This window comes from Theobroma cacao, chromosome 2 (assembly GCF_053813885.1).
Source record: "Theobroma cacao isolate CCN51 chromosome 2, ASM5381388v1, whole genome shotgun sequence".
In the NCBI taxonomy this organism is placed as follows: Eukaryota; Viridiplantae; Streptophyta; class Magnoliopsida; order Malvales; family Malvaceae; genus Theobroma; species Theobroma cacao.
The window spans coordinates 2500213-2609437 of record NC_142640.1 but is presented as its reverse complement, the minus strand read 5'-3'; the positions used below and the strand labels follow the sequence as shown (position 1 = coordinate 2609437).

Genomic DNA, 109225 nt, shown 5'->3' with positions numbered 1-109225 from the left:
TCAAAACTAATTTTTTATTGAATTATTAATAAAAATAAAGAATAACAAAATGATTCAACATGTCTTACTCAATTTTTAATTTTTTTTATTTTTTTCTTTTAATTTAATTTTTTATTTCTACTATATTACTTATATGTTTTAAATCTTTATAGATTTTTTTTCACAAATTCTACGAACAATCAATCATATATTTTTTTTATTATGTGATATGTGATTTTTATCTTATACTTGTTATGTTTTTTTTGTTATGTAGATTTTATTTTTTACGATTTTAATATTTAAAAATTAATAAATTATTATGTAATTTTCAAATATAAGTTGCACTATTGCTTAGAATTTTATCAATATATCATTTTTTATTTAGAATAACCAATGTGTTGTAAACTTTAAGTAACAAGAATATATATACAAATTGATAAAATGAAATGACTGTATTTCTTTCAATATAATTTTATTTATTATATATATTTTTAATGATCCTCAAAATAATTTTTTTATTTAATAATTATTTTTATTTCTTAAACGATTTGATAAAATTAGAGTCATTATGGTCAGTATATTGTTAGTTAAGCCTAACAAATAAATATTTTAGTGTAAAATACCCCCACACCCCTAAGTTTTAATCGAAATTTCAAGTGGGTTCATTAGTTTTTAAAATAAACATTCCACCCCAAAAGTATAAACACCATTAACAAAGATTATAAAAAAATTAAAATATCTTTTTTTATTAATTTAAAAAATTATTATTATATTTTTAGAAAAAATAAAAAAATAAGCCTAAGATCTCTTCTCTTGGGGAGCATTGATCAATGCTCTTCTATATTTTTTAAATTAATAAGAAAATTAATAAAAATTTATATAATAGTAATTTAAAATTAATGAAGGGTATAATTATCATTTCAATATTATCCCATTATTAAACTAAGGGAAACACTAACGATTGGCTAACGGTTCGACATATGTGTGCAACAGAAGATTTTTTTTAGAACGGAGTGTTCATTTCGAAAACTACTAGGTCCGCTTAGAACTTTGATTAAAACTTAAGAAATGTGGATATTTTACCCAATATTCTAATATAATATGTTATGTCTATCAAATTTTAAAAAAAATTAAAAGTGAGTCTACTAACCTAAGCTCACTAAGTTTTTATATAAATCTAAACATATCATAACATATTATATTTTAACAGTCAAACACGATAGCCTATCATAACATATTATATCTCAATAGTTCAACCCAATAACCTAATGTGTTAATTAATAATTTAAGAGGTAAATAGAAAATAAAAGGAGGGTTTGCTTAAAAAGCTACTCATTTTGTGTAAAACACACAAAATAAAAAAATAATTCATTTGAGTTTGAAAATTTGTTTTCTTTTCCACTCTTACATGCAAGAGAGTGAAAGAGACTTTTTTTATAGTTCTATTTAGTTATATATATATATATATGATACAATCATTACTGTTTATATGCATTTTTTTTATGTTCAATGGTTTGTGAATTTTATTTAATCTTTTAGATGAGTGAGAATTAAATTATATATAAAATTCTCTTTGATTGTTTAATGTCTCTTTCTGTTGGATTTTCCCTTTACAAATGCTCTAACTCTGCCTTGCCTACAATTTAGATTTGTGGTGACATCTGAGTTCAATGATAAGTGGATTTGGGCAAAAAATGTGCTTCCAGCTGACTGGAAAATTGGAGTTATATAGGAGAGGGTCTTGCTTTGCCAAACTTGTGCGAATGCCCATAACTATAGTGAATTTGAATAATTTAGAAGATTAAAAAAAATGAATATATAGTTTTTTTTCTTATTGTTATTTTCTAGGTTTGCTCCTGAAGATGTCTAATATATTTTTTTTAATAAAATATCTTGACTCTCTTAAGTTTTTATAAAAATTATACGAAAATCTATTAGTTTTTGAAATACACACTTCGCCTTAAGAGTACAAACACTGCTAACAGAAATAATGAAAAAACTAAAATACTATTTTTTATTAATTTAAAAAATTATTATTATATTTTTAAAAAAAATAAAAAAAATAGGGAGGGGAGCTCTAGTGCTCCCGATGGGAGCTTCTTTTTTTTTAATTAATAAAAACTATATAATAGTAATTATAAAAATTATAAAAATTGGAAAAACGACTAAGCATTTCCTGAACTCGAAGAAATGTATGCGTATAAAAGGAACACATTGTAAATCATGCAAGTCCCCTGGAAGAGTATAAAGATAGAAGTAAAATTCCATTCTTGGGGAAACAAAGGAAGAAAAGCAATGTAGGCATATAAAAGGAACACAATGTAAATCATGCAAGTCCCCTGGAAGAGTATAAAGATAGAAGTAAAATTCCATTCTTGGGGAAACAAAAGAAGAAAAGCTGGTGTCTGACATTCCTCATCTTAGTGTAAATCACAACAGAATATAGCATAAGTCAAGACCATTGTGCTTTGCGCTAGTGACAACTACTCATCCAAAACGCATGCAAATCCATTTTAATTCTGTAAATAACCGGATTTGCCCTTTTAGTTTTCATAAAATCATTTGGGATTTTAGGAAGGGCACAATAAATAGAAAATTGCAGCTTAAGCAACAACTTGGTAGCAAAAATTACTTGAATATAACATTTTTTTCATGTATATAAATATTTTTTGAATTATATAATGAGAGATAATATTTTAAGTTGTTGGTGTGGTCTTGTTGTTGAAACTTGAACATATGTGTCGCTCACTTGCCACTTTAGCTGGATTGTTTGGAATCATACTCTCAGTAGGTGGGGCATTTCTTGGATAGTCCCAAACTCTATTGCCTAATTTATTCAATCATGGGTGCAGCCTTCTAGTCAATATGACTTGTCAGAAATGAAATCATTTTTAACGTGAAGGTTTAAGATGATGTGAAAGTTCTCCTTATTAGGATGCGTTGTATCTTTTGGATTCAGGATTGTGAAGGCATGGAGTCCGTTTATGACGTGGGTTGGGGAATGGAGTTTTTGGAACTCCATCATTAGGCGATCCCTTTCACATTCCCGTTTAAATGTCTCATGGAATATTTCATTTGAAGGAGATTTTAACTTCAATGTTGATGAATTCGCGAGAGGTAAATCAAACCTAACAGGATGCGAGGGTGTGCTCAAAGATTCTAATTATGCCGAGCTTATGGTAATCGAGAATGCACTGCAATTATTTGCTTCCTCTTTCTTTATTGATTTGAAATAGTTGATTGTTAAATCTGACTCTAATGTGACCCTTAATTAGGTTTGTATAATGTGAACTCAAGACCTTGGGATCTATAAGGGTACTTTCAACGAAATTGATTGCTTGAAAAGTCTATTAACTATGTTATAGTTAGACATACTCTTTGGGAAGGCAACTATTTCGTTAATTCTTTGGCAAAATTTGGTGTTGATGGGGTCTCTGACAAATCGGACTGTGTTCTTTGCAGCAGGCCTTCATGGCCATGGCTAACCAGGGCTTGGGCCAAGACATTTTGAACTTCGAATTGTCAACGTGGTATATAAAAGATCAAACATTTAATTAGATTACTATACCAAACAAAATAGTAGTACTAGTAATGAGACGAATGATTATGATATTTTTTCTTGAAGTTTTCTCATCCCATGGTTTTGCTACAACAACCATATAAAAGAAGTCAGCCTCGGTGTGGACCAACTTATAAAATTATGGGGCTTCCCATTAAGCACATTAATTGCTATAACGTTCCAATTTCTTCATTACACAATATTCCTATTTACCATGCTGGGGTATTTTTTTTCCCTTAATGAAATAAGTCCAATTCTTTTTTAGTTAATTGATAAATTAAAATATTATTTAACTTTGATTAGCATCTATATTATCATTATTACAGAAATAAGAACTTAGTTATTAGGTAGCGTTCGGTACTTTTAAATGTAATGTGATTGCAAAGAAGATAACATTGTAGTGTTTAGTATATAAGTAATGTAATGATTAAAATGTAGAGAAGATAATATTGCAATGTTTGTTTTACAAGTATTTTACAGGATATGTAATGTTAATTTTCAAAACTACCCTTATATATTAAAATACAAGTTTAACATGTATTTTTTTATTGTTAATTTTTATATATTTTTAAATATATTTTTAATTAAATATATTTTATTTTTCATTTCTTATTACAAGTATATATTTTATTTTTCATTTCTTATTACAAGTATATATTTTATTTTTATTTTTAATATAATTTCTTATATTGCATATTTTATTTTAAATTTTTTCTTTAGAAGATAATATTTTATTTTTATTTCTTAATACATTTTATATGTATACATTAATGTAATAGCTTCCTCTCTTATAACCAATAGCAAATTGGCAACAAAATACCCAACGGATTATGAGTAATTTTTTTAAAAGATGATGAGTAAAAATGTCCTTAAAGACATTACAGAGTACAATGTAATGTGATTGCATTGGTTTTGTACTGCAATCACATTACATCAATTTGTTGTAATGTGATTGCATTGCAATCTTACATTACAGTGATCAATTACAAAACAATCATTGCAACATAATTTAATTGAGCACATTATAAGTAATGTGACTTTACATCTTTTATACCAAACGCACCCTTAGAGTTTGAAGAATCAAGCGAAAAACCAAATTACTTGACGATTAAATTTACTGTACCAGGGTGGCCAGACAAAGTTAGTAGCCATGGAGGTAGCTCAGGTCAGCTAAGATAAAGGACTCAAAGAGTGCTAAACTTAAATTACAGCTAAACCAATTTGCTTGTATTCATTACACTGATGTTGTTCTGATTTCGCTATGCATCATTCCAGGCTGGTTCCTCAAACTGGAATTTCATGAACAGGAACTATGGGGCGGTATGGGACACAAGCAGAGTTCCAACTGGTGCCCTACAAATTAGATTTGTGGTGACATCTGGATTTGATGGCGAGTGGATTTGGGCAAAAAATGTGCTTCCAGCTGACTGGAAAACTGGATTTCAAATCAGTGACATTGCAAAAGAAGATTGCTCTCCTAGGGATGATGGGATTTGGAGATGAGAGGGTCTTACTTTGCCAAATGATCTTGTGTGAATACACGTATGATTTGGTTCTTTCAACATATAGTGGATTTAAATAATTTAGAAGATATATAAAAAAACGAATATAAAGTTTTTTCTTTCACATTGTTATTTTCTAGGTTTGTCCTTGAAGATGTCCAACATATTTTTTTTCCCTACTCTACCACAATAAAATGCTCCTTTTTTTTCCCTTCTTTTTCTCATTTTGCATATTTGGTATGGTAGCAAACAATGATTACTTTGAATATTTTTTCAGAATGAACAATGTGGATTGATTTTCAACTTTTCTGTTTATTAATTTTCTTAATTAATTCTTTTTTTAAATACAAACGGTTTATTATTGTCTGATGAAAGAATGTCAGTCAAGGATAATGTTGCTTCTTTTAACCCTTTACTTGATTCGGATGTTATTAAAATTTGCTAAATGAAACGGTTTTCTCATCAAAAAAAAAAAAAAAAAGAACTCTTGATCAATTACAAGATATAATAGCATTAACTTGATGTTTTTCAATATCATATACTGATTTTCTCAATTTGAATTACCCCAAAGCAAATGGAAAAAATAAGCAGGGTCAAGAATATCAAGATCACACACAAAAAAAATTTACTTCATATTGCATACTAATTAATTGCAATCATTAAAATTTTATCCCTATAGGTTATGAAATTATTTAATATAATTTTTATGTGACTCCATGATAAGATATTGAATCTTGAATCTGCATAGGCCCAAAGCACTTTTTTCTAGTTATGGGGGCAAAAAGTTAGAAGCTCAGGGCCCAAATCATTTGAAAGGATTTAAATAAAGTGGGAGCAGCCTGCATTTGCTGCCACACAACCGTTAACAAGGACAAAAGCCTGGTAATGTGAAGACCCAAGATCATACAAGATAGAAATCGTCTTGGCTTGCTTTATTTTTTATTTTATTTACAAACATCTTATTGGAAAAATAGTACCTATGACATATGAAATTTTGAAATCCCACTTTAGAGACTCATTCATGTGGAAGAATAATTAAACAAATAAATAAATAAAATCAGGGTCATCAACAATTCTGGGCTACCTAAAAAGTGGTGGGAATGCTGGATTGAGCTCATCCTCATAATCAAGTGATTTACTTTTGCGGATCTGAGTGGTCAAACCAAGATGCGCCATAAGGAGGGCGACATGAGTAAGCAGCTCTCCACCGTGCCTCAATTGTTGAGCATGCTCTTTCCAAGAACAAAGACTAGCAGCATAAAGCATCATCCCCAACCACACCTTGCTAATCATTTCCCATTTCTCTTCATGATCCCAGCGCTCCTGTGCGACAACACTTTGCAATTTTTCTGCAAAACTACTCCCACCGTTTATCAAATCGAATCTATTACTTTTAGTGGGAGAACTTTGGCGCCCAAGCACCGATGATGTAAATCTCTTCCTGACTTCTATTTTTCTCATGTTTGTTGTCATATCCTCTGGAAAAAGATTTTTGGCTTGGCGGTAGTTTTCATTGTTTATCGCTTCACTGTACCCTTTAGGCAGCATCAATAGACGAACGAGTACGAGGTACATCATGTAATCAGACAAAGACTTGGCAATTTGGCAGAATGAACCGAGTTTACCTCTTCGAAATTTGTTAAGATCATCGTAGTAAACAAGCTCTGTAGCCAAATGCCAACGAATAATGCGTAACGAAAAATCAGTTGTGTCCTCTTCCAAGTCCTCAAAAAAAGGTGCATTTAATAACTTTTTGAGATCTTCAGGTCCGAAATCTTTCTCGTCCAACTTCCCACGTTCCTTTTTCAGATGATCATAGATGAATTGCTTCAATTCACAATCAACAGGCTTCCACTTGGTATGCCAATCCTTCTGTAAATGATTACCAGTGTCAATAATCCTTACAGCATCATATAACTTGATAGCGTTGGCCTCGACGTAATAATTTATTATATCATGTTGTGCCACTGATTTGATTGCCATCTTGGCTTCAACCAAATGCCACCTGGAAGCAACAACCTTGGAGTACATTTTTTGCACCGTGTTTTTAGGAACGGGCAACCAGATCATTGACCATATAGAGAGGAGGTGCATTATAAATGAATATGCGTCGAGAGAAATAGCTCCCAGCAACAGCAAATACGTAATCACAATATCGACTTTTGAATGCACACTCTTATCCACGATTGCTGAGAAAGCGATCAGTGACGACACAGCAGACAGAAAGCACAAGGCACGAAGACTTGAACTCACCTTTTGATGATTGCGATAAAGGGGCACCTTGGTGAAAAACAAGTCGTAAAGGTATTTCTGTTCAGTCCCTACCAATTTGAAGGCCTCTTCCGCAGATTTAGAATTGATGAAGAACATGTCATCATAAAATTTTGCTGAAAGCTCAACTGAGAGGCCAAGGAAGAGAGGCTTGAAAATAAGGAACGATGAATAAGCTTCGCGGAGCAACTTGAGCTCGGAAACATTTCCTTTGCGTTCGAAGCAATCGTTTATTTTAGACTCAAACAGCCTAAATCTGATAATATTGTTTTCCTCTGGACTAGCCTGTTCTCTTTGAGCCAAGGAATTCATGAGCTGCTTGTCGCTTGCAGATCTGAGAGCCCATATCCTTTCTCCGTACATCCAAACTCCAGTAAGGAATATTGGAACAGCCATAAGATTGAGGTCGGTGTCTGATCGAAACCTGACGTAGATATATACTGCCTCTAACACTTGGAAGACCATGCCAAGAAAGTGTCGGTGCCAAATCTCATTGTCTTCTAAAGAATAAGCTGTAATGTTATGAGGGCTGCCAAGATGCCACAAAAGGAAGTGGCGTCCAAAATGCAATAAGCTCATTTTTCAGCTCAACGTCGCCCCTATGAAGGTTGCTCAGCACAAGCGTTGCCATCCAATCTGCCAACAAATACACTAACCATACCATCGTTGCAACATAAGGCAATGCTTTCCCTATGTATTTTCGTCGAAGATCCCCAGACATGACGAGTACAAGCTAGAGGATAAGGCTGAATACAACCATCAAACGGAGCTCCCATTCACTCCAAAATTTTGTTGTGATTTCTGAACATATTCTCTTCAACGCCGATTCTTGATCTCCACGAAGATGTGAGAGAGAGCAACTGAAACTTAAAAAATGTTTTATATTTTTTTTTGAAAGTTAGAATAATTCATTAACAGGAGTAACCAATGGTTAAATTCCAATCATAAAAAAAAATGTTTTATATAATCAATGTTCTTATCAGAAATTCATTTAGCATGCGTGAATTTTTCAAGTTCCCAATAATAAAAGAAAGAATTAAAATTTTAAAGTAGGGGAGAAATTTTATTTTTCTTGAAAAAAATGGAAAGGGAAAGGAAAAGGTAGTCCAACCATTGCATTGCATTGCTCATAACCAAATGAAGACTTTCTTCGTTTCCCAAGATCTTTGGGAAGTCGTAGATGAAGGCTTTTCCCTGCATTTTTCTTTACATAATAACCTTAATAATGAAACAATTAAGCTATTAGGCTTATTAGGCTTTTTTTTTCTTCTTTTCCTAATTTTCTGCACTTTTCAGAAAATATGGAAGGCAATTCAGAACAAACTTTCTATGTTTGAAGCCTTCAAAAGAAGAAGGGGTCTGTATGTTGCTAGTGGTTTCAGGAATCATATGACTAGAACCAAGGAGAATTTTGTCTCCATGGATGAGAAAGACAAGTCGAAAGTGAAACTTGGAGATGGGAAGTAAAGCAGATATTCTTGTCCAAACCAAAAAAAGTAAGCAAAGCTTATCAAAGATGCCCTTTGTTGAAGAGTGAGCCTCGACTTGACGATCAGAAGGACATATTTCTGAAGTTAGTGATGTGAAAGAGCTGTTGCAGCATGAGGAAGAAGAGATCACGTGCCTCGACCACGTGATTCATTTAAGTTTTTTGCTATTTCATTTTATAAGTGTCAGTTTTTCAGTATACGTAATGTTTCTTACTAGGTACTTGGCTTTGTAGGCCACTAGATGATAGGTTATTAGTGTTCTGAAAAAGTGATCAATTATTTTCCATCATTTAATATTTTATAACTTTCTCTCCCTTATAAATATATATATTTATATATTTGATTAATGGAAAGGTGTGTGGCTTTGCATGGCTTCGTGAAATTCTTCTCCTATCTCACGTGTGTTGGCTTTCATTGACTCACTGTTTTTGTTTAACGAGATAACTCACTGAATTTATAAACTTTTTGGTTTTCTTTCACACCCTTTATGTCGCTTCATTGTCTCGAAATCTCTTGAGTGTTGGACAGCTTGTTCAAAAAGACTATGATCTGGAATTTCATGAGAAAAGGTGCATGATCGTTGATAAGAAACAGAACCAACCGGTGGCTATAGTCTATAGATCCAATGACTCCGAACAAAGTTTCCCAAGGAGGTTTCTATTGAAAAGGAGAAATGACAGAAAAAAAAAATCGAGACAAGTATTTTTTCTGGCTGTGGAGCTATTTTTACAGGTGGCAAACCGAAATAAACCGCAGCAAATGCTTTTCACCAAGCTGGAATGATGCTGGATACCGCATGGATCAAGGAAGCCCGAGGGAAGGAACAGCCTCTTAGCAGCAGTGAATTGGCACATGACTTAATGGGGTTAAAGGAGTACTCTAAGAACGGGGAACTGAAAGATTGATGGTACGTTTGGTTGGCGGAATAGACAGAAATGGAATAGAATAGTTATTATGTGGGAATAGAATGAGGTGGGAATAGAATAGAATAGTTATTACTTAGTTTAGTATGACAAAGGGAATAGAACATGAATAATTATTATGACTTATTGTAGTGTTTGATTGGTAACAATAATTTTGGAATAAGAAAGGAATATAAAATAAAAAGACAAAAACACCCTTTATTATTTATGTGACATTTTATTTTTATTAGATTTTTAAAATATTAATAATCTAGAATTTAATTAAAATATTAATAATAAATCATTTAAATATTAACATTTATTTAATTTAAATATTATTATGATTAATTTTTATTTTATTTTATTTTTAAAATATTCATAATTGATAATTTATTTAAAATATTAATAATTGATAATTTCAATATTAATATTTATTTATTTTTTAAAATATTAATATTTTATTTAATTTAAATATTATGATGATCAATTATTTTATTTTATTTTTGAAAATTAATAATTGATTATTTATTTAAAATATTAATAATAGATAATTTAAATATTAATATTTTATTTAATTTAAATTTTATTATGATTAATTTTTTATTTTATTTTTTAAATATTAATATTTTATTTAATTTAAATTTTATTATGATTAATTTTTTATTTTATTTTTTAAATATTAATAATTGGTAATTTATTTAAATATTAATAATTGATGATTTAATTATTAATATTGTTTATCTAATTTAAATGATATTATGTTTATTTATTTTTAATTTATTTTGTTTTTAAATAGGAATAATTTATAATTTATTTTATTAATAATTGATAATTTAAATATTAATATTAATATTTTATTTATAATTTAATATTAATATTTTATTAAAAATTGGAATCAAGTGAGAGAAAGAGGAGAGAGAGAAAAATAATATTTTATACTAATAAAGTTGTAAATTTTCAAACTTGTAAGGGGTATTTTTGTCTTTATTAATTTTTAAATTTATTCCTCAACCATGGAATAGCTAATACCATGGGGGAGGGTGGTATTAGCTATTCTTTGGTTTTAAAGGATTTTGAAGAATAGCCATTCCATAGGAATGGCTATTACTTGAATCATTTTCCAACCAAACAAAGGAATAAAAATTCCTTGGGAATAAAGGGGGAATGGCTTAGCCATTCCCCCAACCAAACATGCTATGAATGACTATCTAAGGAAGATTGAATCGTTCAATTCCCAGACCTATCTAAGGAAGATTCAATCTGTCAATTCCCTGCCCTGTTCCAGCTGATAGAGGTCCAACTCTTCTATATTTTACCGTGAACAGGGTTGGGAATTGAAAGATTGAATCTTCCTTAGATAGGCAGGGGAAGGGAAACATGTTGGGAAATTGCGGAATTATCTCTAAAGAATTGTCCAAGATCTAACCCAATCAATAGAATAAAGAAAGAAAGAAATCAAGCACACCCACAAGAACACAAGAATTTACGTGGTTCAGTCTTTTGATGACCTACGTCCACGGGCACAGTAACAGAGAAAAATCCACTAAGAGAAAAATCAAGAGATTACAAGAACAGTCTCAAACTCATAACCTTTATCCCACGTACACCTAAATCACTCTCTCTAAATCTAGGTGATAATTATTCTTTAACCCATAGGGTCCTTTTATAGTGCCAAATACAATAACCTTATTCTAATATAATTAAGAATCTTATCCTAATAGAATTAGGAATTATTATTCTAATCTAACTAGATTTAAAGACTATTTATAAAGTATACTAATTTAATTAGAATTAAACAATCTTAATTAAATCACAATTCAATACTATCCTAACAAAACACATGAACAGACAAGTGTCACAACGGAATCAAGCAAAGGTTACAGGATAAATGGTGGGTTCCGGACAGTACCTGGTGCCCACACACATACCGGGGCTCTGGTTAATACCTGCTCGCAAGTGGCTGAACGCATGGGGGTGAGAACAAGTCTGGAGGGATTACGGGTTAATCACAAATGCGATCCAAGGTGATCACAGTGGAGTACAGAGGGAACTGAAAGGGTAGCGATGGGGTTTTGACTGTACTCAGATCCTAAGGCTGAAAACAAGTCTTCTGCCTACACTTAGGCTAAAGACTTTGATACAAAATTATGTACCCCATTGTTACCACTAAATATTCAAGATTGTCAGAAATGAATAAAATAAATAGCAATTCAATTTTTTAAAATTAGTTTAACATTTAAGAAATGATACAATAAAACTCACTTGTAAATGTCATTATTGTCGCTGCTGATATCTATACACAGCAAAATTGTCACCAAGATCAGGCACGATGCTGAAAAAGCAGATTGAGCCACTACTTTTGACCTCAACCTGTGGCCCTAGCAGGATGAAGGAAGGGAAATATTGGACAAACGATCAAGCTCTTCCTCGTCACCGACGCTGGAGAAAACCTGGTCAGAAGTTGGATTTCGGTGGGTCTCGCTTCTGCTTTTGCTGATCTAGGTAGTGACGCTCCTGGTTCGTTTTGCTTCTGTCCCAGGAAAGTGGGTTGGTGCTGATTGCCATTTTGAAGGGGTCACTTCATCCCTCGTCCAGTTCTTCTCAAATGGTTGCTCGGCTCTATCTCGTCTTTGATCAAAAGGGATGAATCCAGTCTTTGATGAGAATGTAAGGGCAGCAGGGGATTTTCCTCTTGTAATGAGAGCTTCATGAAAAATATGGAGGGTCAACTGATTAAGAAGGCCAACGCTTGTGCCTCTATCCAAGTTTTTGGTTTTTTCTGTGTGCCAACTGGTAAGGATGACAGGTGTTTCCTTGGATCCTGATAAGGATATGGATGTTTTTTTACTTTCGGTTTTACTGTTTTTTGGATAGGGAGTGTTTCGACTGCTTGTTAGTGTACAGCTTAAACTCTTTTGCTTAGGGGCTGCTACTTTTGTTCCGAGGATGATACCATCTAGTTTTGAGTTGCTTCGATTGGGTTGTTGTCACAGTTCCAAGTACTGTATGTTAGCTTCTATGCCAAAAGGAGTCTTTTACTATATAAAGTTCAAGACTCAACATGGCATTCTAGCTCTTCTATCAATAAAACACCAACTTTAAAAAAAAAAGCACTTCCTGAACAGGAAGCAATGTATACATATAAATGGAACACAACGTGGATCATGCAAGTCCCCTGGAAGAGTATTAAAGATGGAAAGAAAATTCTATTCTTGAGGAAACAAAAGAAGCAAGGCTGGTTTCCGACATTCCTCATCTTTAGTGTAAATCACAATAGAATATAGCATAAGTAAAGACCATTGTGCAGTACACTAGTGACTAGTGACTGGTGACTGGTACCTACTCATCCAAAACGCATGCAAATGGGAAGGTACGTAGTAAATAGCAAATTATATCTTAGGCAACAACTTGGTAGCAAAAACTGCTTGAATATAACATTTTTTTTACATTATCTCATAAACTTCTTTCTGTACATCTTAAGTTTAAATTATAGTTAATGATGTCAATAGGATACCTTGTGATTCGGTATCCTGCATTGCTCGACCTCATTAAATAAGATTAGAACACTCTATAATAGAGTTTGAGTAGTAAAACTACTATATATTATTCATAATCCGATTAGAAATAATGAATTTTAATATTAAATTTTAATTATATATATTACTTTTTATTTATAAGGCTTTTATAGTTAATGTAATATTTACAAAAATTCATTTAATTATTTTAAATATGATTTTAAATTTTAATTTATTTTTTATAAGCTAACTTTATTTATATTAATTTAATTTTCATTAATAATATACATAAAAATTAAATTTTAATTTAGTTTAATTGAAAATTAAATGATTTGAAATATTTAACGACTAGTGTTTAGAATATTTAGGTATGGGTTCAAGTAACAATTTCAAATTTTAATTGAATATATCTAGGGTTCAGATATCTTAGTAAATAATAAGATTCGAGATAAGGAACTTAAAATACAACGGGTATTCTATCCATTTACATCCTTTATTTGAGCTCAAGATCAATTCAAATTTCAGCCATTATAGTGTCCCCTTTGAGGACTGCTTGAACATAAAAATTGTTAGCCACAAAACTCATGTAAGCTTTTACATTGATTGTACTTAGCCTTGGAAGTGAATAAGTACTTAAATTGGTGTTGAAGAAATGGATCAATCGCACCATAGTAAAAATGTTTCATGCAAACTTTTAACATTCTTATTATGTAAACATGTTTTCTGTGTACATTATTTCTACAATTTTTTCTGCAATTATTACTTTATAACAGAGACTTGAATTATTGGATTTTAAGTTATCAACGGTGGTTGGGAAATTTCGATAAAAGTTAAATTATACATATATATATATATATATATATCAAGAATTAGTTTTAAAAATGGAAAACAAAAGAAAAAACTGAAATTCAAATCAAATTTAAGTTTACAACTTTTTATTTTTTAATAAAGTGCTGAAATTCGATTGTGATTGAATAACTTTTTGAAGCAAAAACAAATCGAAAGAAACTGCTTAAGGTACCCCCATTATAAAGGAGAAAAAGAAATGCCATGAATTACATTGATGGTTAGTAAAAGAGTAGAAGAAGAAGACAAAAGAAAGAGTATAGTGCCGGTCAAATAGGCTCAGGAAATGGCGTTGCGTCACACTGATCATCATGAGATTTTTCCAATCTGTGGACTTGGGTACTTAAACCATGATGTGCCATAAGAAGAGAAACGTGAGTGAGCAGCTCTCCACCGTGCCTCAATTGCTGCGCATGCTCCTCCCATGTACAACGACTAGCAGCATAAACCAGCATCTCCATCCATACATCATTAATCATTTTCCACTTCTCCTCATCATCCCACCTATTATATCTTACCAAATCTTGCAATTGTTTGCCAAACTTGATCCCATCGAGTAGCGCTCCTATTTCATTTGACTGAAAGCCAGAATGCAAAGATATTAGTGCCGAAACAAATTCCTTCATGGACGCTTTCAAGCGTTTTTCCGCTGTCGTCTGAGCAAAAAACCTCTGGGTTTGGAGGTATGTTTCTTTGTTTACCGTCTCACTAAACCCATTAGGCAGCATCGATGGACGCACCAGTACAAGGTACATCATGTAATCAGACAAAGATTTCCCAATCCGGAGAATTGAATCGCATCTACTTCCTCGATGCTTGTAAAGATCGTCGTAGTAAACAAGTCCGGTGGCAATATGCCAAACAACGATGCGACGGGTGAAATCTGTCGATTCCAATTTCCACTCATCTTCGAGATGAAAACCTTTCTCCTTAATTACACTATCACCTTTCTCGCTTAACAACTTCTCGAGATACTCGACTTGAAAGCCCTCATTTTCGAACTTGGTACGCTTCTCTTTGAGGTGACCATAGATGAATTGTTTCAAGTCACTGTCTACTGGCTTCCATTTGGCATGCCCAAACTTCTGCAAAAGGTCGCCAGTGTCGATGAGCTTAATGACAGGAGTCAACCGGCTTGCCTTGGCCTTGACGCAATAATCTATCAGATCATGTTGTGCCATTTTGTTGATTCCCTTCCATGACACAATTGAACGTAACCTTTTTTTAACAAGCCCATGGTACAATTTGTGCCGCTTGTCTCGAGGAACGGCGTACCTCAACATTGTCCACTTAGACCCAAAGTGCATAAAAAATGAATAGATCTCCAGATAAATAGCTCCTGACAGCAGCAAGTAGGTCACGACAGTGTCAACTGTGGAATGCTCGATCTTATGAAGGAGAGCTGAGAAAACAATCAGTACAGAGACAACAGATAAAGAGCAGAGGCCGCGAAGAATCAAGCCTGAACGGTGTCGTCTATATCGTATGGGATTCTTGGTGAAAAGCAAATCATAAAGGAAACTTAGCTCAATCTCCACAAAATTGAAGGCTTCATCTGGAGATTTAGAATCCAGGAAGACCATTTCATCATGAAACTTATGCGAAATCTGGAATGGGAGATCTGCAAAGAGAGGCTTGAAAATATCAAATGATAAATTCGCCTCCCGAAGAAATTTCACCTCAGATGGAATGCTTCGATCTTCAATAGAAGCTCTCTTCCCTGGAAGATCAAACAGGCCTGTTCTGATCATTTCATTCTCCTTACCAACAACATGGCTTTCATTTCCACTTATAGACGTTGAGCTTGAGTAAAAGAAATTTATGAGCTGTTTTTTGCTTGCACATCTGAGTGCCCATATCCTTTCTCCATACTTGATAACTCCAGCAATGAATAATGGAAGAGCCAAAGCATTCAGTACAGTGTTTGACCGAAACCTGACGTAGATGTAGATCGCCTCTCCGACCTGGAACATCATCCCGAAAAAGTGTCTTAACCACAACTCATTGTCTTCTATAGAGTAAGCTGTGATATTGTACGGGCTGCCCAGGTGCCATAAAAGAAAGGGCGTCCAGAACACGATAAATCCATTTTCCAGTTCCGTACGGCCCCTAAGAAGGGTACTCAGAACAAGAGTTGCCATCCAATCTGCTGATAAATATATTAACCACGCACTGATTGAAATGGCTGGCACGAATTTTCCCCTGTATTTCTTCCGTTTCCTCGCAAAATAGACGAGAAGAAACTGGAGAATAAGACTCACAACAACCATGGAACGAAGCTCCCATTCACTCCAAAATCTTTTTGCAATTTCTGTGAATATTTTCTTGAACACCGATTCCTTGATCTCAACATAGAGGAGAGAGAGGGCAACTGAAAATTCAAAATAATATAATTATGTATATGCATAGTTAACTCTTGAATGTTCAATCTAATATTGGTTTATCTCTTGTTGAACCAATGAAATATAACAGGTTGAAACATGACTTGACGACGATTTCTTTCGTTTAAAAAGAAACATTCCTTGTATTTTTCTTTAAAATTAATAAAATACGTCATTCAAAGTTGACAGCGTATTATTTTTAAAATTTTACTAGACAAAATTAATGACTTAACCCTTTATTAGAATAGAATTTATCCATCACCTGTTAATTAAGGACAAAAATATATTTGAAGTGTTAATTGAAAAATATAATCACAGAGTGTCGTGTGAAAATTAAATATTGAAACTAGAAGAGAATTAGGTGAAATTTATCCAAAAAGAGGTGTAAAAAAAAGGTTTAGACAAGTAGCTAAGTTAATTAAATACACCCTTTATATCAAAGAGAGAATGAATTCAATGCTAGTGAGAATTATTTTTTACAAAAAATAATTGAAAAAAGAACTAGCTAGCTAAATAACTTGACTTCACTCATTTGGCTCTTAATTATCAGATATATAAATCAAGATAACAAAGTAATGCTTACTTGTAAGTAGCATAACTGCTGCCTCTGCTAGCTTTGCAACCAAATAAACCAGTATCTGGTCTAATGAACATAATATAGAAAACAACTACTGGGAAATTTCATGGAATCGGAGTTAGTGGAAACTAAGGAAAAATCCTCCACGATGAATTAAACCCTTGCGCCTTTCTTTAAGATATAGAGGCCAGAAATCGTGCCAAACGTGACGTGAATATTATTTGTGCGTAGCTAAGTCCTAGAAGCAAAGCAAAGAACTTCCACTGGGGACAATAACAGTGATTTTTTTTTTTTATTCTTGGAGAAAAAGAAAATTCTTTCTGCTTTATAGAGAACATAGCATTACACTGATCATTCACCGTTGCACAGTACACGTCCGCAGTTCATGCGGAACACGTTGCATATAGTATCAATTAATATTGCTTTAGGTCTAGATTGCACCTTAAATTATTCCAAATGAAGGAGATGTATGTAGGTTTTGCTTCCCATCTATAAAAGCTAGAGAGGGGAATCAAGCGAAGTAGCTGGAAATTGGTGTCCCAAGAAGGGTATTAAGTACATAAAGCAATGGATAGACGACAACTTTCAATGGAACCTATTTTTTTAATTACGAAAAATGAGTATAAACCTTGATAGTTCTAGCTTAGTTAAAAAGGGAGAGAAGGTTCGTGGTTCAAAGCTCCAATTCCGTGCATTCTTGTTTTAATGATGTATGCTTGAACTTGATCATATTTTCCAAGTATAAATACGTTTACAATTTTACATGTGGCAGGGGTTGAATTTGATCCATTTTATAATGTAACTCACTTTCTCAATCTATAGACCCATTTTTCTTCTACCCAAATATCATATCCACACAAAAAGTAAAAATCCCAAAAACAAGGGACACAAAAGTAACTATCAACTATCTAAACAAATCATTCATAAAGTCTAATTTTAGAAGAAAAAAATTAACAATGGGGCGTTTATGGTGTATATATATATATATATCCTTTGAAAATCTTTTTGCATTCTAAAAAATTAAGAAATTGAATTATTATGATGCAATGCTTAAATAGGCTCTTAAACTATTTAAAAAAATTCAAACAAATTATTATTCTTTTATTGTGTTCAATCAAGTCCCTATATTTTTATTTTGTGTCAAATAAGCCCTTATAACTAATGATTAATTAATTATCATTAATCAAAATACCACTTATCATTTTATATCCACATGACACTGATATGATATTGATGTAAAGAGTGAAAAATATCACATAATTATATTATTATACTAAATTAATATGTCATATCATCATTAATTATAATATGTCAATATATTACATCATTATCAATTATGATATATTAACGTGTCATGTCAACGCCACGTAATATGAAATGAAAAATGACATTTTAACTAAATTAATCATTAGTCAAAAAAACTTTTTGACTCAAAATAAAAATATAAAAGCTTATTTGATTCAAAATAAAAATATAAAAACTTAATTGAACACAATAAAAGTATAAGAGTATGTGATATTAAAAAATTTATTTGATATATCTTTGAGATTCATCGCATGTAAACCTTTAGCACACAAACAATAGAATGAATAAAACCTTAAAGGACAGTGACATTGATACACGCTTCGAACCTATTTATGTATTTTCCAATTCGGTGATAGAACACCTAGATGTGTGTGTGTGTGTGAATCTCCATCATTGGAAAATAGAACTATAAGGCAAATTTTTGTAATATTGAAAAATACATATAAGGAAATTGGTTTCTTTCCACATAAGGAAACTTTAGGTCTTTTTTGGTACCTGAATTTATGGATATAAAGATTTATATCATCATTGTAATTAGGATATCTATTATTTGAACCAAAAAAAAAAGAATTTATAAGTTTACAGATGATATATAAATTTAGAAGTAAAACTTGTTTACAAAGTCTCCTGTGAAATTTTTTTGTTTAGAACAGACTGGGCAATCCAGACTCGTCTTCTCTCTCATAAATCAGAATTTTTGTACTTAAGCCAAGATGTGCCATGAGAAGGGCGACATGAGTGAGCAACTCTCCACCGTGCCTTAATTGTTGAGCATGATCCTTCCATGAACAACGACTGGCAGCATAAGTCAGATTTCTCATCCATAACTTACCGATCGTCTCCCATTTTTTTTCATGATCCCAGCGTTCGTCGCTTACCAAATTTTGCAGACGCTGGGCAATTTCAGACCCTTTCAACAGTAGTACCCTGTTCTTTTGAACTTCTGATTCAAAAAGTGTCGACGTTGTATAATCATGCCTATAGTGAATCAACGCTTCCACGATTTTCTTCTTCAATTCACTTGAATTTTCACCCACACGAGGGTGAATTTTCTCTACAAATTTGTTGTTTGCTAGATTTATTATTTCCCCAAGCCCTTTAGGCAACATCGTTGGACGCAAGAGTACAAGGTAGGCCATGTAATCAGATAAAGTCTTGCTGATTTTGCAATATGAACCCAGCATGCCTCTTCGATGATTGTAAAGATCATCGTAGTAAACAAGGCTAGTAGCAATATGGCAAAGGAAGATGTAGCGGGCAAAATCATTTCGATGGCCGTCCCAATCATTATCATCAACAGCATACTTTTTAAATACATCATCGATATCCTTATCCAACACGCTGGAGAGAAGAGAATCTCGGTTTTCCGTACAGTTCCGCAGTTGATCATGATACTCGTTGCGTTTCTCTAGTAGTTGTTCATAAATGAAAGTCCTCAAATTAGAATCCACCGACTCCCATACAGTGTACTTGTGCTTTTGCAGAAGGTTGCTGGTGTCAATAAGCCTTATAAACCGAATAAACTTGTTATCAGCGGCGACCTCAACATAATAAGATATCAGATCGTGTTGTGCCACTCTTCTTATTGCACTCCTCGAGTTGATTGAACTCAGCCTAAGAGCAACAAGCTTGGAGTACAACTTATTTTCTGGAGGAACACTGCCTAACTGTGCAATCGTCCATTTAGAGAGAGCATGCGAAATAAATAGACAAATATCAAGAGAAATAGCTCCCACCAGCAACATGTAGGTTATGGCAACGTCAATTTTCCAAAACTTTTTCTTATCAACAAATGCTGAGAAAGCAATCAATGAAGAAACTGTGGAAAGAAAGCAGAAACCATGAAGACATAAACTTACTTTGAAGCCTTGGTGATGTATGGGCATCTTGGTGAAGAACAAGTCGTAAAGGAAACTTAGTTCAATTCCTACCAATGCGAATGCCTCTTCCGCAGGCATATCCTTTTTCGATTGCCCTTCTTCATCTGCATATTCAGACTTCAAGTCGACCACCTCATCGTAGGCTTTTTTCTCAATCCAGAAAGGGAGGTCCGTGAAGAGGGGCTTCAAAATAATGGAAGACAAATATGCTTGGCGGAGAATTCGGACCTCTTTGTTTTTCCTTGCAGGTTGAACCATTTGTTGCCTTGCTCTATCTTCATCATTTAGGGAGCACGATGAATTTATCAATTGCTTTTCGCTCGCACATCTGAGAGCCCATATCCTTTCTCCAGCCTTGAAAACTCCAGCAATGAAGATTGGAATAGCCAGACAATTGAAGGTAGAACTTGATCGAAAACTTATTTGGATATAAATCGCCATCCCAACCTGGGTGACTAGCCCAAAAAACTGTCTCAACCACATATCGTTGTCTTCCAAAGAGTAGGCTGTAATGTTATGCGGGCTGCCCAAATGCCACAAAATGAATGGAGACCAGAATACGATGAACCAATTTTTCAGCTTGGTACCGCCCTTTAGGAGGCTAGTTAACACAAGATTTGCTACTGAAGTTGCTGACTGGTATGTTATCCAAGCACTGATAGCAACCGCTGCTAAATGATTTCCCTGGTATTTTTGTCGCTTCTTCCCACAGTAAACGAGACAAATCTGGAGAGCAAGGCTCACTATAACCATCAACCGGAGCTCCCATTCGCTCCAGAGTTGAATTGCAATTTGCGAAAAAAATTTCATCATGACTGACTGCTTCATCTCCACAAACATCCAAGACAGAGCAACTGCAAATTTTGGAAATGCTTACATGAATTGTTGTTTGATAAATTGGACATGTATATTATACCCGAGATCTGGAAATGATTTAGCGGATAACTTTGCCAAATTGAGGTGGAAAGAGTCAATGACCTGCTGCAAGTTTTTCTTTAATTGTCACGTTTTTGTTTTGATTTAGCTTTGGGTTATGGCTGCCTTTTCTATATATATGCAGAACTTTGATTCGTGTGTGCAGGGGGAGATAATGTGGTTGTGGAAGTCTCCAAGCTGCTGGTGGGTTGGCTCTTGGGATCACTTTAGAATGGGTGGTAGGCAAGTGGTTAATGGGCTCCTCTTATCTAGGAGTGAATTCATGTTGTCTGAAACGTATGCTAGTGTTAGCAACAGATGGAAACAGGCATGGTTGTGTTCCCTAGTCTTACTAACTTTTTGTATGATTTAGGTTAGCGATATGCGAAATAGGTGTAGGTTTAGAGGGGAATGAAAAGGTGAAAATATATTGTATAGAAGGGTTAGTTACTGGTGCTTCGCTTACCAGTTCGTGAACAGAGGGTTAAGACTGGTTTCTCAGCAATCTTGAACTCTCTTTTGAATGTACAATAAACCTTGTATAAATTAATACTCTTTATACCATGAAAATTTATTAATTAATCGAAATATTATTTAATCAATAGATTAATAAATACATTAATTCAAAAAATTAATTTATTTAGGTATTTTTTATTTTTTTCAAAACATTGAACTTAATACATGTATTGTATATTGTGATTATATGAATATAATTACCTAATTAACGAATTGTAAATTATCATTATTTTTATTTTATGTATTTATTTAATAAAAATAAGTTCATGAATGCAATTAATATTATTAAATTGAAGTCATGAATCGATCTATTTTTGCAACAAATTAAAATTACATTCAATGTATATTTAATTAATATAATTCATAAACATTAAGTCAAGTAAAAACATTTATAAAAAAAAGCATACAATATTACAAATGGTAAAACTAAACACAATGACTTCTCGTATCAAATGTGTAAAGAAATCAACAATATGAATGAAATGTATATAGCATTGTGTGAATACAGTATAAAAAATTCAAATTGCCCCTAAAAACAACAATCACATTTTATAATTTTTTTCTTATAATATGAAAACACTATGTAAGAGTTTCTTAATGCACTAAGAAAAGTTAGAAATAAGGTCCAAGAAGACATCAATTTCAAGAAGAAACAACTAACATTAGAGTCATATTTTATAATGCTTGCTAATTAAGTTATGTATATATATAATTTTAATGTATAAAAAATTATTAATTTATATATTAAGTGGGACCTATGAGTTTTTTTTTAAATGTATTATTTTATAAATTTAACGAATTATTAATTTACCATATTAGCCTAAGTCGGAACCGATCAAAAATATTATTTAATCAAAATTATTAATTTATTGAGTATTAATTAATTGAAGTTTTACTGTACATGGATACCTCTCTTATATGAATGAAATCTAATTTTCCAAAAAAAATTAAAAGGATTTTAATTGGATTTCATAAAGATTTAAAGATTAACTAAATAATGGTATAGAAGGATTCTAATCAATATAATTAATATTTATATAAACTTATGTATGGATAACAGAAATATTTGTGAGATTAAAATTAATTTGAGGGAAAACAACACTTCATATAAAGTAAAAGAAAACCTGTATAACACAACATAGCATCACACCCAACATCTTTATTATGAAAATTTTATTGTGGAGAATAAGGATCATTAACTAATTAATATTAGGGAATACAACACAGCAAAATCAGATAATTAAGTGGAAATTAAGAATTTATTGTATGTTACCACAGAGATATTTGAGGGTATAATCACATTTAATTAATTAATTAATTAATACTTACTTGTAGTTATCATCACTGCTTGCTTTACTGCGAGCTTTGCACCACGCAAGACCTGATGAAGCCAATTATAGTGAAGCTGCACCTGAAGCAATTGGTGAAAATATTTCAAATCATTTTATCTCTTTATAGATCGACCTTAATGAGAAGTGAAAACCAAGTTGTTTTCATGCTAGAGAAGAACATTAACCAAATTTCCATGGCTGTGTTCTTGTGAAGCAGGCATGTGATACTTTTGTGGGGAGCGCAGTGGGTGGTTATTCTGACAGGTTGCTTTTGATAATAGAATTGTTGTGGGTGGGTATATGAATGTTTTGCTTATGTTGGTGTCTGCGTGTCTGTGTACAAGTTTGTTTGTGCCAAAGGGAGTAAGTGTGGCTCTGTTTCTGGATAATCAAACTGATTGCAATATTCTTATAGGTGTATGTCCTAATATTGGGTATGGCATCGAAGCCATTGTTCCTACAATGCTGTGATTTCAGGAAGACCAAAACATAGTCTCCTGGTGTGAGCTGAAATTTATCAAAGAAATTCGTCTTTGCTTTGGAAGAAAAAAAAAACATCGACCTTAATTTTCATGACTAACCATGTTACATACTTTCTAGCACTAGCAAACATAAGCAACAAAGAAATCGGCCTAGAGTGAATTTCTTTTTCTTTCTTTTTCGCCTTTTTATAAAGCTTAAGATGTATTTTCATACTGTTTAAGTTCGAATAATATAGCTTAGAAAATTTTCTAGGAATTGGAGATAGAAATGGTAAACTCTATAAACAATTAATTAACCCTAAGAACAAGTAATAGGGATGACATGAGGAGCTTACAAGTTCCCAAATAAAGTAAAGAATTCCCTCCAAACTATAAGAGAAAAAGTAAGAACTGGCCAAACAATATATAGACAGGTTGAATGATCATTTTCTGTGTTAAAAGATTTCATATGATCGATCATAGCGCATATAGGACTGCTTACTTTTAGATAGTATCACTGCTGCTGCTGCTAGCTTTGCAACAAAATTTAACCAATATCTGGGAAATTCAATGGAATTGAAGTTAGGAGAAAGTGAGGAAGACCTAACAAGATTAATCAAGCCCTTGCACCTTTTGGAAATATATTGATATCTATAGCTATATAAAACGCAACAAATCGTGAAAAACGTGACGAGCATATTAATTTACGTAGCTAAGTCCTGGAAGGAAAGAAAGATAATCAGAATGAATGTTCTTTTATTCTTCAAGAAAGAAGAGAAAAAGATGATTCTTGCTGTTTCTAGAGAACATATCAGTACTAGACTTCTCTATTTCATGTGGAACACGTATTCCATTTCATGTGGAACACGTAGTATATAGTTTTTCGATTTGAAGGGTTATTTTCTCAAAGACTGCAACTGATATAATTGTGTACACTATGGCTATTCTCTCATGTCCTTTAACCTTGAAACCTTCATTTGAATTGTTCACGGCTCAGGTATGTGTCCATGAGTACCCTGCATATTTTCGGATTTCAACCATGGTACTTCGAATCGAGCATGGTGGGTCAGCTTCATGATCATGGTTATTTGAAGCCTAAATCATTCTAAAACGTGCTTTCCGGTTCTTGATTACGCAAGTGCACTACTGGTGTTATTGGACTCGACTGTTTTTCCATTATTACTTCACTGGTTGATGGGCTTATTGATTGGTTTGATTGTGTTGTAAGCTATTTTTCAAGCTTGAATGTCAAGATCTTGAGAAGCGACAATGGTACTGAGTTCATTGCAACTAAATTTGAGAAGTATCTAGCTAATTTTGGTGTGCAGCATCAGTTGACTATTACATACAATTCTCAATAGAATGGAAAAGCAAAGAGGAAGATCAAGACACTTGCTGAAATGGCAAGATGCCTATAGTATCAGATGAAAATACCTAAGTATTTTTGGGCAAAGACAGTGAATACTTCAAATTATATACTGAATAGAACTTATACAAGAGTTCTAACTCAGCAAACAGCTTATGAGATGTGGTTCACAAGCCTTTTGTTTCACACTTCAAAATTTTTGGCTATGTTTGTTATGCTAAAGTTCCTGATGAAAAAAGAACAAAACTTGATTCCAAGTCTATTGTTGCAGTGCTTATTGGCTACAGTGAAATGTCAAAAGGTTATAGACTTTATAGCATCAAGTCAAGAAAGGTTTTCATCAGTAGGGATGTCAATTGTGATAAAAGGTATTTTTGGAATTGGGAAGCTGAAGCTATTGACAATGTTGATAATGTGATTTGTCCAATTGCATATCAGTTGAATGAATATGGTGATAGCTCAGAACATATTGAAGATGAGAATTTGGCAACCAGGGGCACAAGATCACTTCGTGATATCTATAACAGATGTAATGTTGCTATAATAGAGCTTTCAAATTTCAATGAAGCAATTGCAAATGAATACTAAAAAGTTGCTATGGATACTAAAATTGGCATGATTAAGAAGAACAAGACATGGATTCTAGTAGATAAACCATCAAACCAGAATGTCATAGGAGTTAAATGGATTTTCAGAACCAAACTGAATCCAAATGGCTTTGTGAACAAATATAAGGTTAGACTAGTTGTGAAGGGTTTTGCTCAAGTTTATGGAGTGGACTACATGGAGACTTTTGCACTTGTGGCCAGATATGATACCATCAGGATGTTTGTTGCTCTTGCTACAAAAGAAGATTGGAAAATTTACCATTTAGACATCAAATCAGCATTTCTAAATGGTTACTTGAAAGAAGATATACTTGTTGAACAACTAGAGAGATATGAAGAAAATGGTTCTAAGGGAAAAGTTTGCAAGTTAGTCAAGGCTTTTTATGGTCTCAAACAGGCACCTAAAGCCCAGTATGAGAGGATGGATGATCATTTAAGATCTCATGGCTTAAAAAGAAGCTCAAATAAAGTTCTCTTTACGTAAAGAGGTCAAATGACTCAATTGAGCTTATTGTGGCAATCTATGTACATGACTTGCTTATAAGTGGTCTTGAGAATGATTGTTTAACTCACTTTAAGCTTCAGATGTTGAAAGTTTTTGAGATAATTGACTTAGGACTGGTGTTTTATTTCCTAGGAATGGACTTCATATAATCTATAGGTCAGATTTTTGTGCATCAATCCAAGTATGCTCATGATTTATTAAAAAAGCTTCATATGGATCATTGCAAAGCTGTCAGAACTCCAATAGCTATTGGACGCAAGTTCTGCAAAGATGATGGTTCTACAAAAGCAAATGGAACACTTTTTTAGAGCATCATTGGCTCCTTATTGTACATTTCTACAACCAGACCAAACTACAAGTCTACTGTCAAGGTTTATGCAAGCACCATCAGTGCTACACTTTACTACAGCAAAACATATTCTCAAGATTGTTAAAGTCACAACAAACTTTGGTTTGAGATATCTGAAAGCCTAAAGCAACGAACTTCAAGGTTTTACAAACAGTGACAGGGCTGACTCCATTGATGACTCAAAGAGCATTAGAGGTAGAGCTGTCAATATGCGGTGGCCCAATTCGGTCGGACCCAAGCCCTTTGTGGGCTAAAAGAATATGAGTTGGACCGGGTCAATTTATTTTTTATATGAGCCATCAAAACCTCAACCCAACTCACCTCTTTCTAGCCCATGAGTTGGGTTGGGTTAGCCCATATTTTTTAAAAAAATTATTTTTATAAATTTACTTAATAAATTTTTTATTAATAAAATTATTTTATGATTTAATTCATAAATTAAAATTATTAATTTGATAAGTAAAGATTAAACATATTAAAATATATAAAATAAGTAATATTATTGGTAATTAATTTAATAATTTTATATAATTAAATATATAAAATTATTAAATTAATTAAAATTACTAATTTTTTTTACTCATAGGGCTAGCTCGCCCCAACCCTCTGATTTGGTGAGATGGCCCATTTAGGCTTGATTTTAATATGGACTTAAATTTTTAGACCCAATCCACCCCATATTTTATAAAAATGAGCTAGCTCAATGGGTTAGGTCCATGTTGACAAGTATAATTAGAGGTTATTATTTTTCCTTTGAGAGTGGTGTGTTTACTTGGAGTTCAAAAAAGCAAGAAGTAATGGCTTAATCATCAACATAAGTTGAGTATATTGCCATTGCCTCAACTGCAAATCAAGCACTATGGTTAAGAAAGATTTTAGCTGATTTGGGATATACTCAAAACAAAGGAATGTTGCTCAATGTAGATAATCGGTCAACAATGGCAATTACTAAAAATCCAGTGTAGCATAGTTGTACCAAGCATATAAGGGTAAAGATTCATGCATTCAGAGATGTTGTCAAGGAAGGTCACATTTAACTGAAATATTGTCACACAAATGAACAAGTGGCAGACATATTCACTAAAGGTTTGAGTGTTGATCATTTTGAATTTCTAAGAAGCAAATTGAGAGTTTACTGGATTGGAATCAATAAGGTATGTTGAGTTTTTGAGTAATTCAAGTATTGTAAAAGATACTTTAGCGTGTAACAAAATGATTCATACCTTATTATTTAACAACAAGCATTTAAAAATTACTGTTGAAGTAATTCATACCTTAACGTGTGACAACTAACATGTAACAAATTGTTTTATACTTTGGTGTATAACAACTAATGTATAACAAAGTGATTCATATCCAAACGTGCAACAATATGCAGAATGTTTTTAATTTTGTCGTTTTGTTCTTTTTGTAAGTCGTTGGTGACTATGCGTTTTGTTCCTGTGTTTTCGTTTATGTTTCAAAGTTGTAGTCTGAAAACCGTTTCTGGCGCAGTATCCCATGTTTTTGAGTACTGTGTTCAGCTATCTTCCTTAAGAGTTTTTTATTTTCCCATGCCGACTCTTAAGGAAAAGTTAATTTTATGGTTGGTGTGTGAAAATATAAATATAAGAATGAAAGATAGGAATCTAGCTTGTTGATTCCATTTCTTGCTCTGTTCATCTTCTCCATTCTTCTTTTCTTTGAGTCTTTCTACATATTGCTAGGATGGGTGATAGGTTCAGCAGCCTTCCGTCTTCTCCGTCCCTAATTTATCTGTTAACAATAGGAATTATGTAGATGATTTGACTTCTTGTCGTGTCTTTAAGCGTTTTGTTGACGACTCATTGGCGATAATAGGAAATGGGAGAAGGGCGATCTTTGTGACGATGACAATTCTATAGTTTGGAGATACTGGAGCAAATTTAGTAAGCTTGACACTGGCTCTGTTTCTTCTCAATGTTATCACAACATGGACTAAATGCTTTTATCTTCCTCTTTCATTCCTTTTTCAATCCATCCTTGCAAGACCTGATGGTGCGTGGCAACAACAAGTACGTTCTCGTCGTGTGTAGCCGAAGCAAATTTTCGATCACCAATCTCAAGTTAATTAAAAATATAACACTGAAAACTTGGAAAGCTTGTTCACTACATGGTATCCATTTGATTTTAGCAAGAGCAGGTGCTCCCTCTGTGCTTCTAATCGCAGAGATTTAATATGATATGGATTTCCAGCTGTGAGATACTTCTGGGTCCTCGACGTTTCTTCCATCTGTAACATGCTATCGATTATTGCGTTTGACACGGCCAAGTCCCTGCAATTGCTTTAAAATATTGCCGAAGTTGAGGACCCTGAGTGTAACATCATCATCATCTCTACCAACAAGGAGAGAAAGGGAATGATCTAGAACTAGCAAATTGAATCTGCTCAAGCATGCCAAAGATTTAGAAAAGATTATCATCATACGCCCGCCTTCGACAATTTGCAAGCATATAAAAGCTGAGTTCGTCTCCTTTTCTCATGTTATTTTTGTGTGATTTTACGCATGGATTGCAATTCCATCTTTCTCCTTCAAGCAAATTAAGTTGGGCCAACACTCTTTCCCTAATCCAATGAAAATTAAGCAAGTGTTCTTTCTTACTAGTCAAATTCAGACATTCAAGACAAAATAGAGATAATCAAAGTCGAAAACTAGAATGAACTTGATGTACAAGCAGTTGTCTACAGTCGGAAGTCGGTAGTGAAATCAATCGGGCAGGGTAGGCAGTCAGACAGATACTGGTCGCGTCGTAGACCCAAAGGTCCACAAGTAAGACAAGATTAGTTGTTGACCCTCAGTCAAGAACTACATTACCAAACACTTCATAATTCTCACAGACTTATTTGCCAAAGTATTCTTTAAATTTTCCACTTATTTTTCTCAATCAAAATGGGATTTTATTCAATAAAATTATTGGTATAGTATCTACATCTTCAATAAGAAGATGAGACAAGTCAATACACAGTCCAAAGCATTATCAGCTCAACGAATATCTTTTTACTCAAAAACTTAAATTTAAATATTTTTCTTGAAAATTATATATAATACTTGATAAAAAAAATCAATAATTATTGTTGCATCTATAGAGCAATAAATGATCATTACGACAGGAGAAAGAGAGGGATGAAATTAAATGGTCCCAATAGAAAGAGAATAGAAAACAGAAAGAGGTCATTAAATTCAACAAGCCCCAAACCCCAAGAGGTAGATCGTAGATGATAAATATATATAGATAGGAGAATATATGCAAAATAGAGACGGCGCAGAACAATCATTGCGCCGCTCCCTTCATTTATACTCTGTTTTTTGCATTTAGAGCTTTCACTATACATACGGTCTCGTCATTTTGATTGTGCACCCACTTTGCGCTTAGCATTCATGCCCTCCTTTCTACAGCCTTTTGGCTTCCACATGGTTAATTATCTAGGAGTATCATGTTTAATTCTGGTTTCCAGTACACAAAATTTGAGTAGACTCTGGCATGCAAATCCAGCAAATATGTGATTTTTGTTGTCGTTCTTTTTCTTCATCCGCAAAGCTTCTTCTTCTACTCACATGGCCTCTAGTACTAGTTCTTGCCTCATTTCTACATTATTGGAACTTCAGAAAGATGGTACAGAATAATTGCTTAGGTAACATATGACACTATTATGATTCTGATATAGATCAATGATTTTCTTCTTCTTTATTGCACTGTTTCTAGTCTCATGTCAGAATAACATGGGCGGATAGAGTTTGATCTCTAATTAATTAGTAATGGGATTAAGGATTCTTGAGTCATGGGATTTGTGGAGCAAGTGGATGTCTGCGATGACACGTGGCTAAAAAATCCCATAATCAAGGTTGCAGGAAGAAAACTGCCAGAAGCATTAAATAGGAACGGGCTGCCTAGATGATAAGTGAAAGAGGCCTAATGGCTAATGGCCTATAATTTGCATGGAGCCTCCTAGTCATAGCCTCCAATCACAGACCCCAAAGAAAATGACCCCAACCCCACACCAAAAAAGTCTCCCTCTTCCCCCTCTTCTCAACTGGGTCTGGGTCCCAATTTCTCCCATCCGCCCAATTGGCCAATTCCCATATCTGCCTTCCTTCAACGACAGCAATGCCGTGTGTGAGTTCTCCCTACAGTTTAGAGGCTGCTATCACCCATGACCCAACAATTCCCCAACACTAACAACAATTTGTTTGATTGTAACTGGTTTTAGTTCCTTTGTATCCTAAACATTTCGGTCTTCCACGTTTCCAACTACATGCATGTCTACGCCCCAAGGCCTCGCGTGTGCTGAAACACAGATTAATCTATGTCACAATCTCAAAAAAAGAACACCAACTGGGAACAATGTTGGTTATGGAATTTGAAACATTTCCAAAGCAAGAAATTTTCAATTTTACTTTTTTCTGTTTCCTTTTAGGTTGAAGTGCGGGGGTTTGTCTTGCACTCGCCACTTTAGTTTCGTGGGCCCTGAACTGGCTGGCTGGCTACCTCTCTGGGGAAGTGTAGATAAGTGAGTAACAAAAACTGTAGTGGATGTTGGGGATAACTTAACTGGTTGAATAGTAAGTGTGAAAGTTGAAACTGACAAATGTAGAAGGCAGGGGGCAAACTGTTGTTGATAATGAAATGGGCAAAACTGTGTTGTGGAGTCAAATCTTTGATTTGTCATACTCATATGGCAAATTGAAACAAAAGGGGAAGAAACTTTATTAACCAATTAATTAACCTGTACTGGTACATGGTAAATACCCAACAGATGAAAGTGAGCAAAGAGCTTCCAGTTCCAATTTCCAGATGATCAAAGCAGTAAATCATTATGATGGTTAAGGATATGATGTAACCCTTACCACCCAATTCAATGCACTGATTGTTATTTATGCTACCCTCTGTTGACATTTTAACCTTCTTTTTCTCTTCTTGAGATGTTCATTTTTGTGTAAGAAGAATTTGTAGATTGTAACCCTTTTGTTTTTTTCTGCAGAGGGGTTGTCTTCTGCCATTACTGGGTATGTATCGAAGATGCTTCTGATAATACAGCTTTGACGGAACTGCCTGAGCCTTTTATCTTGAAAGAGCGTTTGCTTGCAAGAGATCATTGCTTTGCTTTAGTGTGTGGCAAAAAATTAAATGCTGGTAGCAGCAGAATCGGCTTTTTGGCTCTTTGGGAATGATAAAACATAGCTGCCAAAACAACAAACATAGCGTCTCTGCTACATGATTAAGAGCTTATCAGTGTCGTCAGAAACCAATCATCAAGCATGCCATAACCCTACGCGTATTCTCTAAACACTGATTAAATTTAATTAGAGTTCGAAAAATGAATTGTTTGAGGTAAAATATATGCTAATACCGACTAGAATCGTGTTCCAGTTTTCCTACCAAAAAGAAAAAGTTGCAAAGTCCTATATTCTACCGGATATGGGATCATATTACAGTATTGCACGAAATATTCATGTTTTCTGGCATGATGTTGAGACACGTGGTCTTGATAATAGGATACTATAGTATGGTTACTACATGTACATCACTTCCCATTGTGGCCGTGCCCCTCTGGCCTTTTTGTCTGTCTTAATCTATATCCATTAATCTCATTACTTTCTTCCATTATTTTATGAATAAAGATTCTTATTTGATTTTAACAAGAGCCAAAATTCTTTTGGTGGGGAGTTTATAAATAGGGGGGCCTGTTTCATTCTACTTTGTCCCAAGTGAAGCAAAGGAGCGTGCTTGCCCCACACATCTCTCATTCTGTCTCTTTGAGCCCACTTTTGTATAAGAGTAAGCAAACACGAGAACTTGGCAAGAATCTGTGGAGAATGGATATGGAAGGGAATGTTGTGAAATCAAGATTCAAGAGGGTATGTGTGTTTTGTGGAAGCAGTACTGGGAAGAGGAAATGTTATAGAGATGCTGCTGTTGAATTAGCCCAAGAACTGGTATCCTCAAACATCACTTACATAAACTCTCTAAAGCCTAGCTCTTTTTTCCTTTTAAGGTATTTTTGATGTTTTTTAAAGGGGTTTTTGTGTTGTTTTTGAAAGGTGGCAAGGAGATTGGACCTTGTTTATGGAGGAGGGAGTATTGGGTTGATGGGTTTGGTTTCACAAGCTGTTCACCGTGCTGGAAGGAATGTTCTCGGGTACAGTCATGAGTCATCATCATAGCTATCAGTTTCTTGGTTCTTGGTAAATGTGTGCTCATTTTTCTGGGTTTTATGTGTACCCTTTATTGACTATCAAATTTTGTTCTATATCTGTTAACAGGATCATTCCTAGAACTCTGATGAGCAAAGAGGTGCAAATTAAATTCTTTTGTTTTTACGAGTCTCTTGGTTTTAAAATTTCTAGTCTTCTTATTTCTGTATATTAGATTTTAGTCTCTAGCTTTCAATGATGTTTTGGGAATGTCTGCTGGATATGGAGCCACAGATAACTGGTGAAACGGTTGGGGAAGTAAGGCCAGTAGCCGACATGCACCAAAGGAAGGCAGAAATGGCCCGCCACTCTGATTGTTTTATTGCCCTACCAGGTCCCATCTCTCTCATAAATATAATATGCAATCTACACTCTGCCCTTTCTGTTCCTCAATATATCCGTAGAGTGCTAATTTTGCTCTCTCGTTGGTTTCAGGTGGGTATGGAACTTTGGAGGAGTTATTGGAAGTGATAACTTGGGCTCAGCTGGGAATCCATGACAAGCCTGTAAGCAATATTTGCATAATGCTTTTGTATCCAACATCGAGAAACAAAAGCAGTTTTCTGGGTCCTGTTTGGAGACCTAACTTATGTTTCCAAAAATGTGCCAGGTGGGTTTGCTAAATGTTGATGGCTATTATAACTATCTACTGACTTTCATCGACAAAGCCGTAGATGATGGCTTTATCAAACCTTCCCAACGCCACATCATTGTCTCTGCACCAAATGCCAAAGAACTGGTTCAGAAGCTTGAGGTGGGTTTATTGCCTATAACTGGAAATTGGATCATTTTTGTTATAAAACGTTTGTTTACCCTCTAACAAAATGAGGCTCGTATATGGAATAGACAATCTGATGGTTTGGAAAAGGAATCTTTCGCAGATCACTATCTTCATGTCTTATTTTCTAGTGGCTTGTTTGCTTGTTAATGATAGCACTGTTTTGTTTTGATTAGGAGTACGTGCCTGCGCATGATGGAGTCATAGCCAAGGCAAGTTGGGAGGTTGAGCAGCAGCAACAAACCCTGCAACAGGTGGGGTTCAATGCTACTACTTTGCAGACTGAGATCGCTCTATAAAGGAGAGACGAAAATGGAATAAGATAGGAAAAAGTAGGGAAAAAGTTGTTTTAGGCTCTTAGCTTTTTATTTTGATTTTTGGGTCATATACCAACCATACCATAATGGTCTGGTAAAGGTTTGAATGACAAGAAGATAAAGAGAAGACAATGACAAAAGTGGGTCTTTTTTGGTATTAAGAGATTGGAGCTAAAAGCTCATTTACTTGGGCATTCAAGCTTAGTATTTTGGTATCTTGAATTATGTACAAAAATTATAGAATGAACAAGAAGCAAAATCCAAAAAGTAGCAGCTTTATTATGTATGTCAAATTGTCAATGGGCTATAGCATGCATTACTTTGCTGATAGTTTTACAACTTGTTCTCTTTTTGTTCTGCCAGTTTTTTAAGGTACTGTTATGGTGAGTGATGATTTATGCATTTGCATCATTTGCATCATTTGATGACCTTAAAAAGTTGAAGTTGGGGTTGTGGGGCTTGGCTTTTGATAGAGCCCCTCCAACTGGGGAACCTGTGTTCTCCTTTTTTACTACTAACTTTTTGTTTAGTTGGGTTGGGAACTAGGGATCCAGGCTAGGCATGATGACTTCATTTTTGCAAAAAAAAAAAAAAAACTTGGTATCCAGGCTAGGTGTGATCAGAGAGTACATTACTGCTACAGTCTCCAGCTCATTGGCAGGACAGTGATTTTTGAACTGTAGGTGGACACTGGGGCTGTTTTGTTTTCTACTACCTGTGGTGAGAGGAGAGATGATAGACAATGATGGCTTGGAAAATAAAATTAAGAAAAGGAGTGAGTAATTATGATGACATACCAAGCCACAGAGCTAGCTTTTGCTGTTGCCCAAAAATTAGGAAAACCCAACTTCTTCCAGTGGTATATATGTCAAATTGACTTGTCTTTTGCCTAGTCTTATCTGCCACATACATTTTCAATGTGTTTGCTGTACAATAAGTTGAAATTTTGACAAATGTTTGGGGATGAGAGGAGTTCCCTGGCCTTTGCCTTGGATGGGACTTTGCTAGAACGTAAATGGAAAGTTTCATGTTTTCTGCTGATGTGATAGTTTCTATACATTTCTACCATGTAATAGTTGCACTTTGCATTTCAATGAATAGTCTTGTATCAAATACACATGTTCTTTCCCATGGTTATTGATGCATAGTCTCAAAATGAATAGTGCATTTTCTAGTGGGGAAGGGCCCTTTTTCATATAGTCAATGCATAGCATATTTCTCAGATATATTATTTGTAATCTTATTGGGGGTTGCTTTATCTTTCTTTCTTTTCATGTCAGCTCATTTTTTTTTTCTTTTGGAGCCTTGGGGGAATTGTACTATACAAACTTTCTTTCTCTTTCTTTCTAGTGATTTTGCCATTTCAGGAGAAAATTTAGGTCATAGAGTGTAGACCCTTTGGTGTCTGGTGGCATTAATTTATTGTTTTATTGTAGTAATTAACTAGATCATCCATGTTGCCTGTCGCCATTTGTAAAGCTGTTCAAGAAGGAAACAACGTCATTGGTAATCAAAAGTTAATTAATCATTGGAGTTTTCGCAGCCCTAAAAGCTTTATAATGGACTCTCGGCCTGATACGCAACCTTGTTTCCTGCATTATCTGACACAGCTGCCAAGCTTTTAGATAAACTCATAATCTGAGCCTAACATCAACCTAACTTTGTTTTCCTATCGTCGCTGCCGTTGGCTTTTCTTCTCTTTACTTTAATAATCATATTTATCCCTTTTCCCGTAAGAAATATAAAGCGCTTGGCTAGTATTTATTTGGGTTTAATAAGGTTATAATATTTTATTTGGGTTTAATGAGGATATAATTCAAATAACGTGATAGCAGGGAGTGTCCTTTGGGGGGGACACAAGGCCTAGTTTTCCAATGAGAGGAGCGGTATAACATCCTCTGTCAGCCTGGTCCATGCAGACGATAGTAGAAGAAAGCTCCAAGCAATGGAGCATTGGTTCCCCAGAAGCAGCATGTTCTATCATAAGGTTCAGGGTAATGGGGCAACGTGACAACAGTTGGGGGACCGGTTTAGTTGTTGCAGTTTTTGTGTGCCCTTTTTTCCTTTGTGCTGCTCCTGCTCTGGTCCTCCCCTTCGGCAAAGGCAAAAAGCCAATGATGATACCAGAACAGAAGGAGTGCCGCCCTTAAAAAGCTCTGTCTGAAGGAGACACTGTGATAGCTGTTGTTCATCATCAACTTGAAGGCCGCGGTGGTTACTCCCAACTGAGATGTGGGGACCATACATGCTTCCCATTTCCACGAAAATAGAAGAAACAAAACAAAACCCAGTATTTGTAATTCCCGAAATAAGGAAAATTTGTTGTTTATGGCTTAATTCTCATTAGCAAGAGTGATTCTGAAGAAGTTAAAACTTGGGGTGCATGAAGTTATGATTGTGAAAGACGGAAAACAATGGAATGCCTGTCATGATTAAGTCCTGTACAAATCTTATCTGCAACAAGATCAAAGTCCTATTCTTGTCAAAAACCAAACCCAAGTCCCACTTGAAAGCTAGATTGGTCAAGGTGGGGGGATGTGCTGCCTCCTAAACAGTAAAACCCTAACCACCCGGAATACAGCTGATGCTCAAATAGTTTGGGAGCACATATACCTATGTCACAATTGAATGAAGAATGTAGCTGATGCTGATGTGAAGGACACACAACCCCTTTCTGCTAAACAGAATGCCTATGCTAGGATTCTAGTTCTACTAGTCCGGTAGTCTCCTACCAAACCCACCACCCATACCTAGACAACTTCCATTATCCTCTTACCTTGTGTCCCCTCCAATTCTTTCCAGCCTACACCTGATCGTTTAATACGACTGTTCAGTTTGGTTCGATTCAAACTCTCTACTGCTTTGTTTCGTCAGTAAACAATGTTGTCAACAATCAAACTCCCCACTCCCCAGCTGCGTCCTTTTCAGATTTACCTGCCTGCTTTGGGTCTTGATTGGATCAGTTCAATATTTCAAAGCCATGTTTCCCTTTGTTTTTCTCTGTTTTATGGGGCTCCAAAGTGGGTCAATGGCATTTCCTTCTGCCTGTTGTTTTGGGCTTTAGATTTTTCTTTTATAGTACAACTAAAACTTCCTGGGCCTCAAATTTTTTAACATTGTTTACATTTCACAAAAATTGGGCCAAGAGCCCACTTCCTCAACAAAACCTCATGATGGATTTTTTTTATGGAGTTTATATTTGATATACGATCGATATATAATATTTATATACTATTACTTAATCATTTTACTTCATAAATATAAATTTATGAATTTGTTGAATTTTTATTTAACGGTGTATTTTTTATATAATTATATGAAACTGTCAATTACAAATTCATCTTTTTAGATCCTTTCAAATACATAAAAATATTAAAATTTAACTAATTTATATATATAAAACGTGTGCCTTTAATTTCATCCTCACAATTTATAAAACAAGTTAAATCCAATTCCACTCTTTCATTTCCAAACATATTTTCATAAAGAAAAAATCAGATTATATTTTACCTTTAGTTTTAAATATCTATAATAAGACAAAATAAAAAATAAAAAATAAAAAAAGATTTGAATCTTGATGTATTCACTCTTTGTCTCTTGATACTCATTCAAAGGGACAAGCGGGCATTAAGACGAAATTGACAAAAGATAATTTCTCTCATCTTACGTAAGAATTTTGAATAGTACGATGAAAGATTATGTTGTCTTATCTCATCAACTTTACTTAATCCATTTAAGATTAGAATTTAAATTTTTTCATATAAAATTTCAAATTTTAATCAACAAGTGATGTTAATAGTCGCTTTTCAAAAAAAAAAAAAAAACATAGACAATAGTCTCCGTATTTAATGTAATACATAGAGATGTTTGAACAGAACATAAAGACTAATAACTAAAGCTTTGTAGAAAGAATATGGTCTTCTCTATTTCATCAATTCTTGTGTTTCCAGCAAGTCTTTATTCAAAGTCCCTGGAAGTGCCTAGGAAGACCATCCACCACTCAGCAGCATATTCATTGCATTGTAAGTTCCCAGTCTAATTTCTTGTCAGTACCAAAACTTTCCAGGTCTAAGGCAACCGCAAAACTTATGGCAAAGACAGTTTAATTAACAAATAATTGTGTCGAATTTAAGTTGTTCCAATGCTTGACATGGCCATGTGAAATTGCTGTTATGAACTTGAGCATTGCAAACTGGCAATTAAAATGATTGTGGAACCTAATTTCCGCCAGAATTTTAGCCTTCATTGCACATCATTCGAATTGGCAGAGGCATTCAATCTCAATCTTGAGGGGCCCATGATTGATGCCTGCCTCAATTTAAGAGAAGAAAAGTCTTTTTTTAGTTTAGAATTTCTTCTAGACTCACCCCTTTTTTTTGTTTGTTTCTCTTCCAAATTGGAGAGGTTTGTACAGAAATGATACTAATTAAAACAATTTTTAACATGATATTCGGAATTTATTCTCCAAATTTATTGATTTGGGTTCAAACTTATATTACAATCCTTTTGAGGAAAACAATTACATAATGTTTTAAAAAGGCACGATATTGAAAGAAACTTTTGAATTATTAAAAAAATTTAAGTAAATTTATAATTTTTTTATTGTGTTTGTGTAAATTCATGTACTTTTATTTTAAATCAAACAACTTTTATGATTGATGATTAATTTAATTAAAATATTATTTGTCATTCTATATCACGTGACGTTGATGTAGAAGATGAAAAATGTCATATTAATATATCATATCATCATTTATTATGACATATTAATATCATGTGGTATAAATAACAAGTGACATTTTGATTAAGTCAACTATTAGCTATAAAAATATCTATTTGATTAAAAATAAAAATATAAAGACTTATTTAACTTAAAATAAAAATATAAAGACTTAATTGAATGCAATAAAAGAATAATAATTTATTTATATTTTTTTAAATATTATGATTTTTAAAAAGTTTTTGAACTATTCCTTAAAATTTAAATAAACTTTTATTTATATATTGCATTTAATCAAAATTTTATATTTTTATTTTAATTCAAATAAATACTTATGACTAACTATTAATTAATTATCATTAATCAAATGTCACTTGTCATTTTTGTACTCACGTAGTGTCGACGTAATATTGAAATAGAAAATAAAAAATATCACATAGTCATATTATCATAATACATCGTCGTCTATCATAATATGTTAGCATATCATGTCAAAATCACGTAATATAAAAAAGACATATAGCGTTTTGATTAACGATAATTAATCAATCGTTAGTTATAAAAACCTGTTTGATCCAAAATAAAAATTTTAAAATATGATTAAAAATATAAAATAAAAAAAATTTAAATTAATGCATAGACCTTTTTAGATATTATGCCATAAACCAATCATTTATTGCAAACATATTCATTTTTGCACTGAATAATTACTTGCCCACCATGATCAGAATACCAACAAAGAAATTAAATTTTCATATCAAATTAAGTTTTCTTTATCTGCTCTAATTATTACCCTCCTTTCGTTTTAACTACCCTGCACCTTACACGTGAAGCTCACATTTTAAAAGCAAAAAGCAAGAAAGAGCTTATGAAATGAAACTGATTATAATAAAATTTTGAGGTTAAAATAAAGCAAAAACAAATGATTGAACGTTAAACTGAAATCGCAGTAGCTCTCCAAGAAAAGGGAAACCGTGTTTCTCCGTAGCAATCAGTGAACTTATTCTTAGGAAAAGTATTCAATTGCCAAAACTAAAGAAACTTCAAGGAAATTGCAACGAAAGCTACCTTTGTCCTCTTGCAACGCTCCTGTCTCATTAAACAAAACCACCATCCATTCCTTAAAATGAAAATCAAAATTTACGTATAATTTTTTAGGATTTCAAATTTTTTTCATATGATATTTTATGATTTAAATTTTTTTAATTTATATTTTATGAATAATTTCTGTTCTCACAGAAATTAAAAATTGTTAATTTTACGTAATAAATTTACATTCAATTCAAAGTTAACATTAAATATGAATAAAAGATTAACTTCGAATCAAGAGTATTTTGATAATTTTATTAGATAAAATTAACTGCTTAATTTACGTGAAAACAGAAATTATTCACAGAGTGTTAATTGAAAAAACAAAATATTCACACGATATTAATTGAGAAAGAAAAAATCCACAAGAGGCCAAAATTTCTAATGAAATTAAACACTTGCTATAAGTAGAAGAAGAGGCCTTTGCGTATCAATGTTCTCGTAAATACTTAATGTATAATGATATCAAAGTTTACCCAATAAGGGAAAAAGACTTGTTCGGGTCTTGAGCGGAGACTTCCAAGTCAAAGCACCCATAGAAGCCACGAAATTCTTTTTTCTCTTTAAAACTATAACAATTTATAATGAGGTCGATAGACTAGAAGAAAGAAAGCAGAATGGGACCAAAATATGCTAAAAACGCGTAATTTGCCTTTGAATTGACAACTTGTAGAAAAAAAAATTTGAAGTCTTTTTTATTTAATATTTTATTAATGTTATGGATACTTAGGTTTACTATTATTATAAAGAGAAAATTGACCCACCACTACTGACCATGCTTTTGCATTTCATGAGGAATTATTTTATTGATGAATGGTTGGTGTGATTTGCCTTCGTAGATGTTGGTTTGTTTATTCCAACGATCCTCTTTAAGGATTAATTCCCTGCTGGGTGGAGTCATCAAGTCAACAGTCAAGTAATCGTTTTGAGGTGTAAGGAAAGTGGTACTAGTTCCATGGATCATGCTAAACATGTTTATCTGGCTCTGTATCACTGATCCAAAGATATTACGGCTAACGCGGTTTTTCACTCCTGTGTTCATTTGTAAAGTTTATACTGTAATGTGATCGAGATGATATTGGATTAAAAGAAATTTGAATTGTGGAAAGAATTTAAATCCGTTTAATTTATAATTAAATAGTTGTAAAACTTTGGGTTTATAGTTTGATTTCGTCTGTAACCCAATTATGCTTTTTGCCTTCTTTTTCACGTCAGAAGAATAAGCTATGACAGGGAGTTTCATACTCTGTATGTGCTGTACTGCATGGTCACTACCATGCAAGGGTAATATTTGTGTACTAATTCTGAGTAATGAAATCACTTCAATTGTTTTTTATTTAAATTATAAAATTCCATCAATCGCTGACAACTTTATTTTTGATCCAAATTCCATGCGTAGTAATACAGTGTGTGTGTTTGCTGTAGGGTTAGATCTTGCCTTGGTTGGTTTAGATGGGTCTAAATTTCAAGACTTTTAAGCACGGTGCAATGCTCCATTCATGCTTGCAGCAGCTTTAGATTTCTCTTGAAAAAGAAATCGTAGCTTTCGATTGCAATTTACTACTGCCGAAATAGTAGCAGCAGAGAGGATTTTAGTTATTATGACCAATTCAAATTAAGCTAATGACAAGGTTGAAGAGACTAAAAGACCAGCTGACTACTGATATGTATTTTGAAACTTGAATCTGCAATCCTAGTTCATTTGTTCAAAGATCAAATTGAGTGGCAGAATTTACTTGGAAAATAAAACCCCTCTGTGCCTGGAATTTCCAAGTAAAAGTGGACAAATAAAAGAAAAAGCAGGTCAAGCAAGAACTCAGAAATCAGTCGTTGTCCACCTCACAGGTTAGTCACCGGTGACTTTATTGTGTTTAAGCGTGTGGGTTCCACCATTTGGGAATAGACCTCTGTCCCCTCTCTGCAGATACTTCTAATTTTTCAAGACTTTTCTGCTGCCTTACAATGTTTGATGACTTGGTCATTTCCCACTATTTATCAGCAATGTGTTATCTACCATCCCTATAAATATCTAACAAGACTCCGTCTTTGCATGCAGCAACATTTTTCGTTTTGCATTTTCTATCTTATTCACCTACAACATATCCTAAACCAAGCTGAGAACCTGAAAACTAACTACAGCAGTATAATTTCACTAACCACTATGAGCAGCTGTCAATCCAATATAGATGATCCCAACCCAGAGATTGGACTTCCAGGCTTCCGGTTCCATCCAACGGAGGAAGAGCTCCTTGATTTTTACCTCAGAAACATGATTTATGGCAAGAAGTTGCGTTATGATGTAATTGGGTTTCTCAACATCTATCACCATGATCCCTGGGACTTGCCTGGTACATATATATACGCTTTAGTTTGTTTGTTTAAATGACATAGGCAAATACATATGACTGGTTATGCTTAAGATGTTTTTTGTTTATTAATGTTGTCTAGGATTGTCAAAGATTGGAGAGAGGGAGTGGTACTTTTTTGTGCCTAGAGACAGGAAGCATGGCAGTGGGGGGAGGCCTAACAGGACTACTGAAAACGGATTCTGGAAAGCCACTGGTTCTGACCGGAAAATTGTGAGCTTATCAGATCCAAAGCGCATCATTGGCCTGAAAAAGACTCTTGTTTTCTATAAGGGGAGAGCTCCCCGAGGAAGCAAGACTGATTGGGTCATGAACGAGTACCGTCTACCAGATGGTCACCCCTTGCCTAAGGTACCTTTTTCATTTTCATATTTTAAGTTAATTGGCATTAGCAGCCTCTAATGTGGGGACTGGGGTTCATTCCCATGAAAGATTGAGTTCTCCTTCCAAGTTAATAGTATCATATGTTAGAAAATGGGGAACCTAGTGAAGAAATTATTGTTCTCTGCCATAAATGCTTTTGTAGCAACAGCATTTTCAAACTGCTAAACCCTCGAGTAATTAAAAATTAGAAAGACCTGACTTTTGACTTCAGTATTCTTTGTCTTCAAACCAAACTTTCTTAAACGAGTTTGAATGCAAATGATTTAGGTCAATTGCAAATAAAGATAATGTGAACACTTTTGTGTTATGACATATGAAGGGTCCCAACTTTTGTCATAAGATTTGAATAAAAGTTAATGTCATTCTCATTTATCTGACAAATGTACAGATACATTTTTCTGATGTTAATTTCTGTACGAATGCAGGACATAGTTCTGTGCAAGATATATAGGAAGGCAACTTCCTTGAAAGTCCTGGAGCAAAGGGCAGCACTGGAGGAAGAGTCGAAGGCAATGAACACATCCCCTTCATCTCCACTTTCATCCTTAGAGACCATCTCTTTCTGCAGCCCAAAAGAAGATGTGGTGCCATCAATTTCTGTACCTCAAGTGGTCTTGAAGAAAGAAATCGAAGAGGAAGAAGCCATGGTAGAAGAGAAAAGAGATGGAACAGCAAAGGAGAACGAAACTCCTTCAACATCTCTGCAATTCCCATTAGGCAAGGAAAAATTGCCAGAGCTCCAACTACCCAAAATGACCGACTGGAACCAGGATCAATTTTGGACTCAGCTAACTAGTCCCTGGTTTCAAAATCTGACACCGTATGCCAACATCTTGAATTTCTAGAGCCCAAATTACTATGCAAAGCTTAATTTAGACTCTGATGTTGTATATAAATATAAGCTAGAATTATCTAGTACCAAAGTATTTGTTTAAGTTCTTAATGTCATCCCTCTCACTGAAGCAGTGGTTACAGCTTCAGGCTTTGGAAGCCTTTGCTGTTTCTGTTAATGAAAAATTTTTCCATAAATTTTGCATCTAATTTTTCTTGATATGGCCAATGGAAAATTGCAAATTTGATGGGAATCTTGAAAAATTAGTTCATGAGCAAGCCTTGGTAAAATTGGGCTTCTACACTCTTTCGTTTGTTTGAGTACAAAAAGCCCAAAGGGAAGAGAGATGAGAAGGAATCATGAGCCCAAGCGGTTCTCTGGGAAATGACAGGTATCTGCTGCTACTGCTGCGGTTTGACATTGTCTTAAAATTTCAACATAATGTTCTACAATCAAAGAAAAAATGAAAATCAAAGGAAACCATCCATTTTATTATTCTTTGGGAAAGCAACATCAAGACTACATAAGCTTTCAAACATCTTCAGACAGCAATTTGAGAGAAGCATAGAACACAGTGTCATAGCAAATCCAACAAATTGGATCGGATCACTGTTCTGGTACATTTTAAATACGAAAGCCCTAAACATCTTTGTTTACCAAAGTCATTCGACACTAAATTAGCTACATTGAGTCCACCGAGAGTCCATTGTTATAAGACCTCTGGTTGTAGCAGTCGAGATTGTTACCATAGCCAACTCCAAGTGTGTCACAATACCTCTTATAGAACCCAATGCGGTCCTCTACCTTTGCATTCCAACCTTGACCACATTCAAGGCCGCCATTGATAATATTTGTGATCAAACCAAACCCTGGAACCCGGCCTGCCGCCTGGTCGCTACCGGAGGGTGACCACGCTCCAATGATCACATCGTGGCAAGAAGGCTTTGGTGATTGTGGAGTCATCCAGAACCAGAACGCTGACTTGAAAGAAATTGTAGGATCAGTTGCTAGCAGGTCTGGGTTGTTTAATAGGTCCACCCCAATGGCTCTTCCACACTGCCCATAGTTGTAGTTCCTGATATATCAAAAGTTAAGTGATTATTCCCATGTCAACAAAACAATTTTGCCTTACCATAAATACATTTCAAGAAAAGAAATTAGCAAACGGTGAAAGGCTTACCAAGTAAGTTGCATTGGACCCCGGCCAAAATATTGCTTACCAGGAGCGCAAGGGTAGTTTGGATCCCACTGGCAGTAATCAGCGGGGTTTAATTCCCTATTGTAGCAGTATCCCCACGTATATGGACCATCGGGTGCAGCCCATCCTGCTCCACCTACGGCATCATCAAATTAATCTCAAAACGATGAAGTCATGTTCAAAACATGGTGAACTTTGTGATTAACTTTCGAAGTGGACTAACCAGTAGTTTCGTGAGAAGTTTGGGCCAAGAAAGCAGCAACTTCCCTCTTGCGAGTGGCATCATCACCGGTTGTAGCGAAGGCAGGGAAAGACTTCGCAGCAGCTATGAAAGCATCATAGGTATAGAAGCCACGAGCAGGACAACCACCATCATTTCTATGCAAAAGCATCTGATCAAACCTTTCTCTTGTTATCAGACTATCAAGTCCACCAGTATCACCTCCGCTTCCGCTGCACTGACTCTGGCAACCATTTTCCTTTTTGCAGTAGTCATCAGTGTTGCCACACCAACCAAATTGGCTACAACATAGGCCTCCAGGGCACAGGGCACCACCAGCTTGCCGTCCACACTGCTCAGCTGAGCCCAAGATTAAATAGGATAAGAACAAAGAAAAAACTGACAAGGCCCGAAAGCTCATTTTTTATGGATAATATCTGTGATTTTGTCAATGTGTGGGAGGCTGAGAGGATGGACATACATATACATATATATATAGTGGGACTGATGGAGAAAGACCAAATATCTTTTAGTTTGTATAATTTTATAGTACAAATTATGCCATACCTATCTGTATCCCTGACTTCATTAAATTGCGCTGGCAGATTTCAGCTTCTCTCATCTTATCTAAAAAGGACCCTTTTATTAACAAAAGGTTGGAAAAGATGGGCATGTGGGCGGCTGTTGAATCATTTTAGCTTCGTGCACATGAATTCTATCATGGGCCAATACACAAAATAGTAGCAATGAACTGTTGCTCGACAGTCGCTACTGTCTGTGCGTGAGAAACCAACAATGGTTTGCATAGAGTTAAATACACTGAACAGGCAGAACATGCCAATTAATATGCCATTACATTGATTTGGATCGATGGTGCAACATCGAGCCATTGACTGACAGAGCTATCAAGTTCCTTTCAATGGATGCTTAGCGCGTATTTTCCACACACACAAACAAAGCCGACCGAGATTTTTCAATAAAAAAAAGGCAGGTTAGAGGCGGCTTTTGATATCTTTTCTACTCCAGAAAGTAGGTTCTGGTGCATTGCACTTATTCTTAAAGATCACCCTGTGAACAAATTGACTCCGTCACGAAATAATTTTACTCGCAAATCCTTTTCGGTTAAGACTTCGTCCTAAGTTGAAACTCTCTTTGTTTGTTTGAAATATGGACAGAGACGACAATCAGTATATGTCGGTAACATGATCTTTGTCCTTTGTCTCATTGCTAACCAACGTCTCTTTTCTGGTTTTGTTTTTCTGCCATGAATGCAGGGTGAGAGTTGTTGCCAGGAATCTATGTATTTTCCGATGAGATTATTCTATAATCATATGTAGCTGATCCGCCGCCCCCAACTTGCTTAAAGAAAACTATGAAGAAGCTGAACTAATCGCTGCCTATGCGTACGTACACAAGAAAAGACATAATTTTTTTTAAAAAATTAAATTTTATTAAATTTTTTTATTTTTTATTATTTTTAATCAAAATTATAAATTTTTATTTTAAATAAAACAAAATTTTATAATTAATCATTAGCAAAACATTATTTTATATTTACATGAGATTGATATAAAAAATAAAAAAAATATTATATGATTATATTATCATATTATATCAATTTTTATTATGATATATTAATATTTACCTTAATAAATAAGTAAATTCATTTTCAATTTTTATTGAGTATTTATTTTTTGAAAGAATTGTCATCATTGAACTTTTTTATTCCTTCACAGGAATTCTTATTTTATTTATTATTTAGTCTCTCCTAATCATGCATATGATTTAGAGGGACAGATAGTCCTGAGATAAAATGTTGGATCAAAAATTAATAATCCCAAAAATCTTCTCCATTTATTTAAGCACTTGAAAAAATAAATTTTTTATGAAATTTTTCATTGGAAGAAATTCAAATTTTATAGAAATTATTTTTTTCTAAAAATTATTATACTAAAAATTAGAGTATGTAAAAGAATTACTTGGCGGGCTAGTGCCTAACATTAGATTTTGAGAGTCTTGCTGACCTTTTTACCTGTCTCAATCGCAATTTTAATTTTTTTTTTGGGATAAGATCAATATAAAAAGTGTTAACAAAAAGAAATCCCATGTAAGGGTTTGATCATTGGCCAATAAATTTAAAAATTGGAAACAATCAAAGCTTGTTGGGACCATAAGAAAATGAACCAAGGTCTATCCTTATCATGATTACCATCATTATTATTATTAATATTAAATTAATCAAGCAATTGTGAATTTGACAAAGACACATACAACTTGGCATATGCTTAGGAATCATCGAACAAAAAGATACTTTTTTGTAGCAAGTTTTTATGCTTTAATAAGGTGGGGATTAGGAACCCTTAATTACAAACACTTGTAATCAACAATCCTAAGATTTTAGCTGTCACTTTGAAGCAATACACTGTCCAGAAGGTTTGATTAATGTTTCTGAATTTAATCCTAAAATTATTTCTTTATTAAGTTAAGATTCTATTTTATATGTATAAATTCATTATATGAGAAATAATTAACGACATATTTAACATATGAATTTGAGGATGAAAATTCGTTTTTATATTTAAAATCATTACTTTATATATATGTAAAATATTGTACAATCTTAAGATAATGAGACTCAATATTTTGGCAAGGGGAAAAAATAATTTTGTAAATTAACAAAAGTATGATTGAAATTTCAAGGCTTTTTTCGAAACAAATACTCATTCTGTTTCTTTTTTTTTATTATTCACTTTTTGATTTCATGGAAATTAAGATAAAAATTTTGAGTTCAATATATTTAATATTAGAATTTGAAAATTTTTTATGATATAAATGTTAAATGCTTTTTAATATAAAAATAAAAAAATATGAAAAATAAATTTGTAATATAAAAAAATAAGAGTATTAGATGTGTCATAACGTGTGGGTCCGGGAACCCGACAGCTAGACGTGGTGTGATTTAGGAGTCGCCACCAATCTTTTTTTTCTAGGTGTGATTGGCCATCCTATTTTATCCTATTCAACGAAATCCTAAATTAATTTTAGGTACTTGGAAAGAACGATAAACTGGTCTACATATCCTTAGATTTGGGTTTGGGAGTACGGTTACCCACAGAGAAGGATTAGTACCCCGTGACGCCCGTTTCACAAATGGTACCATTTAATCATATATTATCCTAACCCATTAATTTTATTCTTATGTTTCCTTAATTGTTATTTGTTTATTTAATCTTTTATTAGAATATTTTATTTCATTTTTTACGGCTTTAACATGCACATGATGCAATTGTGAAATGCATGGCATAAATCAGGATAATGCCAAACGAAAATCTTTTATTGAGTATACTTTTTGAATCCGCTCGTCATACTAGTGGGATCCGAAAGTATTCTCTCATCTAGGGAAATACTCTAGCAACTCGCCTTCGCAAGTTTACTTGGTAGATCCCATCATCGGGATAGTCGTTTGTGAGTAAAAAAAAATAGTGTTTTCATGAATGCAAATCTCAATACGAGTAAAAGCCTTTTATTAAAGATATTTCTCCAGACCTTCTCATCGTACTGATGGAGTTCGGAGGTATCTTTTAACCTAGGGAGTTTACCGATGAAACTCGCCTTCGCAAGCTTTCTCGAAAAGTCCCATCATCGGAGTTTATACCTGTATACGGAATATATTTATATGTCATGATATTTAACCATGCAACGATGATACGTGATGCACTCGTACACTCGATATTTGTTTCTTATCTTTCACAAAATCTACTACTTTTTTTTGTGTGCGTATTTATTATGAACAAATATTTTACATTTACTTATTGTTTTTTGCTTCGTTATGCATTTTGCTATATAAGTTCTTATTTATTTTACTATATGAAATTTTTTAGAACTATATATTTTTTAGATCAAGTATTTTTTATTATCCGTAATTATTATTATTATTATTCATGCATATGTGTTTTCCATTTTTATTATTATGATTAACAAATTTATTGTTATCATTGATTTCTATTTTATTTTGTTTTGCATATTTTGATTAATTGGTGGTTAACTATATAGTTTTTATTTCATTTACAATTAGGAACATTGGAATTACGAATTAGGACCCTCCCATCGTACTGATGGAGTTTTAATCGAAGCCCCTAACCTAGGGAAGTTTGCTTGAAATTGCGACTTCTCGCGCTTCAAATGGACATCCCATCATCGGTATATTGTACTTGTAGTTAATGTCATGGTATATTATTATTTTTTTATTTTAATTATTATTTTTATATATATATATATTTGTAGTAAATATTTTCCTAAGCTTAAGTTCTTTGTATGACTAAACATTTTTTAAAATATTATTATTTTATTTTATTTTTTATGCTTTAGTATTTCTATGTTCTTCTATTTGTATTAATTTTCTAAGTCTAAAATATCATCTAAAAAAAATTTAAACATTATGCTATAATAATTGAGAATTAATTCTACCTAATATTCCTAAAAAAAAACATATAAAATGAGCCAACCTAAAAACACAAACAGATTCATAAAAGGGTTAAGGATTCACCTTGCTGGGTTAAAAGCGGCCCAAGATAGCCGGCCTGCTCCAACTAAACTGCCTCCCTAAGGCCCGCGTAGCCTCTTGTCAAAACGCACCGCTTTGGTGCACAAACCAAAGCCTTTTTGCCTCCCAAAACTACACTGCTTTGATCACCACTACACCTTCCCCAAAACGACGCCGTTTCACTTTAAACCTTAGATATGAAACCCCATTTTCTTTCTTTTCTTCCCATTTCTTCCCCTCATTTTCTCTTTCTAGCTGTCGGACCCTCCTCCTTCTCTTTAAACCCCCAACTTCTCCTCTCACCTTTCTCTCTTATCCTCACATCGGTGACTTCCTCTTTGCCGCCGATCTGCAGATGGCCTCCCAACAGAAACCTCTAGACCTCCAAATCGTCGACCTCCCAAGCCACCTCACCTTGCCGTCAGTTCTCTCTCTTTCTCAATACCGCCGATCGACTCTCCCTTTGGCGCCGATTGGTTCTCTCCCTCTCTCTTTATTCCTTTTCTCCCTTTGGCGTCGATTGGTGCTCTCTCTCTCTCTCTATTCCTTTCCTCCCTTTCGCCGGCCACTCTAGCTCTAGATCTGTTCAAACAACAACCCAGAAACCTCCCCCAGAATCTCTCTTCTAATCGACGACAGGAAACCCAAGGCTCTTCTCTCGACATTGGCGGCACAAACCCAAATCTTATTCTCCAAAATCGACGACAAAAAGCCCAAGAATCACTCTTTCAGTGTCGACCATTGTGTATTTTTTTTGTATTTTTCTATGATTTTTTTGTATTTTTTTGTTTGAGAATTTGTGGTTTTGGCTGCTAGAAGACTTAGGGCTTTTGATTTTGGCTTTTTGTGTTTTTTTTTTGAAGGATTTTTTTTTTGGATCGTTTTCTCTCTGGTTTATTTTTGTTCTTCTCTCTTTTTTCCTTTCTCCCCCTCCTTTTTAAGAACTGGATTGTCCAAAAATTTGGACAATTCAGAGGTGAAATCATGCTCTCATGATTTCACATATCTCTAGCAAATAGGAAGGGTTCGTAGCTGAAGGTGACTAGTCTTCCTCAAATCTGGCTACCTTTCAGGGACATTAATGCCTTGTAATGATGGACTGGAGAAGGGGTTAAGAACACGCTCAGATTTTTCTTGTTCATTCATATTTTTTTTATTTTTATTATTATTTTTATTTATTTTGTTGATGTAAGTGTTTACAAGATGTCTAAAAAAATAAAAAATATCTTATTTTGAAAAATTAAAAAAATAGATAAAAAAATAATAAATTATAATGAAATGCAACTACGCAAAATAGAGATTAGACCCATGAGGTCTCTCCTGTCCACCTTTATTAATAGGCCATTTGGGCTTTGCAGGCCCAATGTGTAAGGACGCTAATTTTGAACAAGAAGCGTAGATCAGGAATCCGAGTATAATCGGACGACGATTCATACGGGTCTCCACCCCCTTAAAATGGTGTTATTTCTAGGCAATCCAAACCATCGGATACTATAAATACCCCTTCAAACTCTACCGTTAACGAATGGAGGGCGGGAGAAAAGTACATGGACTGAGGAATGAGTCTCTGTTTCTTCATTTCCTTCTCCTTCAACTGTTTTAGGCCTTGGGTCGTCGTCTGTGGGGAAGACATGGGGCTCTCAATTTCTGCTGCTTTCAAGTAATTGCTAAATTGGTATTTCCCTACAATTTTCAATTACCCAACAAATAAATTGCTATTCCCTTGTAAAAAGCCGGTGAGTATCTCCTCTTGGGGCTATGCAGTTTGCAGCAAATCTCCTGATGTTGACACCATTTCCTATTGTTGAGCATACTGTACATTGCATCTCACTGCTGCATCTAGGAGGCTTTCTTCCATATATATTTTATTTGTGAATAAATTACTCCCATTAGGGCATGTCTCATCACATGGCACACTCATAAGCAGGGGTGAGTACTAATTGTTCGGAATCGAAATAATAGATCAAAACGATTGAATTCCATTAATATGGTTCTTTCTTGGGTTTTAATATTAATTGGTTAGGAAGAACTTGGTATATTTGGTTATCTTGGTGGATCGAAAAACGGATATTAATAATATATTATATATTAGGTTTTATTAAAACTTAATTAAGTCCCAGCGGCTTTTATCTGAATTGATTATTTCAGTTGTGTAGCATGTCAAAGTGAGGGCTGAGATTTGATTTGAGTTTAGAACCTCCTCCCAGGAAAGAAACAAGAGACTAGTAGATGCAAAATCTGTGCTATAAAGTATATTTTTCTGATTTTCTCTATGTAAGAGTATTACATGTGTTTTACATCAACATACAACTCAGAGCTCCTCATCATAATTGAGGCTCTAGTGGTTGAGGAAGTTGAGAGTAGTGACTCTGGCTTTGATCAAACGTCTAAAGAGGCACTCAAGAGCTTCTTCCAAATCTTGAATGCACATTTCTGATTTTTTCAACTCTTGTTGAGCATTCTCAATATGCATGTAATTGTCAGATTTGCTTATCTTGCAACTGGCAAGGGGAAGCAGCGTAGCTTCAGCGTTGGAAATTTCATTTGTATGTAGTTCTTCTTTCTCACACCTCACTCTTTTGGTGTTCATTAGCTTTGAAGCTAGTGACCAGCGGCTTGACTTCATCTCTATCTCAGGTCCGTAGATAAAAGAAAACAAGGACCCTAGAACACTGCTAGTTGCACCTTGCACTTCTCTCAAGATGCTGAAAGTAGCTCCAGTCTCACTGCCTTTGCTGGAGGAAGAAGTATCACGTTTATTTTCCACATGCTTCAAATTCTTTAAGCCCTTTCTGATTGCCTTTTTCACAGCTTTCCTAGAGTTAAAGTATTTTTTAACCTTGATTGTAAGCCCTGTTTCAACTCCTTGTCTTCTACACAAAATTGATTGAAGTTCTTGTGTGCACTCCTTTGTTTGGGACAGGGCATCCTTGGCAGTGCTGCACGTGTCCAAGAGCCTAAGAGATCCGTCCAACAGCTCATCAACATATTTCCTCTGTTGCTCCTTGGCTAAAGCTTGTTGAGTAAGGGGCAATTGAAGCAATCTATCTGTGCAATCATGCAAATCTTGTAGACCATTGAGTTTGTGGCTTAGGGATGAGAATGTAGAGGCAGCTTCAGAAGCCCTCAATCTGCTCAAATGCTCATCAACCTCTGAAGTTGATGGGTGTGATCTAGAGGGCAAGCTGTTTGAACGAACATGGTAACAGGTTTGGATGTTAGAAGGATTGGTTGCCATTATTTCTTCTACAGAGAAAATTTAGTAGTTGTGTTCTCAATTCAATCTAGCAATCTGCTTTCATCCCTTCTTCATCTGCTCAATTTATATTATGGGATGAGAGAGAAATGAAGAATCTCATCCTTTCAAATGGCAATTAGAGGTAACATGGACTTGATACCAATCTTACCAATTATATTAGCTGTGTTCTTGCAATGTCTCCTCTCCACCAGCTTTACAACTCATTTCATAATTGTTTTAATTAGTAAAATCACAATTATATTGAGCTAAGATAATTCTTAATAATATGCAAAACGAGCAGTTTTAATATTCTTTCCAGTGCCATAGTGGCCATTTTTTCTTCTGCATTCTGCCATCAGGACTAATTTGTTGCTCTGCATAACCCTTGGAGACATGTGGTCTGCATCACTTGTGTGCTCCCATCCATGAAAGTAATATATCTTGTTATAATTGGCTGATCATGTCAACATTTTCATTAGCATGAACACATCCATGCAGGTAATTTGATTAAGTTTATTAAGTTTTGGATAGATAATTACAATAAATATGAGTCCCAAAATTTTTTGTTGTGCAGGAGGCAGACAAGATTTGCATTAGTTAAATCAGCAATTGATATTTTGTGCAACCATAAACAATGGGGTTAAGAAGAACACTGCTTCTGATGTGCTTAATGGCCACATGCTTCTAACTCCGCTCCTAGCTCAAATTAACATGTGCAGCAAGAAGGTAACGCTATTATTTCTTCTAATTAAAGGGCTAACTGATTAATCAATCAAATGCAAATGGTCCAGATAAGATTGTTGTGCAAGAGCCAGGCAAGATCCTTATGCTTGGTTTTGCGATCTTTACAGCAGCATAAGGCTAACAATATCATATGCAGATATTTGTATTTGTAAGTGTTCAATTGTTCTCTTTAGGACAATTGGAATCTTGAGAGCTTTTATTTTGATAAAATAAAAGGCATAATAGGCTCTTTCCCAAGTAAATCCAAGAGAAGGCCATGGAAATTTTGTAATATCCTGTCAGATAATTTTTGTGATCTTACTTATTGAGTCACAAGTTCATTACTATGAAATTGAGAGTTGATATTTGAGATTTTCAAAGGAAAAAAAAGAACCAAAAAAGAAAAAGGAAAATGACAAAGAAGAATATGCAATAGAAGCTAAATTTTCTGAAGTATATTTTTCTATGACATAAGAATAATTACATTTGTATTGCATTTAATGTACAGATGAATTCACATGATATTTGAGGCTAGCTAATGGTTGAGTATGTTGAGAATATTGACTCTGACTTTGATCAGGCACCTAAACAGGCCTTCAAGCCCTTCTTCAAAGTCTTGAATGCAAGACTCTGATTTTTGCAGTTCATTTTGAACATTCTCAATTTGCATGATGTCAGATTTGCTTGTTGCAAGGGAAAGCAATGAAGCTTCAGCATTTGCCATTTCATTGATCTGCTGTTCACCTTCACTCCCCACTCTTTTTGTGTGCAATAGCTTTGAGACTAGTGACCAATGGCTCAACTTTGTTTCTTTCTCAGGCCCAAAAGTAAAGAACGAGAAGGATTCTAGCACACTTAGTGTGACTGCTTGCACCTCTCGTAAGATGCTGAACACGGTCTCTGTCTCATGTTGAACAGTTCTTTGTTTATTTTCCTTATGCTTCAAATTCTTTAGGGCCTTCAAGATTGCCCTTTTAGCTGTCTTCTTAGAGGTTAAGTATTTTCTAACCTCATTAGCAAACCCTGTTGTAGCACCTCGCTTTCGCCGCAAGATTGATTGAAGTTCTAGTGTGCATTCCTTTACTTGAAACAAGGCATCCTTGGCAGTGGTGCACACGTCTAAAAGCGTAAGAGATGCATTCAACAGCTCATCAACATATTCCCTCTGCTGCTCTTGGGCTAAGATCTGTTGAGTGAGGGGCAATCGAAGCAGCTTATCAACGCAATCATGTAAATCTTGAAGGATGCCAAGTTTGCAGTTTAAGGATGATGATGTTGATGCAGATTCAGATGCTGCCAATCTGCTCAAATGCTCATCAACTTCTGAAGTTATAGGGTGTGATCTAGAGGGCAAGCTGTTAGATCGAGCATGGTAACAGGCTTGGATGTTTGGAGTGGTAGCCATTATTTCTTCTAGAGGAGAAAACTAAGCAGTTTTGATTGCAATTCAATCTGGCAATTTGCCTTCTTCCCTTCATCTACCCAATATATATATTATGTGATGACGGAGACATGAAGAATCTCTTGTATTCAAATAGCAGTTAGAGGTACCGTGGACTTGATACCAATCTGAACAACTATCTCAGTGTAGTTCATGCAATGTCTCCTCTTTACCAGTTCTCCAACTCATAACACAATTGTTTTAAATAGAAAACTCCCTATATATCTTGATTCTTGAGATTAGATAATACTACATAATCGGCTATGCGTGAGCGGTTTTAAAATTGTTTCCAGAGACGGTGACAACTTTTTCTAATGTATTCTGTACACTCTTGTGTGTCAGGGCTAACTTATTGTCTGCTAATATAATTTAATGTGTAGCCTCGATCATTTGGAGCCAAGGGGTCTGCATCACTCGTGCACTCCCTCATCTGAAAGTATTTTATGTAGTCATAATTGTTTAATATTCTATTAGCATGCACATGTGTATGCAATTAACATGATTGATTGTTTTCAAGTTTTTGAATACTTAATTTTGTTAAAAAAAATGTATGTCCTGAATTTCTTCTTGTGCAGGAGGCAGGCAAGATCTGCAAACTGAACTTCGACACATCTTGCCACAATATAGAAAAATGGCTAGAGTTTGTTGATTGATGTCTCAGGATTATTCTGCTGTCCGCCTAACAGAAAGACAGCCATCACAATTTTCGTTAACTGAAACGTGTGTATGATTTAAATTTCAGCCTGTTATCTCGCTTCATTCATGCATGCATCCATGTGAATGACATTGGAAGTGGTGCACACATCTAAAAGCCTAAGAGATGCATTCAACAGCTCATCAACATATTCCCTCTGCTGCTCTTGGGCTAAGATCTGTTGAGTGAGGGGCAATCGAAGCAGCTTATCAATGCAATCATGTAAATCTTGAAGGGTGCCGAGTTTGCAGTTTAAGGATGATGATGTTGATGCAGATTTAGATGCTACCAATCTGCTCAAATGCTCATCAACCTCTGAAGTTATAGGGTGTGATCTAGAGGGCAAGCTGTTGGAACGAGCATGGTAACAGGCTTGGATGTTTGGAGTGGTAACCATTCTTTCTTCTGGAGGAGTAAACTTAGCAGTTGTGATCTCAATTCAATCTGGCGATTTGCCTTCTTCCCTTCGTCTACCCAATATAGATATATAGATATATATATATATATATATATATATATATATATATATATATTATGTGATACGGGGAGACATGAAGAATCTCATCTATTCAAATTGCAGTGAGAGGTAACGTGGACTTGATATCAATTTGAACTTCTCAGCGTGGTTCATGCAATGTCTCCTCTTTACCAGTTTTACAACTCATAACACAATTGTTTTAATTAGAGAACTCCTAATATATCTTGATTCTTGAGATTAGATAAACACTATATAATGGACTATGCACGAGTGGTTTTAAAATTGTTACCAGAGACAGTGACAACTTTTTCTAATGTATTCTGTACACTTCTGTCTGTCAGGGCCAATTTATTGTCTGCTAATTGTATAATTTAATGTGTAACCTCGTTCATAAGAAGCCAAGGGGTCTGCATCACTCGTGCGCTCCCTCATCTGAAATTATTTTATGTAGTCATAATTGTTTGATCATTTTCATTAGCATGCACATGTGTATGCAATTAACATGATGGATTGTTTTCAAGTTTTTGAATACTTAATTCTGATAAACAAATGCAAGTCCTGAATTTCTTGTCATGCAGGAGGCAGGCAAGATCTGCAAGCTCAACTTCGACACATCTTGCCACAGTATAGAAAAATGGCTGGAGTTTGATGATTGATGTCTCAGGATTATTCAGCTGTCCGCGTAACAGAAAGACAGCCATCATGATTTTCGTTAATTGAAATGTGTGTATGATTTAAATTTCAGCCTGTTACCTTGCCTCATTCATGCATGCATCCATGTGAATGACATTGGAGTTTTTGCAGAGTGATAATTTATTATTCTTTAACTTGGAGACAAGAGGAATCCTAACAGGTTCAAACTTCACTAATTGCTTATTTTGTCCATTGTTTTTATGAACTCGAGGAGATTCCTCATCTTGGGAAGAAGAAAGTAAAAACGAAAACCTTAGCTTAACTCTTTTCTCGGACTAACTAATACATTTAACTTACTGAGTTACTCAGCTGTCTTAAACCTATGAGCTAGGACTTGGTTCCTATCAAAACCTTTTAGCATTCGATCACAAATTATTTTAAATTTTGTTCAAAATTTTTCATTATTTAGCGATCTTTTCCTATATTACCACCTTGTCCAATCCCCTTCATGGGGATTTTATTGGTTGGTTAAATCTGAACAGAAGGGTTAACTAAATGCTATAGACAGTGAAAATAAGGCATGCAGTGATCAGATAGAGTATGTGCAAAAGAATAAGTAGTTGTGGTATCAAAACGTATTTCATTTCATTTATATGTTTATTTGATTTCTGTACATGATTGTGGTAATCATAATTTTCTAGGGGGTGAGGATGTTGAGAAGGGAGACTCTAGCTTTGATCATACACCTGAAGAGGCACTCAAGTCCATCTTCAAGATCTTGAATACACAGCTCCAAGTCTTTTAGCTGGTTTTGCATCTCGACGTTCATGGTATTCTCAGATTTGCTCATCTTCTGACCCGCAAGGGATTTTAAGGCAGCATCAACCTTCTCAAATTCATTTGCTTCTCTTGCTGCTCCCTTGCATGCTATTCTTTTGTGATGCAATAATTTAGAAACTAATGACCAACTTCCAGGCTTTGGCCCGGATATCAGAGATAACAAATACTCAAACATGGAAGAAGTGACTGCTTCAACCTCTCTTAGCATGCTAACAATGGCCTTCGTCTCATAATCTTCTGATAGAGAGAAAATTTGTTTTGATTGCATGCCCTTCAAATTTCCCAATGCCTTGTGGATGGTCTTTTTGACTTCTTTCCTGGAGGTTAAGTACTTCCCGACCACACTTACAAGCTCAACTTCACCAGTCCTTCTACGCAAAATTGATTGCAGTTCATTTGTGCTTTCTTTTGTCTGCAGCACAACATCCTTAGCAGTGCTGCACAGATCTAGAAGCCAGAGAGAACCATCCAACAACTCATCAACCAATTCCTTGTGTTGTTCTTGGGCTAAAGCTTGCTGGGAAAAAGGCAGCTGAAGCAACTTATCAACACAATCATACAAATCCCGGAAGCCATTTAGTTTACGGCTTATTGATGATGAGGTAGATGTAGCGTCAGAAGCCCTTAATCTGTTCAAATGCACATCAATCTGTGAGACAAGTGGGCTTGGTCTAGATGGAAGAGGGAAGCTATTAGAGCGAGTGTGGTGAAAAGTTCGGGTAGCCATTTTATCTTCAGATGGAAGAGGCCTAGATTGTTGAATGTTTCTAGCAATTTGCTGTGCAATACCAGGCATCGGATTCAATATATATCAGGTCATGGAGACAAAAAGGAATCTGAAATGCTTCTTCTATCAGCTAATGGTGACACGATGTATATCTCGATCAAAAAGCGTTGTGTCAGCTATGTTGATGCAATGTCTCCCCTTCACCAGCTTTCCAGCTCACTTTCCAATTATGTTAAAAATATGAATCCTTGGGATTCCTTTGCACTCGTTGATACCATCCAAGTTGGTGGTGCACGAGAGCTGTTGTCATTGTTTCATGTAATTAAGAAAAAGCAACAATTAATTGTTTGCACGTGTGTATAGGCATACACTATGTTGATCCACTTTCTTATCCTTGCCCCCTTTTCATTTAACAGCGGAAAGTTTTATGATTAATACTTAACGGACTATCAAATAAAATAGAAAGGCAGCAAGCATCTCTTTATTGCTTAAAGCGTGTGAGATTTGCATCTACCATGTGTTAGTAATCAAATTTTTAATGTTTTACAAGAGCCCCATTATCTCCAATGGGACAGGAGGAATCCTGACAGCTCAGATATCCATTGCAAAATTTCAAATAGTCTTGCAAGATACCAAATGTAATAATGGAGGCTCTTATAATACAACTAGTCAGTGCAGACAGATAGCATTTGGTAAAATTGAAGATAAAATTGGCAGGGTTAATGGTTGAAACAAATGTAAATGCAAAAATAATCACAACCCTTTCTGGAAAGGTTAGTAAATTATTTCAAAGCAAGGAAAAGAGTGAAATTTTGTGAGAAAACTGAATGATTTTGTATTAATAATTGTATACATCTGAAATTATAGTTATGTACAATTGCACTGCCAAGATTTTTAACAGTTGAGGATGTTGAGAACAGTGACTCTAGCTTTGATCAAACGCCTAAAGAGGCTTTCAAGTTCTTCTTCAAGATCTTGGATGCACAACTCTGAGTTATGGAGCTTATTTTGCACATTCTCAACATTCTTCATGTTTTCAGATTTGACGAGGGAACGCAGTCCAGCTTCAGCACTTGCAATTTCATGTGTTTTTTGTCCTTCTTCCTCATACATCACTTTTTTCTGGTGCATTAACCTGGAAACTAGTGACCAGCGGCTCAACTTTGATCCTGCCTCTGGCCCTGAAATAAACAACAGCAAGGATTCCAGCATGCTGATGGTAACTGCTTGTACTTCTCTTAGAATGCTAATCACAGCTCCATTCTCAGCATCCTTGATGGAAGAAGAGGAGCTAAGTTTATTTTCCATATGCTTCAAGTTCTTTAAGGCCTTGCAGATTGCCTTTTTCACTGCCTTCCTAGATGTTAAGTACTTCCTAACCTCATCACCAAGCCCTTCAACTCCTCGTCTTCTGCGCAAAATTGATTGAAGTTCTTGAGTGCACTCCTTGGTTTGCAACAAGGCATCCTTGGCAGTGCTGCATACATCCAAGAGCATGATTGATCCATCGAACAGTTCTTCAACCCATTTCCGCTGCTGCTCTTGGGCTAGAGCTTGTTGAGTGAGGGGCAGTTGAAGCAACATATCAACATATTCATGCAAATCTTGAAGACCATTTAGATTTTGGCCAATTGAAGATGATGTAGAGGCCGATTGAGATGCCCTCAATCGGTTCAGATTCTCATCAATTTGTGAAGTGATGGGGTGTTGCCTTGAAGGCAAGCTGTTAGAGCGAGAATGGTAAGAAGTGGTAGCCATTTTCTTGTTTTAGAGAAAAAAAGAAGGCTTTGCAATTGTTTGTTGAACTCTTTCTAGCTGTTTGCTCTGCCTCTAACCCCTTACCATCTGCTGAATATATATCACAGGTTGAGGGGAGACATGAGGAATCCCATTCTCTTTAAATATCAGTTATAAGTAACATGAAACATGATCTGGATCTACATAACTATCTCGAAAATGTTTATGTTGTCTCTCCTCTCCACCATCAAAACAACTCATTACCTTTCAACAAATACAATCAAAACTTATCTTGCATATGATTCTAAATTTCCAATACAATAATAAAATACTAACATGCATGGTGGTGCTAAGACAGTCTAGAGGCAATGGCCACTTTCTCCCCTTTTTTTATCTTCCCTTGTATTAATGAATCATTGCTTTTAACTTGTCTGCCTGTTACTTGCATTATTATTGAAATTGTTGTGGCCGAGGGAGGCAAGATCCGCATGCTTGACTTCTCCACCTCTTGCCCTGCTATAGAAATATGAGATTCTATAATTTTTAGCAAGAAAGCATGCACTCAGGCTGCAATTTTTTTTTTCCTGTTCTTTGTTTTTTCTTCTAATGATGGGAAAAAGGTACAAAGAGCTTCTTAATAATTCAACTGTCCCCTAACAGAAATACAGCAATACAATTTTCCCTAGAGCGACACTTGAATGATCTGAATCAACCATGTGAATGACAATTAATTTTTGCTTAGTGTTTAATCATTTGTTCTGGTTAATTTTTGAGTCAATCGGAATCTTGACATATTCATTAATTGTGGATTAAAATTACAGAAGATAAGACGGGTTAAAAAACTTATTACTCAATAGTCAAGAGTTCATTCAGGAGATTTCTCTCTCTTTCTTTTTGTTTTGACTCAATGATCTAGTCAACCCTGTCCTGATCTGGCTTAAAACCTCTTAATTGATCAGAAGAAACATCATACAAAATATAAATGCGATTTAAAGGAAACAAGTGTATTATCAAAATTGTATTTCATTTACATGTGTATTTCATTTCTGTACATGATTTTGAAGTTTCCATAATTTTCTAGGGGTTGAGTGTGTTGAGAAGAAAGACTCTAGCTTTGATCATACACCTGAAGAGGCATTCAAGGCCATCTTCAAAATCTTGGGTACATAGCTCCAAGTCTTTTAGCTGGTTTTGCATCTCAATATTGATGATGTTCTCTGATCTGCTCATCTTCTGATTCACAAGTAATCTTAAAGAGGCATCAACCTTTTCAAATTCATTAATGTCTCTTCCTGCTTGCTCACATGCTGTTCGTTTGTGGTGCAACAGTTTGGAAACTAACCAGCTGCCAGGCTTTGATTGTTCCTTTGGCCCTGAGATCATGGACAACAAGTACTCAAGCGTGGAAGAAGTGACTTGCTCAACCTCCCTTAGCAAGCTCACCATGGCCGTGGTCTCATGATCATCTGAAGAAGAGAAAACGCGATTTGTTTCCAGGCCATTCAAATTTCTCAATGCCTTGTGGATAGTCTTTTGCAAAACTTTCCTGGAGATGAAGTACCTCTTCACCTCACCGACAAGCTCAAGTTCACCACTTCGTCTTCTACGCAGAACTGATTGAATTTCATGTGCATTTTCTTTTGTTTGCAGCACAACATCCTTAGCAGTGCTGCACAGGTCCAAGAGCCTAAGAGATCCATCCAACAACTCATTAACCCATTCCTTGTGCTGTTCTTGTACTAAAGCTAGTTGGGAAAAGGGTAGCTGGAGCAACTTATCAACACTGTCATACAAATCCTGCAGGCCATTTAGTTTGTGGCTTATTGCTGATGAGGTAGATGTAGCATTAGAAGCCTTTAATCTGTTCAAATGCTCATCAATCTGTGAAACGAGTGGGCTTAGTCTAGATGGAAGAGGGAAGCTGTTAGAGCGAGTGTGGTGAAAAGTTTGGGCAGCCATTCTCTTCTTGAGGAAAGAGGCCTAATTGTTGAATGTTTCTAGCAATTTGCTATGCAGCAGTAGGCATCTGCTCAAATATATATATCAGGACATAGAGACAAAAGGAATCTCAAACTCTTCTTCTATCAGCTAACTTTTGATTCAATTTGGATCTCGATATAAACACTCTGTCAGCATTGTTTCTGCAATGTCTTCCCTGGACCAGCTCTGCAGCTCACTGTCCAATTAAGTTAAAATAAAAAAAACCGTGGATGTCTATGCACACGTTGATAATATCCAAGTTGGCTATGCACGAGAGCTGTTGACATTGTCTCATTTAAACAAGAAAAATGCAACAATTAAATGTTTGCTCGTGTGCAAGAACATACATTATTGATTTCTATCTGGTAAGGTAAGGTGTCCCTTGGAAGTTGGGAACTAATATATTCAGTTAAAATGGTATTTTAATCTTGAGGTCATTTGGAGCCAATAACATCCAATGAGAAATTCAAAATCATATAATTTGATAGTAAAGTTTTTGCCTTTGTACCCTGTTTTTCCCTGTAAAGTGTTTTTACCAGCATCAAAATGTCTATCTTTGGGAGGCAAAGAACAGACCTTTTGAATTTTTAATTAAAAAAAAAAGGTATACATGTAAACCCTGCATTGTCCTCATTCACATGTTTACATGCTCCATTATGCTAATCAAAGTTGAATGATTAGATCAAACATTGAAGGGTTTTAAAGTTATTGCAAAACAAGAGGTGGGCAAGATCCGCTAAGATGACATTGCCTCCCTCTTTCCCTAACAAAAATATGTTTTATGAACTAATTGACATTTGTTTAGCATTGAAAGCATGCGAGATTGATGTATACAACATGATAGTCATTATTCATAACTAGCTTTCAATTATTTCCAAGGAGACAAGAGGAATCATGACAAGTCAGATACTCAGACACCAACTATGAAATGCAAGAAAATTTTCTGGGACTCCAAATTTGATAATGGAGGCTCTGTCATTCAACTTGTAAGTTAACTAGGAAAGTTGTCCTTGCAAAACTAGAGGTAAACCAGCTGGCTTAATGGTTGACACTTGGCACAAGTTATTCAAAATTTAGAAGCAAAATTCAGTTTCAGTTCTGGAAAGATAAGTAAATAAATTCATCCCAAAAGTAAGAAAAGAGAGGAAATTTGTGGGAAAATGGCCATGTAACTTTTGTATTAGTGTAACTGTATACATGTAAGTTTCATTTATGTACAACTGCAATCTCAAGATTAACAGTTGAGGACGTTGAGAACAGTGACTCTAGATTTGATCAAACGCCTGAAGAGGCTTTCAAGTCCTTCTTCAAGATCTTGAATGCACAACTCTGATTTTTGGAGCTCATGTTGCACATTTTCAATGTGCTTGATGTTGTCAGATTTGATGAGGGAGCGCAATGTGGCTTCAGCATTTGCAATTTCATTTGTTTGTTTTTCTTCTTCCACACATCCTACTCTTTTTGGGTGCATTAACTTTGAAACTAGTGACCAGCGGCTCAGCTTTGATTCTGCCCCTGACCCTGAGATAAAGGACAATAAGGATTGTAGCACTCTGACAGTAACTGCTTCCACTTCTCTTAAGATGCTAACCACAGCTGCATTCTCACCATCTTTGTTGAAAGAGAAGGTGTTAAATTTAGTTTCCATTTGCTTCAGATTCTTTAAGGCCTTGCAGATTGCCTTTTTCACTGCCTTCCTAGAGGTTAAGTATTTCCTGACCTCATTTGCAAGCCCCATTTCAGCTCCTCGTCTTCTGCGCAAAATTGAGTGAAGTTCTTGTATGCACTCCTTTGATTGCAACAAAGCATCCTTGGCAGTGCTACATGCATCCAAAAGCAAAAGAGATCCATCCAACAGGTCTTCCACACATGCCAGGTGCTGCTCTTGGGCTAGAGCCTGTTGAGTGAGGGGCAATTGAAGCAGCATATCAACACATTCATGCAAATCTTGAAGGCCATTTAGTTTATGACCTATTGATGCTGATGTAGAAGCTGCTTCTGATGCCCTCAATCGGCTCAGGCTCTCATCAATTTGTGAAGTAAGGGGGTGTTGCCTTGAGGGCAAGCTGTTAGATCGAGAGTGGCAAGAAGGTTGGATATTCAAAGGAGAGGTAGCCATTTTTCTTGTTTTAGAGAATAGAGAAAGCCTTTGCAATTGTGTTTTCAAGTCAGTCTTGCAACTTGCTGTCTTTCCTTCAGCATCTGCTCAATATATATTACAGAGGGGAGACAAGAGGAATCTCCTTCTCTTCAAATATCAATTATAAGTAACATGAACTTGATTTGGATCTAACTCAATTAACTCGGAAATGTTTATGTTTTGTCTCCTCTCCACCATCTACACAGCTCATTACTTAACTATTTTTAACAATTATAATCCGAAAGTATCTTGAATATGATAATACAATATAATGTGCAATGCACCCTGGTTTTGGTCTATAGGCAACACTCATTTTCTCTCTGTTTCTTTTTTTTGTTTCCTTTATTAAAATCAGATGGTTCTTTTATCTAGTTAGCCTGCCATGACTAATAATTGCCTGGTTGATGAATTTGTTATGCAAGAGGGAGGCAAGATCTGCATGCTTGACTTCTCCACATCTTGCCATGCTACAGAAACGTAGTTCTCTAATAATTAGCAAGAAAAGCTTGCTCTCATCTGCCTGTTCTTTTTTTTTTTCTAAATGAAATTGGGAGGGGAGCTAGAAAGCAATGATCCCACTGTCCCCTAACAGAAACACAGCAATGACAATTTTCTAATAGTGCAAAGCGTGTGTGATTTGAATCTACCATGTCAATGACCTTTAGGTTTTGATCAGACATCTGAAGAGGCACTCAAGTCTTCCTTCAATATCTTTATTGAATTAAGACTTGCATTGAAGACCCTGCAAGCCATGTCATCTGTCCAGTGCCCTTGCTTCACTGTTTTGTGTGTGACAGTTGATTACTGTCATGGTTAAAGTCAGTCATGCACCTAATGCATGTTTTGAATTTATGTGCAAACTCTGATAAGAGTATTGCAGTGTAGAAGTCTACTTTGTTTTAAATTCTTTCCATTGTACAAATACTAATGTTAATGAATATCAATTCTGGTTGCCTTAGTTTTCTGGTTTTATGCTTTTCTCTGTTTTCTATTCTTCTCCTCATTTATGGCTGCATGCTTACTGTCATTAAGCTGCAGTAGTTATGTTTACTGATATTGAATGTTGAGCTTCACTTAGGCTACAAAACAACAATCTTAAATAAACGAGTTCAATTCTTGTATCCCTATTTGCAAATTCCCAATGTGTGCATGTTGTCACATTTGCTCCTTTTTTGACCAACAAGGAGTTCCAATGCCACATCCACGTTTGTCACTTCGTTTGTAACTGCTTCTTCTTGTTCACTTGCTACCCTTTTGTGGCGAATTAAGCTTGGAAACCATAGACCACCTGCTCTTTGGCTTTGAATCTAAACCTTGTCCGAGAGATGAAGGGCAACAAGGACTCGAACACCCTGATGTTGACCGATTCCACCTCCCTCAACACGTTGACAGTGTCAATGGCAACAGTTTCATCAGCTTTATTGAATGAATAGATGGTGCATTTATTTTCCATGCGCTTCAAATTCTTAAGCACCGTCCGGACTGCCCTTTTGACTACCTTCCTAGAGTTCAAGTATTTCCCAAGTTCACCTCCTCGTTTTCTGCGAATACTTGATTGAAGTTCATGCAAGCATTCTCTCATTTGCAACAATGCATCCTAGGCTTATTGATGATGAAGATGAAGAGGCAGATTCCGATGTCCTCAATCTGCTCAAATGCTCTCCCACCTCTAAAATTTGTGGGTGTGGCCTAGAGGGGAAACTGTTGGAACGAGCGTGGTAACAAGATTAGGAGTTTGAAGGAGCGGAAGCCATTGCTGATTTCTCCTCGGAAAAATATAATAATTCGGCAGATTACCTTCTTAATTTCAATTGCCTTTTGCTCAGATTATATGCATCCCTTTGGTGAGGGAAACAAAGGGAATCTCAACCACATGATCGACTTTGATTAGCGTATAAACACTAAAATCGCAGCATTGTTTGGGGGTCTGTCTCCCCATCACCAACTGCCCAACTCGAAACCCAGATTATCTTAGTATAAAATTAAATCAGATGCGATTTGTAGCGCACGAGTGGCCTTGACTTCGTCTCCCCATGGTACCACGCAATCCAGCTTGGCCTGTCTCCCAATAGGAAGCGGGGTCGTTGTGCCACTCGTGCGTGCTAATGAATGATTGGATTATTATCTTTTTCATGTAAAAGATCTCTTTCAGCTTGGCGGAGATATGTTTCATCGGGCGGCCATGGCTTCATCTACTGTTCCATTTCGTTGGCGTTACCTAGGCGCCTATCTTTCCACAACCTGGTATTTATCGTTGTCTGTATGCAATAAATGTCTTTTTTCTATCGTTTTCACGTGCAATGCAAGGGACAAAAAGATGCTTTGTCAATTTCCCTTAGGCTCTCTTTTTTATCTGTATTTGTATTTGAAACAGAGGAGAACAATGAGTATCCTGGAAAACAGGTTGAGTGCTGCTATAATTAAAAATCTCAGAAATGAAAATGAAGAATTAAGATTCCTGAACAATATTGATATTGTTAAAATTGCTGTGTGAAATCTATATCAGCAAAAATTTTACATTCATTTCTTGCAATTCTGTGCAAGAATGAACTGATTTGAAGGTTTTCTTCTGACTAGTGATTAAGGATGTTAAGAAGGGACACTCTGGCTTTAATCAAACCCCTGTGCAAGCATTCTAGTTCTTGTTCAAGATCTTCAACGCTCAACTCCAATTTCCCCAAGTCGGTTTGCACATTCTTAATGCGCACGTTACTAGATTTCTTCGTTTTATGACCAAACAGAATTTGCAATGCAGCATCCACCTTCTCAAATTCATTGCTTTCCACTGCTTCTTCAATGCAGGCTACATGTTTCGAGCGCATCAAATTAGAAACTAAGGCCCAGCTGCTGAGCTTCGATTGTGGCTTCAATCCAGATACGTAGAACAGCAAAGATTGGAGTGTGGTGAGAGTAACTCCTTGAATCTGTCTTGCCATGTTTGCCATGGCCAAGGTGTCATTCCCTTTGTCTGAAGGAGAGCAGGTCCGTTTAGTCTTCAAATCCTTTAAGACCTTGTGAATCAGCTTCTTTGCCTTCTTCCTGGAGCCCAAGTACTCTCCAACCTCCTTTGCAATCTCAAATTCATCTGCCCGTCTTCTTCGCAGCATCGATTGAAGATCTTGTACGTGTTCTTTGGCCTGTGACAAGACATCCTTAGCAGTGTCACAGACATCCAGTAGCAAGAGGAGTCCATCTAGCAATTCATCAGCCCATTTTTCATTGCATTCTCGGGAAAAGGCTTGCTGTGTCTGTGGCAATAACAAGAACTTATCAAAAGAATCAAGCAAATCTCTTAGGCCACTGAGTTTGCAGTCAATTTCAGACAATGACAAAGAGGTAATATTAACGGGCCTTAACCGGCAAAGAAGCTCCTCAATTCGAGGAACTGTGGGGTGTGATCGAGAGGGCAAGCTGATACAACGAGCGTGTGAACTAGCCATTGGGTTAAGGGGAGAAGCCATTTTGTCTCTCCATTCAGCATCTGCACATTATATATCAGGTGAGTTATGAGGAACCTCAACCTCATCAAACATCAAATATTTTCTGGATTTGTGCTTATATGCTATCTCGGCAATGTCTATGCAATGTCCCCTTGCCAGGTTCCCAACCCAGCTCACCAATTATATATTTTCACCTTTCAGATTTACATGTATATGTTGTACACGAATGGCTTGTCTTCTTATACAAGAAAAGACAAACTTGGTAAGTACTATTTAATTGTTGTGTGTGACAGATTTGGAGGTTGCAGATTAAATTATATTCTTGGACTAACTACCAAAAGATTATGCACCTTCTCTGGGATATACATTCCAATGTGACAGGAAAGCTGGCTATAATTATACAGAGACGGAGGATTCTCACCTATTCTTAGCCAATGAAACAATGGGCTGCACAATCTGCGCAACTTCTATCTTCTGTGTCTAAATACACTGGTACATGCAAGTGCAAATTTAGTACAGTTAACATCTGAATCTGATCAAATTTTTATTGAAACATGATTAAAGTGTTTAACCAATGGCAGGCAAGATTCAAAATACTCATACTTTCATGTTTTTTTGCATTATAGAGGGAAAGGGCGAAAGGTGCCAAAACTAAGTGATCTGAATATATTTGTATTGTCCCCTTGAAACAAAGCCTGCCAGCCCATGTTCTTCATCAAATTTCAATATCTTATGTTTGAATTAATTAACCATGTGAACCTCGTTCACATTTTATCAGTGTTCAATGAGACAACCCCACAATCTTTTCAGCTGCGATATGGAAATCTCCCGTGTGAATTTGGAACTCAAATTTCTGCAGATCTTGTCCTATACCAACTGCACCCTGTTACCTACTTCTGTTCAGCAGGGAGCATGCGGTAGGTCAGGATAAAAACTCCGGAAGAAAATGATACAATTCAGAGTATTGATATGGGCAGAGTTAACTATGAAATTTATTCATATTGCCGGACATTGTTTGCAACCTTTGGCCCACCTATGTTTTACTGTTCTATTGATGAAATCAACATTCGAAGAGGTTTAGGTTCTGGGGACTGAAAATGAAGTGGAAATGAGAGGTAGAATAATATCCAAGACAAACAAGATAAGCTCGATGGAAAAAATTGATTTGAACCTGGAAAATGAAAGAAAAGTCACAAGTTGAATAAGAGTGAAAGAGACAAGCAGAGTGACTTTCTCAAATGGGGGAATTTTCTTCTTTTTGCTAGGTCATATCTTCATGTTTAAACTTAAAACAAACTTGAGTTCAAAGTACATAACTTCTTGTACTTTTAAATACTTTGCACATATTATGCATATATACTTTCCTTGTTTTTGATATTTTAGTTCATTCTTATCATATATATTTTCTCATTAGTATATTTTTATATAAAACTATTTTGGTGAAGAGTTTAGGTATTGATCTTATACATTATTAATGAATTATACGATGCTTTTTTTTTTTTTTTTGAAGATTAATCATTGAATTTCCATTCCATCTGGGAATAACCCATCAAAGAGGTAACAAAACATCAAGAGCTAAAGGAAAAGGTTAGCTCTGTTCCCCTAAACAGGCACCTGGTTACAAAAATCCACCGTTGACCACAGACAAATCACTATACAAGCATCAAAGGAATCCATTTGCAATGACCACCAATCCCAATCAAAATCCATTTACAATGAATTATACGATGTTACCTCATTAAATGAGCAAACATAAATTTCAAAAATTTAATATACTACCTTTTCAAAATTTATAGACCGATCAAATTTAAATTCATAAAATAAAATAATAATATTTTTTAGTCTAATTTACATGAAATGGATTGATAATTTGTCATGGCAAATGAGACGAAAATGTTTGTAGTATTGATTTATGACAAAAAGAAGTGTACATGTATTTTCTCATTTACAAAAATTTACAGCAAAACTTTAATCTTGGTCCTAATGTTTGAGAATGTTGAGAAGGGACACTCTGGTTTTGATCAAACATCTGATGATACAATCTAGTCCTTCCTCAAGATCCTGAATGCTTGACTCCAATTTCTCCAAGGCATTTTGGGCATTGACAGGGCTTACTTTTACTTGACTTTCTTGTCTTGATGAGAGTGCTTAGAGTAGAATCTGCCTTCTCAAATTCATTGTTATCATTGGCTTCTTCATTGCATGCTATGCGCTTGGAATGCATAAATCTGGAAACTGAAGACCAGCTGCTAGGCTTTGATTGCGCATTTGCACCAGAAACATAGGACAACAGAGATTCGAACACCAAAAGACTAACTTCATCTATTTCTCTCAACATGCTAACCATTCCCATGTTTTCATGGTCAGCAGGTGAGAAACGGCATTTACTCTTTATGTCTCTCAAGGATTTGAGGGTCACGTTCTTTGCTTCCTTCCTTGAGGTTAAGTATACATTAACCTCATTTCTGAAACTGCATTCATCTCCCCGCCGCCTTCGGAAAATAGATTGGAGTTCTTGTGCCTGTTCCTTGGTCCTCGACAGGACATCTTTCGTGATGCTACTCACATCTAAGCGCCTAAGAGACCCATCCAGGACCTTATCAAATTGTTTCCCGGAGAATTCTTTAGCTAAGGCTCGCTGAGTTTGTCCCAGCTGAAGGAAGCTATCAACAGAATCATATAAATCTCTAAGGCAACTTAGTTGGTTACATATTGATGAAGATGAGGAAGAGGAGGCATCGGTAGCCCTTAACCTACATAGATGCTCCTCCAATTGAGAACGAAACAAATGAGGTCTAGAAGGCGAGCTGTCAGAGCGAGCATGAAAAAGGGGTTTTGGGTTTGGAGGTGAAGAAGCCATCTTTGCACTTGATTGAAACGTGTAAGGCCTCAAAGCACAATTCTTGTGGTTACCCGTAATTTACCTTCTGCCTCTCTGCTCATCTATATATCAGCAAGAGGGAGACATGAGGAATAATCCCATCTGCCACTCTCAATGAGTCCTACCATGATCCTGATTCGGATCTTAACATTTTGTTCACCGATGTTTGCTCAATGTCTCCACCCATCCAACTCACAGGAACCACTTCACAGGCTGATCTGTTCTCAAACTCCAAAAGCTTATAAAAATTATAGGAGCATGATGAGGAACCGATAACAAAACACATTCATTAATGAAATGTTGTATAAAGAAAAGTTGGCACACGAGTGGCACTGAGACCCTGTCTCCTCTCTGGCAATCAAAGGCTATATCATTAATGGAACTTGATAATTTCCAAGAAACTGTAATTATGGATTATACAACAATATCCCTTTGTTTGATAATGGTCAGGCCAAAACGAAGCTACGTTCCAGGCTGAGAAATGCCTTGCCGGAGACAGGGCTGCAGTGCCGCTCGTTCTATCAAATATAATATTCATCAGAGAGGGAGACCCCCACGCGGTAGTTTGGGATATGCGCTGTGCCCGCAGCCGTAGGTGATACAAGACAACCGTGCCGCTCGTGCTAACTTGAAGTTTGAAAGTTAGATTGAAGAGAAGTTCATACCCTTCCATGGATGTCCACAGATATAGGGGAAGACTTCGGCAGCAACTGCGTGTGGGTAGGAAGGAGGATTAGGATAATTTTAGCAAAAATCTTCAAATTTGAAATATGACTCAAATACTCTTTGGTTAAATATAAAGGTATAATATTTTTAAAAAAATTCAAATTATTTAAAAAATTTTAAATCAATTTTTATTCTTTTATTTACTTTTATTTTTATTTTGAATTAATAAATTTTTATAATTAATTATTATTAATTAAAATATAATTTATCATTTTATTAACTTAAACGATGAAAAATGTAACATAATCAGGTTAAAATGTCATATCAACCTGTCACATTATTATCTATTATAATGTCGTATTAACATGCCGCATCATAATTTATTATTACATGTTAGTGTGTCATTTAACGTCAATCATAAAAACTTATTTAACTAAAATAAAAATATAAAAATTTAATTAAAGATCATAGAAGAATAAACACTTATTTGAATTTTTTAAAATAATTTAAGAGTTTTTTTTAATCTTATATACTTTATAAATCAATAAGAAAAGGGAGAAAAAAATCTCCTAGGTTAAGTTACTAGTTTTATGTCTTATTAATTATAATTCAAAAATCCTAAATCATTCGATTAAGTAAGCTCTGATATCACAATAAAATCAACTTTTTGCTCCAAATATTGAATCTAATTAAATACTCTAAAATTACAAAAAAAAAAAAAAAAAACTTAAGAGATATAGCAGCATGTATATCATGGAAAATTTTTATTTTATTTTGTATATCATGGAAATTTTGAACTGCCTATTGAAGAGTATGTGATATGCCTAAGTTTCTCTGCAAAGAATAAACACCAAATGAAAAATAATGAAGAAAATTGCAGATTTGTTCATAAAATTGTAGTACTCATTTATGATCAGACCAAAGTATACATGTAATTTTGAGCCATATAATACAAGGATGTACAACAAAATTGTGGGAAGTTTTTCCAGATGCCATCTGTGATCATTCCCTGCAGCTATAATTAATGGCTGAGGATGTTGAGAACAGAAACTCTAGTTTTAATCAGGAGCCTAAGCAGGCACTCCACTCCATCTTCAAGATCTTGAATGCTTGACTCCAATTTCTGCAACTCAACTTGTGCATTCTCGGTGCTCATCCCGTTACATTTTCTAGTCTTGTGACCAATGAGACTGCACAAAACTGCATCCACCTTCTCGAACTCGTTACTTTCTGTTGCTTCTCCCTCGCATGTTATGCGTTTGGAGTGCATCAACTTGGACACCAGAGACCTGTTGGTAGATTTGGGTTGCATTTTTGTCCCACTGATATAGGACAGGAGAGATTCAAACAATGAGAGGGTAACTCCTTCCACCTCTTTCAACATGCTAAATGTAGCTTCAGCATCATTTTCCAAGTGAGCAAAGCCACATTTACTCTTCAAATCCTTCAAGGACTTGTTTATTAACTTCTTTGCTTTCTTCCTTGAGGCCAAGTATTCCTTGGCTTCATTTGTGCACCCAGCTTCATCACCTCGTCTCCTTCTCAAGATTGATTGAAGTTCTTGGGCATCTTCTTTGGCCTGCAATAATGCATCCTTGGCCACACCACACACATCCAAGAGCCTGAGAGAACCATTCAACAACTCATTAACCTGTTTATCATTGCATTTTTGGGCTAAGGATTTTTGTGTGAGAGGCAATTGAAGCAAACTATCAACCAACTCGTACAGATCTCTAAGGCCATTTTGTTTTTCATGGATCGATGGAGATGATGAAGAGGCGGCTTCATTGGACTTTAGCCTGCATAGATGCTCATCTATTTGAGGAATAAGTGGATGAGGTCTAGAAGGCAAGCTGTTTGAACGAGCATGAAAATTGGATTTTTGGTTCAAAGGTGAAGAAGCCATTTTTGTCTTAGATCAAAAGGCTGAAAGGTTTTCAATGCACAATTTGATCAGGCAATGCACATTCCCCTTCAAGCTCTGACCATATATATTGGCAATAGGAAGACAGGAGGAATCTCATCTGGCAACCCCCATGGGTCCTAACGTGATCCTGATCTGGATCTCAACATTTTTGTTGCCAATGTTTGCTCAATGTCCCCTCCTACCCAACTTACCACACAATAATCTCAACAAACTAATCTTTTTTCAAATTCTGAAAGCAAATTTGATGATAGAAACATGATGAGCTGCCACATTTTTTTTATGGAAATGATGCTTAATTATTGCGCACGAGTGGTACTGAGGCTCTGTCCCCTCTCAGGCAATAAACAATCATCTTCCTGTCCAATCCATTCTGTGTAGTTGTGCACATTTACTAAATTTCCAAGAAAGTGTAATTGCAGATCATGATTATGCAAAAATGGATCCTATATATCAGGCTGAGATATGCCTTAGAGGGGGGGGGGACAACATTCCAGAGCCACTCGTGCTAAATTTTGAATAATTTGTATTGAAAAATCAACTACAAGAAAGTACAGGTTGCAGACGAGAACAAAGAGACCACATTGGATGTAAGCTGGTAGGAGAGGCAGGACAGCAATGCCCCTCGTGCCAACTTGAAATCTGAAATTCAGAGGGAAAAAACAATGATGAAACCTCACCGACTAGGCCACATTACTCAAAAACTTTTGTAAACAAATGTTTCTTAGCAAGGAATGGCATTTAAGGCCTTGTCTCCTGTCTTGCCTCTGAAACACGATGACTCAGAAGATTGGTGGAAACTTATGTTGAGCAACTGCAGATGTCAAGGTAAGTAGATAATCAACAAGGGCGGCAAGGCAAGGTGGAGTCAACGGACGCATGAAAAATAAACTGTTGACATTATCCATTTTTGTCGTCAAAAGAAAGAAAGAATGCATCACTATAATTACACCTTAGCTCCAACACCCTGCAATGGCTGTCAAGGCTAAAATGTATCAGTTGTGGAGTTATTTAATTGACAGTGATGCAGGGTATCCATCGACACCAGGCACGAAAAATTCCATCCAAATTATTGAGGGAGAAAAATGGTATCCTCAGGACATTGAAGTGTTATTCGCCTATGTTGCCATTCACTGGTTCCTCATATTTCTTTACATGAACTTGTTGGTTCAAATTAAGGAGACAAACCAGACAAGAGACCAGTGTTTCTAATATTGTTAAGATTATACTTACTAGCAAAACTGCCATGGACCCTTATTAAGGGGGAGTCTTGACATTCTCTCTACAAGATTAGTTGCTTTTACAAGAGAAACTGAGAATTGCTTCAGGAACCCCATCATGCTGAAATGGTTGACCCTCCTTATTCAGTTAAAGCATATATTTGCAAACATGAAAGACAGGTACTCCATCACAAAAGGGGTGAAATTACACATTCTTTTCCTTCTCATACATTTTTCAATTTTGAAATTCAATTTCAAGCTCAGATTTTTTACACAAACTTTGGGCAGCCTCAACAAGAATGGGGTACTGATGTGTAGAATCAATACAAGACTTTGTTCTCATGATCCCTTGGCACCTCGTTGCCTCTTTTCTTCAAGTCCAGTAGCTTCATTCAACATGTCTGCGGCATCCTTGTGCATGTCTAGTTTGGCAAGGGCAACTGACTGCATGTAGAAAGCGGCAGGCCAGTCAGGATTCACAATTTGTGCCTGCATTGCATCTGCAAGGGCAGCATCTGGCTGATCACAGAAGAGATAGCACAGACTGCGCCGAGCAAAAACAGTCGGGGAGACCATGGTTCCTACATCTATGAACTGCATAGGGAAAAAAGGGTAAACATAAGGCATCCATCCAAACTCAAGATGGCTTAATAAGTCTAGTTTAAACATTTGTCTCGGTACAGCATAAGTACAATTTATCTGGATGCTCAAGTGATCAACTTAAAGCACATAACCTCAAGTATATGAAAGGTCATTTTGGTCAAGAATGCTTGATAAAATGGAAAACTGATCTATGGTAAACACATCTAAATTTCAAAAAGGAGAAAGTTCAGTGAACGACCCCCTTCCAAGATAAGAAAAGGACAGATGAAAGGGAAACCAACAAGCAGAAAATTCCATTAATACAAACTCAATTATTCCATATAACTATTGAAATGTGAAAACAACAAATTATCAGAATAGCATCATTGACAAATTCTTGACCAAAGAACATAAACTTCTTGACAAGTTTAAGTTCAAGTCTTAGAGTTAAACCTGAGAATAACAGTCAATGGCGGTTTTAAAATCTTTATCACGGAATGCGTAGTCTCCTCGCTTCCTAGCCTCAAGCATATCTCTTATCTGCTGGGTCCACTCTTGGAAAGATAACTGAAGCAATCCACAATTATATAACCTTCTTAGCAAAAGATTAAAGAAAAAGAATTGAAGGACTCACTCAAATGAGTCATTCACCTCATTCGTCCCTTCATCATCCTTGTAGTGATTCATCACCAATATCTGATGAATTGCTGTGAGGTCGAGTCGTGAACAGGCCTCACCCATAGGTGAAAGTGGACGTTGTGGAGTTGCTGGAGCTTCCTCATATTTTGAGATTCCAAGCATGACATAAGATGGAACCTGCAAAACAAGAGATATAACAATCAGGATCTAAAAATAAAGCATGCTCCTCTCATCTTCACAACCACAGCCACCAGGTTATAAATTTATTTGACTCCATATCACTTTTAGCTTTGAACAGTTCTAGGTAATGGTAGAAAAGGTAAAGCATGTAAAGAAGCATTGATACAGAAGACATTAAGTATCTGGGACAACTCAGATACAATACTCATCATTATCTTCATCAGATCTAGGCCCATTCAGTGATTTTAATTGCAACATAGAACATATATGTGAAAAGCTTTCAACTGTTAACTGAGAGGGAACAAACATGACCTCCAGGTCCTAAATGTTTGGCTCACCAATAAAGCAAGAATAGATTATTATGAAATTTAGTAGGTTAAAAGCAGCAAAGTAGCAAAGTTCCATACATCAGGTTTGGTGTGCAATGGAGCAAGTGTTGCAACAAGGTCCTTCGTACTAGGCCGCTCCCTGGGTTCATATTGCAAACATTGAGAAGCAAGGCCAACAACCACTGTTGCCTCCTCTGTAGAAAATTTTCCCTCTAAATGTGAATCCATGAGGAGAATGATGTTTTTGCCCCGTATCATATCAAGTGCCTGAAACATGCATAGCCATCAAAATAAAACAAAGTTTGTATCTATTAAGATTAATACTGTCTTATAGTAGAAGAAATAAAGACATAAGACAAGCAGCTGTTGAAGAATAGTAAAATCTGGTAATACAAGATTTTAAAATTAATCAGAACAAAGTGAATTGCACTGTAGCAGTTAAACCTCATGAACTCACAATTGAATAGCAAGTTCTCATTGAAAAGCATTGCAAGAGCCCATAAGATAACTGATTCTGGCTTGCAGAGTTTGAAAATGAAAGAAAACCTACACAATACTACATATGCATCCCCAGTCATAAGCCACTTAAATCAACTTACATGACTAGGAGGGATGTGCTTCCCACTTAGCAAATCAAGAAGAACAGTGCCAAAGCTGTAAATAACGCTTTGAGGGGTGACTCTCCCTACAAAATACAAAATTGCGGAAATGACAATAAGCATAAGTTCAAGAAAATTCAATGAAAATAATCGTGCAATTTGAAAAGAGAAAACAGATCTCATACGTCATATAGCAGTACAAAAGAGCTCAGCACAATGCAATGACAGATAAACAGCCAATCGTATATCAGGAGAAGATTTTCTACACAATTTAGGAAAAGATCAGAACAACTCAACTTATATATGTAAAAACCGAACAATAACCAATATACCATTAACACCAGAAACAATTTTTATAAAAGACTGGCTTCCCAGTTCCCTGTACTTATGCTCTATGAAAAACACCAACCAAATTTTAGCCAGAGAAGGTGAGTAGAAACAAAGATCTCTAGAACTTGCAATAGTAACAGTACAACAGGAAGTCTGCTAAAGTTGGTGGCGTAACATCATTCCTATTAGTTTACTCAACTGCATTGAAGAACATCAGAATGAAACACAAAGGAAGAGAAGTCTTTTCTGGGAAAACATGCAAGAAATTGAAGCAAACCAATGGATTTATTACAAACCAAGTATGTAGAGTAACAATAGTAAGGATCAAAATAAATTCCAGAGATGAGTAACAGGTAAATCCCTTTACATTTGGACAAGAAGAAGAAAGAATAAGTATTCATGACACTAAAAACTAACCACCAGAAATACATAAGGGGCAATTACCATTTCTTAGATACTCAGGAGGAGTGTAGGCAAGATTTGTGCTATAACTTTTCCCATCCCTGCTATTTTTCATCAGGCCAAAACATGAAAGACGTGGATCACCATCCTACGAAATCCATTAGAAAGACATCAATCCCTAAGTGAGAGGTAATGCTAGAGAAAGAGATGAAAAAAAAATCTATGCATAATAAGCAACCTTAAATTCCAGAGAGCAATACCTCATCAAAAATAACCCTGTAAGCATTTAAATCATGGTATAATGGACGGCCCTCACTACTACAATAATCCAAAGCTTCAGCAATGCAGGAAGCTACTCTTAAACGCATTGCCCACTCGATGGTTTGATTTTCCCCTGCATGATATGACCAAAGACCCAAATTTAGTCTGAGGGAAACAGAAATGTCCAGATATATTCTCAACCTAAAAGCATTTAACTACCAAAAGAAAACAAACAAAGAATATTCTCGCGTATATCAATCTTACTAAGAAAAAACTATCTGTAATCTATCCTATAAGTTCGGTACGGATTACATTACGACATGAGCAATGAAACAAGAATAAATGGAATGGAAATAAAGGCTAAGCCAGAATTAAATAAGGCAGGTTATTGGCAACAATTAGCAAGACCTAAGAAATCAAGCCTGATAAAACTACTTAAAACATGAGCAAAAATTAAAAAATTGAATAAAAACAGAAACAATAGAGAAAAGAATTGTTCAAGTTAAAAGAGAATGAGAACTGACAGTGAAACAAATGCTTAGCAAGAGTATCATTAATCATGTACTCAGCAACAAGCAGCCTTTCATCTCCATCACAGCAGTACCCAATCAAATTTGCCAGCCTCCCGTGCCTCAACTTCCCTACTCCCCATGCTTCCTCCTAACCCAAAAACAAAATCCACAAAAAACCCACTTCAAATATCTCATCAAAAACCCCACAAAGAAAACCAAAGAAAAAAAACAGAATAATACCGCAAATTGTTTGGGGTCAGGCCAAGCCATCTTAGTAAACTTCTTAACAGCGATCCATTTCCTGTTCTGTAAACGACCTTTATAAACAAGGTTAGGAGCTTTTTCCCCACTTTCAGAAACTATGTTATCTGAACTAAAATTGTTGGTGGCTGCTTTGAGGTCAGCCAAAGAGAACTCTGAGAAAGAAGGGACTCCATTAGCAGCAGCCGGGTCGAGTCCAGCACCTGAACCTGATTGGTTATGGTTCCGGGGCTCCTGTTGTTGCTGAGTCTGGTCTTTTTCCGGATGGGTCTCTGTTAGAAAAGATGATTGACAACAACCCATAATTCAGTTTTTTGTTTTCTCTTTCCTTTTTTTCCAGTTTGATTGAAGTTTCCCTTCACTTTTCAGAACAGAATCATGGGACAACGAAAGAGACGGGTTTTTGGTTTTGACAACAAAAAAAATTTGGGTTTACGATTTTGAGAGAGTTTCTTTCTTGTTATCTATTTCTTTCCTTATTACTACTTGGTTTCCTTGTGTTGCTGGGTTGAGTTTGGTTTATGTTTCAGGTTTATTCTTGTCTCTGCGGGGGCTGCTGCTACGCTAGCTTTCCACTGTTTTAATCTGTTGTTGCGGTAATAAAGGACTTCATCATTTCCAACTTTAAAACAGTGATATTTATAGCAGTAGTTGTAGTTAGGAAGTTCACTTTTTCCCCTGCCTCCTGAAGAAAATTACTATGCTGCTTCTGCAGTTAAAATCTTAAACAAAAATTAACTTAAGTTGATGCCGAATGGTAGACACGATTCGATGTGTTAAAGCCCATTGCTTGGAAAAGTTCATTGAACCCAAAACTCCAAGAAGTAAACAAAAGGATGAGGTTCAGTAGGTGTCAACAAATTAGTCCTTTTTTACAGCTAAACTTGACCCATCATCTTGATTTAAATCAAGAATTCTTATTAAACCTCATATCATGAAAATGCCTTTACAACTGTGTTAGATTCCTCCAAATTTAAGGTCACTAAAAATAGAATAAACTGACCCCATTGTGTTTGAAAATTTACAGATTTCAGGATTGTAGTTGGACTGTTTTTTAGTTGTACAAGACACAGAAGAAAATCTTGTAGGTACTTTCTATGTCCTGTATCATCAAGATTTCCTTCTCCTCAATTTGTTTTCTAGATACTTAAACGTGTCATTATGTGGTTAAAATTGGCTTTAATGAGAATCAATCAACAGATTAAAGCATAAACACTGATGGAGAAAGCATATATTCTCCACCAACAGCTGGCCTAATTTCTTTGTTCCAGCCAAATTGATGATGGTGCCACAGTCCTAGACGCCAGAGCATGGCAATTCCTTTAAGCAAAGAGAAAGAAAGAATTTCCTTTCTTTTTTTTTTTTTGGGTTCCAGCTGGGTGAAAGACTAGCAAAATGGTATGAAACAGCAATCCCATTCATGGTTAGGCATGGGAACAGTAACCATCTTTGAGATCTCAGAGATTACAAGGTTTGTCTATTTATGGGGCCACCATGCCCTTCTTTCAGTTTCTTCTAGACCAACCAGGCAGCCAAATTGGGATTAAACAATAACCAGCATATTTGTCAGAGAAATATAGTAGTTCTATTAAAACCCAAAGTCAAGAACTTAACAAAAATAATTAAAACAACAGTTCATACAGATCTGTCAAAGGCAAGGACCAAAGACAAAAGTGCTCTAATGTGCTGTGACCAAATTTGTTTATGACATTTGGAAATATAAAATATGATATTGAGATGGGTGTTGGTTGTTTTGCTGCTTCATTTTCTCTGGGTAGTGAGTAGTGTATGATTGTGAAGGATGCATACCTTCAATTCTTGAATTTTAAAAAATGATGTACTCTTACGTCTTTTTTCATAAATGTAAAGCTTCTATTTGGCATTCATTTTTCTCATTGAATACCTATTACTTGGAAATTTTCATACATTTATAAAATTTTTAAAATCTCTTTATTTGTTCAAGTGAAATTGACGTATCTTGTCTATTTGCTCTCTTTACAAGTGTTTGGAGTTGATCAAGTTTAGTTTAAATTTATTTTTAAATCATTTTATCACGAAATCATTATCTTTTTTATTTGAAAATTAACTTGATGAGATGTGCAGCGTTCACACGTACAAATCTTTTAAGATTGAATTTACAACATCTCATCATCTTCTTCTTTTAAGTGTTTGACACGACACTAACATCATATGCATTAATAATTTTAAATTAAAGCTTTTATTTAAATGAAAACTGCTAAAGCTCTTTGGCTTTGGGGTCAACAGCACCAGCTTTCTGATTATAAAGAATGAAGGTGGGTTCAATGTTGTATGCTTCTGAGTTGGACTATCAGAAAGAATGGGGCAGGGTCGAATATCAGTAAGGGGTAATGTTACTCTTCCTCGTGCTACAAAAATAGAACCAATAAGTCGGTAAAAAAAAAAAAAGGAAAGGAAATTGCAGAAAATCACAACGTTAATTGATTTAGCAACCAACATAAGATTCTATAAAGGTTAAATCCAAGTTCTTGATAGATAGAAATTGATGTTTCAAGTATATTTTTTGGCAATTTCAAGAATGATCCACTCCTTGAAACTGAGGAAGAAATACCAAGTCAGATGATCCTAATCTATGGGTACATGTGTCTTTAAACAAGAAAAACAGAAGGTGAAAGTAATGTTGCATTCAAGGTTAGATCATTTTCTTTCTGGGTGGAATCTTTTGGGTAATCGTCTTGGATTTTTCTTCTTTTTTTCTGCAATAATCATGGCAATAACAGTTGTTTAGCTACAGCCACAAAGGCATATTTTTCAGCTGCCACAGAAAAATACTAGCAAACGTTGAATCTGTACTCTCAAATGCTGTACTTTGTCAAGTTGGGTACAATTATTTTTCAAAGCTTTTGCACCAGAGTGTAGTATCACATCAGCCAGATCATGATCATTCCTCGGATCTTCTACTGCATTATTCAACATTTCACGGGACTACATTCATCAATGACTCCCCAGGAAAGATAACAGTTTCGGGATGTTACTGGTAACCGGTAAGAGTTACTGATACAAGGTGGGTAGGATGTGCAATTGAGGCCAAAATCGTTGGTACAAAATTAATCTGGCTCGTCATAAAACCATCCTTTATTGACGTTTGCTTTGAATTAGCAAGGGTTTCGAAGCTGTCTTCTGTACAAAAATTGATGTAATTTGATTCAAAATAGAAAAGAAATTTCATTATATAGTACACAACGTTTGATTTGTGGGCATTCCAGTCATTTGCATCACTCTAAAATGCTCACAAACCGAAATCTAAAACTCTGAAATCATGCAAAACTGATGGAGAATCTGCTTACTCCAATGGTTTTGGCCGCATTGGGTGATTTTGTTTGCAGAAGCATGCCAGATTTTGGCTGGTGCATGATGCCAACTATTTGACATAAAACAATTGAGTTTCGCTTAGAGAGAGAATTTAGACACCATGAATAGTTCGTTCCCACCCCCATGAGCAAATGCAAATTCGATGTCTCGGGCACTTGGCAAGCTTGACAGTTGAAAGGCTTCGCAATTCGCAATACATAGCAAATTGCCCCTCCTGATCTCCACTTATGCATCATAGCCCATCTGGAAATATTCTTGTCACAGGCAGATGATGAATTATCTCCTCAAACATTAACCATGCTTAAGGCCTGCTTCCATCTTATTCTCCCCATCATCCTACTTGTAACCAAGTCTTCCCTAACAGACACAACCAGCCAAGTTGTCCGTTACAACACTCGTCTAACCCACCACTTAGTTTCATTTATCACAGGGCAATAGACAGCATACTGTAAACTAGATCATCAATGCAAACGGGATCCCGTAATTTCATCACACTTTACAGCCCTATGAAACTCTCTCATGCTCTTGAGCAATCCTTTCTTTAACACGTTGCAAAAGCTCCTCGTAGGCTTTCGAGGACTCAGCACTGAACCTTTCCATTGCCACAAAAATGCGTTCCAAGCTCCCCTGCAAACTACTGTTACTAGTCTCACTCGGATACACAACATGTCCAGCTACCAAGAGACTACTACCATCTCCAGAGACCAAAACAATTTTCTTATCCAATGCTTGGATCTCTTTCTGTAACTTTTGATCCTCTCTATCCAAATTCCTTGCCCTTCTCTCCAAATCTTTATTGGCCATCATTCTCCGATGCATTTCAGACTTATCTTGTTCCCATAGCTGGAACACACTCATGGCGAAAATGCGCATAGAGTCGACCACCTCCCTTTCAGATATCCTATCCATTGCTTGTGACCACTGATTACATATTACAAATATGGTGGGTGCACCTACTCTACTGGGTGAGAAGGGAGCTATTCCATCATCTGTCATTTCAGGCTCATAGTAAAGACATTTCAGAAGCCAATTATTCAAAGCCCTGACAAAACCCTTCTGGGCACCTATCCAACTAGAAAATCTTATAGTCCAACTAATAAGTTCATGCTCAAGCTGCAATGTGGCTTTAAGATGATCATCACTGAGCTTTTTTCCAGATCCAATGGAACCTAAATTTTTGGCTTCTCTAATGACCTGACACTGACTACGATGGCATTCAAGCATACATTTCCACATTCTGTTTAACCTGGGGAAAAAAGAATACAAGGAAACCACATAAAACAAATGTAGAAAGGATAACTGCAAATGATTATTAAAGTGGGTTTAGAAATGACAAAAAAATTGCAAATTTAGTACAATCAACGAAATGAGAGCCATGAAAAATAATGAACTATCAAATTAACAAAAGCAAATAAAAAGCATGCAAGATATTCAATTGGAAAGTAATTGACATCAGTATCTAAAGAAATCATTCAGCCAATGAAGGTCTGCCTTACTTCTCAGCAATTTATATGCTACACATTAACAACTTATAACCAATATTTATTATAATGTCCTTCAACAGCAATTTATTAACATATAGCCAATATCGTCATTATCCATTCCAACTGAAAACTTCCCAGATTATACTTGTGAACTAGATCTCATAGAAGTGCATTTTTCTCATGTAAATGGTGCTAATGCATCTACACATGATGTGAAACTTTAGTAAGTCTCACATACCTATTTATATGATAAGGAAGGTGCATTTGAAATACAAAGATGACAAGTCGCTTTCAAACTCACTCTCTGGTATATACTATCATAAATCAAATACATAGCCATTTGAGTCTTTTTTTTATTTAATATATTGACTACATTTAATAGCACTAGGTACATTACAGACCAAATCAAATACACTATCTCAAATCATCGATCCCAAGCACAGCAACAAAGGACTTCTTTGAAGCATATTATCACTCAATGTACATTTAACTAGTTCAACTATTTGTCTTCAACTTCAGGCAAAACAGACACAGCAAAATGATGCAATTTGAAGACTTAATTGTAATCAATTGCTATTTTGTATTTTTGGCTTAATAAAGCTTATGGCACAGGCTTTTCAGAACTTCCAATCCTTCATTGACATCCACGCTTATCACTCTTGACCGTACACTGTTCCAAGCTACAATGCACATCTATATAATAACCAGCAGGACGAGATTCCTATAAAAAAATAACTAATAAAAATGCCAAAGCAATGCTGTTATGCAACCAATAAAGACAGCAACAAAACTCTGATTAAAGATGCTCATCAAAGAAATCAATTCAACACAATCTCCTGGCAAGGCCAAAGGTAACAAGAATTATGCCAGCTAAAAGCAAAATACTCATTTAAGAAGTTCAGGCTAAAGAGCAATTAAGCAGACAATGCGGAATGAGATAGGAAAATGCAAAGAGTTAAACAAGCAGAAACAATACCCTTCAATCAGCTCATTGAGCAGTGGCCATAGGTCCTCATCCCTGATCTTATTAATTGTAACAGATATCTTGTCAACAACTTGAAATGCAATTCTTATCTTTGTGGACAGGCTCCTAATTACATTCCGGGTTGAATCAACTTTGTTAGCTTCAGCACCCCTATCATCTAGTCGCTTCAACTTGCGGCATTTCCCGTCGTAAGTTACTCGCATCTTCTCCTCAGCCTGCATAATATTGGAATCTACTTAAACATCCGAAAGGTTGTGAAACTACTAAAAGAAAATGCCCAAGTGCTCTTAATCCAGGGCATAACTATACCATTGTAATGCCTCCAGAAAACCAAGTCAACCACAAGGTATTCCTAAGAGGGTGCAGAAAGCAACATAACTTAAAATACAAACTACTATCATGTTATCCATGAAAGAGCATAAAATGCAACGACATGAAACCCTTCAAAGGCAAATATCTCAGAGCACTCATAGAAACAGTTCCTTAAAGAGATAAAATCCAAATTAAACTAAAACATAGGTAGGTAATAATTAAAGATAATCAAACAGACTCTAACACTATATACTAAGAAGAGGGAACCAAATGTAAAACCAAGACTAATAGCCAAAAACCAAGACTAATAGCCAAAAATCAAGTGTTCATGCGACATTCTGAGATAATCATGAATCTCAAAATTTTAAAGAGCAAATGCTTATAGGGTTGGGCAGAAACAGGTACCAAGTTCAACAACAGGCAATACATCATGAAGACACAATATACCTTCACTTCATTGTAGAGCTTCTTTTCCCAAAGATACAACTTCTGCAAAGTAGAGGAAAGGTTTCTGGGTTTCCTAGCCAATTCTTCCTTAAAGTCTAGAAAAGCTGGATCAGTGTTGTCAGCCGAAGATGAAGACTCAGCAGTCTTAGAAGTAGATGGCTGAGATGATACTACGGATAATGAAGGAGTAACTACATGCAACATCTTGGAAACTGTTTGACATAGATCCCAAAAACCCACTGTTAGTATTACTGTTCGAGAAAACAAAATCTAATCAAGCTACAAAGCAAAAATCAGTGCTTTCCAATCCACGGAAGATGTATATTCACAAAATTCTTACAGATCAAGCTAAAGGAAATCAATAACACAATAATCCTGTGAAAAAAGAATGAAAATCCTTACCATGTTTGCGCTGATAAGGAAGCGTTCCCACCTCAAGCAACTTGGCGATTTCACTCCCTGACTCGGAAGCTCTCACAAACTGAACCTGTATCTCTCTAACCACCTCAAAAACATCCCTCGGAGCGCCTCGCGACCCGTTACCACGCTCCGCAGGCCTCTCATCATCCACAACTTTTTTCTCCACCACATGAACCTCATATTCCACCCCATCATTTTCCATCCCAACACTCGGCCTGGTCTGATAAAGCGAAGCCTCTGCTTCACTACTAACAACTTTCCCATCCTTATCTTCAACTGGGGACTTCAAATATCCTCCGCTATCAACAAATTTCTGATCCACGTGCACTTCTTTAACCACTTCATGTTGATAATCCTCATCTTCCAAATCAGGAATCCCTTCCTCTTCTCTCACCTCCCTCGAATCCCTACTCGGCGTATATGGACGATATAAGTTCTCAAAACTCTCGAAAGGATTCAAGAAATCCCAAGCTGAGGCTCTCGGAGGTGAAGGTGGAGGCGGCGGCTGTTTCGAGGACGACCCCGCCGCCGTCGATGACGGTTGCAGTGAAGACTCATAACCAGGCGCGAAGTAAGAAGAATTATTATTAAAACCACCGTAATTTTGGTAACCCGTGTAAGGGTACGAACTAGAACTAGGATTATTATTACTAGCATAAGAGTTAGGAAAATAAGAAGATGAAGATTCGCCCATATAAACTGTGTCTGGATTCATAGGCCTTTGTTCATAAACGATAGACGGCGTTGGTTGCCTCTTCATAAAATTCATATGCATAAATCCACCTTGAAAAGATCCAGTTTCAAGAGCTTCGTAATTGGGATAATTTGGGTGCATATAGTCTATATGACCACCCCCTGCTTCGTGCAAAGGAGAAGAATGATCTGAATGGTGCAAAGACCCACCAGAGTCATCTTCGTCCGAATCTGACTGGAAGTGAAGATGAGACCCAGAATTCGAATGGGCATGGTGGTGAGAAATAACACCTTTTTTGGGTGAACTTGACCCGACTTCAACTGGATCCACTGCTTTGCTTTTGAGTTTATTAGGCGACGGAGGTGAAGGAGGCAACGCCCCTGAAGAAGCTCCAAAATCATGCTCGACGAAAGCATTTAAAGACTGACCAAATAACTTCAAAGAAGCTGTGTAAGCTACGTGAGCTTCAGCTAAAGCAAAACGTTGCTGAATCGCTTCATCTAGAAAAGTACATCTTTCCCGACAAAGAGCAACTGCCGGAAGATCATCTAGCTTAGAACTAGAACATCCCATAACTCCCACCCACAAAAAAAAAAAAAAAGAAAAAGACCCAACAAGGTTTAGTGTCTGATTTAGCTGAAGAAAACAAAAAACATGATTATCGTGATTGTTTCCCAGGAAAACTTTAGATTTGCAGCAAGAAAGAAGAGGAAAGCAAAGCAAAGGAAGACAAAGAGGGAATCTTTGCCAGCGCGGAGTGTGTCGTCGGGTTGTAGCAGAAAGAGAAAGTAGAAAGAAAGAGACACTCTTCTCAACCGCGCTTGCCTTGTGCGTCGGTGTACACTGCTGGAGCGTATTAGTGATCTAAAAATTAAAATAAAAAGAATTTTCTCTTTCTTCCTCCATTTTCACCTTTTAACATCAGACACAAATTTCTTTTCTTTTTTATTATTTTTATACTTTTTAAAATTGTTGGTTTCGTTAGTTAGCACACCATAATCATAAAAAAAGAAAAATTGTTTCATATTCTGGGAAAAAAAAAAGAAAATTTATTGCTTTTTCCGTTTTGAGTATTCAGGGCTTGGACCGGTGTTAAAGCAGAAAAAGGGTGAGACGTGGAAGAGGTGTTTGGTTTGACGGAAACTTTGACGCCTGCAGCCGCCTTGAAAAATCATGACGTTATTTTTCCCCAATCTTTTTATCACTTCTAATCTTCCATAAATACCCTCTTAATTCAATTTTTTTACTTAAATAAATTTTTAAAAAATAAAACAATATGAGTTAATCATTAAAAAATATACACTTTATTATAATTTTTAAAAATCCTTTTAGAGGAGAAAATGACCTGTAACATTATACACTTTATTAAATTAATTTTTTGAAACAAACAGTAATGATCTAAATACTCTTTTTTGCTTGGAAATTCAACAAAACCTTGCTACTGGCAAGTGGTTTCTGAAATCAAAAAGTAGTTCAAAAGTATCCCATTTTACTAAAGAAACCATACTCAATTTGAATCCTTTTAGCAAAGGCAATCTTGATTTAGAATAGAGAATTGACAAAATGGGGAAATGGATTCGGTTGGAGAGAGGGGTTTGGGTGGGATGAGAATTATCTCATATTTCTAATCTGCAATAACATTCTGTTATGGTGGATGGGTCATAGCATTTGTGGGGAAGGGTCAACAAAATTTCTATCTCTATTTTTTTTATCAGTAAAAGAAATTGCACTTTTTTGGATATCGTAATTTATTCAGCTTTGGTGGACTTCAGACCCCCCCACTCAGTATATATTCCACCCCATTTCTTAAAAGGTTTTATTTCAGTTAAATCAGATTAAAATAGGACCAAAACTCCTAAAAATTGGTTCAATTATTATTATTATTTTATTTTTTGGCTTTAAACTGGGGGATTTCTTCTGGTGAAAGATGAGAGCAGTCATCCCCATGAAGGGAACATTTTGGTAGCTTTTACTCAAGTTAGATTCTCATTGTTTATCCTTGTAGTTTACAAAGGAGAAAAGAGAAAGACAAAGCTACCAAATGTTGGCTATAAATAATTCAAATCTTGTGATTAAACATTATCAAAAAATTTTGGGTTTGAGTGATGACTTGACACTCATACTATGCACATGATCAATTACAGTTACTTAACTGTAAGGATGTGAAAGAAAGTTGCATGGCCAACACTATTCTCTAAACAATGAATTACCTTTGTTACAGTTTCATAAAAGAATAATGAATTTTACATCTATTATGAATCAGAGTGAGATTAAGTATTTAAATGTTTACATTATTTTTAATTTATAAAATATTTTTTGTGAGATAAAATCGTTAAACTTCATTGAGTTAAATAAAATAATATTTTATTATAAGTTGGTGTGGATTATGACAATTTCAGTTATTCTCAATTTCAATGAAAAATTCAATTTTTTTTAGTACATTTACATAATAATTTCTAATAAAAGTTAATAAGTGAATCATACCATAGGTTAGAGAGAGAAAAGGGAAAGCAAGAGGTGAGAGCCAAAAACACCTCAAGGAAGGAAAGGGTAGAGATAAAGGTGAAAAAGAAGATTGGGGGACCATATAACAAAGAATTTCCCAAATTATTGAATGGGCCTTGTGGCATTGTGCTTGTACTTGATGACAATCAGAATTTCATAAACTTTGCACAGCAGAAGAAGAAACCAATTTGCTAAGGCAATCTTTGGCAGATTCAAGGCATTTTAATTTTTTTTTTTTTTCATTCCTACATTTAATGAACACCTAATTATATGTTCAAAATATCCAATTCATCTACCCAATGTCACATTGGTAGCCTAACCATTTAATTTTCTAAACATACTTGAAAAGGCAAACATTAACAACATACAAAGAAACAAAGGAAAAAAAATGCAACTATAATAGAAAACCCAACTAGAGAAATTCAATACCAAAAAAGAAAACCAAGAGAAATGAGTCGGAAAAAACAATCTAATTTTACTAAAGGTTCATATTTAATACACTGTTGATACATATATTGTGCATTATTAATACACTAAATTTCATAATTGTCACCCTGTTAATGGATAATATTTATCAAATTTAAAAAAGGGTAATATCTGTCAAATTACATGGGCAATTTAGTCAAATAAAGGTCATGATTAAGCAGGAGGTACAACATTAAAATATATAAGAAAAGAGAGATTGGAATGAAGATGTCAAAGGTTTGCTAAAGTCGCAATCGAACCATTGACGGTCTTCTCTCGAATCTTCATTGTTTCAATGTATATAAAAATACATAAGATTGTAAGGTAAGGCGTTAGGCGACGTGTTGAATCAGTGTGTTATGCCCTCTCTGCCCCATGCTTGCTTCTCCCTATTCCTCCTCCTTCACCATCAAGATGGAAACCCTTTGGACAATTTCCTTTCCTCAATGTATCTTTACCATGAAGCTAACCCACAAATTCCACCAACCTTCTTCACCTTTCCAATCTCAACTCGTCTTTTACTGTTTTGTTTTACTAAAAAAAAACAAATTCAATCTCGCGTTACAAAGAAAGTATATATCAATATTAAATTTAAATATATAAGATGTCGGATATGAAATTCGTAAGATATGTAATAGAATGTTCTATTTATGTTTCTAGGAGTACTGTCTTGATGCACCCACAAAAATGTTGAACTCTTCACCTTAGAATTTTGCTGTGAAAAAAGGCTGCGGCATGGCATGACTGAGGAACATATATTAAAGTAGTAGGCACGACCATGGCAAGGGTAAGCCAAGGCTGCCACAAGGAACAACATTCAAAGATAAACAAACACAGGCCACACCAAGTCTAACACCTATTTCCTTTTGGAATATTCAGAATTCCAGCCCATGAGTGTGCACGTGGGGGAAGGGTTTGATTGGTGAGTAAAAATCAAAGAAAAATAGAGAAGAAAGTGTGTGGCCATGAGATTGACCTAGTATGCCCATGCACAAATCTGCCTCAATTTGGAATATTATTAGTATATAATTACACGTAGTTGGGCTTCAAATACAATATTATTTATTTATTTCCTCTTTAAAAGTGACCATATTAATTAAAATAATTTGTCGAATAAAAAAAAATTAGAAAGGATGTGTAGGGTGGTGGCACATGGCATATTATTTTTTTTTTCGGTCCAATGACCTGTAAATCAATGGCCTCCCTCCCCAATTTGATTAAATATCTTTGCTTAAATTATCATCTTGATCTATGATTACATATTATTATAGTCTTTTAGTGGTAAGTGATAATATTTTCCTTTCCTAATCATAGATGTTCTAGGATTAGAATAGTGATTATTCATGCACTTTGTTTGGTGAAAGGCACAACTATTCTTTCATTTAATTTAACTTCGAGATATTACTTTCTCAAGATTCGACTCTTTTTTATTATTTGTTTTTTTTATCCTATACACATATAAAATTTACCTGTAGGTTGAAATGAATCGAATATCTTTTCTAATACGTAACTCAATTCACTAATGATGATAAATTTTGTATTTAATTAAAAATTATAACCATCCAATTTAGTCAAAGATTATATACTTTGGGTTCAAATTTAGGATCAATGGTAACTTTGAAACAAAAGATAGAAAAGGGTTCCCAATGCCACCCAATTATATTCTCAAATAATGGAAAGAAAGAAAAGGAACTGGAAATGAAGCTAGAGGATCCTGAAATATTTAATCAAAAGGGGTTTGCCCTTTGGCTAATGAGAAAGAGCAAGTTCACTATTTTTGCCAACAAACAAGGGGCAGGGGGAATTTATCTGATGATCATGTCCATGTCAATGACAATTGGTGGTGTTAAATTGAAACCTTAGCACCTAAGTGCTACTTTGTACGTTCACTGGGTTACTTCATTTCCTATTGGCCTACTCTAAAGTGTTAGGCAAAAATTTGAGTCATATAAGAAAAGGAAGGAAGCTAGGCTAGGCTAAGAGTTGTTGAGCACTAAAGAGCTTTTATTTCTAAAGCCTTAAGCACCAAGTAATTTCACCTTAGGCGAGAGTGGTTAATCTACTAACCCAATTTACTAGCTAGCTTAAATTCTCTTCACTTTATCAGAAAGGAAGCACAATTTTCCTGTATGACCCTGGAAATGGTGACAAGTTCTTGCCTGCAAAATGACTTTTCCTCGCTCTTATATTGCTGATACTGTTATTGGTCCTTGCCTGCGAAATGACTTTCTTTTGAGATCGTGAATTTTAGAGAGGAGAATGAAGCGTTGGGTATGGGGGATCACTGAAGTGATGGAAATAGTTTAGTAGTATCAGTTCATTCTTTTAAGTTGCTGTATCTTTTTGGGATCTGGATCCCATTATTTATGAAATCAATGTCCCCTTGATAGTTAATCACCTTCAATAATATTATAGGTGGTGGCATTGATGTAAAGGAACATTAACAAGTTGGACCACAATGGCAGAAACATAAAGCAGATTTGCTCCTGGGAAATAAAGAAAGAAAGAAAGAGAAATACATGCAGCACAGCCAACAACACACACACACACACATGACACATACACAAAATTCTTGGGTTGTTTTCTACAAGATTGATGAAGAAATTATGTTGGTAAAAAAAAAAAATTGGTGTAAAAGCTATAATTACTCAATCTGTTTATCAGATATCCTTTCGAGAGTTGATTTCACTGACAGGATTCATAAGCCCCCAGCCCCATGTGATTGGGCTATAATAACCACGGGCAGGGTAAAAAAAAAAGAGAAAGAAGGCAGGCAAGAGCTTTATCGAGTCACCTGAAGCTGAGGTTATTCCATGAAATTGAATTCTTTGGTCCCCACTTTGAATTGGCAGAGAGTTACTGAACAGCATTGGGGGGTCAAAAGCCATGATTGCTTAATTTAATGCTATCATCCCATGTCCTTTTCACCCTTTTCATCAAAAAAAAAAAAACTAATTTATTTATTGTATTTACGACCACAATTTTAACTGTTTATTGCCGTTACTAGTCATGGTAAGATGTGGATGAAATTGATTTTGAGCTTAAGTACATAATTAATAAAATTTAAATTAAATATATAAATAATTATTTAAATAATCATCCTGTTAATTCAATTTAAATCATTTATACATATAAATATATACATACGTGTGTGTGTATATTTATATTTTAAAATTTTATTTTAATTAAAATATTTTATAAAAAAAATAATTGAAATACCTTCACAAGTACCAACAAGCAGGTTGATTTATGAATGAAATACATATATTTTCCAAATTGTTCAGCACAAAACTGACTCAATGTGTCAATTATTAAGGTGTAAATATTGGTGAAGGGTAAGCATTCAAATTTCATAATTACATGGTGCAAAATTTGAGAAAGAACAATTATTTGACTAAGGGACAGGCATCATCCAATGCCAAGTAAATTTTGGGATCATAATTATGCAATTATATATTAGGCCTGACTGGGAGGCACAGAAGCAGGTCTTGATGATTTTCTTAGTTGAAAAATAGGGCTGTTTCAGTCTCTTCAAAAACAAATTTTAATTTGTCCATAATGTCCAGAGCTAGCAATATTTAAATGGAAGAATGAGTACTGTAAAGTAAAATTATTACTACTAGTATTAATTAAACAAGGTATAGGAGTTCATTGCACCAATGGCAGCATCTACACATTGATGGGACTTTGGAGCAATTCCTGGCTGCGAAATGAGTTGGCAAACATCCTTGACATATCCAGCAAAAAGGAATTTTGGTTTCATGCAGCTTGATGCTCAAGGTGCCAATCACTTGACTTAGAGATGCAAGTGAAATTTGGAATTTTTTTATGGCTAAACCCAATCATAAACCACATTGTCTTGTTCTCACAAGACTTTATATAAAACTTCTAGGGATGCATTTCTAGAATTCTACATTCTTCTTGCACAATCTCTATCCCATGGTCAATCTCATTCTTGATTTTCTCTTTTTTTCCCTCCATGTCAATATAATTACGTTAATTCACTATACAATATGTGTGTGCTAAACTATTCGTGCAGGCATCAACGATAATCATTTTTTCTAAACCCGTTATATGAAAATTTTAAATTACATAATAAAACGTTATATTCTGATTATACAGATATAGTTATTTGATATGATTTAACCAATTTTTGCAGTCTCCTAGTCTATAAGGACCTAAAACAAGTCTTTTTGAATAACCCTAATCCACCAATACCCCATTTATTCTCTTTCTGTCTCTCTAGGGTGGGGAGGGGGGGGGGGGGGGGGGGGGTGAATGAAGCAAGACTATATTAACTGTATCATTCTAAAAAGGAATCCAATGGGTCACCACTGAGCTAGCATTATTATTGGTCCATAATACAATGACACGTGACCAACATTTTAGCTAAAAAAGTTAGGTGCATATAGTAACTACATGCTCCCTGTTCTGTACAAGATCATCAAAGCTCAGCCCTAACACTAATTAAGAATTTAGCCAAAATAAGCTTTGCTTTTAATGTATTATTTAGGGATGGATACGTGCTTCATTTTTCCAGATTCTTGAGCATCTTCTCGTCAAAAGAAGGGTCGAAATGGAGGACTATGGTTTCCAACAAAATAATGCTAGCCATCATGTGCAATCACAGTGCAAAGCCACGTACTTTGCAAGTCTGGCATGTTGCCACTCTATTCCCACCAAGGACAGTTGCAATGTGAGACTATAGATAGCTGACTACGTATCTTATTTATAATCCATCTAATTTCTATCGTCACAATCCACGTGCTACTCTCAAGGTTGTGTTTTATAGCTTTATTAAAAGCATAAATGGTTTTAAAATTCAACGATCACGGTCTTCACATTGATGTTCTTCACAGTTCTTCCCATCATATATACGATTCTCGGAAGTTGGAGTGTTTAATATATTTATGCATTTTACCATTACGAAAATAAAATTCTTCTATCGTTTTTTAAATAGTTGAAGATATGCATTTATTGATTAGTAAAATACGATCCAAATAATATAAAACATTGAAGGGTATTCATCATATTCATAGTTACTGACGTTTGCTAGGAAGTAAACTGGAAGAATAAGGTGGAAGAAAGTGAAAAAGGGGAGAAGAAAATCATAGCATAATAAGGTCCTTTTCCAGAGGCCAAAGCTCAGCTGCCCACCTGTGTTTTGGTATGTACAAAATTGGACACTTCACGTGCCCCATCACATGAAAAAGTGGAAGCCAACTTCCCAAATTGTCTGTAGGAAATCCAAATGCAGCATGATGTTGATGATGAGAATTATTCTGCATCAACTACAAGACAAAAGGCTCAAGTTTAATAAGCAATTGTAGGAAGGTATTATTCACCAACACACAGCTTTCCACCGTTTCCTTACCCTAATCATAGATTAGGGTTCATAAATAAACATAATCATGACTATATACTAGCAATTATCTTCTATCTTAGATATTCTTAAAAAAATTTCAATTGTCCATGTCATCTTTTCTTACCACAAATCATTACCCTTTTTTTCAAAGAATTAATTTAATAAGTTATGCAGCATCTATGTTTATAAATTTTTTATGATCTTTTTATTTATTATGATGTGGGAAGAAAACATTTTATTTATTTACCCTACCCAAAACAAATTGTGAATTTTAATAAAAATTTTCCCATTTTAGATTTGAAATTGAAAAGACATTGAACCTCCTTTAAAGAATGCCATACCTTTTAACTTTACTGCTTAGACAGTAGGTATATACATCACATCTTAGCAAACTAGACCTCCAGAGTGACAATTCAAAGGGTTGAATTCACCCTGCTCTGCAGAAATCTCCCCTTCTCTATTAATGAAATTACTGAGAATTTTTTACTGCATGCTGGGTTTAGTCATGTAGTTGGGGAGGCAGAGTTGACACATGTGGTACATTGTAAGAAAGGAGGGTCCTCCTCCATAAGGGTAGCAACCATGTGAGAAAGTAAAACTAAGCAGAAATCTGATAGTATCTTTTATTAAGTAAAAGCTACCTATGCTCGTAGAAAAGTGAGTCAGAGATGGGACTCCTAACAATCACTTTCACTTGTTTTCTCTGTAAAACTTTGAAGACATCCCTCTCTCACATTCAAGTTGGTGGTGCAAAACTGCCATGCCATGAGATCTTGTTGAAAAGAGTACAAGGTTTTTGTCAATTTTAAGGTTAATTTTTATTTATCTTTTTTATTATTTTTTATATTTATTTTTTAAATGAATATCTCATCTGTAGCCTTAGCAATTTTCAAATTACAAGTCATAATGAATTTTTCTTTTGTTTTTTTTTTATCTTTTTTCCATTTTTGGGTCTCCACTCTACAATTTATATTAAAAAACATCAAAGGAAACAAAAGAGTATTTTTAACAAAATCCAAAAATCCCATTCAGAATGGAGAAGGATGATACCAACTTGGACATGCATACAGTCGCTGAGCATGCTCATATGCCACTGCAAAGATGCAGCTTAACGTTTACCCCCTTCATCACTCCTTCAGGCGAATACCTTTTTTCCCATAAAGGAGTAGAGCCGGTGTATCTATATATGGAATACCAGCATAGGACTGTAAGGGATGGATTTCCATTGAAAAAAAAGCTGTTCATGTTAGGTTTAAATTTCCAACTAATTGTGCATTTTCTTCTCCTTATTTATATTGGGTTTGCTTTTCTCTGTAGAAGTAGTGTTATATCTTTGATTAAATTAGTGAAGGAAAAAAGGAAAAGCATGATTGAAGTCCAGAATCAGAAATGAGGATATGCACGCTGTCCTACCAATTTGTTTCTCAAAAAGCCAAAAGTGTATTCAAGACTTTGTGTGCATAGAATCCCTGTGAGGACTGAGGGAGGATTCCCTTTTCTTCCAGGGAACAGAATGGTGAGGGAATTTTAATCATGATGATCTTATAGGAATATGGGAAAGTTGAGAGCCCATCAGAATCCAAATTCTCTTTCCTTTTATCTATTTTTAAGAAGGAAAACAAAAACAAGAACTAGTTCTAGTAATAAATGGTAAGAGGATGTGATGAAGATGATGATAATTTTGATGCAAAAGCTCCCCTCCTTGGATTGAATCAATCAGGGTCCGGTACTGCAACGACACAAGTACTTTGTCAAGAGACAATTCCCATGTTAGAGATAGTGGGTTTTTTCTGGCATTTTATACGTATTTCGAGGATGGGGGATTTACCAAGTTTGTCTTCATATTTTTTCTCTCTTTTGCATGTGAATGATAGGTACGAAGTCTACATATATCCAAATCATGCCGAGTCAGTGAAGGGCTTTGGAATCTGCCATACCTCGTTACTTGTAGTTCCAAATCTGATCACCTACCCAAAGTCAAAGACAAGGTAAGCCCTGCAGAGGAAAACCCTTTGAAATGGATCCATGTTAGCCTCCATGAAGAAGATATTACTACACTCCTTTCATGAAGAAAACGACTCAAGGCATCCATGGAAATGCTGGGTTTTTCTTCTTTTTTTGTATGTTTAGGAACTTGGGAAAATTCATATGAATCAATCTCGAGATATCTGAGCCTGTCAAAACGAAGAAAAGGCAGGCAATAATAGCAGAGCAGGAGGGGAAACGAATTTCATGCCACTGATTCAACCCCCCAAAATTCCAAAAAGAAAAGGAAAAGCCATGGATAAGACCAGGCAAAAAGACGAGAAAAGACCCAATTCCACATTTTGTTTGTCGTTTGTTATACACGCATGAGTTGACATTGATGAATAGGAGGAAGAAACTAAAATAATAATTCCAACCTACCATCTTTTAGATTAATTTTCAAATAATACACTAACCCCTGCTGCTCAATCACTATTCTATGATCCCTATATTATTCAAGTTTTCAGTACAAATTGGAGCAAACCCAAAAGGAAAAAAATTGATTTCAATCAAAGTTTTCATAATGTTGGAAGTAATAATTTTGATTGTGATAGATAGATACATTAGCACATTGCATTCATGATTGGCCCTCTCTCTCTCTTCACATTAGTGGCCTTTGTCTTCCACTTGGCAAAACAATTTGTTGGCCCTCATATATTGACAAAATAAAAGGCAATTCTACCATCATATATTGAAACTATAAATCATTTAAATCATACCAACATCAATTTTTGTTTTCTTTCTTTTTTTTCCATACTTTTTAACTTTTAATCTTGAAGTAGCATCTTAGAAGTGGAATTCAGATGTAAAAATTGGGGCCCAAACCCAATGCTTCAATGAGGGGCTACGTGATGGAAATAGAGACTGTTTTGGTTTGTTTGAAAATGGCCCACCTCCTGACATCCAAAAGGGCAAAACAGAGACCCACCATTGCAATCATTGCTCCCGACCTTTTTCCTTTTTAACCCTAATGGAGAAGAGGGGAGAGGCTTCTCAACCACTGCCTCAACCACCTGCAAGAGCTCTCACTTTTTTCTTTATGGCTAAAATCTCTTATTAATTATCATTCCATGAAAACCAAATCCAGCCAAGAAATCAACATAAACAACAAAAGACACATCAAATGAGAACAAAAAATTTATGTCACTAAAATTTTCAACAAAAACTTATATCTTAAGTTTTCTATAATATAAATTACAAGTCATACAAATATAGTAAGATCTTAGTATAGTTATTTAGTGGCTCTTATAACTTTATACTGGTGTTCAAATATGAGAACTGAAATATTGGTTCCACCTTTATTTTAGACAGCAAATCAGAAATCAGGACAGTTATGTAATGGAAGAAAGAAGAATTTTTGGGTTTTGGGCTTTGTAGAATTTAAAAGCCTCAGCCCAAAGGCGTAGAGGCCCATAGCAGGATTTGATAGGCTGGGCTACAGAATATGTTTTCCATGCTAACTGGTTGGTCCAGGGCTGAGATATTCTCAGACCATAGCAGGGTTTGATTTAATTAGGGTATGGGGGGCCGTGTTAGGCCCGCTCCGCTGCTTTCCTCTTCCAGCTGGAACGCACAGTTGTGGTGTTGTTGAGGAGGTTTCCCCGCCAGCGGCAAAAGACGCAGTTTAAATCCCTAGAAATTTTCCCCTTTTTTCTGAAAACCCTAACCAAGCAATCACCCCAAAGCGCCGTGAAAACCCAACTCAAAACCCGTCAATGTCAGGCTTTCCCTTGTCCCGGCGGTGGAATTTTTTAGGATATTTTCTTCGGTGGTCTCTCTCCAGCGGGCTCTCTCCTTGCTGGCCCAACTGTTTTTTCTGTTTTTTTTCAAAATTTTCACTTCCAGAGGAATAAGAAGGTTCTACGGTCTCATGCTCAGAGTTTACAAACCCTAATTGACTGAAAATGTCCACGTATGACGCACATCTTTCTCTCTTCTGAAAACTCTCATAATGCCAAAAACCAGGGCTTAAGGATATGCGTGATGAAGTAGACATTTTTGGTCAAATGAGGGTTCCAAGTATTTGGGGATGAACAGGAAGAAGAATGATAAGAGTAGATTACGTTATAAGAGAGTTGAAAAGTGGATATCAGGAACTACTCCAAGTGGACTAATCCGGACTTTAAAAGTAGATTGTGCTGACCAACCCGGCATCTAAAAGTAGATTGTGCTGACCGGTGGCTTAAGGTACTAATTATATGTTTGAATTTCTTTTTTCTACAAAAAAGTTAAATCATTGCTAATTTAGTTGTCTTTTGTGCTAACAAAAATTTGTCTTGATTGGATCGCAAAAAATTAGTTGTATATTCGTTAATTGCAAACTGTTGATGCACCTTCTACGTGAATTTTTAAAAATTTTTCTTATATTTCCATCTTATAACATGAATTTGTTAGTTTTTATGGAAAAAATTTAGTGGTATATTCATTAATTGCATACTGTTGATGCACCTTGTATGTGAATTTTTAAAAAAATTTCTTATAGTTCCATCTTTTAATATGGATTTGTTAGTTTTTATGGAAAAACTAGTCTTATATTCATTAATTGCAAACTGTCCTTGTTGGTAAATATGTCACCTGTTCCAGATTTTGACAATCTGTCTTGATTGCTTATGTCTTCTTACTATATTCCTTGCTCTTTTGTTCATGTATTTTTATAAAGGGTAACAAAATACGTGTTTAGAAATTTACACAATTGCATTGCATCAAATAAAAAAATATATTCTTGTAACTTTCTTTTATGTTGCATTCCAGTATGTTGACTGTTTCGCCTAATCTTCATTCAATTGTCGGTAACTCCAAATGTATATGGAAAATATGTTGCATATAGAGCAGTGGAAATTGTTGGAGGTAGGGTGTCATGAACAAAAATCTTTCAATTTTTCAATTTCTGCGGCTCTATATGCAACATATTTTCCGTATAAATTTGGAGTTACCTCCAGGAATGAATTGCATTGTTTTATGAAAAATTGAAAGAATTTTTTATTGCTAATTAACTGTTTCTTGTGTTAAACTATGCATTTGCATCAGGTTTGCATCAGCTGTGCTAAACAACCGAAGGAAGGTTACTTCGGTTTATAAGCCCTTCTGCAATGATTGGTTGTTTTTAGAAAGTTGCCGAAAAGCGGTATCGAAGTATCCAAACATTGGATACGAGGAAATTATTCCAGAGAAGTGTCTTATGCAGCTTCACTCCAATCTAGAGATATTTGATGTTCTGGTATGTGAATTTTTTAAAAATTTTAGGTTTTCATTAATTTAATTACATGTTTTATGAGCTCGATTTGGTGTTTGGAGCTGCTGATTTTCTGTGGATTCACGATGGTATGGCTTAATTTACTTTTGCATGATCTTGACTTTTGGTTGCTCATTTTGCTTGTTGAAGGTTGATTTGACTTTTGTTGATGATACCGGTTCCTGATTCGCTTTGTATATGAATTTTGTCCATGTTGTATAGTGATTCCCAGCAGCATTTTTTCTTCTCTTTTTTTTTTTTTTTGGCTGCTTGGCCGACAGGCTTTTTGATGTTGCTTTTGTTCTCTAATCCCTTTGATGCTGCAGCATTTTTGTCTACTGCAGCTTTGTGCATAGTGAGGGTATGCCTTCCTTCTTTTGTTCCTTTCTTTATGAAATGAAATGCAGCTTAAGTGCTGAGATGTGGGGCTTTGTGAGGGCTTGATGGAAATTGAATTTCTGGATGAGGGTTGGGCAGTTGTGCTTTGGGGCGGCCTCTTTTGGTGGTAGGAGAACTTTGTTGGGGAAGGGGAGTTCTGCTCTTACAGGAGAGGGGGAACTTGAAGTTCCTGCAGGGGGTCTTCCACATTTCTGAAGGGTTCTGCAGGATGATCTGCTGGGTGCTTGGGGTGTGGATCGGCTTTTTGTGTCCATTTGTCAGGGTGGCAACCTCAGGTGCTCATCTGGGTTGGCGTTTTGGTTGTTTCCTTAGAGTGAGAATTCTGTTTTCCAGGACTGGTGTCTTCAGCCTTGCTCACATTTTGGTCCTTGTGCTGCGGACAAGTCTTCTGCACAGGACTTTTCTGTTTGATCCTGCTTTCTTCAGATTCTGCATTGAGTTTGTCTGTAGTTCTTGATTGGTTCGCTGCACTTTTCACTGTGTTTTAGGGGCTGGTTTTGATTGTTGATTGACTCTTTCATTTTTATGAGTGGTCTGGTTGGACTTGTTGAATCCTCTGTTTTGGACTGTCTTGTTCATCACAGGTCCTTTAGTGATTGGGTAGTGAGTTTTTTTTTTAGATTTATTTATGTCTTAAAAGGAAACAGTAACTAAACATTGAAGCTGTTTCCTCCTGTTTTTGCATCTTTTATTCAGTTTTTTAGTGTGTTATATGTTCTGGTTTTGTTATTTATGTTTGATTTTGGTTTAAATCATGCTATTTATGTTTGTTGAAGTCTATTAGGATTTTTATGGACTTTTTTTGCTTGAAATATTATTCGTTTGATTTTTATGTTTAGTTTTAATTTTGAATTCTTTTCCATTATGTTTAAATTATGTTTTATTCCATGGTTTGATGATTGATTAATTAGAATTGCATGATTTAGGTTTATATTATTGTTTTATGCTTGTTTGAAAGAAAATCATGATTAGGGTTCCAATGCTAATTTTTTGTGAGTTTCACCTAATCTTCACTCAACTGTAGGTAGGTCCAAACTTATATGTAAAATATGTTGGATATAAAGCTGCAGAAATTGTTGGAGGCACTGGTGTCATTGCTGGAGGTAACAATTACTTATTAATGTGTTCTGTTTTGTTTACTGGTAAATTTTTTTTACTTCAGTCAACAATTCTATAGCCGTGGCAGGAGATGATTACATTATTTGAGACACCTCTACTTAAATTCACTTGTGGATGAACTCAAAGCAGCTCTAAAACTTATTGTGTTAGAAGGTAAGGTAAGTGTTAGACTGCACAACAATTTATTGATGCTCTGTTGCTTCTTCTTAAATTCATTTGCGGATGAACTCGAAGCAGCCACAAAACTTGTTGTGTTAGAAGGTGAGTGTTAGACTGCACAACAAAGTTATTAATGCTATGTTGCTTCTACTTAAATTCATTTGCGGATGAACTCGAAGCAGTCATAAAACTTGTTGTGTTAGAAGGTGAGTGTTAGACTGCACAACAAGTTATTGATGCTGTGTTGCTTCAATTTGAGCAGTAGGTTTTACTTTGATAGATATGTTTTTTTTTTTTTACTTAATCAGAGATGCAACTCCTAGCAATCACTTTCACTTTTCTCTGTAAACTTTGAAAGCACCCCTCTCACATTCAAGTTGGTGGCGCAAAACTGCCGTGCTGTGAGATCTTGTTGAAGAGAATGTAAAGGTTTTTGCCCCTTTTAAAGTTAATAGTTAATTTCCACTTTTCTTTTGTGCAATTTTTTATATTTATTTTTTAAATGAATGGCCTGACTATCTATAGCCTTAGCAATTCCCAAATTACAACTTGCTAATGAGTAACAGTTACAATAGGACAAAGGATAAGTGACTCTTGAGAAAAAGGAAATGTGAGAATAAAGGAAATCCGAGTGAAAATCCGAATACCTTGCTTTGGTTTCAGCTCTTGTTTGTATCTTGTCTATAAATAATAAAACACAAGTTACAGGGTACTTACAAGTAGGTCTTCCATCAAAAAAAGATGTCAGTTTGCTTTGATTGTGCTTTGATGTCTTTCAGTTTCTTCAAAATGTTTGTGAAGTAATCCTGAAGATACGTTTCCAGTGTGACTATATCTTTTGAATCGACACCAAGAAGACTATAAGTCTCTGTCATTGGAGCCGAGAAAACAGTGTCACTTGTAAGAACCTGAAACGTGCATGACATTAGTACTCTTGACAATTCTCTGGAGCATGATGATGAGAAGCGTAACTATTAAATATCAGCACACCACTACAGACAGCATGACTGAAATGAGTCGAAGAGAAAATAATCGTGCATTACCTCTGAAAATGCCAATCTATCAGCGACATCATTTGTCCATTCGAAAAATCGAGTCAGCTGGCGAGTAAATCTTAAGATGGAAACTGGAACTATGGTAACATTTGCATCTTGCCCTGCGAGTCTCTCACACAATGCTATCACCTAAAATAAAGAAATTTTACACGCATTTAATCAATGGCCTTTGTCAAAGGGCAGTAAGCCAACACTTAAATCACAGCTATTCTCAAGTTCTTCTAGGAATGGCAAGATAGTAACACTAAGAAGTCAAAAAGATGTCAAGAGATTGATGATGAGAAAGTTCAAACACTCCACTAAAGAGTGTAAAAGTGTGAAACAGCATGTCGGTCATTAACAGAGGTGAAAGATTCTATATACCTCTTGGGTTGTCCAAGCACGAGGACCAGCAAATGTGAGAAGCTTGCCATTAATGTTCTCATTGCGTAAAGCTATAAATGTCAATCGAGCTATATCCTAAAACCAAAAGAAAACACAATTAAGTACCCAAATTCCATAATCAATAACAAGTATTCTGCCATATTTATGAAACCCAACTGGGAAGCAATTTATGCATGTATAACCTGTGTATCCATGTAAGCGATTCTCGTTGGAGCATCTGTCCCCCACACAGACTTCTCTTCCAGTATAGGTACTGCATATTGCCCAATGAGCCCCTGGACAAATTGGCAACAAGCATTAAACAAATACGGCAACACAATTAATTCAATTTTACTGGTTCTTCCAGGCAATCATGTTCATTTTAAAGCATAGAAACTTTTTTCCTATGAGTTTACAACCTTATTTACTGTTACAGTGTCAAGATGAACAAGAAGCCAAAAAAACAGTAGAAATTGAGTTGTAGATGACATTTACTTGCATGAAACCGCATAACCGGATTATGACGTGGTTTAAGCCAGAGTCCTGAAGGAACTTTTCAGTGCAATATTTGATCTCCATCAATGGAACTTCAGGATGCTTATCACAATTGTGAATAGAATAGAATACATATTTCTGAATCCCCATTGCTTTTGCACATTGTATAAGAGCAACTTTTCCTTCCCAATCTACCTAAACAGAACACATACATTAGACAATTCGAACAAAGCCAAAGCAGAACAAAGCAAAATTTCACCATGATTATTCAATCATACCGTTTTGATGGGCTCTTCTGGACGGCCCGTAGCACAATCGATAACTGTATGGATACCAACCAATGTTGCAGGTATTGTCTCTGGTTTAGTAAGGTCTGCCTGCTCAAAAAATGAATATAAGCATCAAAGGGGCAAATATTTAAAGAGGCTAAAACCCGTAAATTTTGGTAAATTAAGATTTACGTTGACAACAGTTGCGCCCCAGTCACGGAGGAAGTCGGCAGGAGTGGGTCTTGGTCTGACAAGGCACCTTACATCGTACCCTTCATCGAGTGCGCGTCTCACGATTTGTCTTCCTAGAGTCCCCGTGGCACCAACCACTAGTATGCTTGTCGGTCTTACGGGAGTCCCTGGAGCCAAATTCACTGCCTGAGCAGCTCCACTAGCACTGCACGTTACCAATTGTTGCACGTGCGATTTCTCTGTCCGGGAACCAAAACAAAGAATAACTGAGATGGAAACTTTTGTTTGAAGCAAAGCACAAAATTGAGAGCTTACTGGTGGCGAGCGAGGTGGAAGAGGGGAGTCGATCGTCCGGTGATAGTACCCGCCGCCATGACAGCGAGGTGAAGGTGGTGGTTTTGGTGTGGTTGTGGTGGTGGAATGTGCCACGTGTCGCTAGCTGAGTGGGAAGTCTCAACGCCATTGCCACTTGCTGGGTGTGTGTATTTCTTGCTTACCCACCCCGCCCGGCCTTTTTCTCTCTCTTTCTGCATCGTTAACAGGCAGAGAGAGAAGGAAAACAATGGATGTTAATCTTGCCACGTCGTTCATTGAACTGGATTACGATTCATGCCACGTATACTTTCTGGTTGACGTGCGGGTAGCTAAGCCCGCGGGTCTAGCTCCTGTGCGACAGCAGAAAAAACGTCGGCGTTTCATGCAAAAGAACGATTAACCAATACACACCACCAGTTCACTGGCTATAAAGGGCAAATCCAAACCAGGAAAGTGTTGACAGTCTATAAAAGGTAAAAACATTCATTTCTATTGCATCAATTATTGGCTGTACTTCGCCATTCTGTCTCTCGATAAAACACTAGAGACAAGGTATTTTCCTTTTTCCTTTTTCTTTTTGGGAGCTAACTTAAGAATAACCTAACAGCTAAACTAACTTTAATCCCCAACCAATGTACCCCTCCAATCATAAAAATAATAATGTCAAAAGAGGAAGCTTGTACTCCTCACTGTCCCATTATGTACTAACATTTACAGAAACCGGACGCCCAACCCTCGACTGCCCCAGGCCTTCTATGTACAAGAGTGCTTTGCCGTCACGGTCACATTAGTAGGAGAAAAGAATTTTCACTAGGAATTTGCCAGGCTACTCCATTTTTTCAGTCTGAAAAGAACTCTTCCACTTCGGGTTGTTCTTGTTTAGTTAACACACTGCTGTCCAGATTGGACAGCTCCTTCAACCCACCAAGGTTGTCCAAATAATCAATATCGGTCCAATCCGGATCCTCCTCGATGGACTGTTGTTCATCACTCACTTCCGTAGCATCCTTCATCTTGTTATCGTTTTCTTGGTCTTCAGGAGTTTGATGATTTTGATTTGTTTTGACTCCCTCGGTCTCACATATGCAGCTATCTGGGTTTTCATGAAACTCACCCCTGCCGGGTTTCATCTCTTTTGGCTCTCCCATGAAACCAATCTGATATGCTCGAACCTTAGAGGCAAACTCTTCCCATGTCATGTTATTTCGGTCCAAGAACAATTTGTACAGTTTCTTGGCATTAGGTCGAATTGTTGGTTTGTGCCCAAAGTATCTCCTGTAATAGACAAATGTATTTAGAAAATAGGCCGCAAACAAAGTGCGTTATCAATGTGATTTACATGCAAAGGTAGCTATAAGGAATAATGGCAGGTGCATTAAATACGGAAAATGTTAAAGCAATGTATGAAGCAACTATGATCTAAGTTCTTTCTACAACACCTTGGTAGGCTTCTTTCTTCAAAATATATATTTGGACCGTGAAAATGCTAACAAGAATACATGCAATTGGACGCATTTCCTAGGTCAACCAAAGGCAAAAGAGTTGCATACCTTCGTCCAGCTAACATTCTAGCCATGTTTCCATTATTATTTGTAACAAAAACATCACTTTCATCACAAACAATGTAATCCAGTGCAGCCATGCGACCAGAAAATGATGAAAATGGTGCCAACTCCTCCTTGGTGGCTATAGTCTCTTTTGAATGAAAATTAGGGAAGAGTGCTTTGAGCGGAGCCAATGTCTCTTCACCCCCATAAACTTCACCTGATGCCACATAAATGTGAACATCACTTCCAAACCCCAATGCTCTCAGCATTAGACCAATTTCCTCTGGGGTTAGTGGGCATCTTCCATGCCTTCTCACCTTTTCAGGGTTGCTCACCTGTAGTTCAGACCAAAATAAACATGTTTAATGCTTCAGAAGCTTTTAGGATTAATGAAGTGTCTTTAACAACTTGCATGGCCTTACATGTAATGTTTTCCACCTCTTCCGGATTGCACCAAGTTCTCCCCTTTCTTTGTCTCCTCCCCCGTAATAACATCCAGAAAACGCGAGCATATCAGGTTCAAACCTATGGCAAATGATATATCAACCTGCATTAATTAAGTCTTTCATTTTACAATAAAGATGTTAAGACTCACTCAACTAAACATCCAAGGAAGTCATCAACACATTGGAGTACAGCTAGCGCAACAGCTATATTTCAATCAATGTTTGGCATTTACAAAAGATTGTTATATCTAGAGATAATACAAGTAATAACAGAGTGCCCTTTACCTCAAGTGCAAGGCAATAAAATGCTCAGCGTTCATCCTCATCCTCTCAACCAAGCGTTTGCCCATTTGAAGAATGGGGTCTGTGAATCTTAAAGCATGGTAGTTAACCCTACATCGAAGCTTTTGTAAATCTGTGTCCAACCTATTTGAAAGCCTGTAATCAAACTTTGTAAGCTCAACAGCCTGCAACAGGAAAAGGATGGTGAACAAATTGTCAGTTTCTTAATCATATGCTTTTTTCAAGCCCAAGAAAACAATCAAGAACTAGACTATAACAGTTAGTATAACATATGAAAAGAAGGATTGAGGATCACCTTTCTTGGTAAATGAGCAGAAGTTCAACATCAATGTTAGTCAAAAGTACAATCTCAAAAGTATATATGACATTAGTACTGCAGGACATAAAATTAACACAATCATTATGAAGAGAAAACTTGATAATGACTAATGTCCACAAAGGCTAGTGATACTTTTTAAACCAATAACTTGCCTTTCCAGAAAATAATTATTAAGATTTTCTAACTATGTCCATGCAAATATATCTGAATCCATTTCCATACTCTGCTCATGGTTATGGTGAGGTATGGTTGCTGAACAATTTAATTATCTCCACAGTTGTATCATAGTTTACCAACTAATTGGCAAAGCTTCATCAAATGATTTTTGCAATTGTGTGTCTGTAAAATGAATTTGAATTAATAGAGTGCAGCTTATCAACTTCCTAGGATATTAGAATTTGGCCAAGGCACCAGACTTTCAGTTACACTAGCATCTTTCCTGATGTGAAGATAAACAGCAATTTGACAGGCCAGCCAAATAGTAACCTTCATTACCATACTACAGAACAAAGCAATATGGCAGAGAGAAAAAGTTAAATGCTGTTAAAGATCAGATTTCTTTATGTTCTGTTTTTGTACCAAATCATATTATATATTATACAGAAGACAAAATTCAGGACATGGAGTGCATGGAACAACTAACTCAATCATCTACAGAGAAAAAGTCAACCATTACTTACATGCTTTTTGTTTAGAATAGGTAGAAGACGTGTCTGATAGCATTTTGGATTGCACTTCCTAGGAACACGCATGCTTCGTGGAATCCAAGCTTTCCCTCCCTTTGGTGGTAGTTCTTTGATGATTTCAACATCTCGAGAGAGAGATGAAATGAACCAGTCAACATTGAATATTTCAGCAAAATCACTGCATCAAATACCCCATCGCATATAAATGCACAGAATATAAACTATTCCCCTGCATTCAGGGTCAAACATAAAATATAACAACAGACCTGGTATCTTTCCAGTAAGAATGTTGGTCCAGCTTGGGAATGACCAGAGTTGCATTTAAAACATATGCTGCAACAACTGCGTCTGTTATCTGTAGCCATAAAAGTCACAAAATTTTCAGAACCAAAAATATAAACTCTCTTTTTCACTGTATCCTTATATGACCATAAGCCCACAGAAAACTCAACATTAGCTTCAAATTCTAAGAAGCATAACTGCATAAGCAGTCCAGAAGTTGCTCAGTAGAATTTACTGTTTCAGAAAGCTTACCCCTGTTCTCTGTTGATTTAAGCCTCCACTGGTAGCAATCAACAAGTATCGATTGGGATGCGTTTTCACATCAGCAGCTAAAACATAGACAACATAGCTAATTATCAAAAGGGTAGCTCAAATCAGACTGAAAAAAGGAATACCAAAACTTTGAAATGAGAAGAAGAAGCAGCCTAATATTTTATCAGTATACAAACCAAGTAATAATACAACAAATTAATTCCAGTAAATGGAAAAAAAAAAAAACAGCTAAAACCAACTCTTCATTTCCAGAGACCAAAGTTTGAAGTGTTCAACAATAGAGCTAGTATTTGAATTTAAGGCTAATTCCAAATAGGGAAAGAAATTTATATCAAAACTAAATTTAGATTTCTATATCAAAGCCCAAAACGAAAATGTTAATGATAGTAAAATAAGGATTCAAAAGTGGAAGACTTTACTTTGAAACTTCATAGAGGCGTTACTGCATCCATAATAGAACTTTGATTGGCTCGAACTCCATAAATCACGACCTAAATATCCTCCACTTGCCTAAAAAACGCAAAACCAATTAATCAAAACTAATTTTTAAGATCCAAACAAGTCATCAAACTCAAAACAAAAATTAACATTCCGCTCTTGCACTAAAAATGAAAACTTTCCTACCGGAACTCGAAACACCGCATCCAAATTAGACTCGACAGCCTCTCTTTCTTTCACCTAAACAAAAGACAAAACACAAAAAAGCAAAACGCATCAATATCGGAAGAATTTCTCTTATTGTTTCCGCTTTCTCAAAGTTCGAGGACAAGAAAACAAACACACGAAAATCGAATGAAACGCGACAGGAAAGAAACAGAAAAAAAAAATGAGAGGGAGATGTAACGTAACGTACAGAGGAGGAGGAGGAGGAGTAATGAGGAAGGAAATGATCGGTGGCGATAGGAGGAGAAGAGAAAACGGAGAAGGCGAAGAGTAAGAGGAGGAAACAACCGAAGACGGCGGAGATGAAGGAGAAGAGACGATGGCGCTTCCGCCAGACAATGAGGTTAAGGCCAGTGGAAAAGTAGCTGGAGCCGTGAAGAAGGATGTTGTTACGTTCTCTCTTCTTTCTCCTCATTTTGAGAGAAAATATAAGCTGTTTCAGATTCTTCAGCTTCATAATAGTTTCATGTAATGTTTTTAAGCACCAACTTTCTTTTTCTTTTATTTATTTCCTTCCGTTTGGTGTTATAAAAAGAATCCAAAATTCAGGCTGAAAATTCAAAAAAAAAAGAAAATAATAAAAAAACAAGGCAAAAAAAAAAAAACAAGGCGCGTAAACTTAGTGGGAATCGTTCAGCTGTGAATACTCAGACGGAGCAGAAAATATATAAGCGTTTTTGTTTGTGTGTGAACTGTTGACGAGTGGATCTTAGCAAAGCCTGACAAAGATCTGATTGGTTGGAGCTTTTATCGGTTCAGCAAAATAGGTTCTAACTGGTGAAAAACATACGGTTATTTTTGTTTATCCAAAAAAATTACAGCACATGCTTCTACTAATTATTGTCTTGACCTTGACATTTGAAGTTTTAATTATTATTACTGTTGTATGAGCTGTCAGTTTATACATTATCACTTAATAATAGAGTAAATAATTTTTTTAAATTTAAAAATAAAATTTTTTTAAAAATTTTTAAAAATTTTAAATTTTAAATTTATTTAATCATGATATAATAAAATTTCATTCATTGATAATGTGTAAAATTTATACATTGATAGTATAAAAAAATATTTTTTTAATATTTATAATTTTATTTGCATGGTCATATTTTATTCTTTTACCTTTGAGTAATGAATTCAAGTATTATTGCTAAATTAAAAGTAATTAATATTTAAATCTATGCATTTGAAATCAAATAAAATTTTCCCAATAAAAATTAAAAGGATTTCGTTATTACCACAAGATAGAATTATGATCACTGCGGCCGGATATTGTTTTTACTG

At 35.5% G+C, this 109225-nt stretch overlaps 18 protein-coding genes, 1 long non-coding RNA gene and 1 pseudogene across 20 annotated transcripts; 3 read left to right on the top strand and 17 right to left on the bottom strand.

The window, feature by feature from the left end:
• Nucleotides 1-6120: 6120 nt before the first annotated feature.
• Nucleotides 6121-8032, bottom strand: LOC18607443 (uncharacterized; annotated as a pseudogene).
• A 6098-nt stretch (nt 8033-14130) lies between these two features.
• On the bottom strand, nt 14131-17165 carry LOC18607441 (uncharacterized). Its single transcript, XM_018114804.2, has 2 exons — nt 17029-17165; nt 14131-16435 (listed from the first exon to the last, which is right to left on the bottom strand). The coding sequence occupies exons 1-2, from the start codon at nt 17039-17041 to the stop codon at nt 14334-14336; spliced, it is 2115 nt and encodes a 704-aa protein (XP_017970293.2). The 5' UTR covers nt 17042-17165; the 3' UTR covers nt 14131-14333.
• A 1751-nt stretch (nt 17166-18916) lies between these two features.
• Nucleotides 18917-21035, bottom strand: LOC108660790 (uncharacterized). Its single transcript, XM_018115169.2, has one exon. It carries the CDS (start codon nt 21033-21035, stop codon nt 18972-18974), a length of 2064 nt encoding a protein of 687 aa, XP_017970658.2. The 3' UTR covers nt 18917-18971.
• Nucleotides 21036-31997: 10962 nt separating this feature from the next.
• On the top strand, nt 31998-33580 carry LOC18607440 (cytokinin riboside 5'-monophosphate phosphoribohydrolase LOG5). Its single transcript, XM_007041609.3, has 7 exons — nt 31998-32212; nt 32318-32415; nt 32540-32570; nt 32705-32804; nt 32906-32976; nt 33081-33224; nt 33425-33580. The coding sequence occupies exons 1-7, from the start codon at nt 32093-32095 to the stop codon at nt 33545-33547; spliced, it is 687 nt and encodes a 228-aa protein (XP_007041671.3). The 5' UTR covers nt 31998-32092; the 3' UTR covers nt 33548-33580.
• A 7837-nt stretch (nt 33581-41417) lies between these two features.
• On the top strand, nt 41418-43153 carry NAC036 (NAC domain containing protein 36). The gene is made up of 3 exons (XM_018114581.2): nt 41418-41722; nt 41823-42091; nt 42550-43153. Exons 1-3 carry the CDS (start codon nt 41425-41427, stop codon nt 42967-42969), a joined length of 987 nt encoding a protein of 328 aa, XP_017970070.1. The 5' UTR covers nt 41418-41424; the 3' UTR covers nt 42970-43153.
• A 266-nt stretch (nt 43154-43419) lies between these two features.
• LOC18607437 (endochitinase 1) lies at nt 43420-44839 on the bottom strand. Its single transcript, NM_001404994.1, is given in 3 exon segments — nt 43420-44031; nt 44137-44290; nt 44378-44839. Coding segments are annotated over 3 exon segments (966 nt in total). The 5' UTR covers nt 44796-44839; the 3' UTR covers nt 43420-43637.
• A 6412-nt stretch (nt 44840-51251) lies between these two features.
• On the bottom strand, nt 51252-52155 carry LOC18607436 (uncharacterized). Its single transcript, XM_088803310.1, has one exon. It carries the CDS (start codon nt 52153-52155, stop codon nt 51256-51258), a length of 900 nt encoding a protein of 299 aa, XP_088659436.1. The 3' UTR covers nt 51252-51255.
• A 1258-nt stretch (nt 52156-53413) lies between these two features.
• Nucleotides 53414-54283, bottom strand: LOC18607435 (uncharacterized). Its single transcript, XM_018114831.2, has one exon. It carries the CDS (start codon nt 54281-54283, stop codon nt 53414-53416), a length of 870 nt encoding a protein of 289 aa, XP_017970320.2.
• Nucleotides 54284-56700: 2417 nt separating this feature from the next.
• On the bottom strand, nt 56701-57691 carry LOC18607433 (uncharacterized). The gene has a single exon (XM_007041602.3). The coding sequence runs from the start codon at nt 57689-57691 to the stop codon at nt 56822-56824; it is 870 nt and encodes a 289-aa protein (XP_007041664.3). The 3' UTR covers nt 56701-56821.
• Nucleotides 57692-58422: 731 nt separating this feature from the next.
• Nucleotides 58423-59593, bottom strand: LOC18607432 (uncharacterized). Its single transcript, XM_007041601.3, has one exon. The coding sequence runs from the start codon at nt 59447-59449 to the stop codon at nt 58586-58588; it is 864 nt and encodes a 287-aa protein (XP_007041663.3). The 5' UTR covers nt 59450-59593; the 3' UTR covers nt 58423-58585.
• Nucleotides 59594-60436: 843 nt separating this feature from the next.
• Nucleotides 60437-61539, bottom strand: LOC148763916 (uncharacterized). The gene has a single exon (XM_088803960.1). The coding sequence runs from the start codon at nt 61385-61387 to the stop codon at nt 60506-60508; it is 882 nt and encodes a 293-aa protein (XP_088660086.1). The 5' UTR covers nt 61388-61539; the 3' UTR covers nt 60437-60505.
• Nucleotides 61540-62568: 1029 nt separating this feature from the next.
• On the bottom strand, nt 62569-63576 carry LOC18607430 (uncharacterized). Its single transcript, XM_007041599.3, has one exon. It carries the CDS (start codon nt 63525-63527, stop codon nt 62643-62645), a length of 885 nt encoding a protein of 294 aa, XP_007041661.3. The 5' UTR covers nt 63528-63576; the 3' UTR covers nt 62569-62642.
• A 2484-nt stretch (nt 63577-66060) lies between these two features.
• On the bottom strand, nt 66061-67009 carry LOC18607428 (uncharacterized). The gene has a single exon (XM_018115164.2). The coding sequence runs from the start codon at nt 67007-67009 to the stop codon at nt 66122-66124; it is 888 nt and encodes a 295-aa protein (XP_017970653.2). The 3' UTR covers nt 66061-66121.
• Nucleotides 67010-68954: 1945 nt separating this feature from the next.
• On the bottom strand, nt 68955-70329 carry LOC18607427 (uncharacterized). The gene has a single exon (XM_007041596.3). It carries the CDS (start codon nt 69846-69848, stop codon nt 69042-69044), a length of 807 nt encoding a protein of 268 aa, XP_007041658.3. The 5' UTR covers nt 69849-70329; the 3' UTR covers nt 68955-69041.
• Nucleotides 70330-71417: 1088 nt separating this feature from the next.
• Nucleotides 71418-72480, bottom strand: LOC18607426 (uncharacterized). The gene has a single exon (XM_018114830.2). The coding sequence runs from the start codon at nt 72439-72441 to the stop codon at nt 71557-71559; it is 885 nt and encodes a 294-aa protein (XP_017970319.2). The 5' UTR covers nt 72442-72480; the 3' UTR covers nt 71418-71556.
• A 1318-nt stretch (nt 72481-73798) lies between these two features.
• LOC18607425 (serine/threonine-protein kinase BSK1-like) lies at nt 73799-78406 on the bottom strand. The gene is made up of 9 exons (XM_018116349.2): nt 77754-78406; nt 77526-77661; nt 77001-77134; nt 76783-76888; nt 76009-76094; nt 75488-75676; nt 74913-75077; nt 74715-74828; nt 73799-74273 (listed from the first exon to the last, which is right to left on the bottom strand). The coding sequence occupies exons 1-9, from the start codon at nt 78075-78077 to the stop codon at nt 74019-74021; spliced, it is 1509 nt and encodes a 502-aa protein (XP_017971838.2). The 5' UTR covers nt 78078-78406; the 3' UTR covers nt 73799-74018.
• A 2460-nt stretch (nt 78407-80866) lies between these two features.
• On the bottom strand, nt 80867-86346 carry LOC18607424 (uncharacterized). Its single transcript, XM_018116023.2, has 4 exons — nt 84756-86346; nt 84354-84565; nt 83586-83809; nt 80867-82371 (listed from the first exon to the last, which is right to left on the bottom strand). The coding sequence occupies exons 1-4, from the start codon at nt 86038-86040 to the stop codon at nt 81630-81632; spliced, it is 2463 nt and encodes an 820-aa protein (XP_017971512.2). The 5' UTR covers nt 86041-86346; the 3' UTR covers nt 80867-81629.
• An 11067-nt stretch (nt 86347-97413) lies between these two features.
• On the top strand, nt 97414-101188 carry LOC18607422 (uncharacterized). Of its 2 annotated transcripts, XR_001926663.2 has the most exons (3): nt 97421-98014; nt 98855-99044; nt 100483-101188. It is a non-coding gene; the product is annotated as an uncharacterized LOC18607422 (long non-coding RNA). The 2 variants fall into 2 exon arrangements; XR_016024587.1 differs by having other exon boundaries at nt 97414-98014; nt 98855-101188.
• A 142-nt stretch (nt 101189-101330) lies between these two features.
• Nucleotides 101331-103648, bottom strand: HCF244 (NAD(P)-binding Rossmann-fold superfamily protein). Its single transcript, XM_007041589.3, has 8 exons — nt 103426-103648; nt 103111-103349; nt 102928-103026; nt 102650-102844; nt 102358-102450; nt 102155-102250; nt 101780-101920; nt 101331-101644 (listed from the first exon to the last, which is right to left on the bottom strand). Exons 1-8 carry the CDS (start codon nt 103571-103573, stop codon nt 101468-101470), a joined length of 1188 nt encoding a protein of 395 aa, XP_007041651.3. The 5' UTR covers nt 103574-103648; the 3' UTR covers nt 101331-101467.
• A 244-nt stretch (nt 103649-103892) lies between these two features.
• Nucleotides 103893-108401, bottom strand: LOC18607420 (protein ROOT HAIR SPECIFIC 17-like). Its single transcript, XM_018115436.2, has 10 exons — nt 108135-108401; nt 107906-107959; nt 107701-107791; nt 107261-107337; nt 106993-107081; nt 106721-106904; nt 105704-105885; nt 105395-105497; nt 104976-105307; nt 103893-104700 (listed from the first exon to the last, which is right to left on the bottom strand). The coding sequence occupies exons 1-10, from the start codon at nt 108399-108401 to the stop codon at nt 104265-104267; spliced, it is 1815 nt and encodes a 604-aa protein (XP_017970925.2). The 3' UTR covers nt 103893-104264.
• Nucleotides 108402-109225: the final 824 nt, after the last annotated feature.

Bases quoted from the DNA above. Each gene is read 5' to 3' on its own strand.
- HCF244 (XM_007041589.3), bottom strand. From the start codon at position 103,573: ATGGCGTTGAGACTTCCCACTCAGCTAGCGACACGTGGCACATTCCAC. The intron at 102,845-102,927 runs GTATGATTGAAT...TGTTCTGTTTAG, and splicing joins CAGAAGAGCCCATCAAAACG to GTAGATTGGGAAGGAAAAGT. The intron at 101,921-102,154 runs GTATATAGAATC...TCTTTATTTTAG, and splicing joins GTGCTTGGACAACCCAAGAG to GTGATAGCATTGTGTGAGAG.
- LOC18607436 (XM_088803310.1), bottom strand. From the start codon at position 52,155: ATGGCAACCAATCCTTCTAACATCCAAACCTGTTACCATGTTCGTTCA.
- LOC18607425 (XM_018116349.2), bottom strand. From the start codon at position 78,077: ATGGGTTGTTGTCAATCATCTTTTCTAACAGAGACCCATCCGGAAAAA. The intron at 77,662-77,753 runs GTATTATTCTGT...TTTTTGGGTTAG, and splicing joins CTGACCCCAAACAATTTGCG to GAGGAAGCATGGGGAGTAGG. The intron at 75,078-75,487 runs GTATGGAACTTT...CTTGTTTTGCAG, and splicing joins CATTGCACACCAAACCTGAT to GTTCCATCTTATGTCATGCT.
- LOC18607440 (XM_007041609.3), top strand. From the start codon at position 32,093: ATGGATATGGAAGGGAATGTTGTGAAATCAAGATTCAAGAGGGTATGT. The intron at 32,416-32,539 runs GTACAGTCATGA...ATCTGTTAACAG, and splicing joins GCTGGAAGGAATGTTCTCGG to GATCATTCCTAGAACTCTGA. The intron at 33,225-33,424 runs GTGGGTTTATTG...TGTTTTGATTAG, and splicing joins AACTGGTTCAGAAGCTTGAG to GAGTACGTGCCTGCGCATGA.
- LOC18607427 (XM_007041596.3), bottom strand. From the start codon at position 69,848: ATGGCTTCTTCACCTCCAAACCCAAAACCCCTTTTTCATGCTCGCTCT.
- LOC18607432 (XM_007041601.3), bottom strand. From the start codon at position 59,449: ATGGCTACCACTTCTTACCATTCTCGCTCTAACAGCTTGCCTTCAAGG.
- LOC18607435 (XM_018114831.2), bottom strand. From the start codon at position 54,283: ATGGCTACCACTCCAAACATCCAAGCCTGTTACCATGCTCGATCTAAC.
- LOC18607430 (XM_007041599.3), bottom strand. From the start codon at position 63,527: ATGGCTACCTCTCCTTTGAATATCCAACCTTCTTGCCACTCTCGATCT.
- LOC18607433 (XM_007041602.3), bottom strand. From the start codon at position 57,691: ATGGCTACCCGAACTTTTCACCACACTCGCTCTAATAGCTTCCCTCTT.
- LOC18607426 (XM_018114830.2), bottom strand. From the start codon at position 72,441: ATGGCTTCTTCACCTTTGAACCAAAAATCCAATTTTCATGCTCGTTCA.
- NAC036 (XM_018114581.2), top strand. From the start codon at position 41,425: ATGCAGCAACATTTTTCGTTTTGCATTTTCTATCTTATTCACCTACAA. The intron at 41,723-41,822 runs GTACATATATAT...AATGTTGTCTAG, and splicing joins TGATCCCTGGGACTTGCCTG to GATTGTCAAAGATTGGAGAG. The intron at 42,092-42,549 runs GTACCTTTTTCA...GTACGAATGCAG, and splicing joins ATGGTCACCCCTTGCCTAAG to GACATAGTTCTGTGCAAGAT.
- LOC18607428 (XM_018115164.2), bottom strand. From the start codon at position 67,009: ATGGCTTCTCCCCTTAACCCAATGGCTAGTTCACACGCTCGTTGTATC.
- LOC148763916 (XM_088803960.1), bottom strand. From the start codon at position 61,387: ATGGCTGCCCAAACTTTTCACCACACTCGCTCTAACAGCTTCCCTCTT.
- LOC18607424 (XM_018116023.2), bottom strand. From the start codon at position 86,040: ATGGGATGTTCTAGTTCTAAGCTAGATGATCTTCCGGCAGTTGCTCTT. The intron at 83,810-84,353 runs GTATATTGTGTC...AATATTATGCAG, and splicing joins AGCTCTACAATGAAGTGAAG to GCTGAGGAGAAGATGCGAGT. The intron at 82,372-83,585 runs GTATTGTTTCTG...TTTTTTCCCCAG, and splicing joins CTCAATGAGCTGATTGAAGG to GTTAAACAGAATGTGGAAAT.
- LOC18607420 (XM_018115436.2), bottom strand. From the start codon at position 108,401: ATGAAGCTGAAGAATCTGAAACAGCTTATATTTTCTCTCAAAATGAGG. The intron at 106,905-106,992 runs GTCTGTTGTTAT...TATTTGATGCAG, and splicing joins TCTTACTGGAAAGATACCAG to TGATTTTGCTGAAATATTCA. The intron at 105,498-105,703 runs GTAAAGGGCACT...CATTTGCCATAG, and splicing joins TTTATTGCCTTGCACTTGAG to GTTTGAACCTGATATGCTCG.
- LOC108660790 (XM_018115169.2), bottom strand. From the start codon at position 21,035: ATGAAGCAGTCAGTCATGATGAAATTTTTTTCGCAAATTGCAATTCAA.